This window comes from Pagrus major, chromosome 13, assembly GCF_040436345.1.
Source record: "Pagrus major chromosome 13, Pma_NU_1.0".
Taxonomy (NCBI): Eukaryota; Metazoa; Chordata; class Actinopteri; order Spariformes; family Sparidae; genus Pagrus; species Pagrus major.
The window spans coordinates 9239880-9344392 of record NC_133227.1 but is presented as its reverse complement, the minus strand read 5'-3'; the positions used below and the strand labels follow the sequence as shown (position 1 = coordinate 9344392).

General features: G+C 41.3%; 2 protein-coding genes across 2 annotated transcripts; both read left to right on the top strand.

Annotated features, from left to right (window-relative positions):
* The first annotated feature begins 6284 nt into the window (after positions 1–6284).
* On the top strand, positions 6285–19250 carry ufm1 (ubiquitin-fold modifier 1). The gene is made up of 6 exons (XM_073480012.1): positions 6285–6340; positions 6444–6500; positions 9974–10031; positions 12902–12941; positions 15076–15108; positions 18760–19250. Coding segments are annotated over exons 1-6 (264 nt in total). The 5' UTR covers positions 6285–6338; the 3' UTR covers positions 18834–19250.
* Positions 19251–35934: 16684 nt separating this feature from the next.
* LOC141007304 (FRAS1-related extracellular matrix protein 2-like) lies at positions 35935–101728 on the top strand (the record flags this gene model as incomplete). Its single annotated transcript, XM_073479649.1, is given in 25 exon segments — positions 35935–36112; positions 36150–41174; positions 44578–44667; positions 58989–59135; positions 71878–72108; positions 77021–77146; positions 78397–78648; positions 85550–85699; positions 85809–86018; positions 86934–87131; positions 87570–87734; positions 87926–88108; positions 89627–89757; positions 90196–90354; positions 92191–92494; positions 93834–93965; positions 94335–94666; positions 98674–98866; positions 98960–99085; positions 99182–99309; positions 99401–99535; positions 99621–99747; positions 100201–100388; positions 100492–100638; positions 101180–101728. Coding segments are annotated over 25 exon segments (9606 nt in total), but the record flags the coding sequence as incomplete, so codon positions are not given.
* Positions 101729–104513: the final 2785 nt, after the last annotated feature.

Below are 104513 nucleotides of genomic sequence, written 5' to 3'. Positions count from 1 at the left end.
GGAAGTAGATGACAGTCCAGACTCCTTGGACTTACACAAATTTGTAGAGTCCTTGCCAGCTCGGGTGATTGCTGTCATCAAAGCAAAAGGGGGACATCAAGTACTAAGATATTCTGTCATTTTTTCAAGTATTTAACTTTTCACTCAAATTGTTAAGCAAAGCAAAATAGAAGTACTTTTCACGAATGGTCACAGACTTTTTGACCCTACTGTATGTAACAAATCTATAATTATATCCAACAAAATCCAATACAAAAAATACCGTATGTTGCCAGGTTTTGGTATTGACTCAGCTACGACTTAGCTAAACACACAGCTTGATTTGTAGGTGTTTGACTCAGTGGTGCAACAAGTAAAAGTGGTATCTTCACAGCACAGCTTTAGAGGATTAGGTGTTTTTTTTTAAAGTGTCAAGTCAAACAGATGATACAAATGCAAACTGCATATGGATTAAAACAAATGAACACTGGCATTATGACAGCTGTGAGAAGATAATCCGCTCTAGCTGTGGTTATGTGAGCCTTTCAGACAACAGATAACAATACTCAAATCTTTCAGTTGCACTGTGAGCTTGTTATTGACAGAAAGTGGCACGTGTGGAAAATATGTCACATTTTTATCACTGGGAAAAATACTTGTGGAAAGATTTTAGAGATATTGTCAGTAAGCCAGCATGAAGAACAGTGTATCACATGTACTGCAAGTATAATGTACCTATTGTACTGGACCTGTACAGACAGGAGCTATGTCTTTAGTAGCAGTAAGCATATATTGGTGAAGTTTTTAATCACATTGTTTGCTGCACATTCATTTCCTTGTGACAGGACAACACTGACTCTCGGTGTAAGGTCTCATAATAGACCTTTTGTATGCTGTCTTCGAAGGTTAATTACCAGGGGCCGTTCTATTATGTGGGTTGTATTATATTATCAAGGGGATACACTGCAATTGAACAATATGTTGTTGCTTTGAACAAAACAACAAACAGGATAGCTCCACTTCTGTCCACCTGTAGTATCCCGCCCACACAAACACACACACACACACACACACACACACACAGCAACAGACTATTGATTTAATCATATAACTAGATGCCGAAGGCAAAGATGGCTTCCTGTTCAGTCAAATGAGAACTGCTTGCGTGGTGCGTACACCCCCCCAAAAAAGTAGTAGTGTTTCTTCTGCTGGCCCCGCCCGCCAGTTCCTGCTCAGCCTATAGACCTCGCATTGTGATGACATGACAAAATTTTAAATATAAAACCTCCATTAAGTCATATTGACCTTGTCTGCAGATTGAAGTGTCCTGTCAACAACAACAGACGTCTCTTTGAAAGATAGTGCTCTACAGGGAAACATTTAGCTGTCGTATCCAAGTCTATAATACATTCATGCAACAAACTCATTCGGCAGCTAACGTTAGCACAAAGCACACAGCCCCTGAGCCAAAGAACAGAGCCGCTGTGTCAGCAACAGCCTCGTTCAGTGGCTAACCTGGTTAGCACAAAGCACACACCCACAGCAGTAAGGAGCAACTGCCATGCCGGTACGCCTTCTTGGACTGAGGTAATTCCGTGACGGCTACTTTGTTTTGTTAATATGATTGCAGAGTTGTTTATGTATGTATCTATTACATTTAAAAAGCTAAGAGAGCTTGTGGAACGTAGCAAACTAGCCAATAACATTTCATCCAGCTTGTCAGTAGGAGCTATGGGGCAGTTGGGATTTGTATAGTCGCAGACAGTGCATGTTCATGTGTTTTGGAGGAGTGGCTCTGGAGGCTGTGTCTGGAGGCAAATGTCAAGCAGCAGAGAGAGGCCATGATAGGGAAACTCAAAATTACCTCAGTGAAGGACACTTGAATGTCTCTTTTAACATATTAGGTCTATGAAGTATGAAATGGATAACTCTTCTAATGACCCTTTGCTTCAGTATTGCAGATGCTGTTTGATTAGCTAAGCCCAGGCTTTAAATCATATCTCAACCCCAGCACCCTGCTATCAAAAATAGCAGGGTGCTAAGAGGCTATCGGCTCTTTATTAATGCAGTAATTACGATTAACCCGTCTATCTAGAGCAGCAGATGTTGCTGGAAAATCAAATTAAATTTGTTTTATTTTAAACCAATACAAGCCAGCAATATGCAGCATACTGTTATCTTATTTTCTAGCAATATCAGAAGTCAGTGTGGAGATGGTTGAGGTCAGGAGATGAATGGATGGAAAGTTTAGTCTTTTCAGACATCTATATTGCATCTTAAATTTTGAATACTGATATATCTCTCCGGTCGCCACACAGCTTTTAAACCGATCTACATAAGCCATGCTGGCTGATATTGTGTGGCGAGAAGAAATACAAAACAAGCAGCAATATAAAACCTCTGAATCAAAGGAGGCACACACAAATCAGACAACTTGGAACTCAAAGGGATTGCTGAGGGGGAGTTGCAGAGTATTTGTAGAAACAGAATGTCCTACATATAAATAGAGAACAATATGCATTTGTCAGAGTTCTCCAACACTGACTTTCATTTACACACTGCTAACCAGTGATGCTCACCTTGCTCTCTGGGTTTTTACTGGTCACCTTGCTCTCCGGGTTTTTACTGGATCACCATGATAACTGTTGCCCTTTCCCTGAGGCTGAGCACTGTGATTATGTCAATTTTTCAGTTGATTTAGTGAAGAATAATACAAATGGCTCATCTGTAACCTTTCGGATCAGCAAAAGTCTGGCTGTTGCGTGCACTTAAGCACATGTATTATGCATGTGCTGTACACCTATAGGTGCACGCTTACATAAACAGTGGCTGTATTAGCATTGATTACTGTTCTTCTGCAGGTAATTGGCATTTTTCTCCCTCTACACATGGGACCTGCTTTTGGTATGTTAATAAGCTCTGTCAATGGAGGCTGCTCAATGTGCTGAATGCAGCGGTTGTGTTTTGCATATTGAATGCACTCAGGCCCCATCCAAGAGGATGATGAACATGTGTCATATTTTCCATCGTATTCTCCCCGCTTCAAGCCAAATATTTCCTCTTTGCCACAATGATGGATTCAGACAATCCATAAAAAATCTGACTCTGTGTTGGAACCTCTTCCTGGTTATGTAATTCTCTTTATGATCAAGGAGAATAAGATGAAGCAAGAAACTTCAATCTGACTACTTAATTAAAATGCTCTGCTGTGTCCTGAATATGCTGAATTAAATCACTATTTTCATGCCAGTTTAAGATTACATTAAACATAAATGTGTCAGGTAACTTGTCTGCTTTTGAGATTTTCAATGTCTAGACTTCATCTATAAAAATAGTTTACCTGCAAAAATGTGTTTTCCCTTTGCTTACATGTCACATCCCTCCACATTCCTCTTTTCATATGCTACCATAAATGTTGTCATCCTTTGCTCTTTTTCCAGCCTTACCACATCTTCCTCTGCATTTCTACTTCTTTCTCAGAGGTGTGTGCCTTAGTGTCTGCACTGTAACTCTGAGTCATCATAATAAGTCTGCTCCCATTCCCTTTGCCGGTTGTCGTTGTACTGCCTACGCTGCATCACTCTCCCTCTCCCTCTGTGTCTCCAGTTCTGTCTCATGCTCTCTGTTGATGGCACAGCACCAACAGTTGAACTCACTAGGGCTGCAACTGTTGATTCTTTTCATTCTTAATTAAATTTGACAATTAGTTGTTTGGTCTACAAATGTCAGAAAATGGAGAAAGAAAAAAACAGTATTTCCCAAAAGCCAAGAAGACGTCCTAAAATGTCTTGTTTTGTCCACAACCCAAAGATATTCAGTTTACTGTCATAGAGGAGTTAAGAAACCAGGAAATATTCACATTTAAGGAGCTGGAATCTGAGATTTTTTACTTGCTTTTTTCTTTAAAAATGCTCAAACCAATTAATCGCTGTGAAAACTAACTGTTTAATCAATTAGGTGTTGCAGCGCTATAACTTAAATGGGCAATGTCTTTGAGACAATGACTTGTAAGAGTGATTTGTGATTTGTAAGAGTTTTTTAAAGCAACATTATGTAGAAATTGGCATTTTGTGTGGTTTGGCGCCCCCACAGTCTCTGAGTGCAACAACACTGTCGTGAATACAAGAGGGCGGAGTGGCTGAGACAGGGACAGCATTCACCCTATTACAAGACACTGTACCATCAATGTCATTCTGAAGCTGTTATTTAAGGTGAAAAAGTTACATAATGTTCACTTACTAGCTTTCAGAAGTTTCAGCTGCATCTCCCGGTCTCCGTCAGCGGATAAAGCTTGGTCTGGTGTCATCATGTGACATGCGACATTCTTCCTTGATCCTTCTCCCTTCTTCCGCTGACAGCTGGGTGGATCGATGGACGCTGGGGTCAGTTTTCTATTGATGTTCTCACAGTACAGCCAACTAAGGGAGTCCCACTGAGATGTTCCTGGTGGTCCCCACTGATTTAGCTGTGTCAGTCCCAGTTTCCAAATCGGCTTGTGAGTCTCCTTTTCCCCTCCTTAGAACAAAGAATATATAAATACTTCATTCTTTTACAGTCTGCAGTGCACTACTTATAATAAGACATGAGACAGTTTATTTTCATTGTAGGCACAAAACAAAATTATGTTTGGTAACTCTCAGAGACAAGCAGCAATAAAAACACACTTTGAAAACGATAAATATGATAGTATGATGATATAAAATAAACAAAGGTACTTGAATGAGGCATGTTACTGTGACAATGCAATCAGTGCAGTATAAAAAGGTATTATACAACAAATTGTATCAATAAAAGACACTTAACACATGGAAGGTGAATCGTAACAGAGCTATATAAAATGGATTGCATGACGAGTGAGGTACTTACTCTCGGGATACAGTACATACACCCATCCATCACCAGCTACTAAGACCTGGGCCACACATACAGAGGTATTTTTAAAAACACAGTTTTTTCCTCCTCCGGTTTCAAAAGAATATCTGTCAACAAAATTTCGCAACAGGTGGCGATATAACGTCTACCATAAGGCCACTTTTCAGTGACCTGAAACACTGTTTGCGTGTGTACTGAAGGCAAAAACAGGCCTAAGATATGCGATCATTTAAAGCCAGAATAAAATTAAAGAAGCATATGGCTTGGTTCTTGCTTTCTGCTCGGATTGATGAGAACAGTGAACAGCTGGATTTGGCTGATCTGGATGTTCAAGATTTTCACACTTTGATGAAATGGTGCTTCTGAACATAACTCAATTGGAAAAATCCTGAAATGCTACCAATGTGGCCAAACAATCCAACCACAATTACTTCAACTGACACATAGTTCAGGATCAACCGGGCTCACATAATTGATAATAATTCAAGTTTGCCTTGTTGCACACACTGTCCGTAAATATAAACATGACACGTTATTCAGCTGCAATATTATTTTGTATTCTGTTCCTTTGTTTTCTGTTTGAACTAATCATAGAGGACCATGCTTTAGTGTTGTAACTCAATTGCTGCAAATCATGTGTAGCTTAGCAACACAGCCACTTAAACATTACAAATGTTTAGGTAAATTGTGTCAAAGGTACATTATTGATTGAACATGAAAGCGTTCGTGCATTGATGCATACAGTAACAAGTGTGGGTTTTCAGAAAACCAAACCTGTAACACAGTCAATATCCAATTATGCAAACTGTGAAATAAATCAGTAAAGTTCATAGCCTTTTTCATTTAAGAAGAAAAAAAAGAGCTGATTTGTAAAAGTTTCAAGTAGAAAACCTGTCTAATTTACACCACAGCACATGAATAAACAATTTTGGCAACTTTTTAAATATATATATTTATATTCAGTTACATTACCATGCAGTAATTTACTTAACTTTCCCCCCAAATAAAACATGACACATTCACATTGCCTAGAAGTTTTTTCAAATGTCAGCGTGCAGATTTTCACACTTCCATACAGTCAATATCTTGACAGTTGAAAGTTGAAAGAAAAACAGTACTTAGTTTACCTCAATGTCAGTGAGGAGTGTCTTTTGTCCATCTTTATTTGAAGAATCGCCCAAAAAAATGTAAGTGCGCCACATGGATGTGTGCGCGTTTTGTTGTCATTTACGGCAGACCTTAGTCGTCTGATGCGAATGCCTGTCAATAATTAGCACAAAATATACCTTCGCTCTTTTATCATACTGCACTGTTTTAGCACGAAAAGTCACAATTTTCAAAACATAATAAAAAAACCCACGAAAACAGCAAACAGGCATAGATATAGATAAAAAAAAGAGAGCTAGACGGATGACGTGTACGTAAAGGTCCTTCGGACTTCCGGGTGTGCATAAACAGACGGCAAGCGGCATTTCCTCTCTGTAAAGATGTGAGTTTCTAGCTTGTTTTTGTGTAATTTATCCCTGAATATATACGATATTCATTAGCCAGCATCGCTGTGCTAATAACGCTCATGTTGTCCTCTTCATTAGGTCTAAAGTAACGTTTAAAATCACCCTGACGTCGGACCCCCGGCTCCCATACAAAGTGTGAGTAACGTTACACTGACAGCTCATCATTTACAGCTTCAACGTTACACCCTGACACCTTTCAATGTCTCAACCATTCACTTTACATTTTATCTTACTGCTATCGCACATTTCGGTACTGATACTGTTGTGGAAACCTCTGTTGATGTATGTAACCGGAGCCACTTAAAATGTGTTCAGGGAGAGAACATCTGTCAGTGTACAGCTGTGAGTCACATGCTGAAGCTGAATAACAGTCACAGCAGCCTTAAGTAATGATACATCACCATTACCTTTAACTCTTTATACAGTTAGCAGTTTATACAGCTAGCTTTGCAGCTTATTGTGATTTATGTTAGGAAGTAAATGGACCTGGCAGCCTACTCTTTGATTAATGAAAACAATGCCACTTTGTCATTCAGCTCATTTATATATATATGTATATATATATATATATATATATATATATATATATATATATATATATATATATGTGTGTATATATATATATATATATGTGTGTATATATATATATATATATATATATATATATATATATATATATATATATATGTGTATATATATATATATATATATATATATATATATATATATATATATGTGTGTGTGTGTATATAAAGAAAATAACTACCACAAATTAGCTTCACTTTTAGTAGATGTCCTCTGATCAGAGCTGAAAGTACAAGGAGTAGACCGATTATCGGGGTCGATATTCAGCACTTTCCGATTATCAGTTTCTTTTTTTTTTTTTCAGCCAGATTTCTGATAAAATAAACTAATTTAAAAATGTGCTACTTTGGCTCTAATGCAGCATCCTCTCACACAATGTCCCATCCACAACACTATCTGATTGATAACACGTCACAGTTAATAGCCTATAAACACTGACTAATCTGAATCTGTGAATTAATAACTGTAGTGGAGAGGAAGTATAAAGAAGCAGAAAATGGAAATACTCAAATAAAGTACCTCAAAATTGTACTTAAGAACAGTACTTGAGTAAATTGTACTTAGGTTTATTTCATCACTGGTTGTTTGTGCTGCGGCCCCAAATATCAGTTTTCAGTCTTCTTGATTTCTAATTATCGGTATCGGCTCTGAAGAAGCCATATCAGTCGACCCCCCGGAAATAAAAGACAAGAAAACAGCGTCAAAAATGGCATGTTAAAGCTCATTGTTCAGCAGTTTAAACTCTCTCAGTGAGGCTATGAGCTATACATTTTGTCTGGTTAGATTAACAAGTTATTACTGTGACATGCATTTGGTGTTAGCAGGCTGGCGGTAAAAACACAGACAGTAATAACTTTACTCGAGGGTTATCCCTTTATGCGCAGGACCAATGATTTATAGGAGTGCCACTGTTTGCACACCGTAATCCATGTCTGCTGTGTTTCGTCACACTAGAGCACAGACATGTTTAAAGACATATGATTTATATATAATTTGCGTCAGATACAGTTTTTCCACCAAAAAGAGTAAAGGAGAACGAAAAAGGATAAAAGAAAACATACATCTTAAAATGACATTTCCTCTTCTTCCACTGCTGGCTTCAGATTACCACTCCAGAATAGCCTTTTAAACTAGCTGGGCTTATGATGTTATAAAGTTGTGCTTGTACACGTCTTCAACTCAGTTTTAAGGTGAGCACAAACAAAGTTTTCCCATTTGAGCAGATGAATTTGAAAACTGCCTTTTAGTGTCAAACTCTGCACATACTGTACATCACACTGGTCAAATAACAATTGAATTGCTTTAAACCTGTTGTTGTCACTCCAGATTAGGTCAATTTACTTTGAAGATTCACAACTATTTTCAGGTTACTAGTTACAGCAATGTGTATGTGGTCCAAGGAAGAGGAGCCACTTTTATGCACTAACCTTTTGTACAGTATAAAGAAACTGTAACACCAAACTTAAAATATCTGGCAATTAAAGTGTGAACTCCAAAAACTTGCTAAAGGGCAGAAAATCTTCTTGATCTATATCTTTAGGAGCCGCTGTGCGATTGACCATACATAGTGTTCTTGAGGCAGCTGTGACTTTAATAAAATATCAATTTATTTTCAGTAATAATTAATTCTAAATTAATAAAAATGTATTTGAGTAGTATTTAATGGTGTGCATAACTGTCAATAAGGCTTTAATTATTTTGTGTTTTTTTATCATACCTTGAAATGAGCTACTGTACTATTTAAGAGAGGAATGATGTTCTGTTCACAATTTTTTCTTCAAAAGCACAAAAACAGTAGCAAAATAAATGATGCTAAAAAAACAGTGATACACCCACGTAAAAAGCTACTTATTTTGCATTATTTTTGGATTGACATGTTTTGGATCCCTTTAATTTCTGTCTTTGTCCTGTGCACAGTGCTAGAGAGAGCCATGTTGGTGCAGGCAACAGCATATCTGCCATAGGTCAAACCAATATTGACTAGAGTGATGAAAATCAGACACAAAGTATCAATTTAACTTTTGAAAAAAAAATTTTAAACCGCTAATTTTTACTGCATAATGCATGGTCAAATTTCCCTGCAGGGAAACGCGGAATTCTGATTTGAGCCACCCCAATAAATTGCTGCATATTGAGGACATGCAGACTTTTCTCGCCTTTAGTGTTGACAGCGATTCGATTCTCTAATGAGGTCAGACAAGGTCTCGCTGTAACTGCTAATGTCTTAACATGAACAGAGAGATTATAATGATAGTAAATGAGGCATCGTATTAAGTCTGGCAGAGGAGTGAACCTGGGCACGCAATCTGTCTTTTCAGCCTACTTTCATAATCACCAGTTACATTCAAACAAGTTAGCACTCACTGTCAGTTAAGATAGTCAGGTGGTCTTTATAATCTGACAAGCTTTCACTCTCACTCATCATGCTGAATGCTCTTCTCCCTGCTTCTCACTGCTGTACTGACTATGTCCATTGATTTTGCCCTCAATCACCTCAGCTCCTTTTGCATTACCTTACTTGGAGATTGCATCTCTAACCTTGTGTTTTTATAATCTCACATCTCAACAAAATAACCCTGGGGGGGCGGGGAGGGATCGGTTCCACTTTTACTCTAAAAAAGCTGCACTGCGGCATTCATTGGGGAAGCATCCAACTGGAAGTGTACAACTATTTATGCCATAAATGTTTTTTTTCCTCTGACAGAAACGACTCTAAAAGAAGTAATGTTACACTCAATTGAGCCCCGTAAGGAAATGTTCCTTTTGTTCTTTTCTCCATGGAAGTCAAAATGAACAGTCAGCTACAGACTGGCAGCACGTCTGGAGCTGTTAAGCTGTAAGGACTTGCTTTACAACAGTTAAGCAGCCCAGGTACTTGTCGATCAAAGCTCAGGCCAATAGGCTACGAGGTGATATTTAACGGTGTGCTATCCCTGCTTCAAAAGTAAAACGTGGGGGAATGAAAGAAATTCTGGCTTTTATGATGTTTTAAAAATTTTGTTCAATGCTTTGTTTTGTTACAGACTAAGTGTCCCTGATAGCACACCATTCACAGCAGTTTTGAAGTTTGCAGCTGAGGAGGTAAGTTTAACACTATACTTTAAATATGTAGTCACCAACAGAGAGTGAAACCAACTATAGTCCAAGTCTTTGATATCGGCTTCATGTGGGACTACACTACACCAGTTGCATTTAGCCTTAAAGTCCTGGAGTTGCATGAGTGGATGTTTGGTACATGTGTAAGTACATCTGAGTTCATTTACGAATGTTGTCACAATTGCACATTTTTTCCTTAGACCCGGAGAGCACTGACAAGTTTATATTTCATCTGCTCAGGTTTCACAATTCTTCTTTAAACCTTTTTTAACTTATTTATTATTCAACATAGATTTTTAAAAAAGCTTAAAAAAGGTGGTTTGTATGGATGAAGAGGCAGGACAAATACAATTGCAGACAAGGTTAAAATAACCAGAGTAAAAAAGCATATGTACTGGTATAAAAACTCTAAAGATAATAGTCTTCCCCCTGCAGAGATCACATATGGATGTACTAAAGCAGGGTTCTTTAATCCTGCTCCTCGTGGCTCCCTGCACTGCATGTTTTCGATGTTTCTCTACTCCATCTCATATAAATGGGTCGTTATCAGGCTTCAGCAGAACTTGATGATGAGCTGATCATTTGATTCAGGAGCAGGATTGAAACACACTGTGCCAGCAGATGTTAATGTATTGAACTTTTCTCTCAGAAAACACATTTTAGAAGTCCTTGCAGGACAGTTTGTTTATTTGTATATAATGAGAAAAGAGCAGCAGCCAATAAAGAAACTTTCAAATATCGATATCAGTATTGCCCTTAAAAAACTAGTATTGGTCGGGCTCTTGCCTTTATATCACCTGTATAGTTTACTAATTAGGCAAATCTTGTATCAGCAATCACACATGACCTTTATTTAACTAAAATTCAGTCTTAGTACTATATTTTTAAGAAGCGGGATGCTTATATATTCATCAATACAGCTACACAGGCCATTAGTGTTGTCAAAAAATATTGAAATATTGATACATATAGCCTTTCTGAGTATTTGGTTTCAATTCTTTTACTCAATAATTTTTTGCAGTATCCATACACCATAACAAGCTGCATTTTTTCACTCTCCTCTCCGACAGCGAGTTGACTCATGCACAGCTGCAGGGCCCACATAGCCCCACCACCTCCAGATGTAAATTAATTAGATGCTGCTTTTCTTAAAGCACAGTAGACAGGACTTGTAATATTATCTTAGAAATAGTTTTTCGGTGGTGTTGAACATGGTATCAAATATCGAAGTCAGAAATTTGAGTATCATGACAACACAGCAGGCCATTTTTCACCCATTAGTCTGCAGTCAGTAAAATGTCAAACAATGTAAACAATGCACATCACAATTTCCCAGAGCCCAAAACGATGCCTTCATATTGCTTCTTTTGTTCAAAACCCAAATACTCTTCATTTACCATGATTAATGCCAAAGAAAAGCAGCAAATCCAAATGTTTAAGAGGCTGGAACCAGCGACTTTTCTGCCTCTTTTTGCTTGAAACAAGACTGAAAGGAGTATTTAATTATGAAAATCATTGGCAATTAATTTTCTTTCAATCAACTAATCATTGCAGCTCTACTTGCATGTCACGCACACCTCACTTACACAACTGTGACCTCTTTATTCAGGTTCCAAGTCTATTTTCTTCTATTTTATGCACCTTAATGCACCGCAGTACTGTGGCTGAACACATACTGACGGAGGACTGGAGCAGCTGATGATGAGGTGCTGATGTGCTGCTCTTATAGCATGTAGGGAGGGTGTTAAGTACACCGTACTGACAGAACGTAATCATCATGTCTGACTTAATACAGTTAAGTCTTGGCTGCTTCATGAAGCCAACAGCGAGCCTGCTGAGTTGGATTTTGTTAATCATTTATTAAAATGAAAAAAAAAAAAAATTAAAAAGTAGACTGTTTTACACAGTATCAACCTGGGAATAGTCTTATTTTGCCAAAGGCTTACATAGCAAAGTGGTTTGTAGAATTAACTGTAATTAGTTACAGCCAATTTTGACCTGAAATTAAACGGGTGTATTTTAAGCCTACTTCTTATAACTGTAGTTGATGTGTTGGACAGAGAGAAAACACAAGATGAATTCAAAGCCAACAAATTCAAACCCAGGGACGTGGAGGAACTGGCGTACTTACCGTAATCCCTCATAACCTGCATTTTATCCACCAATTTTATGCTACATGAAACAAAGATCACTCCTTCCTGATGTGAACTGAATTTCATATGTGATACCTGGCAGCAGTTTGGTGAGCAGGACTTTTTTCAAACCTTATCTCCCCGGCGACAGACTGCTCCCTCCCTCCACCCGTTCACTGCAAATCTCAGCTAGCGCACATCCTCTTCTGTCAGACCCTGAAGTAGGACATGTATTGTGACCATGCTGAGTGATTTTCTTCCAGAAATTCAAGCGTGGCTATCTTTGCCTCAGGCTCTCTCCTAACTGTTCGCATGAGTGTGTGTGTGTGCGCGTGTGTGTGTGGAAGTCTGAATTTGTGTGAAAACCCATGTGTGTCTGTCAAGCGTGAAAGTTGGCAGACAAAAGAGTGAAAAGAAAACACACTACACAGCGTTTTCTTTTTGCTTGTTTCACCAAGTTTGTTTCGGATGCTCCTATTTTGAAGTTGTCACCCGACAAAGTCAGTGAATATCATTGCGCTGACTCGGTGGATGAAGCTTTCTTTCTTGATGATTTATTTAAACTGTGTCTTCAGACCAAGTGGAATTGGGGCCCTGATTATTCAACCAAAATATTTTCATGATGTGGAAATATATGAAATGTCAAACGGCAGCCTCTGTTTTGAGTTCCTCTAATGGGGATCTGAGTGTGATCATTTTTCTCTGCTTCATTTTCCTTCACAGTTCAAAGTGCCATCAGCAACCAGTGCAATTATAACAAATGGTGAGTTTGGCAAACTGCGTGCTAAAGTGGCATGTTTACCAGCTTGACAGCTATGAAGAGCGATCTTACTTCAGAGAGTGTGTCATTCTTTTACACACCATATGTTGTGACAGATGTGTTTGGAAACTCAGCCGAGTTTCCAAACCTCAAAAACCAGAACAGAAGATCTGAAGCTCTAACAAAATGATGCTGGAAATAAGTTGACGAATAAAAAAAATACTGTCAAGTCACATAATGATCAATGAAAGCTCTGTACAAACCTACAAATTGTCACTTCAAAGTACTGTCATATTCATTTGCACATTTGTACTGTATTACAGCTGAGTGTCAAAATGTTTTACTTGAAGCAACATCATGTAACTTTTACCTTAAAATAACAGCTTCAGAATCATGTTGATGCTACAGTGTCTTGTAACAGGATCAATAGTGTCTCTGTCTCTATCACTTGTTTCTGCACTGTGTAACTTCAGTGAGAGGGTCGGATCACAGCGTTACATACATGTTTACTTCAACATACTTCAAGTTTTCAACACATAACATTGTTATGATTTAATGAGTTTTGTTTGTAGTTAGCACCTACATTACATCTGACAAGTTGTTACAGACCTGGGACAGCGGTGTCGCATTCAGAAACTGTGGGGGGGCGCCGAATTGTACAAAACGCCAATTTCTACTAAATGTTGCTTTAAAATTTACAGTATGTCTGAAACACATGGTAACTGCCAAATCCAAGTGAAATAACTTGGTTCATTTGTAATGAGAAAACTTGTTTGCCCTGTTTTCTAGAGTGAGACTGGAGAAACAAACCCTAAATGTTGTCTAAGATTTTACTTTCTGGTGTTAGTTCATTGCAAAGTCCTGTCCTTGGAGTGGCTGAGACAGAGACACCATTCACCCTGTTACAAGACACTGTGCCATCAAAATGATCTTGAAGCTGTTATTTTAAGGTACAAAGTTAAATAATGTTGCTTTAAATGTAATCTAAAAGATGGCATAGGAGGATTTATACGTAACATTACACAAGCACCAATGTGGAACACGTTGCGATTTAATTGTCCATTTCCTGAGGTTTCAAAGGAGAAAACTGCTGTTTCTCCCACTTAAAGAAGCAGTGTTGAACCCACACAGTACAAGCAGTACTCTGTTTCTGCTTTTAATGCTGCTTTAGAGACGTCAAGTAATCTGTGGCCTTTGTTTTCTGTATTGACGCCCAACAGAAACTAAAAGAACACTGATCCCACTTAACTCAGCCTACTTAAATCCACTTACACACATTGGCCTATCATTTTTTAAGTTTTATAGCCACATTAGGGGCAAGAAAGTTAGGTAATTACAGCCTTGATACAGCAGAAATCGTTATCAATGGTCATAATTCAGTTTAAAGATGATTATTTGAGTTGATTTCTTCACTTGAAACATGAGTATTAAGGCTGAAATTAAACTAAATTTAAGCAGTTTTAACTCAAAAAACAGCAACCCATCAGAAAAGAGTTGCAATCTACCACCCAAGAGATGCATGTCTAAAATAACCCTGAGAATGTCAGATGTAAACAATGTTCAGCTGGATTCATCCTCGCACAGAACACTTGTAACCACTGTCACAGTAATCACCAGAACAGATTACATTAAAATGGTCTTTGTGGCTGTTAGTGGGGAAATTGTGGGCTCATTGTTGTTCCCCATAATTAGACTGAGCAGCGCCACATAAAAACTGATGATGTTTTTGTTTACCTCTGCCTTGTTAGGAAATTGAGGGAACATTCACAATCAGTATGCCGGATGCATTTCCACACGCGCTGCCACTTAGTCAGAAAAGGATGGCATTTTTACGCTGGTGTGGGAAAGTTTCTGACATATGAGCGCTGCCAAATAACACCGAGATGAGATTTGTGACAGCCATATCAAACATGAGTTTTGGTTGCATCAGTGCAGAATTAGTGGCTTTTCTGTTATTATTCCAGATGGAATTGCCTGCTGCTGAGGCACGCTTTGATTTTTGTCGCCTAGTGCAACATTATTGTGGACAAACTGGCAATATTGTTAATTATCTTTTCTCGTTTCTGTGCTGCTCATTTGCATGACAGTCTTTCCGGTCCTCAATGTGATGTTTTGTTTTTTCATGCTTGCCTTGCAGACGGAATAGGAATCAACCCTGCCCAGACAGCAGGTGAGTTGTTCTGTTGTTTTGTAGCCCATGTCTTAGATAATCTGTTAAAAGCTATTTTTTCCACAAAAAACACAAATGACATTTTAGGTGTTCTTAACCCTCCACAAAAGCCACTCTTCATGATGTAACATGCTGTTTTTCCTTCCATTTAAATGTTTTAAGGTGCTTGGCAGCAAATTAGACCTTGGTGCTTTCTTTTAAGCACTTTGCCACTTGTCATTCGCCTTCATCCGAGCATTCATTACCCAAGGCATTAATACAGAACTTGAATAAATCATGTTTCATAATGCACTTTGGTAATGCTGGTGGCATTGTGTTAATAGTCGAAAAAATTAATTTGTCAAAGCCCCCAGAAGCAGAGACTTCTGTGGGTGTTCCACAAGGCAATGTAAGGCTCTGTATGAAAAGCTTTACTTGAGGTGATGAGACAAATCAATCTGCAATCAAGCAGTTCCAGCTAATATAATCAATATATAACTCTATAACTTTGAACAGTAGAATTAAATAGGTGTTATGATGCAAAGCAAGGACAATTGATTAAGATTGTAAAGGAGAGAAATGTATGATAAGTACAGAGGAAATAAGACGATATTGTAGATTAGTAATGTGCACTGATGCTGACATAGGCCTTAGTTTATACCACCTAAGGCGAGGATTGAACTTGTCTACTAAAGCCTCCTGTCACCCAGCCTCATCTTGTCTCTCTCTGCACTCTGAATTGTCTTGCAAAGTGGAAATGCCAAGTTATTTGGTTTTTTTTAGAAGTGCTGAAGTGAGAGACCAGGCAGCATCATGAGCCTGGTAGTGTTGAAAATCCTTCTCCTTAGGGTAAAAGCTGTTTCCCACCAGTGCAATGCGATAATGTCATCATTGTCGTATGGCCTGGCTCAGGTAAAACCTTGCAGAGAACAATTGCCCTACAACATTTTTTTATCTATTTTGACAGTCGGTCATAACCGAAAAAGAACAAATAAAGACATTATGGAATAAATAACAATTCCTTTAAAAACAGTTTAAGTTAAGCCACTTTTTCAGTAGAACAGTTTAAAACAGTAGTCCAACAGCAACTTAAATGAATCTAGGAGATGTTGATGGTGATATGACAGTGTGTCCACACAGTGTGCAGACTCAGCAAAGACATGGGGCACACATCAGAGGTCCAAATGTCAGTAGTAAAGCTGATTGCCTGCACGTCTTTCAGCCTACATGAAATGTTTGTAAATTGTTCAACCCACAGAAGTCCCTGTTAAACAATTTATACATATATTTTTTGGTGGAGAATCAGAGTAAAATAAAGTCGCTGGTGCACAGTGTTGTGTTGGAGAATAGTAGCCCTGGTCAAAGTAAGAGTTGAGTCGCTACAATAATCCTAACTAAACTGCCATCTCTGTGCTGGAGCAGCCCTCGCACTTGTTTGTATGCAAATTGTGTTTACTCATTCATGAATAAAGATGCAGCGCCCTGAAAGGCAGGGATTTAATGTTAAATGAAATTTAAAAATGACCTCCGCCTGGAGGCGAACCAGAGCGGTTTAGTCAGAAATCAGTTAACTATACATTCCAACATTATTGTGGTGAATCACTTTTCCTCCCTGTCAGCCTCTGTGGCGTTTTCCCTGAGGTTCATACTGAATGTGTATCCCACCTCTTCTTATGTAAGTCATCATCCTCAACAAAGAGGGGTAACGGATCACTGGCTTTTCTGCACAGAGAAGAATAACGCGACGCCCGCTTTGACTGAAGGCAAAGATTTGGTCTTTTCTGCTAAGAAAGGAAAGCGTGGTGGGCATTTGCACCGGCTTTTTATCTGCGTAACGTTCGTGCTGTGTGCTGCCAAGAATAGCCTCAGTTCAGACACCTCTGTCAGACTGCCTTTTTTCACCCAATGCAGCCACTCTGCCTCATGTTCACAGCGTTGAGTACACGGTGGAAATTGATTCGATGTAATTTTACAATCACTCTGTCTCCACACATCTTTATAAGCCCAATGCTATATACCTTTCCTGTGGCATATCACCAGTACACTTACGTTGAGGATTTTGGTTGATGATTGCTGAGTGAATGAATAAATTGGTTCCATAATGCGGCGTTATAAATTATTCAAATGAGCTCACTATGTGTGAGATCCCAAAAATCCACCTGATGTCTGAACAACAGGCCACTGCAGAGGGAAAGATAGTGTGAAAAACAGGCGTCAGGAAATTATTTTATCCCTCGGTTCAGACGTGTTTGACCTTGTTTTGAAATCTTAATAATCCATATGTCTGTGCAACCACCTAACTTGTCCGCAACTTTATTAATGATATATATCTTCTATCTTTATATTCAAGGCTGGGTTTAAATCGATTCCGTTTCAAATCGCTCCTCATGTGAATGAATGATCCACACATATTAAAGATACGATCGATCTTTAATATATGTGTCTTTTTCCATTTAGCAAGTAAATCTCTGAAGGTTACATGCCAAACAGCCAAAATAGTCATCATTCACAACTATGCTGAGTCTCTACAGCGTTTTGGTGTCATAAACGAGTGTGCCACTTTTGTCCTCTGCTGTCCGCCTGTGTCGGAGTTTCACAAACACAGCACAGGGACGGGGACTTCAAAGTGCATTCAAGTGCACTCCTTAAACTCAGACATCTAAACTTGAATGGCCACAAAGGTTGTTTAAAATGGGAAAGTTACAATCATTTTTCTTTTGTTGAAATGCATAGGCCTACGTTGGTCATTACTGTCTTGTTCTTTCACTGAAGCAATTTTACTAATTAGATGCAAAATCATCTCAACCCACCTTATATCCCAACCATTTCTCTAAAGGCAGATTTAAACCACAAATCTCTGAAACCATTAAATTGAATTCTGAATGTAATCATACATTTTTTTTCAATTATGCACCAGGTTAGAGGGTTTCTGGCAGTGGTGCCCCCAAGGGGGGGTCAGGGGTGACCATGGCCCCCCTGATACAGTTGTTAATATGCTTCTGTCTGATATTTAACATTGGGTACTTTTTATTTACAGCAAAACAATGATGACAATAAGATGAAAATGAGAAATGCACACCCAGTGAGCCAAATTTGACCGCCCGCTTTTTGCTGGCCACTCCAAGATTTTCAGTGGCCCCTTCTGCCCCCCTATAAAACAATCCTGGGGCACCCCTGTTCCCTGTACAATTCACAGCTTTAGTTCTCTCAGTATTTCTTTCATATCCAGGAATAATTGGTATTGTAACTGAAGTATCCCTACCTGGATCGATATTAAGGTATTAAGAAAAAATATAATATGTTATAACAATAACCAATCATTTTGCTGGTGGTCCCTTTTGCTTATGTTGGTCATATAGAGGCATCAGTATTCAATCAAGAATGTTTCAAAACCAGTTAAAAGTTCCTTGGAGTACGTTTAAGCTGATAAAATACAGTTATATTAATAAAATCAAATAGCTTTCAGTATTTTTCATCACCATTTTTGTTCAAACCATCATGTCTGAGAATAGAAATTGTCTCTTTTAAGTCTAAAGTCCAAGTTTCCCTCCCAGCTGGTGAGTTGACAGGTTGTTTGCAGCATATCAGCTTTATTGACAGTAAAACCCCTTATTAACCACCACAGATTATAAACTGTGATCTTTTATGTGGCGCTCTGTCCTGTGTTTGCAGGGAACGTGTTTCTAAAACATGGCTCAGAGCTTCGCATCATTCCCAGAGACAGAGTGGGAGGACAAGGAGACTGACGCTGCGTTTCCTCTTCGACGGCTAAATGACTCACCCCCGGCAGACACGTATAACACTTGAGACCCAGGAAACACCTCGGCGTGTGTCATATTTATTTTCTGGCCCATAACTGACAGTGACTCACATGAGGATTCGTATATTTAAACTTGATGATGACATGCACTCACACTTGCATGCTCACTGCTTCTTCATTCTCTGTCTCAAGTTTGTTTTTTTTCTCCTCTAAGTGTAGTTGCATCAAAAGATTGGAGTGACATCAAGCGTACCCGGAGGTACTGAGTAATTAATACACACAAACACAGCAGCGGCATCCTGGGAAATATTTCATTTCAAGTTAAACAAACAACTGAGTCAACAGTTAGAGCTTTTGTATCTTTGTAAATGACAATAAACTATCAGTATGACTAACAACAACACATCCCTGTTTGAAATGTTTGTCTTTATAACCCTTATGAATGTGGTAATGTGAGAGGTGATTTCAAAAAACATGTACAACCTGCTTTTAAGGATCATTGTTACAGTAAATGGCTGTCAATATGCAGGTAAAATGTCTGTTCACATTAGATTTATTTTTTTTCATGTCGGACAAATTGTCAGATGAATAAAGTTGGATCATGGATCTGTACTAAACTTGTGTTATGGACCATATTTTAGCTAAGTAAGGAAATATTCATCCGTCAAACTGTGCAGGGATGTGGATCTTTGCTGCCCTCTGTCAGGGTACATTTTAACATCAGCTTGTACTCACCCAAAAGCCTTGCCTCTGTATTTCAAGACATGTATTATGCCTCATCGTCACACAATAAATATAGAACGATTAGCTTGAGGAATATTAACTTTTCAATATGCACTGCTAGCTTAAAGGTGCACTATGTAGATTAACAAACTAAGTAAACAACTCAAGGACAACGCAATTTCATACGGTTTATATTTGGCGGACCCTGCCACCTTTCCAGCTTATTGTTATGGAAACAATAAATATTTTTGAGTTTATATTATTACCTCATTAATATTGTAAATATTAAAATTCTGAGTTTTAATTTCTTTCATTTCTTCAAAACACAATCATGACCAGACCAGAAGTTTCTTCTGAAATGTGCTTTTATTGTTTCTCTGACTGATAAATGAGGGAAAGCGGTTTTTATCTCCTCCACATTAATCATTATCATCTGAGAAGGTCTGAATCATTTGTTTCTGAATAGGTTCTCTTTCTCCTCCCTCGCAAAACAAGGAATGCACGGTCGGTAAAGAAAAAAAAATAGGCTGGAGAGAATAATGGAGCATGCATGCTTTAATACACAAGAGAAAGCACACCGTTGTGCCTCACCATCCATTAGGATGCAGACTCAGAAGGAGGGAGGGGGGAGGGTGCCATCACAAATGGATTTTCTCATTTATTTTAATCAAAGTCACTGCTGGGCACATTCGCCAGAAATTTACTTCTGAAATGGGTAAACGACCACAGAGTGCAGTGGAGGCAGATGATGTCGCATTGTTGGCCTAAAATGCATAATTACTGCAGCTATTTGACAAATAATAGATATTTAAAATCACTATCTGGTTGAAATGGCCATTCTTGATCCAAAAAAATCTTGATCCTTTTTTTCTTTTTAGGTCAATGGCTGATGGTTGTTTTCAGGCCGGTATAAATATTTGAATGCAGACTGAGTACAAGCAAGAAGATAAAACATGGATTCATTAAAAAGAAGGAAATGAGCTCATCTCATCACATCCTCTGATTTTGCGCTCTTTTAGGCGTGAAATTAAAATTTCACACTTAAACAAAAACGAGTGCTGTGGTTTAATCTTTACGAGCAACGAGGTAGAAAGATGCTTCATAATCACATTTCAGGTTGAGCTCTCGGTCCTGAGCCGACTGGAGGATGAGCAGTCTGCACAGCCAGACCTGGATGCCTGGATGAAGTCCTGACTGGGACTCACACAAGAGGAGAATTTCTTCTGATCCAACAGCGGATCGGCTGCAGCACTATTCCAGACTTCAGCAGGTCCATCATGGCTCCCAGGAAACATCTTTTCAGGCAGCTTCCAGGGAGACTAATGATAAAACTGTCGTCTGTTGGCTCTGCTGAGTCTGTCTGAGAGTCTCTGCATCAACTGTGGGAGTCTTAGTTCATGAGTTCAGACAATGCACAGAGAACGTGAGTGTAGCTGTGAGGTGATTCAACATTTGTGATGATAAATGGAGGGAAAAAAGATGCTTTAGTACTGATCAATTGGGCTGCATTTAAGTGAGCGTGGTAAGGGCTGTCCTCCACTGCTCTCAACCCTTCTGTATTTGTCTTAATAATCACCAGCTCTCCTCAAAGCGCAGCAGTGTGGGTGGATGTGTCCCCCCGCACAGCCTCAGGTATTTTAACATGTACTGTAAGATACTGTGTTTAAATATTACTTTGGTCAAAGTGAAAGTCATCCATATGAATAGAACTTGAGTAAAGCTCTGAAAGTATCTGATATTAAAGTACCAAAAGTTATTTTCTGGCAATAACGTAAGTATCAAAAGTAGAATTATAAGAAAGTTACACATATATTTACATGCATGTATATACTAAACACTGACTGACCGACTGATTATCGGCTTGGCTGATTATCAGATCCAGTATTCAGCGTTTTTCTGATTAGTTTTTTTTTTTTATATGATTGAGATGAGACCAGCCACCTAAATACACCTGATATTTGTACTTTTTGCAGTGTGAACCACGAGGCCACCTGTTGAAACACTTGCTCAGTTTGTGGCTTTATTCAAATTGATTGATTTGATGCCTCAATATTTGGCTTTATTTATAAATGGTGTCTAATGACACAAGGAAATGATCTCGGGGGACTTGGATTACACAAGACTAGCTGCATGGAGCCATTTCATGTTTTCTTTCAGTTGTTTTTTTATGTTTCAGTGGTTTAGGAGAACGCTGAAATGCTGTTTTGCTGTGAAGCTCCAGAAATGTTTTGTCGACTACAAAACTCCACCTGCATTTCCATTGGCATGGAGGTGAGAACATGATGACTACCTTTTTCATTTTTGGGTGAACTCTTCCTTTAAGACGGTTAAAGAACAGTTTGAGACGACAGGACATGCAGAGAAACGGGAAGCGAGCTGCTGACATGAGAATGACACAGTGCTGTTGACTGATCGAAGCAGGTGCACATGCAGCTGTGCGTGTGTGAGGAAAAGATAGAGGAATCAAGGCCCACTTGCTTTAAAATTGTTTTTCCCATGGACTCCTCCGTCTTCTTTGTGCCCCCGCTGCTTTATAAATGACATGTTGAGCGTGCTCTTTGGCCTCCCATTAAAGGTGGGCAATCTAAAATGAGATCTGCTGGTCCTCCACAGACGCAGCGCAGATAAGACCAGCGCCACAGGTCAGTGAGCTAGATAAAGAAATAGGGAACAGGGGAATGGAAACAGCCCTCCTCTGACAGCCCATCCAACTCATTTTCAATCCGTTCTCACACGTCTGTCACTCAAGCATGTGCAGCACATACACAGGTCCATGTGTGTGCAAAACGGTGTCTCAAATGAGCTGGAACCTCAGTCACCACTAGCACACAGCCAGGTGGTATCACACCTTAGGGAGACAGGTAAATGTAGAGAAGCCATGTGAGGCTCCACTTTAAGATTATTTAATTATATGAGTGACCTAATTCTGCCCCCTTCTGTCTTAAAATTAGAATGGCAGCTGGAGGAAAAGCCAATGGAGGCGCACATACAACAGTGGACTGCTTTGATTCCGGTTCTTGTAGCTCTTTCTCTACAGAACATCAACTAGGAATTTATCTTGATTGAGTATACAGTAGATATTTAGGCACAAAGCTTATTTAGACATGCTGCAACTCATCTTCTTTGACGCTGATGCTCTTTCAAATATTAAAATACACACAAACCCACGTTTTATCATTCTAATAAAGTCTTTATACCAATGTCTGCATTGTATCCGGTTTTCTGTCTTTTATAATTTAAGATGCTTAAAGGCATATGATGCAGGGTTCGTTGGTTGCTGTTTGTAAACACACGATTCAAAGGTGCAGTGAGCGATTCTGGAGAAGGATAGTTGATGGTCGAGTCTCATTCCCAGGTCGTCGAATACTGATGCTTTGTGTTGCCAAGCAGAACTTAACACATGTCACAAACACAGCAAAATAATAAGGAAATAAGAGGATACAGGCAGAGGAGAGGAGAGGTTCTCTGCAGACACACACTGCCACACACTTCTAGTGGGTCATAAGTGGTGATTTAGAAAGATTGTTTTTGTTTGAGGTCTTTGGGTTTTTTTTTCCTTCCTCTAATAATTTAAGTTTTGATATAACATAACTTTTACTGTAATAAATAAATTATGTCAAATGCAAATTAATTTGTGACTTACTTGTAATTTGATATCCAATCAACATGTACAGTAAATGATAGGAAAGACCATTTCCATCAGTTAAAGCTTGATTAAAAACATGATGGTTTCTATTGATCGCCCAGAAAACCTGATGCTGGCACAAAAAAACAGTATTGTGTAAAACAAGTTTGTATATATATATATATAAAAGGTTTCATTGATTTGAGCTGCTAAGTGTTGGTTTGTATTTGCTCATAGAACACAAAGTTGAATTCCCACACATAAAACTCACCTCTGCACCACCTTGCACCCCACCCTCTCTGCAGGACATCCACCACCGCAGAGTCCACAGAGGAGCCTGCTCTATAATCAAGGACTCCACTCACCCCCAGTGCAGACTTTTCATACTTCTGCCCTCTGGTAGGAGGTACACAAGTGTGAAATGCAGGACCTCCAGACAAAGAGAGTGTTTCTATCAGAAAGTCATCAGAATGATCAACAGATCGATCCCCCTGCCCCTGGTACTTTTTATATTTTTCAAACTTTTAACCTGTGATTTGCTCTATAAACAGCATTCATAGAGGATGGCAATGGAAGATTTTAATTGTACAGGGAAACTTGTTTCTTTAACTGTGCATATGACCATGGTCACCTTTGACCTGACTAGTGTTTTTTTATTGAAATGAGAATATTAATATTTCAGGTCAGTTTGAAGACTGCCAACAGTTTGCATGATCTACATTTTTACCCTAATGCAGCGTGGGACTCATGCTGGTCTAGTCTTGGTCCTGACATGGTCTCATTTTAGGTGGTCTTGACTACAACCCTGCCTGCCCACATGTAATATGTAAGACATCTTGCAGACAAAAAAGATCCACATACATGCCTCATATTCACTCCCTCTTACCGCCTTGCTCTTTCTCTGCTACTGCTGTTTTTCTGATGGCTTTTTTAAGAGTCTAAAATTACATCTAAGAGCTGAATGCCACCTTTTAGATTATTGAATGAATCATCCTTTATGCATCTGGAGAGCCTTTTTTAGTTTTTGTAGTGCAGAGACCTTCCTTTTGTGATCCGACTGTTCACCTTGGTTACAAGCACCCGGGGCTCTTCTTAGTGAACCTTGGAGTCAAAGGCACACTGTTACACATTTATAGCAGATATTGTCGAGCTACTCGACTCGTGTAGCCTGCTGTTCCAGTTTTGTACTGATGCATCTGAACCTATGAACTTATTTAGCAGCACTGACATGATGTACGACGGTAACTTCAGCTCAAATTATGTAGCTTAAGGTTAATGTCTTCTTCAACAGAGGCCGATCACAACAATGGATTACAATAAACTGCTAATTCATCGGATGTACTCCAGCTTGCATCCAGTGAGAAGAATGTGCTGCGAGTTTACAGCATCTGTATGTTTTTCAACCACAGAAGAGAAACCGAAGAAGTTTTCAAAGCGTTTGAAAGTCGCCTCACTAAACAGTTTTTCTCCTTTGAGTTAAAGTGGTCTCCTAAATCTGTTGAGGCACTCCTAGAGCTAATCTTTTATAATCCGCTCTTTCTTTGTGTCCTCTCTCTCTGTGCACCAACTTTCTCTACTAATGTTTTTTAAAGGGCTGGTGGGAGAAGTAATAATAAACCGCTTGGAGAGTGTGTTTTAAGGACAGCCACGGGCTGAGTTTAGCTTGTTTGTGCTGCATCCACGATGCCTGGTCAAAAGAGAAAGAGTAAAGACTTAGGAGCTCTACTTTTACCAACAACAGCTCATTTTCTCTCAGTGATGGCATGCCGTGTGCGGAGAGATATACTATAGAGCTTTACTTTCTAGCTCTGTCTTGTTGTGCTGTCTTCTTTTGCTGAAATATCTCAACTTCTAAAGTTATTGAACATTCATGGTCCCCAAACAATGAATCCTGCCGACTTTGGTGATCCCCTGACTTTTCTCTAGAACAACAATGAAGTTGTCATTGAATGGAGTGTTAGTGAAACATGTTGACAGCAATTTAAAGATAAAACATGTAGGAATTCTGCATTAAAATGTCTGAAAGCAACATTGTTTTTTGTTGAGTTGTGTACTTACGTTATCAAAAATGTTTCCAACAATTCTCAAACCCAGAGAAATCCACAAGTGTACTTAAGGTAACGGCGCGTTTCACGTGGTCGGTGTGGTGCTACCTCTGAGACAGGGAATTCGGCAAACTTAACGCGGATGAAACTTGAAAATATGACCTCATCTGTGAATATCTGTGCCTGAGTCCTGTCAATACTACTAAAGCTACTAATAATACTAATAAAAAATATTAACAGTTACGATAATAGTAATTGTTAGACATGACTTCTCAACATATATCATTGAGCTTCAAACTCACACCTTTTTACTCTCCCTACAGTCGAGAAATCAGATCTAAATTTAAATGCTATCTTCTGTATCCTACAGATTATATACTGTATATATTTCTGGACTGGCTGTGCACCAAAGTCAGTTGATGGGAACGTGTCCAAGGACTGAATATGTTGTTCTCCAGTTGGAGCCAAGGTGTCGTTCTCAAAGTGTCACTCGCAAATAAACTTATGCAACCGTTATAAATCATCCTCCTAAAACTTTTTTCATTGTTAGTATTTTTCAATAAACTTGATGGGGTCAGTTAAAGTGCCACTGCAGCGAATTCACACCTGAAGTTCAGTTTACTTACAAGAATATTATTAAGCCTGTGAAACCAGGTGTGTAATGTCTCCTTTGGTTTTGGAAGGAGCTGTCTATAGCCTGAGAAACCAACCTGATGGTGTATTCAAGAAAAAATGACCAAAAGAAATGGGTGTTTAGGAGGCAGGATGGATTGAATGAAAGACATTTTTCAGCTGTATCAGGGGAATTGCAGAATGTAGCAGATTTGTGACTTGACCCATTCGAGAGACTATTAAAGTCGTGATATCTCAGTCTCGGCTGCTTCCAATTTCACTACTATTTCTTTTTAATCTGACTCTTGTAAGTTCCCCAACTTTGTGGAAGTGCAGTAATAAACGGTTGGAGTTATCCTTTAAAGTCTTTTTTCACAGACTTTCATGCTTTCCTTCATCATCATCCCCAGTTTGGTCAGTTCCTCTGGGAGGCTCACCTTTCTGCCAGTGGGTGTCTGAGGTTAGTGGTAGGAGGTAGGATAACTTTGTATGGTTGGCCATCTTGTGTCTTTTGCTTCTTTTAAATGTAGAATGAATGTTAACATCACATTAAAATGTATTTTTAGAGCATCCTTAAGCAGTACTGATTGTATTTTTGTCTCCACAATCACAATCTGGAAATTATAACCTACATGTGCAAATCTCGTATGAGAATGAACATTTTCTCATGTGGAATTGTTCATTCATGTAAAAAAGCCAACACTTGTAAAATGTTCAGTTCACATATCACAGTATTCTGTTTTCACATGTTCAAAATGTAGTTTACAGGTAAAAAATATCCGATCGCAGGTAAAAGCTTGTGAAAATTTGGAATACACATGTGAATGACGCACATTTCATGTGTTTTCATGTGCCATGTTTTGTTGTCACATGTTGAATATCAAATCAACATTTGAAAAAAGCTGAGCTGTTTGTTATTGTTGTTTGCTAGAAAAAAAGGGAAAAAAAGTTAATAAAATGTCACGTGGTAATTTTCATTCATGTGTGAAAAAAGCTATTCACTTGTGAAAATCTCCTGTTCACATGGGACATTGTTTCCTATTTAACATGTTGAAACTTTAGTTCACATGTGGAAAAAAAGCTAATTACATGTAAAAATATTCAATCATTAACGCCGGCCGATACTCGATTTTTGGGGCAGATACCAATATTAGGGAGTCAAAATTTTGATTCACACAACTTTGCAATGATCTCTCAAATGTGATCATTTGTGACAGAAGATATGCAACTGCTGCAGGATATTTTACAGTTTAACAATAAACTCTTTTATTGTCTAAAATGAAATCAGTGCACTAAAACAGTAAACTTCACTTAGAATTTAAGAATTAAAAATGTACCCCGTGCATCTTTTCCTGCATTATAATTTTAAAAACGACCCAAAGTTTTAATGTCAACTCATATCAGACAACATATACGCCACTATCAATCCATCTGTGATAACGTTGGTCGACTGATATCAGTCGGGCTCCGGAAGTTGTGATTTTCACATGTGAAAAGGCGACCATCACATGTGACAGTTTCGTAAGGAATTCACCGAGTGGTACAACCTTCACACAGGTGAGTCCATTTGTCGCACAGTGAACTCTAATGTGACTGCTGATAAGATAAAAGCCCTGAAGTTACTGCTCTGAGTGGTTATCCTTCAGTATTAGAGAGCTCACTGATGCACTGATATTAAATGTCTGTGTGTGTGTGTGTGTGTGTGTGTGTGTGTGTGCAGCAGGTGTTGGTGGACATGGAACAGCTCGTTGTCGCAGAGGAAAGGACAGAGTAAGAGTTAAAGGACGGGGAGTCATACAGACGGTTGTTAACCTTCAAACCAGCTGCACTCTTTGTTCCGACCCTGACGGCTGAAACTTAATTTGGCACTGAGACTCTCTCCCTCTCTCTTTTCCTTTCCGCCTGCCTTCTAAACTGCAGCTTTCACACAGTTTCTGCGTAGGATTTATCTCTGCGGGGTGCCCCTCTACAATATATCTTTCTTAATACTTCACTGTACTTGCAGAGAGAGTGGTACCCCTCTAATTCTGTTTACCGCTCCCAGCCTTGAGCCAGCAAAAAGTTGCTGTGTCATGATCAGAGGAAATAAATCACCGGGACACAACATTAGCATGCCTGACAGGACCCGAGACCAGCCAAGAAAAATCTCAGTTGTAATGCTGAAGGCATTCCTGCGTGATGCAGTCGGTGCAACTTGACATACATACATACATACGTCGACCTGATAACCTTTTAGCACTCGAGCTGATTTCTGGACTGCTGCTGCCGCTCCTCACCACCAGAGAGCAGTAGCCCATTAAAAAATAATAACACCATTTCTTTTTCACGACCATTCAGATGGAAATAATGGGTGCATTTACATAATTGATCTGCTGTATTCAAACAGAGAGGAATGGGGGTGTTTCTTTTCTTGAACTGAAATCCTTTGCAGCCTTTGTTGCATCTGCTGTGTAAGTAGCTGTAAGTAAGTTTCTTCTTTCTCCTTAGGAATATTTCTTTCCCAGAGAATAAAGACAGCTTAATTTGTTCTCCTCTGTGGGCCTTCTATTCTTATCTGTACTACGCTCCCAAGGTTTGTGCAAAAATAGTAAACAATCAGAGGGGAAGTCTCGAAATAAAGATGGAAAGAAGAAGTACATGATGTTTCATTGATTGAAAATGTCTTCTCTTCTCTTCTCTTCTCTTCTCTTCTCTTCTCTTCTCTTCTCTTCTCTTCTCTTCTCTTCTCTTCTCTTCTCTTCTCCTAATGTGCTGCAAAAGTGCTGCAAGAAATGTTCACCTCCCAACAAGCCACGAGAGCTGTCAACAACCGTTGCAAATTGACACTGCCTGCGGGGCTGAGGGCTTTGTCTGACGTCTGATGTCAGTGTGGCAGCCTCGTCCCTTATTAGACCCATCACCTCTGTGAAATCACACGCAATAGAGAGAATATTGCTCCGTAAGGGGCATGTCACAAAGCCAACCAGCCGGAAAAAGGTTTCACACACAAGCTGTAAACAAGTCATTAATTCCCAGCAGATCAGAAGCTCGTCTGGATTTAATGTAAAAGGCCCACCAGAGAATATTAACCTGATGGGAAACCTGGGAAAGAAATGTAAGTGCTTTTTAAGAGCCGGGCTGAGTGGTTTGTAGAAGGTCTCTTTTATCACAATTTCCAGGGAAATTAATTTAAAAACAGATTCAAAGACGCAACAGATATTTACCCAATTCCCCTCTAATTCCAAATAACAGCCTTGTTCCTCTAACTGAAGGGCAGGAGCATTGTCATCTGCAATGTAAATGAGACGCAGGAACAAACTGGCAGTTTCACCAGACAGTAAACGTTTACCAGAACAGCACTTTGTGTAAACTCACACGGTCATTGTATCGATGATTACAGAGCAGCGGCGGAGCACAAATGCCTGTCTGGAAAAAAAAAAAGAGTTCCTGGTGTGTCCTCTGAATGCCTACTTTTTTCACTGCTGTAATATGGGAACAAAGAAGGACCAGATGTGAATATGTCCTTGTGTAAATGTGTGTGTGTGTGTGCAGTAGGGGGCTAGGAGGGGGTTTTCCCATTACGCTGTTAGCTGACCCAGACGAGATGTAATTGCAGGTTGGTTCTGCAGTGAGGTGAAATCAGTGGTTTTGCATGTCGAGCTGCTGCTTTCATGCGCAGGTTTCCTCAAGAAGCAACAGGTTCTGGAGACGGCGAGGACAGAGCGGAGAGTGACAGGAGGACGGCTCCTTTCATTGATGTGGTGCGTTGAAAGCTTGAGAGTAACAGCTGTGTGATGGATACACAGGAGGACGAGGAGGAGGAGGAGGGGGAGGGGGAAGAAGCATTCAGATCCTCTGCTTGAGTAAATGTACTGATAGCACAATGTACATTTATGAGCACAATTTTTGACTCCAGTGAAAGTAGAAATTTATCAGTAAAATGTGCTTTACTATCAGAAGTAATGGTATACTCATGAAGAATGGTCCATATCACTTTATTGGATTATTATTATTCATGATGCATTAATATGTAAACTGCATTTTAATGTTGTAGAAGGTCAAGTAGAAACTAATTCTGACTACTTTATATGATTTGAAGAGTTTAAATCATATCAGTACATCTTGTCTTAGAATTATCACATCTTTGTATTTAAAATATTCATGTTACTATATCTGTTCAAATATGGAGCGGAATAAAAGTGTCTCATTTCCATCGGCGCTGTACTTAAACTGGCAATAGACAAGTTGGACAAGTTTTTTTCCCTTTTTGCTCTAATGTGTCAGTATGAGGCAAATGTTGATTGCACAACGTAATGGCTGTAGAATAATGAAAGCATCGGCTTTATAGATTGTTTCGCTTTCGCTGTGCAATTTTGTTCCGCCACCGGGCACGAAATCTCCCAGGAAATGAAGGCTGACTGGGGAGGCAGCCATGCTGGCAGCCTGGCACCATTTCTATCTGTTTCATGTCTCCATGTTTTGTCCTGTTTTGTCCTCTTGTCTTGTCCAACAATATTAACAACACTTGGAAACATTGGGAGGTACAAGTAACCCAAACATGTACCTGATTTATTTCTACCACTGCGTGTATGCATAGGAAATTGTTCACTGTATGAATAAATTACAAGAAGTGCATTATTCATTAGTGTTAGGGGTCATTAATTTAAAAAAGAATGAGTGATGTTCTCCCACAGCAACACAACAAACTCACTGCAATAAAAGTGCAAAACATGGAGCTTTTCCTTGGATGATGAACTGTGCATGGACTCTTGCTGGACATCTGAAACAAGCATATGAAACCAATCAGAAGCATAAAAAGTGCTGTGAAAAAAACCCAAAAAACGTCAGTATGTCTTCTGTCACACTCAGCTTTGTTACAGCATCACAGATTAAAACTCCTACCTCCTAATTCTGTTGGGACAAAGGTGTGTGGGTGGTGAGTGTCTACAAACAAATTTTCTCAGAGCTGTTCTTAGTCACATTTTCAGGGGGGCTCAGTCGTACACTGAGGATCTGTAATGTTATATTGTTTGTTTGATGGCTTATTAACACTTCCTCCTCCTTATACCCAGACGAAACCATTTTACTGAACATTACAGAACCTGATGTATACTTTCACAGTGCAGACAACAATCTGACGACATTTTTATACTGACTTTAATTAGTTATTAGCATATCACTGGAGTAACCGCTTACTGCTGCTCACTGTAGCTGCTGTTAGCGTGTTTGCTCATTTAGCCGGGAGGCAACTGCCATTCCGACATTAGGCCCTAATTGTCGGAATGGCAACACTTAAACCTTTAATTAAATGTCCCATCATTCCGACATTTTTTGCCTCCTATGGTCGGAATGGTGGTATTCATTTCTTTTTTAAACGTGTTGCCATTCCGACACATCTTTTAAAAGGGTTAAGGTTAGGGTTAGGGTTACGGGTTGCGGGTTAGGATTAGCCTTGTCGGAATGGCGGGACGAAACTTTGTCGGAATGGTGGGACGTTCGCATGTCGGAATAGTGGTATGTCGGAATGGTGACATGTCTGAATAGTACAATGTCGGAATGGCAGTATGTCGTAATGGCGGTCTGTCGGAATGGCAGCATGTAACCCATTTAGCCATGCAGCTCGGGGTCCAGACGGGGAGCTCGGAGCCCCGGGGGCAATGTTGTTGTCTACACCGCCAGCACAGGAGCTTTGGACCTGGACAGACCAGGGCTAGCTAGTTAGCATGCTAACTTCGTAGATATCTCTGTCACACAATAAGTCATAATGTCAAAACTGCAATATGCAGGAACTGACCACCTGTCAAAATCACACTTAAAACAGATAAGAGGCAGGGTATCACCAAAGTAACCGCTAACTGCTGCTAACTGTAGCTGCTGTTACCTAGTTTGCTCATTTAGCAGTGCAGCTTGTGGTCCAGAACGGGAACTCGGAGTCGCAGGGTGTTGTTGTTTACAACTGCTAACACAGGAGCTTTTGACTGAGATAGACCAGGGCTAGCTTGTTAGCATGCTAACGTCATTAGATAATTAGTGCCCGAGCACTGACCCCTGTGAGGACCCTATTGAAAGTGAATTATTATTTTTCTCCTTCTTCTGCCAAATAATCTCATTTTTGAGGGCAAAATAGCTTGCCAGTGCCCCCTAAAATGAAGCCCGAGACTACTTTCACCTACATGTTTGAAATTTGTTTCACATGTGTATCGCTCAGAGACCTACAAAAAAGTCTCCGTGGCCTAGACCTTAAGCCAACAGGAAGTCGGCCATTTTTAAGTAGTGCTCGTGTTGCACTTGTACAGCTTCAACCCGACTGACAGTGCCACATAGAGGACACAAGAAGTTACACTGACCTCCTTTGCACAGTGTCCAAAACACATGGAAATTCAGAGGCGTGTCAAACAGTCACAGTCTGTTAATTGTAGTTAATTTCTGAGTGTTTTCAACTAATATTCTAACTTATTGCACCTTTAAAATTGACACAAATATGTCAATTTGTGTTCGACAAATCTGTTCTAGTGTGCTCCCGCTGCTGAATAACAATGTGTGCTACATTGGTGAATATTCATTTGGCTTTTAATAGTGAATGTGGATCCAGCTCATCACAAAATGTCTATTCAAATAAATCAGCTTTTATGATAAGCAGGCAATGTTTTTGTGGCATGCGTGCGTGCCAAGGTGATATGCAAATACAACAATCTGATGGCTGCCTAACCCTCTTCCTGTCTCATTACCTGACCATTTTGAATCTTTCACCACCCCATATAGGCTCAAACCCCAGAATCTCCATGTGTGGCCTTATCACAGTGGAGCAGCTGCTGTGCAGAAGGAGCCCCATATCCCACACCGTATGAATATGTCATGAATCCAAAGCTGGACTTTCCAAAAGTTTCAGCACGCTTGGTGGGGGATTGAAATGGGCTGCAGGGATGAGCCGGAGTTTCAGTGCTAATTAGTCCGATGGGAGCGGAACAAATGTTTGTGAAATAGACATCCACGGAGTCAGAATTGTGGGAATCACTTGTGAACGGGCCATCATCATGCCATAATCACTTTACTTCATGTTTTCATTTTGTGGGAAACAAACGTCGTGGCTTGAAGTTCCAGGTGAAAATGTTCACTAGTCTCTAATTATGCCGACATAATAATGATCTTTACATCCCTCCTTTGTTCCCCATCATCCCCTCTGTCTCCCATCAGACTTTCGCATTCAGTATAATCTCTTTAAATGTACACACGTCTCACAGTGCAGATCTGACACGCATGTATCTGAATGCTTTCTCTCATGTGAAGACACAAGAAGAATGTTCCAGCAACATATAAAGTAGTATGACAGCTGGAAAAGCCCGGGCTGCCATGTACTTAGAAATAACAAGGCACTGGAAGCCCTCTAATCACCTGCCGTTTTTAAACGTGGGTGGTGCTGCTGCTGCTGATGGTGGTGAGCCAAGAACAAAAAGTAGTCACTGGTAGTGCTTTACGGTTCAGGCTTACAGTATGCATGAGGATTTTAAGGACTCGAGGCTGTCCGGGGTCGTAAGAACAGCGTGGAACTTTTCAAATATTCATGTTGGAAACTTGTAACCAGCTTCATGGTGATAGAAAGATCCTTCAGAGGGATTAAAGGAAGTATGGTGTTCATGAATTGTTGCATATTCACGCTGACGCTACGACAAACTTATATAAGTTCCAGGAAACTGTTTCTGATGGAAAATGTTTGCACAAACGTCCGGCTGACTTGTATTTGATTAATGACCACCACGTTTAGTTTTTTTTTTTTAATCTGATTGCAAGTTTGCCAAAGCCACCGCAAATCTCTCTCTAAATGCTAAATGTCAAATAAAAAATTCAACAAAAAGGTTTCAATGGCACAAAATTGATCACATCAAAAAGTCAGTTTGCAGAGCAGGGGGAGCAAAGAGGGTTTATTCTCTCATGACTTATAGCCCTGACAGATGTTCCAGCTTGCTGCACAAATTTCCCCCTAGGACCCTCCAACATCTAGCAGGATAGATTTTTAGTCTTAAGAAACCATTTGCCAGCATTTTTTTCCCAGTCCCAAAGCTGCTACTGCTGCTTATGGCAATATTTTGGACTGGATTTTGTTTTTGCATTATTATATTTTACTGATCTCGACCGACAAGGACAGCTCGGTTCTACTCTCCAGCCTGCTGGACAATCGGAGGCTTGCACAGCGTCTATTTCTTGCTTGAGGGAAGGTCAATGTGTTTTTAGAGGCCTGCATTCAAGCACTTAATCACCACAGAAATAAACAGAAAAATGAATAAATGGATGAACGCATTCATGAATAGGAACTAAGCGACCCGGTCTTTCACTTCTGCCAACTTATTCAAACTGAAGGAAATTAGGAGGAACATTAGAGAGGATGATTACACCAGCGAGCAGACTAATCACTGTGTCGCTTTATTTCAGGGCTCTTTGTAACAATTCATAGTAATTTACATGTATTAATCACTGATTTATTGGCCATATGTAAGAGGATTGTAACATGATGCGAAAAAACGAGACCTTTCCGTCTCTCTCTGCTGCCTACACAAGCCTGTGGATGATTGGTTTTAGTTGTTTGATGCTGCTGGACTGGATTTCTTTGTGAAGGTTGGAATTTTCTGCAACAGTCCACAACAAAGAGCAGTACAGTAGCTAACATTAGCCTATGGAGTCCGCTAACATCAAAAAAACGTCTGGCTTCCAGCTCAACACAGAAGTTCAACAGAGCCCCTTTAAAGCTCATCTCATCCACATTTAACCATAGATTGAATATAATTGATAATCCCATCTTAGTTTTTCTTTTGTTCTCGGGTCAGGGGTCTTGTTACTGCCATGGTCAAAATAATAATAACACCAAAAACATTTTTTTTTTCTTTTGATGAAAGTTTTCTGTAGCAGGTGGTTTGAGGCTCTATGGATTTTTTTTTTTTAGTTGCACTCAAGGTTGTAAATAATTCAAGGAATATCAAGAAATGCACAATCATCTGTGGTCAAGGAAGACGTGTAAGTGAGCGTTTGGGGGGTTATCCAGAGGGTGGAAGTAAAATTACAACTACTATGTTTTTTTGGGGTCTTTTTTTGAGTATATTTTCAGGTCTGTCTGTCTTTAGTACGCATTACAACATGAAATCTACTCAGTTACTTTTCAAATCATTATTGGGTACTGAGTACAATTTGAATGAAACCTTTAACCTGCATTTTTGTAGCCAGTAAGGCTGTCTGATCTCAGAACGGCCAATGAAAATCCTGACATGCGAACATGAAGACCACAAAACTCTGCAGAAGGCACAGGTCTGGCGAGGTGACCACGACCACTGAGCAGAACAGAGCAGGAGCTGGGAGAAATGTAGACTGAAGACTGAATATTTGAGTAAAGTAACTGTACTCGTACTTGAGTACAGACTCTTTCCACCACAGGTTATTTGACAGTTTGAGAGCAGAGACAGCCAGCAGACAGAGGGAGAGGGAGACAGATGCAGCAATGATCCACGATCACACTGGAACGGTGCAGTTAAGCATTATGTGTCTTAGAGGCCCCTGAGATTTATGTTTTGAAGGTGTACAAATGATAATTATAAATGAATGTTGGGACAGACTAGCCTGCTTTCATTATCTCTAACAATGTGCAAGAGACTAATGAGGCTTTATTTGTTAGAAATGATTATCATAAAATTGTGCTTTCATTTTTGCATTGTTCAGATCATTCATTCATTTTTCAAGCTTTAAGTGGCTTTAAAAAAATCTACAAAAGCAGCAACAGAACACTGTCTCTTTCAGACATAGCATTGAAAACAATCTCTGCAGCTCTTTGTGTTACAATTTTGACATTTCTCACAATTTCATCAGTGTGTGTATGTCCACAGATAGAAAAATCTGTGTGTATATGAGAAATACTGAACCGGGCTATCTTTCCTCAGGGCAATATCATCTTAAATCCCTTTTTAGACCGTACAAAGCGCAGTCCTGAGAGGATAAAGTCAGTGATAGGGCTAAATGTAATGAATCGCATCTGTGTAATTCAGCTCATCTTCCAGTCCCCGCCTCTCTGTGACTGCCAGCTCACCTGCCCATTGGCGAGAAGTCTGAGGTAAAACCCTCAAAAACCCTCCAATATGCGCAGAGATGGGCGGCGGCGCTTTTACGCAGGCTCTCAAGTGTCTCAAGTTAAAACTCCTGCGCGCTATTCTCGCTGAGTATGTCGAGGGTCCGGACGGGTAGATGCGTGGGAGCCACCGTGTAGACACCCAGCGGACTCCCAACACTTTGGGGATTTAAATCTCTTCGAGGGGGAAAAAAAGGACATCTTCTTCAACATCACCTCGGCAGAGTGACTATTCTCGGATGGTTTGGATCACATCCGCTGCCAAGATGTTCTACAGACTTCTCCTGTGTTTTACAGTAACAGGTTTTGTTTCCGCGCAGCCTGACAGCGCTGGACTGTTTTACGCACTCAGATCTGAGCTGTCAGAGGATGCGATCTTGGTGGCCAACAACGGAATACGCGTGCCTTTCGGGAGGTCGGTCTTCATCGATCCCATCAATGATCTGGTGATCCAGACGCAGCCGGGGGACCGCTGCAGCATCACCGTCCTGGATAACGACCCGCTCTCACAGAGACCGGGGCACCTCTCTCCCAAAAAGTTTCCGTGTGATTTCGGTCCCAATGATGTGACATACGCCCACTACGGGTCGAGAAGTCCGGCGAAAGACAGAGTGAGGCTGCAGCTCAGGTATGACGCGCAAACCGAAACCGTTATTATCCCGTTCATGATGGAGGTGGAAGTAGTTTTTACGCAGCTAGAGTTACTCACCAAAAACATGCCTCTCACTGTCGATAATCTGAAAGGGATCAGCAACCCCATTGATAAGAAGATTTTAGAGTTTACTTACGACAGAGACGCTCATAAATGTGAGGTGACATCCCTGTCAAGCGGCAGCGCGCTGCCCAGATATGGGAGACTCATCGACGGGGGGAAACTTTCCACAATGATGGACTGTGATGACTTCACACAAGCTGACATCCGCTACGAGCACACGTTTGATCGCAAGTCTCCAAACAGGGACTATGTTCCCATGGTGGTGGAGCTGCACGATAAGGAGGGAAACCTCCTGAAACAGGAGTATTTTCATCTCATGATCCGCATCAGAGAGGGAGAGGAAAACACTGCCCCCAAACCCAGCTTTGTGTCCATGATGATGATGGAGATCAGCCAGTTTGTCATGACCGCCCTCACCCCTGACATGCTGGCTGCTGAGGATGCAGAGTCAGACCCAGATGAGCTTATTTTCAACATCACCTCTCCCTTATCCTACGAGGAGGGCTACATAGTCAGCACCGATGACAGAAACCTCCCCATCACATCTTTCTACCAGAGAGACCTGCGTGATCTGAAAATTGCTTACAAGCCCCCCTCCCTGGACTCAGACACAGAGAGGATTTTCCAGCTGGAGTTTGAGGTGGTGGACACAGACGGGGCCGTCTCAGACCCCTTCGCTTTTATGATAGTTGTGAAGCCGATGAACTCCCTGGCCCCTGTCGTGACACGCAACACGGGTCAGCTGCTGTACGAGGGGCAGTCTCGGCCTCTCTTCAGCGCCCACAACCTGGAGATCAGCGACGAAGACAACCTGGACGCTGTCAGCATCACGGTGGTGGACGGACTACGCCACGGGGACCTCATGGTGCTGGGCTCTCACAGGAAATTCTTCACGCCTGCTGACCTGGCAACGGGGGTGGTTGTATACCAGCACGATGGCAGCGACACATACAGCGACAACATTGTGTTCAAGATGTCGGATGGGAAAAACGAAGTAGAGTTCCTGTTTCCCATCACAATCGTTCCCACTGATGACGAGCCGCCGATTATAAATGCAAACACTGGCCTGGTGCTGTTCAAAAACCAGATGATGCCTATTTCTCCACTCATGCTCAGCGCTGCAGATATCGACTCAGAGGACTCGACTATTAAATTCACCATCGTCCCTCCGTTTTCTACAATCGGCACCCTGCTGCTGAGACAGTCAGATGCCCCAGAGGACCCCTCCTCCTGGAAGTTCAACGCCGAGGACGAAGTGTACGAGAAGGAAGTGACAGAGTGGCTTCAGAAAGATATCACAGACGGGAAGTTGTTTTACAAGCACACAGGCCCTCACAACACAGAAACCATCATGGATCAGTTTGTGTTCACAGTTCAGGATGATAACGACCCCCCCAACGAGTCAGGAGAGGCCGTATTCATGATCCGGGTTTTACCCATAGATGACGTGCCCCCTGAGCTCTTCCCTGGCACCACCCTGCAGATGACAGTTCAGGAGTACAAGCTCACTCACTTTAGCAAAGAAGTCCTGCGCTACACTGATTTAGACTCCGAGGATCGTGACCTCAAATACACAGTTATCCAACCGCCGATAGATACAGATGAAAACAACCAAGTTGTGTTTGGTTCTTTGGTTCTGACGGACAGCCCGGACACCGAAGTCACAGAGTTCACACAAGCTCAAATCAACCATCACAAGATCTCATACGGCCCCCCGGATGTCGAGCTCGGGATTACGGCCCACGTGGTGCAGTTTCGTTACACAGTCGAAGACACGGCTGGGAACAGCGTCGAAGGGGCTTTCACTATCTACCTCCAGCCCGTCAACAACAAACCCCCTCAGATCACAAACACAGGCCTCACTGTGTTTGAGCGAGGCATGCACATCATAAGTATCGCTGAGCTAGACGCAGCAGATCTCGACACAGATAGCAAACAGATCACCTTCACTCTCATCCGGCTCCCCAAACATGGCCAGGTTCAGGTTGCATTCACTGACCTAGATATAAAAGGGGTTTTCAGACTGGAGGATATCTCAGAGGGGAAGATATCATACATTCATGGCGGGGAGGAGACGACGAGTGATGAATTTCAGCTGGATGTCAGCGATGGGATTCATGTTGTAACCGTGACAGTCAAAGTTAATGTAAAGCCTGTCGATGATGAAACTCCGACAGTCAGCCTTCCCGCGGGAACAATCGGCTCTCATATGGATGTGCTGGAGAACGGAGCCACGGAGATCACTACTAATGTCATTCAGGGCCATGATGATGACACAGATGACCTCCAGCTGACCTTTATTGTGGAAGACCCTCCAGTTATGGGTGAGATACTAGTCAAAGGAGTGCCTGCCACTAGGTTTACACAGGCTGATATTATTAACGGCGTGGTTGTGTATGCACACACTGGAGGCGAGATTGGTCTCGCATCTCAGCAGGACGGCTTCAATCTGACTCTCACAGACATGTCCGATGATTGGACAGTCGGTGGCAACAAGGTCAACGGAGTGCAAGTTCGAGTCACTATCCTTCCTGTTGACAGCCAGGCCCCTGAGGTTGGAGTCGGGATTCAATTCAGTGTCATTGAAGGGGAGAAGTACGGCATCAGCCCTCAGCACTTGAACGCTGATGATAATGACACTCCAACGGATGATATCCTTTGCACCATCATCGTCCAGCCCACTGCGGGCTATGTGGAAAATATATCGCCTGCCCCAGGCTCAGAAAAGTCCAGATCAGGAACAGCTATCAGTGCTTTTACCATCAGAGACATCAGGGAGGGGAATATCTACTATGTGCAGAGCATTCACAAAGGAGTAGAGCCGGTGGAGGACAGGTTCACATTTAGGTGCTCTGATGGCATCAATTTCTCAGAGAATCATTTCTTTCCAATCGTTATCATCCCAGCAAATGATGAAAAGCCGGAGATTTATCTAAGGGAGATAGTGGTGATGGAGGGGATGAACATCGTCATCGACACTCCGATTCTGAACGGCGCCGATGCCGATATTCCACCTGAGGAGCTGATGTTCATCATTTCCAAACCTCCCAAACATGGCGCCATTTTAAACCAGCTACCCACGGGCTCGGTTTTGGTGACTAATTTCACTTTAGAGCAGATTAGGGAGGCATCGAGTATTATTTATGAGCATGATGACTCAGAGACAACAGAGGACAGCTTTGATGTGACTCTGACTGATGGGAAGTACACTGTGCAGAAAACAGCCATGGTTTTGATCATTCCTATTGATGACGAGACCCCAAGAATGCTAATCAACGACGGCCTGGAGGTGGAAATCGGGGAGACGAAAGAGATTGACAACAAAATGCTAAAAGCAACAGATTTAGATTCAGACGACAGTACGCTCACATTTATCATCCGGTTCGGGCCTGGTCAGGGTCTCCTGCAGAGGAAAACCCCATCCGGGTCTCTGGAGAACATCACGCTCGGCATGAATTTCACACAAGCTGAGCTTGACGAAGGGCTTATACTCTACACACACAACGGCCAGGAGGGCATCAGAGACTTGGTCAAATTTGACGTCACGGATGGAATGAACCCACTGATTGATCGTTATTTCTACATCACTGTGGGCAGCATCGACATGGTGTTCCCCGATGTGGTTAGTAAAGGCGTGGCTCTGAAAGAAGGTGGCAGAGTGACTTTAACTACAGATCTTCTCAGCACGACTGACCTCAACAGCCCTGATGAGAACTTAGCTTTCACCGTCACAAGGGCCCCTGTCAGAGGCCACTTGGAGTGCACAGACACTCCTGGGATGCCCATTGTGTCTTTTACTCAGCTCCAGCTGGCTGGCAGTAAGATTTACTACATCCACACCTCAGATGATGAGGTGAAAATGGACAGTTTTGAGTTTGAAGTCACTGACGGCTACAATCCTATTTTCAGAACATTCAGAGTCTCTATTGTGGATGTCGATAATAAAAAACCTGTTGTGACTGTGAATAGTTTAGTGGTCACAGAGGGGCAGACTAAGCTGATCACACCATTTGAGCTCACTGCTGAGGATCAGGACACAGCAGAGAAGCTGCTGAAATTCATCGTCACCCAGCTGCCTGTTCATGGTAAACTCCTCTACAACATGTCCATGCCCGTCACCAGCTTCACCAAACAAGACCTGAATGAAAACCTCATCAGTTACAAACACGACGGAACTGAATCCTCAGAGGACTCTTTCTCCTTTACCGTCAGTGACGGCACACACACTGACTTTTATGTTTTCCCCGACACTGTGTTCGAAACTCGCCGCCCTCAAACCATGACGATCACCATTGTGGCGATCGACAACGGCGTCCCCCAGATCGTGGTGAATAAAGGCGCACCCACTTTGAAGGTCTTGACCAGGGGTCACCTGGGGTTCCCCATCAGCCCCAAAGTGCTGAGGGCGGAGGACAGAGACAGCAGCCCCGCATCCCTGAAGTTCCACATCACCACGCAGCCCAAACATGGGTACATCATCAACCTGGGACACGGGAACGACTCCATCAACACGTTTAGTCAAGGTAAGCCCTGAAACAAACACCCACCCGTGTCACCTTTGTATAAACATTGCATGTGGATGATGTAATCAACTGACATGGATTTTGTTAAAGGATAAGTTCAGCCTAAAAATGAAAAATTCAGTTATTATCTACCCGCCCCTACGCCGATGGAAAGTCAGGTGACGGTTTGTACAGTAGTAGTTTTGTACATTTCTGGAGCTTCACATGAAAGTCAGCGTTGCAGCATTCTCCTAAATAACTGAAGTAGATGGGGACTTGTTTTAAAATGCAAGAAAAAAAAAAAAAAGGCTCCATACAGCTCATCTGATGTAATCCAATCCGGACGCTCCAAGATCCCAAATTGATTTGAAAAGATGTTATTTACACACTTTATATTTATATCTTCACTGTACCTGCGAAGAGTCAGCGCCAATCCAGTCTGAAGTGGGTGCATGAGCTCGACTACGCGTCAATGGTGTACATAACATCTTTTCAAATCAACTTGGGATCCCTGGGTTTTCCGAGGCTTTGATTACACAAGACGAACTGTATGGAGCCATTTCATGTTTTTTCTTATGGTTGTTTTTTTTATGTTTTTAAAACAAGTCCCCATCTACTTCAGTTGTTTAGGAGAATGCTGTAACACTCATTTGTTGTGATGCTCCAATATTGTTTTGCGGACTACAAAACTTCCCCCGACTTCCCACCGGCATTAGGGTTAGTAGATAATGTCTAATTAAATTTTTTGAGTGAACTTATCCTCTAGTGCTGTTCAGTGTTTGAATGATGGTGGAAAAAAAGGGTATTTTAAAATGTAATCTGTTATATCTCGTAAACAAAATGATTATGAAAGGTCATTACCATCTCAAATATAACAACAATTATTGCAAATTATTATAGTAAACAAAATTACAGAATTACAGAATGCCTTTCGCTACTCAAACATCTTTAAAGTTCTTGTAAGGACTGCTCATTTAGCCAACAGATGCGGTTTTAATCATCATTTAATTAAAAAGTTATAATCCCCTAATGTGTCATGTGATAACCTCAGTAGAAAATGTTCAGTTACAAAGTACAAAAAAATTTCCTGCAAAGCTGCAAGTTTTGATTAATTTTTCACACCTCCGACCAAAGATTTTAATTTATGGGGTAATAATTATTCATATGTGTGACAAGTGCAGGCTTGGGAATTTCAATAGTTAATTCCTGGGCCTGATTTAGATGTGCCTTGCTCATCAAATCATAATTAGCAGACCAAAGTTAGAGGCTGATGTTTTCGCGCAAATGTCTTGTAGACGGTTAGAGATGAATAATTTATCATTTCTGCATCTCGGGGGAAGTGTTCACATCTGATGTTCTCCACAGTGGTTTGTTAAATGAAGCGGGGCAGAAGTAGAGGATCATGTGAAAAGGTCAGTGCAGACCTTTTAGTGACAGGATGGCATTCGAGTTATAGCACATTCAGACGGCTTGACCAGCACAGTAAGAATAAAAAATCATATAAAGCGCTGAAACTTCTCAGCATGGTACATTTCCCACACACCGCCAACGCGCAGAGGGGAGATTTGCCACCTGAGCTTTGAATTTACAAACATTTCTGCGTGTGTGCATGTCTGTGTATTGATAAGGCAGAATCTGGTGAACAATGCCGCTGATTGAGGCTTAAAGCGATGCAATCAATGCAGGATTTCACATCACGCTGGGGCAATTATGCGAACAAGTGACAAAATTCACCTGCTCGTGCCACAGCTTGGCACAAGCACCGACAGCGGCTGAGAGCACAGAGAGGGGAAAGAGCCCTTCAGTCTGCAGGAGATGGACACTTCTGACAACTGCTGTGCTGCTGCGGTCTCTGAAAAAAAAAAGGGCGCTAGATGAGACGAGTGTGGCGAGGAGAGAGACGCGAAGGGGCAGAAGAGGGGGCAGAGAGAGCAAGTAAAGTAGAAGAGAGTGCAAATGAGGCAGGGGGAAACAGGGAGGGGGGCGGGGGTGTAGGTGGCATGAGAGAAATAAAGAATGAGGGAAGGGGCGTGAGAGAGTGACTGAGAGAGAGCAAACAGGCTCGTCAGAAGAATCAGTCAGGTGAAAGAGACAATCCCCGGCTCTTTATTTACTCATCCTATTTCCAGGGCACATCCCAGGAGGCTTTTCTCTTTAAATATTTGATGAAGATTGGGGCCTTGGTTCACAGTGTTGACTTTATATTTGCAAGGTCCTTGGGTTCAAGGCTGCTTGACAACACTCCAGAGAACATCTTTTTTCTTGCTGCTTCTACAAATCGATACTCGCTAATGTGAAAACAATGCCCTGAGAAAATCATCACCATGTATAAATATAAAATGGTCGCGCTGGTACACAGTGGTCTGTCTCCGTGTTGAAGGGAAGAAGGAGAGGCAGGGATGACGGGAAGCCACCTAAGAGGTTTAAGATGTGGCCCAGCCAGGAGTCAAGGGTTTATACTTTTATGAACCTCCTTCCTCTGCCATCTATTATTGAAGGAGGTGGTTCGCAGGGGCCAAGCCCTTTCACAGTCTCGATGATTTTTTCTGTTCTGCAATAGAGAATGGTGGAAAAAATGCAGGCAGAGCCCTGTAATTCAGACAAGTTGGGAAACAGCTGTGGAAGTGTAGGTGCCCGCCACAGTCCTGTTTTTAACATTCTTGCCCTCGTCTGTCATTAAAAGATCCACTGTCACCTGGTTTTTCGGGGCTGTTGACTCAGCGAGCCGGCAGGTTTGGGATTTAAACGTTTTCTGTTGGTTTAGCTCGAGCTGTCTCAGATTGGAGGTTGCGGCCTTATCGTCCTGGATTACAGATGCATGACTTTCAGAATGCTCTCTCTGGTAGAAAATTGTTCATGCTGAGTGCTGATAAGGAACTGAATCAGTGTGATACTAGAGACCTGCTGTTACTGCGGCTGATACGGTGCTGAGGCGGGACAGCTCCCATCTTTGAACAATTACTCGACAGAGAGAGCGCTTGAACGAGCCATAAAGCCCTAATACAACTTCAAAGTGCATCTGAGGCTATTTCTGTGACCAGCGTGAATGTTTTATTTTAATCTTAAAATGCAAATTGTTTTATAAATATGTGTTTTTAATCTTGACAAGGGCAAAGCTTTTTGGTAAACAATGTGTAATTTAGCCGTCACCTTGCTTTAAGTCCGAGCAAGGAGATTGTTAAAAGTTTCATCATGCTTCATCTCACATTGACACGACAGTGTAACCCTGCGGTTTAAAATGCAGAGCGGCCTTCATTTACATTCTGTCATTAATTACAAAAAACATTTGCTGTTGTTTGCTTGTCATTTTGAATTTTGTTTGTGTTCCTTTGTCGCTTTTGAGGTGACAGGGTTTCACCATATTGTGCTTTTTTGTATAACGGTTTAATCACTGCAAAAGACTAAAGTTTCTTTTCTTTTACAGCTGATATTGATGAACTGAACATCTGCTATGTGTTGCGAAATGAAGAAAATGCAACTTCTGATCTCTTCCACTTCTCCGTCGAGGATAACGGTAAGATTTCACCATTTTATCTTCATATTTGCATTTAAATTTCAGCCACTATTTGAGCAGAAAGGTCCCGAATATGTTGCCAAATGACATTTCAGCAAATGGTGATTGCTACAAATTGGCTGAGGTGAAGATCAAACCCGTCACTTTCTGAATACAGTACAGCCTCTCTAACCTTTACACTCGTCTCCTGGGGTGAATCTGTAACGCTCCTCTTTTCGTTGAGTCTCACTGGCGTAGATGTCAGGGTTCAGACAATCACTCACCACTCACACACTAACTCACAACTCATGACTGTGATGGACCTGCGAGTCGTCTGTCAAGCCTCATATTTCAGCTCAGAGTGAGTTTAATTTTGTCCATTGTTGCTGGCAGATTTTACAAACAGTTCAACGAAGGATATTTGTGATATTTATGTCGTTTTCATGCATAATCAGCAGGCTAAATGGAAGCCATCCCGTGTGTCAGCTTCAGATGATTTACGCTGAATTTTATTCACCATTCGCCTATGAAGTGATCTGCCATTCAGGGCAGCTATGCAGCTGTGCGTCAGAATGTCAATTTTTGACAGAAATGTGCGCCGACCAGAGGTCCTTTTTCTGTATCTGTATTCTACAAATGATGCTACATCATATTAGCTCACCGGTGAAGTGATAAGACTTCCAGGTCGATCAAATATAGAAAATGTATTTTTGTGGTGCGGAGATTAACGCGCATCATTTTCACAGTTCAATGATTTAATGAGACCGCCTGCATAATTTGTGGATATGACTCCAGGATGTGTCAAGAAGTATTACTGTGTATTCTGTCTTGATGCAAGGATGATTTCTCAGGAGGTTTTTTGTGGCGGCAGAGAGAGGAGCATACTTTGAAGTACATGTATGGAAGTAGCTACACAAAACATATTTAACGTTTTTAACTGTTTGCCTTTAGAAGGTCTCGTTCACAGGGCTGTGAGCATTCCAGTTTGTAGACAAACAACATGCTTTCATTTTCATGCGTAAAACTGACTGCAGATGCAATCTAGCTGTCAATCACTCCCTGATTTTATGAAGCAGCCACTTTAAATTCTGTGCATTTTGGTCCATATGTGCGTGAAATCAGCATCCATTTACCGAGGCGGCAGCCAATTAAGCAATCAGCGACTGGGAGTCTCGTATTGGAAATTTCTGCCGGTGAAGGAAAACTTGGGAGGTGGTTGCAAAAAGGAAGAGAAATGTAGTAAAAGCGGAACAGAAATGATCATTAATGGAGTAAGACTTCGCTTTTGAAACCATTATTTGTACACTGAACTATTCCTGTTTAAATTAGCAGGCCCTAAGAACAAAACACATACGAGTGTTGCGGATAACAATACACACAAAAGGCTGGTTGTTTAAGTCTTGTTAGAAGCACATTCCCTTGGTTTTCTTGTGGTAATATGACCGCGGGGGCCTTTATAACTAATACACCTAATGATTATATATTAGTGAGGTTTGTAAAGGATTGCTGTGGAAGTTATATAGCACATGGAATAACTAGATGTCTAGATTTCATATTAAAGTAATAAAGCAGTCATGATGAATGCTTTCATAAAACCTTCACATTGTAGTTTGTGTCACGACCAAAGAGCCACAATCCCCAGTCGACACTTATGATGCTTTTAAAAAAGGGGTTTAGTTACTGGCTTCTGCTTTGGAGTGGTGCAAAAAATACTTATTAAAGGAGACATATTATGCTCATGTTCAGGTTCATCATTTTATTTTGGTTACTACTAGAATAGGTTTACCTGCTCTAGTGCTCAAAAAACACATCCGTTTCCTCACACTGTCCAGCCCTTCAGCACTGTATTCACCATCTCTCTGAAACGCTCTGTTTTAGCTCCTGTCTCTTTAAGACCTCCCTCCTGATGGGTCAGCTCACACACGCCTGAGCCAGCACTGCTAACGACAACAGAGCAGCTGCGCTAAATCAATTATTACGAGCCAAACTAGAGTTAAAGGCTACTGGCGAGGTGTTTCAGGAACAGTGTTTTCTGTGGGAGAGAGGAGTTTCTGATTGAGTTGGACCTTTTTAACTTTCAGGATCTCTTACATGTGCAAGAACCTCAAGGAAAGGAAAAAAAAATCATAATAGGTCTCCTTTAAATGTGCACTAACTTATTTGTACAGAAATCCAGCAGTTTGTGCAGTCTACACACCCAATACACCACCCATTTTTGTGCAATCCTCTCTTTAATGTGCAGTAAAATATAATAGTATACTTGTTTTTATGAGATCACACGTTTAAGTACAGAATGCATTTGGAACAAGTTGCACCAGACTCTTAGCTCTCTCTGTTAGTTCATTTTTTCCTGCTGTATGATCAGATATGACGGCGCTGTATTAAACGCTAAGCACTCGCAGAACAATTGATGTAGAGCCTCGTAAGCCTCCCATCATTGGGGTATTTAAATTTAATGGACTTTGCGGAGAAAATTCTCAGACTCACATTCAGAAACTCAGCTTAATAACACATCACTTCTCAGCGAATCACAGGACTGCGAGACGATGTATCATAAAGTGTGGAGAACGTGGGTCGCTTTTTCAAGGTTACTTTTTACATCGGCCGGGGCTGCGTTTGCTCATCAGTTACAGTGGGGTTTAAAAGTAAATGGAGGTTATCTCCTCCAGTTTTAACGACCAAAATTCAACAATTAAGTGTGCCCTACATGTCAGACAAAAAGAAAGATGTGTATTGCACACTTTCTGTGTGAAAACATGGCTTTGTGAATTAACCGTAGACCCATTTTAGAAATGATTTTTTTATACTATGGTGCTAATGCACTTAGAAGAAAGTGCTAATGTGTAGAATAGTAACAGTTCCTTTATGCACATGAAAGGAGGAACATTGACTAATTGATTGTCCATGCTCCTGTTAGGTTTTTCTTCTTCTTTTTCTCTGCGAGTCTGGCCCAAGGCTTTTCAGGAGGAGATCCGCTTAATCGACTCCTCCTGCCTGAAAGCCTTTATTTTACAGGAAGTGAGCATTATGTTCTTGTAACACGTTAATGTATATGTCAGCGGATACACCTACGTACAGTATATATTATAAAAACCTGTTAAATCACTTATCCAGATGTGCGCTGGCTCACACTCACGCAAACAGTCCCACACATGCATGCACAGCAGAGCACAGAGGGGTAGCCGTAGGCTAAGGAGCCGTCAGGCCTCCAGCACAAAGAGGTGTTTGATATTTAAGAGCCCAGGCAGCATTGTGGGTAATGAGAGCCCTGGGCGTTTGAGCTGGGCAGAGCTCCGGGGCTGCCACTGGTAATTATGTGGCCCTATTACAGGCTCATCTACAGGGGAAGAGTGTCAGGAAGCACCCTCTGTCCCAGGTTAAGACCAGCTGGGATCACTATAGTTAACTGTAATGGGCCGGAACACAGTTTGTTTCCCAGGCTTCTCTTTGGCTGTCGGATGTTTGCATAGTTATAACAGAGCAATGGAAGACAACACAAATTACAAGGAGGGAAATTTGAAGATCAGGAAAACAAAAAACAAACAAATGAAAAGCAGCAAGTCATCAAATTTGAGAAGCTGGAACAAGAGAAGGGTTTTTCTTGTTTTTATCCTTGAATTGATCCAGTGATTATCATGATAATTGTGATTAAGTTCAGTTGTTTGACTAATTGATTAATTATCTAATTGTCTGAGTTCTACTTTAAAGGTTAGTTTCGACTGATTTTTAAATCCTGGCGCCTGCATTACCCACAATGCAACTGAGTGATATCACTGGAGACAATTTATCAGATTACATGCAGCTTCCTCTGGAGCCACAAAAGGCTTTATACTACTTTTTCACATATGCAGTAGCACTCCACAAGATCTGTAAACACACTTTAATATGTAAAATGTAAAAAAAAAAAACTGGTGGAGTTCCCCTTTGAGCTTTGCCACATTTTCTCTCTTATCTCTAGTGGATGTTTTTGATATCCGTCGCTAAGATTTCTCTGCCACTGACATGAAACTATGTAATTGGATTGTGTCAGTGTCACAGTGACTGGGATAACAAATCCCAGTGTCAATAGTTTTCATTTGAACAACTTTCTCCCAAAGATGCAGCCCCCATAAAAAAGAAATCTGAGGACACCTGGACACTGTTTCCTTCTTTAGAGATGTTTTCATTGCTGTTAGCATGACAAACAAAATTTCATTCACCTCCACTGTATTTGCTTGGAAGCGGAAATCTCAGAGATGGATATTTCGATAAGACCAAAGCTCTCTTCCAGTGAGAGTTAGTGAGAACTCACCCAGCTTTTTTTCTTTAATATGGAGAAATTTGCATGACAATAACCCTGCTACTTAAAAAGACAATATATCATAGCGATGATTTGTAATTTCCATGTAATTGCAGTGCAAGAGGTGTTTTGTACATTCACACACACGCAAAAATCTTTTCTGAGAAGAAGAACAGCAATTTTCCTCCTGACCTCTCTTCTTCTCGTCTCGTCTTTCTCCCCTGTATATTTCTCCTCCCACTGCCAAAAATATTGATTGTCACAATAGAATCATTTCATCCCATCTTCACCCTTCCTTGCCCATGAGCTGTGCCGACACACCACTGCTTTATCTGGCGTCACAACAATCCCCTCGAACACCCCATGCAGCTTCTATATTCCCATTTTTCACTGCATATAATAGACATTACATCACTAACATGTCTTGATTATAACGGAATACTTTGTGTGTGACTTCTGCAGACTATTTTGCAAGGGCACCAGCTCTCAGTCATCAGTCTTGTTTGTGGATGATGTGTTATTGAGTGTCAATCTGCGCTGTCACTGTGGCTTTTTGTCTCCTCCCTTCAAAAGGCTTCCTCATAAAATGTGGCACCAACGCTTGAGATGAAATGACCTCCTTGTGTTGTCCTCTTCTCTGTTAAGTGATAAGCAAATCAGTCCCCCAAAAAGGAAACAAATCAGTTCGATAACTCTCTGTGAGCCCTGAATACACTGAATGTAAATGGCATAATCCGGTTTTAGATGTCTGGGTTTTCCATGAATTTGTGGAATTGAAAAAGCTGTCTTTCATTTGCTTCAAAGTTGCAGCACATTTGTTGTGGGACAACTTTTCCCAATCCTCTCTGAATCCATCTCGCCCGCTTTGGAGTTAAGATGCGAAAAAGAAGCTAAAAATAACAAACAATTACAGGCTTAAAGTGGCTGTCACCGTGGCCACACATGGAGCAGGTTAATCCCTTGACCTTCCTTTTTGTTGTCGTTAACCTGTCCTGCAAAGTTCCCTGATCAGGGCAGAATTGCGAGGTAACACATCAGCATGCAGCACAGAGCGACACACACACTAACACGTCCCCTGGCTTTAGGAGAGGATTCTCTTTATCTGTCGGCATTCAGGAATTTACTGTCACTCACTTCTCCCTGGGCCCAACTCTCCTATCTTCATCCTCTTCATCTCTCCCTTCTCACACTGTCAGACTTAGATCTTGTTGGGACGTGTTTTATTCATTTCCCATTCTTGTACCCCATTTTCATTATACATTTCCTTCTTTAGTGTTATTTTTGTCTGTCAATGTCCCCTTTTCCTTCCCGAGGTACAGTGTTAATATTTTGCCCTCCTGTCTCGCCCAGTTTAATCTCAAAGCGCGCGGCGGTTTATTGTGCCGTGTGTCGACTTTGTCTCCGGCATCAAGATTCGGTTTTACTGTCACACCCTCGCTGTCTTTTTCCCGCTGTCTGTCCCCGCCTGCCGTGTTTGTCTGTCAGCGGCGGCGCTGACGGATCGCTCTGTTGTGGGATTACAGCACATTCTGCAGCAGCGAATGTCACTCGCGATGATCTGCATCTCATTAGAGCGAAGAGATGAGGGTGTGAGACTTGTTGAAGCGATGTGACGGGATTTTTTCATCATGTTAATCATCTTTGATTCTGTGTTTCTCCATGCTCCGACAGCCCGACGCTCGACATGTAAACACGCGAGCGTGACCGAACAGCCTCTAATCTCAAGAATAAACACAGAAGTGGATCTTTCTGGCATTTATTTTGCCAAAAAATTGTTCTGATGTACAATCTTCGACTGTATGAATATGTTGCTCCTAATTATAATCTTTAGTTTCTGTTACCTTTTTTTCTACACAGATACTTTTTCTTTTTTACATCTATTTTCTCCCACTCCTTTCTCTGCCCTGTAGGAAAGTGACAATCCCAGCTCACATATAATCTCATTCTTTGCATGTCGTCCTCGCCTCCTGTCATTTCATTTTTAATGGATCTTAATGGACCTTTAATCCGAATTTAAATCATTTAAACATCACTTAAAGTGGTGCTTTATTTGCATTCTTCTGCTCACGCTGCAGTGTAAAAGGACACGGCACTTGGGAGCTGTTTTGAGCTCTGCTTTATTGTTTGCATTTTGAAACCCTTTAATAAAAACTATACATCTAGAAGCAAGCGTTAAAGCTGCTGAAGCGAAACTGAACATTTTCTGGCAAAATAAAATTGAGTTTTACACAGTCGGAGGGGATAATGGAGGGAAATGAGAGCAGAAAAAAGAAAAAAAGTGGGACCGAGAGATTTCAGTATCTAGTTTATCATTTCTGCTCTCAGACACAGTTTGCTCTCACGAGTGCCAGGAACTGTCCTGAGATACATTAAACTCATCCCTATGTTAAATTTTATATTGGTGGCATGGGGAGACTTGAGTGCTGGAGCTGGAGTGATCGACTTTCTGCAATTTGCTTTCAGGTGTTATCATCATGCAGGCACTTACACACACGCGCAGCTGTACAACCACAGACACATACACCTCAAGGAAGCCGCCACTTCTTTGTCCTCAAGCCTTCTCCCTTCAAGCAACGCCCAGGGTCATATATGGCTGTCTTTGTAGACATCAGTGGAAAACCTCACGGTTATTAAGTGTATCACATGAACTTCAAAGCGGCGAGGATCCTCTGCCCTGGATGTCAGTTTCTTTATGGTTTCATGTGCGAGGTCGCTTAAGGTGTTCCTGCAGCACAGTCATGCCTGATGGCTGTTGAACGCAGGGAGGAAACAATGCATTATTCTGTGGCACGCAACTTTTATCTCCTCAGGATGGAGGAGGGGAGGGTGATGTATGTGGACTCCGCTTCCTCTCTTGCCCACAGGCACGCACAGAGACACACAGGCACAGCCACATATAGTGTGTGTAATACTCCCTGATACAAACAGCAGCAGATCTACCCTGGCGTTTGATTTGGTTTGACACCCTGTGAAGTGACTGATCAAACGCACCGACTCAAGAAATAATCCCTACACACATGTAAAGCAGCAGGCCAGACAGTCGAAATGTTCTTGATCCTGTTAAATTAACAACAAAGAAACGTTGCCCGCGTTGGCTTCTTTAACTTGCCCTCGAGTTGAGCGGCATTTTAAATGCTCGAGTTTGCCCATGGCCATGAATTCCTGGTCAGCCTACTGATATCCACCACATCTCTGGAGATATCTGCTATCATGCCGATTGCCTTGGGCGAAGTGTAAATGTAGTGACACACACACTCACAGAATACACACACAGACGCACATTATGGGGCTGCTAAGAAGAGCTATAGGCAGGAGAATAGAGAACTCCAGCACACTCCTCTGACTCGCAGTAAACTTTCTTTGAGATTAAACATTTCAGTTCTTGATTGATTGGTTTGATTAATAGATTATCAGACAGTGAAAAAGACAAAGAATAAAAAGAATAAGTCCTTTGTAAACACTTATTTCCAACATGCCACCAAGTAGCTGAAAGAAACCCAATTACCAGAGTAAATGTTGGCAATGTACATCTCTGCAAACCACAGATATTTTCCAACTTTACATTTGTTCAGTTTTCAGTTTTATGGTGTTACAACGCTGTGCTTATGTTCTGGTTCAGGCACAAATACCACTTGGTTAGGATTAGGACAACATTATGTTTTTTGGCAAAACAAACAAGCCTGGTTTTGTTGCCACAAACATGGCTGGAGATGTCCCGACATCGCGTCAAAAAATATTCTCTAGCCTTCTCACCCAGCTGTAACATTATGCACAACTTTGACCGTATCCATGGTTTGCAGAAACATAAACTACCAACATTTATTCTGGCGACTGGCCTGAGCTCCCACATCAAAAAAACAAAGACGGCTAAAGTAACAACGTCACTATAAAGATCAGGTGATACTTTATCTGATAAAGGTCTCAGGTCTGAAACATTGCATGGATAGTTCCTCCTATGCACCTGTCTGCAGGAAACAGATGGTGTGCCTTTACAGTTAAGAGGCTGCTGAAAGACCTGTAAAATGGCTGCTTTCACTCTGTTATATGCATAGCCCCACACACATGCACACACTCTTTGTAGAAGAAAGAAACAGCTGAGTGCAGAAGCCTTCATAATCTTTTGTGCCACTAGTTGCTCACGCGTCAAGCCTCCCAGTGTTGGTACAGTGGCTGCCACACATCTATCAGGCCCAGCTAAAAGGTGCTGAAACATCCTGAGGGGGAGTGAAGCATTTGTAGTTTGTCAACCATCAGAAATCATGCAGAGAGGCACTCCTGTCAGCAGGATGGTGCGTGGGCTCCTATTACTACTGAAATATAACTGTTAGTCTATTTTAGCGGGGTGTCGCAGCACTTCACATGTTACCTGCTCTGTAAAAAGGAGCACATTGCCAACTGAATAAATAGCAGATTTAGCGATTCCTTCCTAGTTCAGTGTTTCTCAAAAGTTTCTGACGCCGAGACTGATCATTGGATTTGTTGGTTGCATCTATCTGTGTGGTTGTCATGCGCTGGGAGTTGGGGACTCGGATACAAAGGAGGCAGATGGAGACGTAACAGTGAGGGAAGGGCCTCGCCGCCAGCAGCAGAATAGATGTACTGAGCAGCAGACGGCATCGTCTTGCTGTGAAAAATTTCCTTTGATTTTGGGTGTGAACTCTCAGATGTGCACACTCACACGCACTCTCAGGCGCACAGCTGAAAGACAAGACAGACGTGATTTTTTTTTTTTTAGGACTGAAGCGAATAGTTTAATCTCACATTTGTTTTGAATGACAAAATAAAGTCAGTAAAAATCTGCATTTATTTTTTAATATCCAGTGACGTGTCTGATCTAAACGCAGGCTGGTACAGTATATGCTCCAGCTGTCTCTGTTTTGAGGGGTGACCTCATACAGCATAGGCACATTCTCTCTTCTATGTGTGTTATATGCTACACATAAAATGTGAGTTACGTTTATTGGACAAGCACAAGTCAGTATTGGAAAAGAGTTTAAAAAAGGATTTTCGGGGACTCTGATCGGAAGATTTAATGTGCCAATTTCGAAATCACGGTCGCTGTCAGGTTGCAGGATGAGTGCTCTATTCAGATTTGCTGTGGTGGACTTTGAGAGACTGTGTTATGTCTTTATTGTCTGATGATTTCTTTATGGGCCCAAGAAGGAAATGAATTGTGTGGCTCTGTAAAAGTACTATTACCACAAAATACTCATAGTGCAGAAAAAATGGTCCCTGTCAGGCTTTTACTATTGTATCTGATGTTTTTTGATTAAAGTTTTCACCTGTGTCCGTCAGTCGGTTGTTTTTTCAGCAGGATTGCACAAAAACTGCTAAACAGATTTCCATCAAACTTGAATGGAGGATGCGTCTCAGCCCAGAACAGACTCCATTAACTTTTGGTGCTGATCCAGATAAAGGGACAGATCCAGGAATCTTTTTTCTCACTTTCTTTAACATTGCAAAATTTCTCAGGGACAAATGCGTGGATCCTGATGACTCTAAAAGGTGACTCTATTATTAGTATTTATAAGCGAGTACAATTCGATTCAGATCCTCATAACAATGGAGATTACAGTTGAATCTGCATTGTTTTGTTGTCCTAATGGTTGTCTGGTGATCTTAAATTAGGGTTGAGCAGTTAGTTGTGGTTTAATATCTAGAATGATACGGGGGAATTGAGTCTGATATTGGATCAGACTTGATTGAATTAAAGGGGACTGTTGGGCCTTGGCAGAGGTATGTGCTCTACTGAGTGCCATTCTAGTATCAGTACTACATTAATGTGTATTTTGTATTTTACTGCTGTGGTTGTTTAAGCCAGAGCTAACTTTAACTACTTTATATACTGTTTGGTAGTTTAGAAGTTACATTATGTTGCTTTAATCTACAGCAATGCATCATATTCTATAAAATCTTCATGTCCTGAGAGCTTGTTTTCAGCTTTGTGAAGCATTTCCAGCGAATCCAAGAGGGTTTTTAAATAATTTATTATGCCTAAAGCAACATTATGTAACTTTTTTAACTTAAAGTAACTGCTTCATAATCATGTTGATGGTACAGCGTCTTGTAATAGGCTGAATGGTGTCTCTGTCTCAGCCATGCTTCACTTTTTTCTGCCAAATCTCACAAATTTCTACATAATGTTGCTTTAAGTACAGTAATTGAGTTGTTGTACAAGTCACAATCAAACCACTGAAAATAAGTTAAAACATAACTTATAGATAATCTGATCTTATCTTCAATAATAAGCATTTTTTACAATAATTAGGAGAGTAGAGTTGTCTTGATGGTGATTTGATTGGTTGGTGTAATAACGGTGGTTATTACAACATGCTGAAAAAAGCCTCAAGTGTTTTGCTTGCTGGGCTTTTACACAGTATAAGTAACACTTTATGTGTAAAACAAACAAACTGATGTCTAACTGTGCATGCGGTTAGTGAGCGCTGAGACCCAGTAGGGCTGATGCTCAGATATAGATATCTCCTGCCGTCTTACACTGTTTATTCAATCATTCCTTTTTCTAGACTTTAAACTTTTAAGTTTGCCTTTCACCTCAGATCAAGAATTCGATGACAGATTCTGCTTCACAAAATCTAAAATGACTTTAATCTTGCACTCCACTTTGACTTTTAGGCTAACATCTCTCGACTTTACGTAGCCTGGGGTTTTATGACTTGAAAGATTCAAACCTCTCCCTAAGCCCCAAGTGTGAGAATCTTGGCTGCCGCATCGCAGCATATTCAGAAACACAGCTAATATTCAGGCCTCTGTGAAGGTCAGAGGCACTCGTTTTTATGTGCTATTCGAATGAATGATTGTACCTACATGGAAGGTTTCTTTTACGAGTCGGGGATCTGCTGTACATATCTTTAGAAAGTGAAGGTTAGAGAGAAGAGTGAGGTTTTGCTTACTGTGCGATGAGCGCTCGCACTGATTCTCTTTGCATGAAAGGATTGAATTTGATAAGAAATAGAAATGGTACTTCTTTTGTTCTCTAACCAGCCGACATCTTATTTGATCTGTAAATACACTGCAGCATTTAATTGTGGTTGCACACCAAAGTGTATCTGTTAAGGCTGCCCAAGAGAAAAATTTTATCAAACTTTTCCTCTAAAATAAACTGAAAGAGATAATTGCCTCATGAAATGTTATGGCCAACAGTAACAATCAATCTACTTGCAGCAGGCAAAGAGCAGCATTAGCATACAGTTAAAGTCCTCCTCACCCGAGGCACCTGGGAGATAATCCAATATTAGCTCTCCTCTCAGCTCTGGTGAGGTCTCCGCTAACTTTGGAGGAATATATCTGGATTTTTTTGCTCGCTCGTTTGTTGTTCACTTAACCATTCAGCTCCATTTGGTGTTGGACAGGTAGCTGGAACTGAGGTTAAAGAAACTGGAAGTGTCTGCAGTGATAATTCTCTGTCCTAATTGGATAAAGTGGGCAGGGATACCAGAAAATGTCTTTTCTCTTTTATTGCATGAGCAAGGGGTAGGAAAGACATGGTCACCAAACACGCTATAACGCTCTTTACCATCTCTTAACATATCACTGACTGCAGCTTTAATGAGATGATTAAGTCTGAACCATACAGTAATTTGAGGTCCATAAAACCAAAACAATGAGCTAAAAAAACCTAAAAAATAAAATAATGATAATAATCCATATTGGCAGTACTCTTCTTACTCAATTACCAATCTTTCAAAACATCATAGAGTGAAATAAGTTAGCATTTTTGCACTTCCAGTTTCCTTCTGTCGAAGTCAGTGTGTTCATTGAATGGGTTTTCGGTTAAACGTCTGAAATAAGGTCTGTGGTTAACCAAAGCTGAAGAGATTTCCCCATTTTGTTCTACGACATAAAGCACATCAGTAAATACCCCACTTGTAAATGTGTCTTTAAACAGGCAATTGCTGACAAGTGGCTAGATGAGGCTAAATGGCTGTCTGGGACATTAAACGTCACCACGCCGAACACACGTTACAGCGGACTTCAGTTGCAAACTGTTCTAATTTTAACTTTCCGTCTTGTAGATTTATCAATTCATAGTCAAGTGTGTATAGTGTAGTAAGAGCCTTAGCGGTGGTGACGTTGAAGCGATGGTTTACATGATGGTGCCCATCAAACTCTTCACTTACAGCAGGCTACTGAACATAAGCAGCTGTAACAAACATTCTTAACATGCCTTAAGGTTGCTTTTGATTTTAACCCTTTGTAATTGTAAAGTGCTCTTTTCTTCTTGCTGGACTGCTGTCAGAGAATACTCCGTAAAGTAGAACCAACATCACACGCCAGCATCAAAACTGCAGCATCAAAGTTTTTTCGCTGCAGATTTCTCAGAGTGTCCTGATCCTTGAAATTTTCAGAACAGAAACTATGATCCCTAATTGGTTCAAAAGACCCTTGTGGTAAGTTTTTGTTGGGAAAGCCTTTGAAAGAGGGTGCAAAGTGAATTTCGCTCTATTGAGGATGATTTCAAAGCTGCTTTTTTTTTGTATGGTCAGCACAAGTGAGAGGCCTTTTATCCTTTTGAAAAGACAGTCTGAAGCCCACTGACTCAGATCCCTATTGTCTGTGCACAGCTGGTACACACACACAAACACACACCGAAGATTTCAGGCAGCTTATGCCGTATTTACTATCAGGGAGCTGGGATGAAAGTCAAGGTTGCAGCGATGTGAAGTGTTTGCGTGGGCGTCTGTGCGCGATTCTGTATTTGCGCCTGCTAAGTGAAGCCAGAACTTGGCCTACAGGCTTTTTAGAGGATACATGTGCTCTGATTATATTAGCTGTCTCCTCACCTCGGCATGTTGTTGCTGTGTCTGCCAAGCCAGAATGTGCTGAACTTTTCACCTCTGCTGCGTTTCAACACCAATGTTTGAGCTTTATTCGAGCACAGAGCGACACCTGTATTGTAAGTGCCCTTTGCTGAGGAGGTGGAGGGCGTCATCTCGACTCTTACTACTTAGGATATTTTGTTGATCGGGATAGGGACGTATCCTTATTTTAGTCACAGACCAGCACCACTTTCTTTTGCACATTTATGGTCGAGCTGCCATTTATGACCTCCATGATGGAGGTAATGTGCTATGCTGCGTGTGCTTTTAACGGCCTTGCTTCTGCTCAGCGTTTAAGAGGCACAAATGACTTGAAAGAACAAACAGCTTTTGAAATCGTCCTCAATGGAGCTAAATAAGATTTCCTCTCTGACAGCCTACACATAACGTTTGTACAAACAGTCCTCCACCTCTGCCTTTTCCCTCTGCCAGTAAGACACACACACACACACACACACACAGAAGTTTAGTGAGCATTCACAGGGATGCCATGCATAGTAAGGCATTGTTCACCACCTCTTTTGTTTTTCTTTTACAATGTTCCCCATCTTCTCCCCCTGCAGGTGGGAAAATTAGCCACACAAAGCAGAGCCCTTCCTGTCCGCCTGTTCAAGTGGCAGCTATTGAGTAGTTCAATTAGCCTCGCGCTAAAAAGACCATTTACTCTGCATACCCTTCTTCAGTAACACTTATTGGCTGGATGTGCTATTTTAGAAGAAAAGAAAATACAAGTCGACACAGTAAAATTTTCAGAGTTTCATTATAGGGCACATGAAAAGATGAGATATAGGAAGGTAGCGTGCGGTTTAGTTTCTTTATGAATCTGTACAAACTCTGCAGCAGATGTCTCGTGAACGATTGGATTGCACATTGGACATAATTAAAACACTTCTTCTTCATTACAGTTTTACAGTAATTGCCCCCTACGGTCACAGAATCCCTCCTTGTGGTTTCCTTTCCAGTTTTAACAGAATATTGAACTCAGCATTTGGTAGTTAAATCAGGGTAATAAATAGGCACGGACCCACCCCGGTACATCCCCCGTTCCCCACAGAGATCTTTTACGATAAATAGTATGTTGACTTTATGCATAGAAGAAACGCACTCAGTTAATTCAGAAAAATACCAAACTGCTAATGAGAGACTTTGGTTATTAAAAGAAAAATGTACCAAAAAACAGTCAAAAGTTACAAAATGTATTTATGTCTCTTCTGTGTTTTGTCCAGGTGGGAACAAGCTGAAGGGACAGCAGTTCCGTCTGGACTGGTCCTGGATCTCTCTGGAGAAAGAGTACTACGTGGTGGACGAGGAGGACAAGTTCATGGAGGTGGTGCTCAGGCGGAGAGGCTACCTGGGGGAGACGTCTTTCATTGGTTAGTCTTCCTTTGTCTCTTCCTTTCGGATCTGTTTTTAGCCACACTACACTGGCACTATGGATGTCTGGAATATTACAACATCACCACGACAGCTGATACAGATGTTCACGGTCCCCAGACAATAAATCCTAATATTTTGGTGATCGACTGACTAAACCAATTGGGTGGTTTACACATTCATGACCCTCTCAAGATAATTTTTTATAAATTTGGCGATGCCTCTTTTTATTTAGTGTCTTCATGTGGTCACAATTTTACTTTGACCATTATTTTGTTGTTGTCTTTGGACTTTTGTTCTAACAACACTAATAAGAGTCCCATGAGCCTCAGTTGTATGTTTTTATGCTAATTTGCAAATGTTGGCATGCTCACACGCTTAACAAAAATGGTGATCATGGTAAGCACTACACCTGTTAAACATCATATAAGTCTAGTGCATTAGCATTTTCATCCTGAGCATGTTAGCTGATGTTAGCATTTAGTGTTTATGATGCATTATCGGGGATTAAGGGGCGCAGTGTTTCCCACACATAGACTTTACTTGGGGGGGCCACCCATATTTGGCAACAATTTTAGCTTCTTATTTTCCCAAGAGAATAATGTTGGAAATGACCTTTATTCTGAAGGGTATTTATGTTTCAGAGGGAATTAACATTAATTTTAAGTTTGCAACATAATATATAGAGAATGCTGCATTTATAACTACTGTATATAAATTACTAGACAAGAAATATGTTTATTTGATATATTCTGTTTTGTTTTCACCGTTGCAACATATCATTATGCGTGATTTGTTTTGCTGTTCTGCCTTCAAGGCTGTTTGAATCCATGTGAAAGCAGCAACAGTCATGTTTCCGCCTGTCAGATTGACAGTCTCTTACTGCCTCCTTTTCTGTAGTATTCATTTAAACTTGCTTACTCTACGTTACTATGAATGTCAGCTTTTCGTTGGCTCTGCATTCCTCTTTCTATGTTAAACAAGCATAAAAGTGGTGCTGTGAAATTCAGTTAATGAAACACAACTTAAACCTTATTTTTCTACTTTTTTTCCCTCGTGTGATGGTTGTATAGCGCACACAATTTGGTCATTTGCTTCACAGCAGAGCTTTAGCAGAGGCAGTGCCTCCCATTTACTTGAAGGGCTGCTCTTCAATTCGCAAATACGGACTAAACATAATCTCCGAACGAAGCCAAAAAGCAAATGAAATGTTTCTGTTCAATGAACATTTACATTCACCAGATTTATTCTCTAAGCCAGAGTGATTTTGTATGGCCTTGAGCAGTTTCAGTGTCTGCATAAAGAATTTTCCAGTTTGAGAAGGTTAGATGAGGCGGTGTGACTCTGCTTACCGGCACAAACAGTAAAACTATGTCAATGAAAAGTATTTTTGGAAAACTAAAAGCAATACAAATGTATTGGCCAGCTTGATACAGCACAATTCACAAAGACAACACTGAGAGTGTAAATCCTGGTGAGATTACTCTAGTTAGACCACGTTATTGAAAAAAATAACATCAGTTGACATAAGCAGCACTAACACTTCAGAATTCTCACCCCATCATCTTCTTGTCATCAAGTAAAGAAAAGCTAATTAGAAAAGTTTATGTGTTGATATCTCTTTGACATGAGGTTCCTAGGGGCTCCTATACACCGAGCTGACAGCCACCCCTTGCTGTGTTGTACAGTGTGTAGCACAATGTATGTCAGTAGCAGTGTTGTGGCAGTTGCATGAATGTAATTGCATGTTAACAATATATGGTGATAAACTTTCAAACATTCGCCCACATATCAGCACAAATTCCTATCTTGAGGATGACATACATAAGATATTTTCTTTTATGCCCTTTAATACCACAAAGCCGACAGCAAGGCTTATGAAAAACAGCCAAAAAATGTTTTACACCTGTATTCAGAAAGATGACAGAAAAATGCAAGAACGAGAGTAGAGCTTCATTGCAAAAATAAAACTATATCAATATATAAAGAGGCTGACCTTCCAAAAACAGAAAGTCCAAATATGAATTTCCTAAAATATTATATTAACAAATAAAATAATGAAAGAGACTGACCTTCCTAATATAATTGCATGACGAGAGACTTAAAATGAAAATGTTCAGTCCAGTCTTTAATGTCATCACTGAAGACTGGACTGAAAGAAGCCACTCCACGGGTGCTCCAGTCATCGCTGCTGTGTTGAATTTCATGGATGTAGTTCTTCCATCTCTGACTCGACTTGAAATAATCAATGACTTCAATGTCAGAGTTGAAGGAAGCTGTATCATCTTCGTGAAAAGCAAAGAAGTCCTTCAATGATGCTGGAGGCTGGGGGTCTGTTTTGTTGCATCCTGCTCCTCATGGAGGAAAGCACTACATTCACTAGTCAGAACTAGGGTTGGGCTGATGAACTGTGCCATTGTTGCAGCTCAGTGCACTAACATTACGTCTCCATGTCCCATTTATTATTATTTCTTATTTAACCGGCTCAGTTAGGCCAACCCAAGACACTCGGTTAAATTTGTGGCAACAAAAACAACAAATGCTCTATTTTAGCTCCTGTCTCTTTAAGGCCCACCCTCCTGAATACCCAGTCTGCTCGGATTGGTCAGCTCACACATGCCTGATCCAACACCGCTAACAACAACAGAGCAGCTGTGCTAAATCAATCAGGCATCTAGGCATAAGTAATGCAAATGTGTGACACTGAGACGTAGTGTGATGTCACAGAGTCACAGAATTGAAGGCGGGTCTACCTACGAGGCGTTGCAGGAGCAGTATTTTCTGTGGGAGAGAGGAGCTTCTGTCAGCGCGGACTTTGACCTTTTTAACTTTCAAGATCTTTTACATGCACAAGAACAGAAAACACTGAAGGAAGGGGAAAAAAAACAAATAAGCATAATATGTCTCCTTTAGTGAGTTACAGACAAATGTAATGTGATTACAGTAATGTGTTACTTATAATGTGTTGCCCTCAATGCCTTCAGTTGGCAAAGCAGGCCAGTGTGTCAGTCAATCTTTGTCAAGCGTTTTTTATGTGAAGAGAAAGGTAAAAAGATTGAGATGCCATGAAAAAAGATCAAATACAAATCTACATCCGCAAATATACTGATCTAGTTTGTGAATCATGCTTATTCAAGTGGTTTTCTTGGGAGACTTTAACTAGAAGAAACAAAGCCGCTGGTACATTTCGTTCCAAATTAGACGTGTTTTTAAAATTCAGATCATCATCAAAGTGATTGTTCACCAAGTAGACTGTCTCAACATTTCTAGGGCGCTGACAATAAGTGAGTATCCAGCAAACTTAAAAGCAAAGTGAGCATCATGCCGGCTGCAGCGCTCATCAGTGCACAAACACGAAGTGGGCAGAGAATACACTGCTGGCTCTGTGCTGCTCAAACTCTCAAATCCAGCCAGTTACACATCACTGCCAGAGCTTTTGATAAGCTTTTTGACCAGCAGATGGAAGCGATTTTGTGTTGGAAACAACAGCCCAGCATGTTTTTCTGCTTATGCCTGAGCGTTTGAGGGGTTCGAAGGTTAAACGGATGATGATGATGGTGTTGTCCCTGGACGCTCCTCTTAGCCCTGACTTTGTCATGCTTCAGCGAGTTCGCTCTGGGAGAAGCAGCGGCTGTAAGCAGCTTTTGACTCTCATCATCATTCTGATACTTGTTAATCTTTGGGTCAGGTGTGAGAAGCAGTTTATGTTAGCTTTAAGACTTATCTACCTGTGTGTGATTCCTCTTGAAGCACATGAAAGCTTGACTCTCATCTCTTTGCACAGTTGGCGTGTGAGCACCTGGTTATCTCTGACCATACACACACAACTCAGACACACACATTCACTTTCAAGCCCTCTTTTTGAACAGCACCTTACATGATATGTCGACGTGGTGCTTAAACGCATCAGTGTGAAAGTGCTTTCCATCTAGGCCGATGTAGCTACATCCTGTTGAGCTGAGGCAGTTTTATGCATAAGTGAACGGTTGAAGTCGAAGATTAAAGAGGAGGAATATTTACTCGTAACATTCAGAAAAAAATTAGATCTTTCTGCACGGCAACAAATTTAAGTCACTCTGACCACAGTACTTCATCTCGTAACCCAAACAAAATGTGTATATATGCTATTACGTACTCATTTCTGTGTATTTGTGCCTCTAAGTGCCCTGTGTGTTGAGGCCTTGATGATGAAACATGGTGAAGGGCAACACGGAATGAAAAATTGTAACTGATAAAAGTCGTCTAATAACTTTCATAGATTTCAATTTGCTGGGCTGGTGAACAGAAGAAAGGAGTGAATGAACCAATAACAGAGTGGCGACATACTTCAGGTGGACAAAATAGCAGGAACACCACACAGTGTCATGCAATCCAATACAACCCTGCCACAGTAATGGTACCTTTGATTGATGTTTGCTGTGAACTCATTTTAAGGCTGTGGTTTGTGTCGCCGTTATAAAAATGTCTCATTAAGCAGCAGAGTTGTTGAGGCTCTCCGCTTCCCTCTTGCCACAGTGTATACCTTTGCTGTGATCTTGGAGGATGCACTCGACTGGCCCTCCGCTTCGCCTTGACATCGGTGATTGTCAGTCAGTTAACACATATTACCGATAGTACTCAAGTTGTAACATGACTCGTGTGTCATTGCCTTTGTAACTTTGAGATACAGGTTAAGGACAAAACAACAGAAGCACATTTTGAGACAGTATGTTAAATATACTACAAGGAGTTTTTAACTGGTTCTATGAGCCTTTCTATGCGCTACACAAGCAAACAAGGCCATTAACAAGAAGAATGGCCATTTCTAAATAGTTATTATAGTTGTTCTTAATGCCTTATCCAGGTTGGATAAGTTTGAAAATTAAAATATTTTTTTAGACCGCTAGAACAAAGTTGACTGTGTTTCAGCATCATTACATTACCTCATTGTCATGCATCCTGCAAACAGCTGTGTTTAAATCTTTCTTTCACTCGCTTTCAAAACAAATGCACGATAGCCGAAAAATCTGATTTCCATAATGTTCGAATACACCTCAAGTTGTTCTGTGATGTGAAGGAAATCTGACTTTTTTAAAATTTATTTGGTCAGTGGAGGTGAACAAATGTAAAGTAACGTTATCTAAAAAGCATTGCCATGCTACAAACACATTCATGTAACCACTGGCAGAGACACATTTTTAAAGCACACTGAATTTAAAATTAAGCAATAACTATGAGGTGTCAGTGTCAAGTGCCAACCCTTAAATAATACTATTTATAGACCCGCAGCAGAAGAACAGTGTAAGAACTGCAACCCTGCAGTCATAAACGTTGGGAAAGTCATCACATATGATCTTAGGTTGAAAATCCCTTTCAGTCAATGACTTGGTGTCTTGCTCGTGATGCCCCTCCAGGCTCACACTGCAGCTGTTTTGTTCTTTTTCACATTTCGGGGTTTTCTTTCCTCAGTCAGCAGTGAAGCACATCACCAGTGGGATTGAAGTCAGTTGACTGATTTGTCCAGTTAAAATCAGTCCACTGTTTTACTATGAAACCTCCTTGGGTGCCTGGTGTGTTTTTGTTAGGATTCTGCAACCAAAAGTGAATAAGATGTGAGAAAATAGTCAAATAATGCCCATCATACTTTTCCGGAGCTAACTGACATAATTCAGTCACTGTTATTGTCCTGCCAGCAGTCTAAAAGCCAAAGATGTTCAATTTACAATGAAGTTAAACTGAGAAAAACAGCAAATACTCACATTTCAGAGGCTGCAAATGTTTGTTCAACAATTAATCAATTACTAAAATTGTTGCCAATTAATTTTATGTGGATTGACTAACTGTTTAACCAGCTAATGGATTCAGCTCTTGATAGGGCTACATATCTGCTCAGCCAGTGTGGATATCAACCCACAAAACACCTTCAAAGCTCAACGTCAGCACTTCAGAGTCGCTGTTTCATTTCAAATCCAATATGCTGAAGTTGAATAAAAAACATCAGTTCAGTAATAGTTTCCTCACTCTATGTGCAAGCGTGTGTGTGAGGTGTGCTAATGGATGGGAGTGAAAAAGATCACAACAATACCAGAGCTGCAAATGAAAAGATAATTGAAAAAGAAAAAGTAAATATTTAAAGAGAAGACAATTAGGAGAAGACAAGTAAAGGACAAAATGAGGTAGACACACTGCAGATAGATATATAGACAGATAGATATATTTCAATGGATTAGACAGTGATGGAAAAGCAGGGAGAGAGACACCCGCCGATGTTGTCAGGGGCTTGCCGCCGTTACAGGGGCTAGCTGATGAAAGCCGCTGTGATGCCTGGCAACAGTGGAGAAGAGCTGTAACACATGCTCCGTCACAACAGGACGTACAGGTAGAGAGGATCAGCTTGGGAGGAACGCGGAGATAAGATCAAGGTTCAAAGATGCCCCCGCCAAGCAGAGCTCAGGCAGAACGGGGCTGGAGAGCATGAGGATCAGATTGGATTCTTTTACCACTGTGTTCAAGATTACGCCTCACTTTCTCACTTCTTGTGAGACAGAGACAGAGCAAAAAAAAAAAACATGACTAATTCTTCATGGGTGTGTGCCCTCTTCCTCAACCTGCTGTGTCGTCCTCTAATTGAGTCCTGTCACGTCTTCCCGTCTCCTGCGACACTGTCCCACTGACTCGTCGGGCCCACTTAACCTGTCTCACCCGCTTTTTCTTTTCATCCGTAATCTCTCCTCACCTCATCTCACAGTGCACAGCGTTCGGTCCTTTTGCTCCTAACCTGCTTTTCCTCATCAAAGACACCATCTCTCTTCTTCCTGCTCCTTTACTGCCTCATAGCCCACGGTCTGTGCCATAGGCTGTGTCTTATATCCTTCCTTCCACCCACTCTCCATTTGTCAGTCGTCTCCTATCTGCCGTCTCTCTCTGTCTCACTCCGGCGCGGCGCTCATTCGCTGTTTGTTCTCGCTCTGTCTTCTTTTTCCTCACATCCTCTGTTTGGTTGTCACCCATTGTGGTGTATCGCTGCTGGTTCCTCTCCATCTTTGTCTTGTCACATCGTCTTGCTCTGTTCCCCACACCCCACACACAGTCCACGTATTTCCTCTTTTTCCATTTCTTTTCCTCTCTTCTTAGCTCTACGAGGACTATAAGGAACCCCATGGAGAAAAATGATGGAATTGAATTGTCACTCTTCTTTTTTACTCCTTGCATAAGTCAAAGCTCATTTTTTTTCCTTCCTGCAGTGTCCTTTTCTGGTCTGTCCTTTCTCTGGGAGATAAATCGAGGATTGTTAACAAGATGTACATTTACCAGGTTAATCATCTCCCGTGGGACGTATTCCAGTCTCATTATTGTCACCGTGCAGGGTAGATGGAGATGTCATTTAATTTCGCCAGGAGAGAATAGAAACTTTTGCTCCCTCCTCCTCCCAAACCCTCCTTTCTGCAGCTCTCCACCTCAGCTGCCTCGATGTGAAATGACCTTTATGGTATAATGAGCAGAAAGGTACCTGCAATCATAAATTTTACGACGAACTGTATATTTTACATTCAGCTCATGTGGAATAAACTACAGTACAGAACAAAAGAAAGGAAAGTATGCAGCTATAAACAAAATGTGTGTGTGTGTGTGTGTGTGTGTGTTTGGGAGCAGCCTCGTTTGTATCTGCGAGTTTGTGTATGTGTGTTTTATGGAGACACAAGCACAAAGAGACTGTAGCTCTGAGGAACAGCTCTATAGAGATCAAACGCCCTCAGGTGGGTATATATCTCCACCTGCTGAGAGGCAACCCCAATGCGACCCCCCGGCAAGGCGAGTCTCTTCCCTCCAGGGAGTCCAGCAAAGGTGGCACAATAAGGGCTCCACCCTTTTAAGATCAACTCTTCTTCTGGCCGGGAGTGTGTATGTATGTGTGTGTTTTATTTGATGTGGATCAACTGATCGTCAGGATGGAAAGATAAGATAGATAGGAACCATCTGCCATGAGGAAACTTTGAGAAGTTGGGGTCTCTCGTTATGTTGAATCATATGTTTTTCAGACTACACACGTCTTGTTGAATGAAATTCTGGAGTGTGCGTGTGTGTACAGTTCAAGGTAGGAAAAAAATGCTGCACACTGTGGCTCCATATGCATTTACCTTTTACTTGGATGAAGTTTCAGCACTCAAAATCAAGATCGCTGTTTCATTGAGTTAACAATGTCGCTTCCAGATAGACAACTGGCAGTTGATTTGCATCGCGGAGCTATATCAAATCAGCGAACTTATTTGCTTCCGTTTTCTTTTTCAGTCATTTTAACTAAAATGTTAAAGGTGCAGTATGTCATAATTTTAGTTTAAAACATTCAAAAATGAACTACAAATATTAGCAGAATGTGAAAAACAACAGTTTTGCCACTATTTCAAAAGACATCTAAGTATTTTGTTACGGGGATATCTATTGAAGTGAACCAACTAGCCCCTAGCCACATTCCACTTGAGGAGGTGACAGTCCAACAGTAAACTACACCAATGATCTCCCGGTACTCCGAGCTCCCATTCTGGCCAGAGTTAGCTAATACGACTTCTAGCTGCACGGTTAAATGAGCTTACTAGCTGACGGTGGCTACAGACAGCTGGTGACTGGTGAGATGTTGCTGCCATTTGTTTGAATTCAACAGGTGGCCAAGTCTTACACACTGCTCATTTTACTTCAATCCAGCCCAGGTGTACATGAATTTCAGACAGAAACTGACTTAACATACTTGCTGTTGGGAGTTTCAGGTGAACTTGTGGAAGCCATTGCTGTATGCTATAGGGTCGGACTCGGAGCGGACCTCAAGTCCACAGGAGGACTGGACTTGAGGACAACCAGGACGTATCTCCAGCACCACAGACGAGATGAAATTTAAATCTCCACAAGAGGAATATGAAAATCCAATGGCAGATTGCCATGGAATTTACTAAGCACATTTATGCTACCCATGGGATGAATTTGTTGAATCAGAACTGGATGTTTGACAAAACTTCTTAAACTTTATTTCAGTTTGAGGTCAAGAGAGAAGCAGGATTTTGAATTCAGCTTATGAACAGCATTGGTGGCCTTTTTTTTTTTTTTTACTGTGCCTTTTCCCTGACCATACTAGAGGTTTGAGAAGTGAAGTGGGAGGCGGAGCGCACCAGGGGAGCTCAGTGAATGGAAGTGAAAAAATATTACGCACATAGCATTGCCCAAATGTGTGGGATTGGTTAAAGAGATGGTAATGGACTACATTTAGATAGCTCTTCTCTCGTCTTTCAACCACTCAAAGCGCTCTATGTCACACGCCATTTTACCCATTCACACGCACATAAGCAAGCAATACAGCACTTTATATCCAAGGCACCTCATGGTATCGCTATATACCCATTCACACACACTCACATAGTGATAGAACAGCCATCAGGAGGAATTCAGGGTTTGGTTTCTTGCCCAAGGACACTTTTACATACAGTAGTTTCGGGGACGCTACTGTTTTTCCCACTTTCTCAGAGTCAGAAACTGATGAATGTGTTACACTTACGAGAGAAGGGGAGGACCCAAATGCAGAAAACACTCGGGAGGCAGACAGGATTCAGGGACAAAAGGGGGGCTTTATTAAACAAAAGCTGAATGAATACACAAAAAACAAGAATTCATGTAAACCAAACCTGAGTCAAAAAGACAAAAGACAAAGTAGCAACAAAAGAGCTTAAACAAAGCACAAATCAATGAAAACACAAGGAACAAAAACATACCACAGGAGACACTGGAGACAACACGGGTGCGAAACTCAGGGTGTCAACACAGGACAACACGGAACGAACTGGCAAAGACATGAGGGAGAACAAACACTATACAGACACTAACGAGGGGATGAGGTACAGGTGGAGTGAGGCAGGAAAAGGACAGGTGAGGGAAAGGAACGGAAAAACACTGGAAGGAGGGGAAATCACACAGAGGGAGGAACTGAAAAGCAACATGCGACACATGAGGGCACACTTACAAAAGAAAACAGGAACTAAGAGAAGACAAAAACCTGGGTCATGACAGAACGCCTCAGGAAAGACTTTTTTGATGTACTTGGCGTAGTCCAAAGTTATGCCCAACAACATTACAACAACATATTTTCCTCACTGAACTACCATTAGCCGTGTCTTAAGATTTCCCTGAAATGCTATTTTTTTAGCGTTGTATTAGTTCAGCTGCATTTCAGAGTTCAGAGCGATAATGGCATTTCTTGAGAAAAAGCAGAGAAAATGAGAGAGTTGAGAAAACAATGCCTTGGTGCGCCACGTGAGGTTGTTGACAAAAATGTGAACGAAAATGAAGTGAACGAGGGTAAATGGACTGTAATTATGAAACACTTTTCTAGTCTCGCCGACCACTCAAAGCACTTTACAGCAGAAGTCAGCATTCACCGCTGGGTGCAATTTGGCGTTCAGTATCAGTAGCTGGAGGACACTTCGACGTGTTGACTACAGGGGCTTGGGATCAAACCACTGACCCTAAGATTGGTGGGCCACCGCTCTACCCCCTGTGCCGCGGCCATCCAAGGGTGTCATATTTCATTTACTGCAGGTTGAATGTGAGATGGTGCAGCATTGCATTAAGGTGGGCTCTGGTGGAAAAAATGGGTTGTTAATGGGACTTTAATTTGGTCCAAAACAGAGAGTCAACAGAGAAGTTTTTGCTGGACTGTTGATGTTTTGGTGTTTGGCTGAAGAACTTACCACAATCAATCAAACATCCAGATACTCAATTTATTCTGAACTGTATCTGGCCAGTGACTCTTGGCAAAAAACAAAACAAAAAACTGGCACAATGATGGACCCAGAAATCCAAGGCTTAACTCCAAAAATAATTCATAACCACCTTGAGGCTTCTACTTCCGTGTTGTGGCTCCTTAATGAATATAATTGGTGAAAGTAGGGATGCACGATATGGATTTTTTTCAGCCCGTAGCATTCCAGTTGAAAGAAGTTAGCCTGGTAGTCTAATGACGTGTCTTTTCTTTCTCTTGCAGGTCATAAACCAATGCAAGAGCTAAACAGAAATTGAACAACAGAAGAAAATAATACATTAGCTTGCTCATTAGAGAATACATCAACTCGATACATTCCTCTGTATGCGCAGAAAAGTGAGCAAAATAACAAAACACAAAACATTTGGACAGAAATACTCGACTGAAGCTGAACTCCTTTTATTCCACCCTCCCTGTATATCTTTTATCACCGTTAGATTGCTGCACTGTATCCACCGTTTTCACTTTTTACATGCGTGTACTGTAAGTCCTTCCAAAATCCAGTTTTTACAGAAAGTAACAAAATAAAAGCATATACAGCTGCATCATAAACGTAAACTTTGCATGGGGGTTATTTACACAGCTGATAACTGAACACAATAATCTCCTGCTTCTCATGGTCAGTACCAATAAGTTAACCGATAATTTAGCATTTTGATTTTATAAAAATAATTTAAAACCTGTAATTTATTCACACCTGAGGGTGAAGATGTAGTGAGCAGAGATGGATGATTTCATATCCCTCAGCTCTAATTGTACATGTTGTGCTAGAACTTTTTCCTTCCTCTTGTAGAACATGTGTTGCAATTGTGTTGTCGTCCTCTGAAACTGTATAAACCGTCCACACCGGCAACTACATGTTTGTCTCTCTAGTCTACTAGTTGCAGCAGTTTGACGTCCTCTCGTTTTCCTTCTTCGTCTTCTTCTTCTTCAGTGCACCGCCTACTGTATCGGAGTGTGTAGATGCTGCGCTTGTGAAGTCAGTGAACGCAATTCGGCTTCACACTATCGGCTCCATTTATCGCCTGTAATTTCACTGATACAACATATAGCCAATAATATAGATTTCCCAATATGGTGTATGTATGACTGTGTAAAAATGTGTATTCCTTTATATACAATGATTTTCATCTTATATTTTTGCATACAATCCTCACCTCTCAGATCTTACCGCATGTTTGATCTAATGTAACCGGTCTCATCTGCATGCGTTTGTCACATTCACTTTTTCTCCATCAGAATAAAGACAACAACAAATCCTTTTTACTTACAGCCACGTGCATCGGCCCGGCGTGGCTCCGCTCAGCTCGTTCTCATGAGGCGCCGTGAATGTAGACAAAGGAATATGAACAGCATATTTCCCAATGTAATGCATTATTGTATGGCTCCTGCCACCTGGGTTTCCTTGATGTGTGTTTGATGTAAAACCCAGTGGCACCAGTAAGCTCTCCGACTTTGAAGGAGGTGTATCGATGAGCATGAATGTTAGATGGATTGTTGTAAAGTGGATTCACATGAAAGGGCTATTATTAATGAAAGAGACACTTGAAGAGAAAAGAAGGTGGTGCACACACACACGCAGACACACACATGCATGCATACCTCACCCTCGGGAAATAATCATGGTAGCTAATCCATCTCAGTAAGGTGGAATATGCTTATTTAAACGCTTCAGTCACAAATTCATTTCACACATTCCTCAGGCTCTGTAAGTGATCAGTGAAGAAAAATAGACGCAGCGCTCTTTTTCGCACCACTCTCTGAACAACATTAAAGGGTGTGAATATCTAATCTGTTTTTCATCTGTTTCTCTCCTGCCTGTCATCCCTTTCGTGGTCGCTTTCTTTGTTTCATCTCCTCTTCTTCCTCTCTGTCACATTTTTTTAATCATCTGGCCCGCTCTCCATCCCTTTTCCTTGTATTTTTTATCCTTACGTCTGTCAATGTCTCTGTCTCTCAAGGCATCAGCACCAAGGATGGCAGTGCAAAGATGGAGGAGGATTTCAAGGGTAAGTCCCAGAGGCAGGTCCAGTTCAACCCAGGCCAGACCAAAGCCACGTGGCGGGTTCGGATACTGACTGATGGGAAGTACGAGCAGGCCGAGACCTTCCAGATTCTACTGTCCGAGCCGGTGATGGGAGTGATGGAGTTCCCTTCCACAGCAACAGTCGAGATCCTGGATCCAAGTGACGGTCAGTACTGCATTACTTACTCTACGCTACATAATGCAGAGATGGAATTTAAATGAGTATATTTACTCAAGTACTGTACTTAAAGTACAATTTTGATGCGCTTGTACTTTACTTTAGTATTTCCATTTTCTGCTACTTTTGTACTTCTCCTCTATTACATATTGGAGGCAAAAATTTGTAATTTTTTTTACTCAACTACATTTGTTTAATAACTTGAGTTACTGGTTACTTTGCAGATTGCATGCAGATGATCAGGAAAAATGCTGAATATCGACCAGGCTCATCATAGGTTGATCCAGTGTATACAGTAGCTATATGCATACATTTAAATCTATGTATAATTTACTTTAACTTTTGATACTGAAGTCCATTTAATTTCAGAAACTTTAAGACTTTTACTTAAGTACAATTTGTATGGGTTACTCTTACCAAAGTAAGATTTTGACAAAATACCTTTACTCAAGTATGACTTTTGGGTACTTTTTACATCTCTGTTATATAAATAATTATTTTCCCTCCACTACATTTAACTGAAAGCTTTAGTTAAAAGATTTAGATTGTAAATAGAAAATATAATCAACATAATGATGATATAATGAGGGATGATTATGATATAATATTGTAGATTTAGCTGCTAGCACTATATAAAGTAGTAACATTTTTAGCTTCCTCTTTGCCAGCTGTAACATTCAAGTCATGCTGACACATTAATGCAGCAGTGGTTATAATCCAATTAAAATATATTAATCTGAAACGGGCATTACTTTGAGTATATTAAGATTGTGACATTGCTTTTACTTTGTAACACAGTATTTATACAATGTGGTATTCAGTGTCGTAAAAAGTACCCAGGTCATTCTTGAGTAAAAGTAAAGATATTGTGCTAAAACATTACTTTGGTGAAAGTGAAAGTCACCCTTATGAACAGTACTTGAGTAAAAAGTCGTGTTTGATATGAAATGCATCAAAAGTAATTCACTGGCATGATGAATGTGAAAACAGCATTCTTGCGTCAAACTCTGCACATACACCTTTCTACACAGTGAAAAGCAGACATTCAACTGTGGGAACAAGAGAAAAAACTTAAAGTAAAAGATCTGAGTAATTGTTGTGGTGACAATATGATGGAGGTATTCTTTTCCACGGATACAAAATCTGAAATGTAGTCAGAGCATTCAGAGGATTTTGTATCCTGGAAGAAATCTTTTCTAAATATTGAATACAGGTGGAGAATATGAAGTGTTGTCATCTATAACAAGTTCAAATGAGAAACTTGATTGACAAAGATTGTGAAAAATGTATTGTATCAGGAAAGAACTCATCATAAATATATTTTTATTCAGTTTGCTGTCTCTTTTCAATGTGAAATCCATTGTTAGAAATGATATTCAAACGCAATCTCTACTGACAGACAGAGCGGAGGATTGAACACACAGGTTAATAGAACCTATAGAAAGCAGTTGTGTTTGCTTTACCCACCTGACGGGAAAATAAGACTGCAGCTACGGCGAAGACATTCATAATGCACATCGCACAAAGTCCCAACTGCCACTCAAGAAGGCTATTCCTGTTACAAAGCAATGAAAAATACATCACCCTTTACAGCATATCGTATTTGTTGTGTGAGGCATCAGTCAACTTGGCACAAAGAGACTGAGCAATAGTCAATATAAACATTGTCTACTGTAGATATAGAGTCATGTCAAATCTGCCCCCTGGCAAGGAGTGGAAACACAGTTTTAACATGACAGCCAGTAGAGATTTATGATAGCTTTGGGTTTTTACAACACCGGAAGTGCTGAGGAGAATGCTTACTTCTTCTTGAAACCCATTCAAAAAAAGCATTGTATGTGATTATTGTTTTTGTCTGTAATCATTGGACAAATGAAAGACAATGGAGTGATTCTGCTGTTTAGTGATGGTAAACATTAGTCAAACCAATGATTAACTACTGAAACTTCTTCTCTTTTGCCTTCTCTCATAAATAGTTTGTAATCTGCCGTTTTCACAGGCCTCGTTCTTTGCGTCTGTGCCTGCAAATTGAAATGTTAATGGAATATTGAGCAGTGCGACAGACTGGCTGCTCCGCTCAATCAAGGCCAGACTTACTTCTCCTGCACTTTTTTGGTATGCATTACTCCACTGCTCGGTGCAACTTTTATGTAATTATAGATGTGCAACAAAGATGGAAACACTGAAACCTCCATTATGGTGACACGCAACAGCTGCTCTCATCGCTCTCCCCCTCTTATTTATCTTCTCTCTCTCTCTTCCACTCGGTCTTGATCTCTCTCTCTCGCTCTCCCTCACATTCTCGCTCTTCAATCTATCCTCCCCTGTGGGTTAATTATGGTGTGTGTGTGGAGGGCAGGGGCTGTTTTGTTTTCTGTCATCTCCGGGGATTGTCTAATGTGACAGAGATGTGCCACTCTGTACTCTAATGGGCTCTAGCTATGATTGTGGTGTTAGCTGTACTCCAGCTTCGCTCTCTAATGATGAAAACTGGCTTTGTCTGGTCTTCTGGTTAGCCCGGAGATTCCCTCCCCGGAGGATGTGTCAGCTAGGCTAATGGCTCGAGAGAAGGCGAGAGGATCGCTAAGCTTCAACAGAAAGCGTTCCAGAATTAAGGAGAGCGTAATAAGCTGAGTTTCTTCTAACAGCACGGACAGTCTCTCAGTGTTCGGAGCTCTTCTTTATTGTTTTCTTTTTGTTTTAGTTGTAAAAATGTGTACGCTATACCATCATTCTCTGTTGGCCTGTTGCTACTTTGATTAATAATAAGGCCTGGGCTTCTTCTGTGTTCGTTTGCTCGTGGTACACCCACTTAAAGTGCTGCAGCAGACACAAACTCTGTTTAATTACAGAGTGTGATAGCCCAGCATTCCTCCTGCAAAACTTTATGGCTGTCTTTCATATATAATCCATGCACAGTGCTGACTAAAGATGAAGGTGGCAGCCTGCTGTTTGAGTGTTTGCTGCGAGCAGCCCCTGCATCTTGCCACAGCGATATCTTTCTTGCTTCCTCTACAGCGAGGATGCTATACATCAGTAGAGCTTTTACTTAACTGCATTTTACACCAAGGTCATTTGCTAAATGATGAACTGTTTTCTGTCTTGTCATTTTTTTTTTTCCCCCTGATGGAATCGCAAGGCCAGCTGCATTCAAGCACATCTCTGTGTAATTATAAAAGCTTTGTCTCAGTTAGGATGTAAAATCTCCTGACTGCTATAGGGAACGTCAAATGGGGGACTGTGTCCTGTGAGGTTGCCGTTGCGCTGTGTTTAGGTTGATAATGCCATCCGCTGGAGGTTTCTAGTGGCCTGTTTGTTTTACATTTGCAGTTTCATTTTAGGGGTGTAACCGGTTTTACAAGCTGGTGTATGAGTGAAATGCACAACTATCAGAAAAACAACCACAGAGTAGAAACTGTTCCATCGAATATTCATGAAATTATCATCAATAATGGAGAAGTTCTCGTCATAAACATAAAAGCCAAACAGATTTTTTATTGTTTTTGCCAAGAACCCTAGCAAGATCAGGTGCGACTATACTCTATTTTAACACCGTCTGTAATAGCATGTGTGTTTTTTTTCACCCTCCCCATGAATGTTTTAAAATGACTCTGTGTTTTCCTTCAGGAGGGTGAACTTGACCCACTTGGCTGAAAATGTGCTTTTTCTGAATCTTGTGTGGATTTAGAGGCACTGGTAGAGCCAAGTGTGAGGTGAAATGTGAAAGTACTGCGAGGAGAGGAGGTGTGCGGTGTATGTGTGGGGAGAGAGAGAGAAGAAAATCAAGGTATAGCGATGTGTGTATGTGTGTGTGTATGTGTGTGTGAGTGTGTGTGTTTGTAATAGGTAAGCAGTGGACCCCAATCCCCTGCTATGAGTCCCTGTACCCCCCTGGGGAGTGACAGATTGTAGGCAGTGACAGAAAAGAGAACTGGAGGAGAGGGGAGAAGATTGAGAGGAGAGAGAACAATTTAGAGAGAGTTACCGTGCGAGAAGAGAAATGTTTGACCCCCCGCGGTGCGTAAGATTGTCTTATGTTGATGACTTCATCCCAAAGAGTCATCTCAGGTGTTGATTTCTTTTTTTTCTTTTTTTACGCCGGGTGTTGAATCAAGCATCCAAATCTGTCTGGTTGTCGCCTATTTATCACGCTCCGGCACTTGCCATTTTAACGCAAGTTCTTGTTGCGCAAGCAAAGCCACAAGTGTTTTTGAGGTTCCCATCATTCACTCACAAAGAGAGCGCGGGAGGGGGAACAAAGTCACAAGAAGATCTGGGACGAGCCGAAGCACAGTCCACTCTTTTAGTATTTTTATTGGTCCCTGTGCGTCTGTGGAAAATAGCTCCAACACTTATTGTTTCTATAATGGCAGTAAGTTCCTCGCTTTGATAGATGATGCTTTCACTGGCTCTCAGTCTCTCTCTCAATCACAAACTCCTCTCAGAGACGGAGAGAGCAGTTGGAAATAGAGAGAAAGAAAATAAGAGGGATGGTCTGGCTGACCCTTTGGAGCATAGAGGAGTCGTCGATATGTGAAGCTCCCAGCTGATTCACTCTGAGGAGCTTGCATCTGTAATTGTCTGCGACACACCAGGCAGTGGAAAAAAACTTCCTGAGGGGTCTCTTTGAAGAGCACCTCTGGTTGCATCAAACTGAAAACTGTGATTGGGAGTTATTTTTGAATATGAATAAGCACGCCACAGGACCACCACTTCAATAGATCTGAATAAAAAAATGTCAGCTGCGGCTCGCTAATGCAGAGCGAGAACAAAAGCCTGTATCAGTCCTTGATGGCCTAATGTACTGTGGATTTTTGCAGATTGTTATACATATCATTACCCTTTTCCTTTTTTCCCCCCTCTGACTCCCTCTGCTTGCTCTCGTCTCTCTTCCAAACAGAGTCGACGGTGTTCTTCCCGGAACAGATCCACTCAGTGGAGGAAGATGTGGGAGAGCTTTTCATCCCGGTGCACCGCAGCGGAGACATCAGCCAGGAGCTCATGGTGGTCTGCTACACACAGCAGGGTATGGACTAGCCTTTTTTCACCTCATCTAACCCGTTAACCCTCAGTGTGCCCTGCCTGCCTTCTGCCTTGCTGGCAAGACTGTTCACATCTGATGGTGAATGTTTTTATTTAAGGCTCAGTGAACAATGTTTGACCACATATGCTGAATTAAAATGTTACGCAGGTTATGCAAAGAAAGCAAAACAGCAGCTGAAGAACAGCTAACTGAAATGTATGTTTGGACCACAGATTGTGCCCTCTAACTATGCTAACCATGTTGTTTTAATGTAATGTTAATGCTTATCCAAAAGGCGATTTGAGGGGAGATGTGCTGGGATATCACCAACCTTGTTAACCTGGCATCCCCCCTCTTTCTTCCCTTGAAGCAGAGAGCGTACAGGGCAGAGGCGTTGTTTAGTTATACATGTTAGTCATTGATCCTCAGACGGGGCCATAGATTAGTTAGAATCTATGGCCCTGACCATGGCTCTGAAATATCAGTAGCCTTAATTATGCTGGGTATTGATAAATCCATGGCGCCGTCTGTGGTGTTGAAGTTGCAGACAGATTTGTAGCCGTGCCTTTTTCTCACACTCCGATCCTTCAGTCAGTTTTGTTACTCAATTCTTTGCTATTTTGCAGCCTGTGTGGTCTGTAGAATAGTGTCACCGTTATGATCAAAGTAAGAGTAAGAGGATTATGTAGACACACTGCTGCCTGTAGTACTCCTATGTGATTTCTATGATCATGAGAATACACCCCCACCGAGCCAGCCAGCCAACATTCAAATTGCTTTCATTTTCTGATCAGGTGAGAGTGACAATGTGTACGTGCATCCTCATGCAGATAAATGCCGGGAAATAGATTTAGACAAACACGAAGGCGTAATGCATAAACTGATAAGCCTAATGAAGGCACTGTTGTTAAATGCCAAGAGACAGTAGTGGCTACCGCAGGTTTGATTTTGAGAAGACCTGTGGGGGTGGTCCGTTCCCATGGCGTTCTGGCATTAAAACTAATCCGCTGACTCATGTGATGGTCTTACTGTAATTAAAGCTTACATTTTCACAAACCGTAATAGCTACATTAACAGTGTGAACGAGATTAAATTGAAAGGAAGTGGATCCATTACAGGAAAAAAATTACCTGTCATATTTACGGGGGCTCAAGTTCTCTGATGCCTTTTCACGAACATGTTTTAATCGTGTGTTTTTGATGAGTAGCACATTTAAAAGCACGTTTCACTGTCCTCACCTGTTCCCTCTAAAGGTTCCGCCACAGGGACAATTCCCACCACCGTCCTGTCCTACTCGGATTACATCTCCCGCCCAGAGGAGCACGGCAGCATCCTTCGCTTCGACAAGGGCGAGAGGGAGAAGCAGTGCCGCGTGATGATCATCGACGACTCTCTGTACGAGGGAGAAGAGAGCTTCAACGTCACCCTGTCCCTGCCTGTCGGGGGGCGTCTGGGAAGGCACTACCCCACGACGAAGGTCAACATCTTGGAAGATATGGATGATGGTAAGACGGGGCGATTCTTCGCTGCTAATATGCACGTATTAATGTGTCCGTTTTGGCTGCAAAGAGAGGCTGAGAAGATTTCATCAATGTTTGCTTGGTGTGTGTATGAGTAGGGCTTTCAGGTGAAACACCACATGCATATAGTCACGGACAGAGACACGTAAACACAGCGTGCGGGTGTGAATTCACAGTGCTAGACGTTCTGCCGTTCGGAAATTGTCATCAGGGGCTTTATATCGCAAAAGATCTCTCAATTAAGGTTGTTTACAAACTTTCTGGCTGTTGAGGCATACAGGATGCAAGGAAACACCTTGACAAAGACGGCACGCCGGCAGCAGACAGATGGAATCAAAGTCCCGTCTCGCTGTCAGTCAGACAGGTTTTAATTACAATCGAGACTCACGCGGCAGTCCAGAGGGACTACATTATCACTCATGTCCCTGGTCTGCTTTCATCCAGTTGGAGCATCACATGGACAAAACAGATTACATCCTCTGAAAGGCGGAGAAATAGAGTAGAGGATTTATCAGGGGGAGGAGAGGCCTGCTGGGAAATACCTATTCCAATCTGCAGGCCCTCACTAACATTTCATTCATACTCTGCATTGATTTACTTTGTAGACTTAGTGAAATTGAATGTCTCCGCTCCAGCTTTTTTTTGTTAAATGCCATGCTATAGACTGTTACAGTGAAAGTTTTTCAAGGGAGCACTAGTCAAATACCAGCGATGCAGCTCTGCGTCTTTAAGGCAATATGGATGGTGTCAAGGAATTCTTCCCTGTCCTTACATCCACTGTGGAATTCATTGTACAGGCTTCTAAGCTCACCCGCCATTCTGCCGTCTTTACTAGGAAAATGCAAACTGTAAAATATGCCCCGGTTGTCTGTGAGTAGACTCAGAGTAAGACTTTAAGCCCCACAGTGCTTGCCAATATTCTAAGACGAGTTCTAAGGAAGATATATCAACAAAAAAACAAGATCTGGTTGACCTACATCTATTCCGACTGGGTGTAAATGACTTGTTTTCACTGACTGCACCGCTCCAGATGGATGTTTAATTTTATTTTTCTATTTCTACGCACCTTGTTAAGTGGAAATTTACTTCATTACTCGTCATATTCTGTAGCATCTGCAGTTGGCTGCCATCCAAAATAACTTTACAGAACAGAAGGAGAAAAGTTTTTCAGGTACTCTAACCCTAGGGGAGAGCGAGGAGAGGAGTGATATTAAAAGCCACTGAGTACTGTGCTCAAGTACAGTATTAATGTACTTAATGTAGTTGAGTATTTCTATATACTGTTTCAATATACTCTATTACATTTCGATCTAACAATTGCTAGCAATGTTAGCTACTGCACACAAACTGGCAACCACTTGAGGGGGCTACTTTTTCACCTATGCTGTTCTGTTTCTCGAGACCTGTAAATACACCTTGATATATAAAATTGGTGGTGTTACCCTTTATGGGAAAGATCTGAGTACTCCACCACACCACAGCTTTTACCCCTTCTTCAGATTGGAAATAGGAAAAGCAGATTCATTACACCTGGTACACCAAAATTAAACAATATTGCATTGGCTAATAAGGTAACCGACAGCTGAGTATGGAGGATCTGGCTATCATCAAAATACTAGTTCAGTCTTCAGCAACACATGTTTTGTTGTATGTGGGCCAGGCTGTATTTCCAAGTTCGGATAAAAATCTTTGAAAAGTAAGAATTCTTTCACAGACATTTGATCCTCTTCCTGTCAGAGTCTTGCTTTTTGTCAGCTCTTTCAATCAGTTCTGAATTGTTTGTAGCAGAAAGAATAGTGTCAGAGAGGGGCTGTCATGCTAATGCCAAAACTGCAGACTGGAATAAATAAAACAATGACGACTTACTACCGAGAACTCATTTAGGGATACAAGCAATTGTGCCAAATTGGATGTGTGTGTGTTTGTGTGTGTGTGGATGCATCTTGGGGCTAGTTAACAAGAAACATGACACACAGTCTGATTGTTAGTAAATTGTCAGAAGACTTCATACGTGATGCTGAGTTCAAAGGAATGGAAATGTGTTTGTGAACGCCCAGCTCCAGTGAGAGATGATGTGTCATTTTTAGCCTCCCGGAGGATAATACACTGTCTGACAGTGCTCTAATACCTGCACCCTGGCACTCACACCGCAGCCTCCTTCACTTTGGTGCTAACCGAACTCACCCAGGAAAATAGCGAAACAAGAGTTACAACGCTCCGTGTGTGCTTGTGCGTGCGGCTGCCTGCGTCTGCCGTGCACGTGTGTTTACGTGCATGCACGCCGAGGTAATGTTAGACCTCGAATTCTAGTAAGTGGTGAGAAAAGCACTTGTGTGACTGCTGGTGCTCTCTCTAGCCCCATTTTTCCTTCCCCCAGGTCAAAGTCAAGTTCAGTCTGCTGTTCTCCTTCCATCTATTTCACCGCCACTACCACTTACTCTCCCTCACACACACACACACACACACACACACACACGCTTTCTCTCACTTTGGATGAAAAAAAGACCCAGGGGTGTCTGCTAGATTTAGTGCTTTATCAGATTAAAGTCTACAGTACCTGTCTCCCTGAGTGTTGCGCTCCGCATGGCTGCACAGTCTGACTCAAAGTGAGTGTTGTCATCTCCTTCTGCCCTGCCAGGGAGAGAGGACAACTCAGGCCCTCTCAGCCCAGTGCATATGGCCACAACTGAGTTTGTAGAATTGTAGATTAGCTCAGAGTATTTCTTGGAAGCCCTGTCCTTCATCTCAATGTTAGGGCAGCTTTACTGTTGGTTACACTTCCCAAAAGCGGCAGATTTGCTCACTCATTGCTCATTTGTACATTTTGTACCCGCTGTAAATTGAAAGTGGGGTTTTTTTTCTACTCCAGGAGGTAGATTAGAGCGGTCATTATATGGCAACACATTACATACTGAAACCAAATTATTTAAATTTTATATTATACATGCATGGCATCTTCCACCACACATCCTGAATTGGCTTACAGGCAGCAAAAACGTTTCTTCATTTTCTCCCTTAATTTGGCCTCCTGTTACATGCAGCATACAAATTAAATTAGAAAGAGACAAGAAAATTAATAAGCCAAGGATTTGCACATTACCATGCAGTGAAACAAAAATCCATCCATCCATGATAAGCTTACCGATATCAACACATCTTAGATTGTTGTTCCAAACCTGTTTGGCCTGTGACTTTTAAAATGAAGCAGTTTCTATTTATACTGCAAATGTAAATCAGTGAGGTTTCATTTGAATATTTGAACAAGGCCTGAAGAGGTCAAACTGTCCAGGATTTAACACCAAAAAGCAAAGATCAATAAAAATAAACATGATATATGAGGCATAACACATTTTGGATGGGGAAAAAAACTACAGTATATCTCTATGAAAGTTCCCCAGTGACTCACGTTAAGACAAGTTTAGCGATATATTTGTTTAAATCTGCAAATAAGCCTCATCTAATAAAAATGCACTCGTGTTTATATTTTGAGAAAATAATTGTAAACCTTCGATAAAGCCAGGTTCAAAATTATTTTTGACATTTTAGAATCAAAACTTTCTACAGAGTGAATTTTGGATCCTTTTTTACTCCATAAATCAGGAAATACTGTCAACAGCCATAAAAATCAATTTTTTCGACATTTCGTCAGGAATAAAATGCTCAGTAAATGAGGCAATGAATGATATATGAGCAAACCCCTTCTTAAAAACCTTCAGAATATAGATTGGGATAAAGCTGGAAAGTTTGGTGCATGAACGTAAGCGCTACTGAAGTGGAGATTCTCGCTCAGAAAATACATTTAAGTTAGAATGGCATTCAGTAGACATATTTAAATCTGCTAGATCTGGATTTTTATTTGGATATGCATCATTGTACTCACTCATAGATACCAGCCACCTAAATACACCAGATTTTTGTCATCAGGATCCATGCATAATTCCCTGAGAAGCTATTCCTGGATCCATCCTTTTATCTGATCTGCACCAAAGGTTAATGGGGTCTACTCTCAGCCGAGACCCACCATCCATCCGTGTTTTGCAGAAATCCATTCAGTAGTTTTTGTGTAATTCTGCTGACAAACCAACAAACAATCAGACATGGATGAAAGCATAACCTGTTCAGCGGACGTAAAAACTTTAAGGTAAAATTTCATAAACTTCAGACTAAAATTGGTGAATAGGGTACAATTTTTAACTAGTAGATATCACAAGGAAACCTCTGCAGTTGATTATTTACATTAAGGCAATTTAAATGTTCTGTGTAAATATGCACATGAGGCCATTCAATTAAAATGCACTGATTTGCTAAAATTTCCAGAACAGAATTCTGAACTGGAGCACCTGAAGGTTCATGTTTGATGTTTCCTGTTTCGACATGTTCTAACCCAAAATCTCAAAATTGACCAGTGCATGAAAAAACAATGACTCCCTGTCGCGTCTCCTCTTAATCATTGCCCAATTCCTTATATGTCTGTATTTGTATGAGAGTTTATAACACAAAAAAGAAAAGCACCTCAGGCTCAGGGTGATATTTTCTTTTCCTTCTCCAGAGGACAGCTGAGAATGCTGTATAAACTGTATTTAAAGGCGCAGTGACACACAAATGGTTACAGACACCCACACATAGTAATTATCACAATTTGGCTTTACACCTTCCTCAGACCTCACACATGCTTCAGAGTGCTAAACCGCAGACGTGGCCCCGGAGGGGAGAGAGGACGCAGTTTTCACTCATCAGACATCACTCAACGTGGTGTCAAGACTTTGTTGTCCCTGGGCGCTGTCGGGACATGTGTGAATGCAGACATGCATATTAGCACTCGAGCAGAAGTTTTTAACACGCGTCCTACATGTTCCTCTATTATTATCGTAGCATCTATTAATGCAATAATAATCTACCAAAACAACACACTTCTCAGCTCCCTCACTGTTTGGAGTATTTTTTTTTTTTATCCATTTGTTTTTCCCACCTACACAATCTGTAATTTTCCTTTTACTCTGCCTTTGTGCAAACACACACATTCTATTTGCATTACAAACCAGCACTGCATCTGTTAGGTGAAGTGAGTGTGTAGGAGGAGAACATATGCGAGGAAGACTGATAGATGCATTGAGAAAACAAGTCTTTGGATGCAGAGAGAGGACTTCAGGCTGCATTTGATCTGTGATACTCGCTGAATAGATTTGCCCTGGGCTGTCACTTATTTAAGTTCAGTTGAGAGTCAAAATGTAGCTGCAGTAAATTTTCTCAATACTTCGGTTATGTTGTGTTCTTAGCCTTTGTTATCCGGCCCAGTTAAAGTATATAAATAAAATATGAAAGCATATATATATATCAGTAATGTGAATGAAAAGGAGAGAAAATATCTCTGGACTGCTGCAAGTGTTTGATCATGACACAAAAAAATTATAATACGCTTGCTATTTTTGGATTATGTGCCAGAATATAAGAAAGGAGCTGAGTAAAAGAGAGTAGCAGCTTAAAACAGACACAGAAAAACTTTTATTCTGTCATTTTTTTTGGACTTGACGGCCGGGGGGGAGGGGGAGGGGTGAGACAGATGAAGCTGTCAAATACACATTGGACTGCCTCCACTTTGCTGCCTCAGGAAACAATGCCAGTTCAAACAAGCCTTTGAGCCATCTAGGGGGCCTCTTTCTCTCTGTCTTACCATCTCACTATGCCACATTCAGCGAAAGACACACACACGCACACACACACACACACACACGCACACAGACCTTGTTTTTCAGTGCTAACAGCATCCTTTTTCTGTTGGAAGTAGTTAGTGTTTCCTGTCAGAAGAATGGTAACAATGAGGTGGGATGAAAGGCCAGGAAAGGTTGAAAGGTCACGCCTCCCTGCAGTTTAACTTCAGACTAATGGGCTGTCGCTGTTTGACCTCTGTGTCCGGCTGCTGGTTTTTACTAGCGAATCATGTCAGACTGCGGGTGGCTGCTGACTGCTCTAATGCTACCACAGGTGCACACGTAACGAGAGGAGACAAGTAACATTAACACTAAACAAAAAAGTAAAGTAACACAGTCGCAAATATGAACCCTGCTTAAAAGGTGGGTCAGATGAGGTTGAATTTCATTAATAAGAGTTGTCAGGTGCAGAAGGCAACTAGAAACTAAAAAGGCCACCAGTTCCCAAATGTGTACTGATCAATGTAAGCTCCAAAAATGTTTAATGTGCTAAATAGTCCTGAAATTCATGGCAGGATGTCGGACAATTGAAACTGCCTCAACAAAGAACAAGCACAGGTATCACAAGATGAAACATTATGAACATGTAATGTAGAACCAGATTACAAGAATTAACAAATATTGCTTATTTAGATATATAATATGTAAAATGTCTGCATTAAATTAAAGGTGTAGTATGTAAGACTTGGCCACCTGACGAAGTCATACTCCAAACACATAGGGAGCAGCATATCACCAGAGTAACTGCTACTAACAGTAGCTGCTGTTAGCTAGTTAGCTCCAAGCCCCCGGGAAGAGCACTAAGCTTTGAAGCCAGTTTTTGTAGTGGCTAAACCGTGTTACTTCTACCCAAAAGCTAACAATGTGAACAAAGTTTCTGTACAACGGTAGATAGGCCTACATTTTTGGGACGTCACAAGCCTCATGAAATGACTTGTGGCGAACGAGACTATATGTAACATGAATAAAACTTTAAAAAGTTACTTGTCTGTGAGCATTTCTACCTGAGTCGCAGTGATAGATTTTCATCAGCAATGGTAGTTGTTTAACAAAGAAGAGAACATCTCTCATGACCCCATGGTACTTACGTCTGTTTTGATTTGATTCAGAGACCCACAGCGGCAGAAGTTACTTACCGTGTGTTTAATTGTTCCTTTTTTGATTTCTTTGCCCTCCAGCTCCAGTGTTTTACTTAGGAGAGGTAGAGTATCATGTAGATGAGAGTGATGGATATCTGGAGGTCAAAGTGTGGAGGACTGGAACCGATCTGTCCAAGACTGGCACCATCACTGTCCGTTCTCGCAAAGCTGCGCCTGTCTCTGCAGAAGGTAAGCTCCAGGTCATACAGTCAGCTGTTGCTTTTGCTTGATTCCAAATGATTGATCATCTGCTGGCCCTTCGTACTCGCCGTCATCCTGCTCTCTGTCCTTCCTGCAGCTGGCATCGACTACGTGGGCATCAGTCGTAACCTGGACTTCGCCCCGGGCGTCAGCATGCAGACGTTCAGGGTCACCATTCTGGATGACCTGGGACAGCCGGAGCTGGAAGGGATTGAGAGCTTTGAGCTTGTCCTGCGTATGCCAGTGAACGGCATCCTCGGAGAACCTGGGAAGGCTACAGTTTTCATCAATGACTCTGTGTCTGACTGTAAGTGGTGTGATTTACTTTTACCTTTCAGTATTTTATCAGTTTGTTTAGTTTTGAGCATGGCTGTTGGGATGGCAATGTCAGTCTTTCAGTCTGTTTGTTGTTGGTTCAGATGACTTGAACAGATATGACTTTTTCTTTAGTAATATTAGCAGGTTCCCATTTTTGTTGCTTTTAATGAAAAGTCTTGACAATTTTTGGATGATATACCACAAAATTTGGTAAAGAAAACCAATTTGCCACCAGCAGTTTCTGAAATACATCAAATCTACTGAATTGTAATAACTTCATTCAGCGTCAGAATTACAATTTGTCCGCTTCTTCTATATTTATGGGTCATTACGTTACTATCATCCTCATCATTACTTTCATTTTAGCACTAATTAGCAAATTCTACCATGCTAACACGCTAAACTAAGGTGCTGAGTGTGTTGGCATTGTCACTGGATCCATGTTAGCATACTGATGTTAGCACTTAGCTCAAAGCACAGCCTCGAGCTGTTAGTTTGGCTGTTGATTCCTGTTTCTCCTTACTGTTCATGTAATATTTGACTGTTTAATTGAATATTGTTGTTTCAGATGTCTTATGTTTGAATACGGATTATTGTAATTAGCGAATATAACTTCCTTAAGTGTTGAAAAGGGCCGACGGCTTCGATGTTTTTCTAGCTTTTCATGGCAGCTAAACATAACACAACAATTTATTTGTCACTTTTCTGTCACTGTGTATTCATAGTTCCAAGACATTAATCACCAATGTTCGCTCAAAAAAAGCTTGCGACAGCTATGTTATTTGATTTGCTTTTAAAAATCCATTCATCCAGTTAAATTCAGCCCAGACAGCACGGGAGACATGATTACTCCCTTTGTCGTACTGTAAGCGGCCATTAAATCCCTCTTGAATTCTCCTGACAGTGCCCAAGGTCCAGTTCCGCGAGGCGGTGTACACCGGAGAGGAGAGTGACGGCCAGATCACAGTGACCGTGTACCGCAGCGGCGACATCAGACACAAATCCACCATTCGCTGTTACACCCGTCAGGGTTCTGCAGAGGTCGCCTCTGACTTTGATGAGCGACCAAACACGGATGCATCTATCATCACCTTCCTACCAGGTGGTTCAGTAATCACATCACACATGTTTTCTGTCTCTCTCTCTCTCTCTCTCTCATGTTTTTTAAAGATTTACCTTCTGTCTTGAAAGTGATACCTTTACACCTTTTTAATGCAATAAACAGCTCCAAACTGTTTTTGGTCACACTATTTTTGCAAAGTCAATAGTGTCTTGCAGACATTGCAGGCGCTTGCACGATGTTCCACACATTACCTACCGAGCTGTCATTTTCAGTATTCTTTTTACACAATATGTGCAAACAGCTTCCAAACACTCTGGTGGAACACAACAAAGAGAGACAAAAAATATATAAATAAGATGTTATATGCTGTGTAAAGTAAAAAAAAAAAAAAAGAATTATTGTGGAATTTATTCTATCCTCTCTTCCACTTACATTTTTTGACATGCCCCGTCATCACCATCTCACTGTGCGCTCCAGGCGAGGCAGAGAAGCCGTGTGTTCTGTCACTGGTTGATGACACACTGTACGAGGAAGGAGAAGAGCTGCGTTTGGTCTTAGGGAACCCGAAGAGCGACTCACAGTTTGGCGCATCAGTGGGAGCTCTGAACGAGACCCTGGTGAAAATCAAGGACACGGCTGACAGTAAGTGAGATGAAGAGGCGGGAGACAGATGTGGAAAAAGTAGTTAATCCAGCTTCTTATTTGTCTGAATACTTGAGCAGCTTTGGTGTTAATTTATAATTGTCGTCAGCAGTGATTATTAGGGAAGTGATATTTAAAGGTCAGTGTGTTCTCACTGTATTACATTTTTTCTTCCTTCCTGTGCACTTCAGAACCCATCATCCGTTTTTCTGAAACCAAGTTCAGCGTTAGTGAACCGAAGGAAGCCGGCGCCGTGGCAACTGTGAGGATCCCTGTGGTACGAGTGGGTGACACATCAAAAGTGTCAGTGGTCCGCGTTCACACCAAAGACGGGTCAGCAATCTCAGGAGAGGACTACTACCCCGTGTCTCAAGGTAAACATACACATGTCCTCCTACGGCTCTCAGGGTTACAGGTACATTGTAGCAGTTTATTGTTAAAAAAAATGAGGAGATACAGATGTTTTAAATCTTTAAATCATTGCAGGTTTTGAAATGTAATAGGTTACAGGTTACTAGTTACCCTTTTAAAGATGTAATAAGTAAGATAACCAAAAGCACTGATACATATTTTTTTCTCAGTAACTGTACCAGATTACAATTAAATTTATTTACATAACAGTGTTACATCTAATTAGTTACTCCCCAAACTGACCATGCCACAGTAAAGCAACATTATGTAGAAATTGGCATTTTGTGCGATTTGGCGCCCCCTACAGTTTCTGAGTGCAACAACACTGTCATGAATACAAATCCCAGGTCTGTAACAGTTTGTCAGACGTAATGTACTACAAACAAAACTCATTACATCATAACAGTTTTATGTGTATGTATGTGTATCTCAAAGTAAACATGTATGTAACGCTGTGATCCTACCCTCTCAATGAAGTTACATAGTGCAGAAACAAGTGATGGGGGGCGGAGTGGCTGAGACAGAGACACCCTTCACTCTATTACAAGACACTTGTATTTATTTTTTTTAAGGTGAAAAAGTTAAAAAGTGTTGCTTAAAAATGTTAAATTCATGTCCTTCTTCATAAAACAGCACCACTTGTGGTCAAACACTCCACATGACACATTACCTTTACTCTATTACTGGCCTTCAGATATCCTCTGATATATTTCTGTTAAGCATTTGTGTCAGCTAACAAGAGAGGTTTTAAAACAAGGCTCCCCATAGGAATGTGAAATTAATGAAAGCAGGCATGGGGATTTATTTGGGCGAGGGTCATTGATTTCTAATTTCATCCCAAATGGGGAAAGGTATTTTCTGCAATAGTCCAGTGGAGGGTCATGTAATTTTTAATTGAATTTCAGTATTTTTCATGCTTTGTCAGCAGGGTGAAATTTTCCTCTCTATCCACACAGCTTTCAGGGCAGTGAACCTTTCTTGGCTTCATCAAGGCTTGAAATATTTATGTGAATACTTTCAGTCTATTCAAATCATACCTGCCCACCCACCGTTCAAATAGTGGCAATTTCCCAGCAGTTTTGAATCACACAGCATTGAATTTCTCATTTTTGCCCAATATTTTCTCAGCGCAGCACATTTCCAATGCAAAGCTCTGTTACTTATCTCGCAAGGAGATAAAGCCACCTTTAACACTATGCAAATGGAAACCTGCAATGCTTTTTAGCTAAGTGATATATTCCTCTGAAGCAATAAAACATGATTTGTGCGAACCTGTGAGGCTTTATTCATTTCTTTGTGGAAGCTCAAATCAGCAAAAAAGAGGGAAACTTTATTTTTTTTTCACCTGACAAAAGTTCATCAATCATCAATGCATTGCACTTGTTCTAATGATGATCTCTGTAGTGTATTGTAGTGTGTAAGTGTATTGTGTGTTGTATAAACATGTAATCACCTTTTCCCATGTGTGTTTGTGTGTCCAGACATTGAGTTCAAACAGGGGGATAAGGAGCATGTGGTGGAGGTGGAGGTGCTCTTTGACGGTGTCAGAGAGATGAGGGAAGCCTTTACCCTCCACCTGAAGCCTGATGAAAACATGGTGGCTGAAACTCAGGTCAGGACTGTGTTCATGTCTCATCATCACACAACAATCGCACGAAAATCCCCTTTATGGAAGGTCAGCTTGATGAAAAAATAATGAGATGAAAAGCTTTTTTATTTCTGATTTGACCCAAATTTATCCAGGTCATTGCCTCTGAGATCAGGGATCTCTTTTACAAGGGTGTCTTGGCCCTGAGAACAGCAGCACTTTACTGTAGTTGCAGCCGAAAAAGCGATGAAAACATTTCTCAATAAATAATAGATTATCTATGAAAACAAAACAGCATGCAGAGGAAAAAGAGGCAGCGTGAGAGAAATGAGAGAGAAGGGTGAATAGGAAAGCCAAGAATGAGCCTTGACTGTGAGATTGTAAACACATCCAGCTCTGTGATCACTTTAATCATTTTGCCGCCACGTCTCATTAGTCTTCTAACCTCCTTTTATGGAACAGGTAACTAAAGTGATCGTTTACATCGAGGAGACCAACAGCATGGCTGATGTCACTTTCCCCTCCCTGCCTCATGTGGTGTCTCTGCTCCATTACGACGACGTCTCCAGGACAACAGATAATCTCCACCCACCAGCTGGCTACCCCGTCATCTGTGTCACGGTGAGTCAAACTTAAAGGCACGCTATGCAGGATTTGTCTTGCTGAGTCTCATTCCCACATCATCGTTTACCAAAGCTTTGGGTTGGTGGCTTGCCAACGCTCTGTGTTTCTTCAGACCGCTCACAGTCGTCTTGGGTGGAGCAAATAGTGGAGCATGAGGGAATTTGTTTTGCAGGTGGGGAGGCGAGCCATGGCAGTGAAATGGCAAAATCTATGCAAAAGAAAAGGTCAAAACTGCTAGCGACAAGGTTAGGATAACTTGTCATTTTCAGCATGTCAGTTACTAGCTCGGAGGTTGCTGTTGTTGTTTCCCCTACCATAGATTGAAAGCGGTAACACACAGATAGTGAAAAGGCAAAGGCTCATTTATGCCCCCCGACGTACAAAAATAGATACATCCATACAATACTTCAAGGCCTCCTGGCATGGATAATGTAACTGATAAGAGAAAGTCAAAAGCGGAGGCAGCGTTGTAGACATAGATGTACTGTGAGGACGTTAAATACATCACGACATGTGGATGTAACAAATACAAGCCAACAACTGACATGCTGATAATGGTTAGTTACTCTAACGTGGTAGCTAACGGTTAAAAAAACTAAAAAAGCCAGCAACTGTTACCTTTTCCTTTGCATAGATTGTGCCTTTTCAATGCCAGGGTTCGCCTTCCCACGTGCAAAAATTACCCCCCTCGGATGGTATTTTGCAGGGGCACCTTGCTGCGTGTTTAGTACCACGCAAGGCGATTGTGATTGTTTTTTTAAGTTTTTCTTTTCCCCTACGGGTTTGGGTGGCGAGCTACCAACCCAAAGTGTTGGTGTTTGACGACTGGGAATGAGACTCAACAATCAACCATCTTCCTCCAGAACGGCTGAGCCCCAGAGACACCCCAAATATGGTAAAATACTAAGAGAATAAGAAAGTACAGGCATAGGGCAGGGTCTCTGTAGACACAGACACACAGTTCTAGTGGGTCAAAAGTGATGATAGAGAGGGAATTAGGGGAAATCATGAATAGTATACCTTTTTAATGATATCCAGGCACTCAAGGGGCTCAGGAAATATCTTTGAAATTCAATTGCTCGCTGTACAAAAGGAGTACACTCGACGGACCACTGGTAAATGTGTAGGATTTTTCTGTAATGAGGAGGCAGGCCCTAATCAGGACCCACATCCTCTGGGAGTGAAGGGCACATTGTAATCCCTCAGGACCCATCCTTTTTCTTCAACCAAAGTTAAACTGTCCTTCCGGAGTTAGCCGGTCCGTCCTTAAAAGACGTATTACATAGTTTAGTAGGCCACAGTCCTCATGCTTTCATACACAGAAGAAACACTACAGGCTCAGTGAGACATTTAAATGGATTTTCGTGATGTGTTGAGAAGTTTGCTTCTCAGGTGACTGCTGTGTGTGGTTTGTTTGTTTGTCTGTGTGTGTGTGTGTGTGTGTGTGTGTGTGTGTGTATGTGTGTGTGTGTCCGAAACAAACAAAAGGAAGTAGTCTTGTCAAAATTGAAGTGTCGAGTGCTGCATCAGGAGACACTGTGTCAACAGGTATAAAAAGGATATTCACGGACACCCGTCAAAAGCTTACTGCTCAAACCCAGATGCCTATTTATCTAATTCTAAAAAAAAAAAAAGCATTACAAAGATCTTAAATATGGAAACATGACGCCCTGAAACATCTGGATGTCCTTGGCAACAGTCACAGAGTCGTTTTTGTATTCTGCTCCTCTCTCTCCTTTTGTCCTCTGGCATCTGCTGTATCTTTCCCATCTCTCTGCTGTCCCTGCCCACCCACCCACCCACTCCTGCTCCCTTTCCTTATCCATCCTCTAGGCTTGCAACACAAAATACCCAGACTACGACAAGACAGGCTCTATCTGTGTCAGCGAGCACATCAACAATACCTTGACCCGCTACCGCTGGCTCATCAGCGCCCCGGCTGGCCCCGATGGCGTCACCAGTCCCATGAGGGAGGTGGACTTTGACACCTTCTTTACATCCTCCAAGATGATCACATTGGACTCAGTGTACTTCCAGGCAGGCTCCAGGGTCCAATGTGCTGCCAGGGCTGTTAATACTAACGGAGATGAGGGTTTAGAGCTCAGCAGCCCCATTGTCACTGTCAGCCAGGGGGAAGGTGAGGACAACAATGAATGAATGAACAGCCATTTCTGTGTCATATGTTGCCAGTTTTCTTGGGGTGGAATTAAACAGAGCTTTGGCCTCTTGTAGCAATGGGAAACAAAAGGGCTTTGTTCTTCAGGCATCATGAATGGTGCTTCTGAATGAAGAGTACCTACTGTAGGGTACAGCTGCACAGCATTATAAGAAAAATACACATTAATCACTGGAAAGCAAGTAATGATGATGCAGCTTTTTTGTCTATTAGCTGTGTAAGACTTCACTGAATTCAGTGATTAAAAAGTGTTCAGTTCAGTTCAGTTCAGTTCAGTTACTCAATTACAAGTGATCTGCAATCAAGATGTTACTTGATTGAAGTAATTAAGTGTTATAAACAACACTGCAGAAAATTGCCCCCTTCAAGTGTAACAGTAATAAATATCCTTTTTACTTGGATTAGGCGTTAAAGGTGCAATATGTAAGCAGAGATATCTACTGAAACTAGCCCTGGCTTTGGCCGATCCAAAGCTCCTTTGTTAGTTACTACAGTACAGACGTCCCCGTCATGATTATTAAAAAGGGAAAGCATTGCACTTTTGGACTCAATATGGACACTTAAAAAGCGAATGATCAAAATTGAGACAGCAAAACCAGAGACATGACATTTTTTATTCACCTACATTACCCACAATGCAATTTAGCCACTGAGTGACATCACTGGAGGCAATGTATCAGATTACATGCACCTTTATGGTATAGGCTTTATACTACTTTTTCAGATATGCAGTAGGACCTGTAAACACACTTTAATGTATGAAATTGGTGATGTTACACTTTGACTACAGTACTTGAGTAAATGTATTTGATTACACTCCACTGAGGATACATTTAGTGTCAGGCCCTCAGACTGAAAGACCAACAAAAGCTTTGTAGACCATTTTATTAAAACATTATAAGAAAAGGCAGAGGCACCATTTTCATTTCATAATCAAATGACGCTACAAGCTAATTACATTAAGAAAGAGTCAGAGACTCACACTTTTCTCAAATGAAGAAGTAAAAGCTCAGTCGTTTGCCGTTGCCATGTTATCTCTTCTACCGCGCTCACTCCACCTACACATTTTGAATGCACCAGACACACTCTCTCAGGGTGGTCACTAGGTATTCTTAGAAATGTGGAAATCGCTGCCTCACTCAGTAATAGTTCAGGGGAGTCATGAGAAATATGTATTTAACGGTGTATTACAGTATAACTTCAGGTGGATTGGTTAAATTATAATCAACTGCAGGGACATTCAGTGTATCTTTTTTCCTCCAGTCTGTCCCTGAGTTCAGTATCTCTCTGTCATATAAAGGTATGTGTCAACCACGTAAGATGGGGACTGTTGGAGCCGAGCCTTTCTCTGCCAAGCTACGCTACACTGGAGCAGAAGACCCGAAACACCCCAACCTCATCAAAGTGACTGTCACCATGCCTCACATAGATGGTAGGTAGGAGCTGGAAGCAGGGCTCGTACCAAAGATGAAGTGAAGTGTAATGTAGTGTGTGTAATATTCACGTCTGGGGATCCTCAGGAGCATGACAGCCAGAATATAGATCTCGCCACGTTGCATCGAACCCCGCTAGAAACCCTCCAGCAAACCCCCCTACTTAACATTCCCTGCTTGATTTTTAATCAGTTTCCTTCCTCCTCGTCTCCTCCAGGTTTCCTTCTTCCTTTTTTCTCTTGCTCCCCTGCTTTTCTTTTTACCGCTCAACAGTTTCTTTCCTCCAAGTTTTTGAAATAATAATTCATCTCAGTATCAAAGGTAGTCGGACACAGTCAGAATCACATCGTCTTCCTCTCGCCCTGCAGGCATGCTTCCGGTGATCTCCACTCGTCCGCTCATGAACTTTGAACTGACTCTCAGTCCTGACGGAACTCGGGTCGGGAACCACCGCTGCTCCAACTTGCTCGACTACAACGAGGTCACCACGGGTCACAGCTTCATCACCGCTTCCACGCGCAGCCCCGAAAGCATGGGGGATACGGCGCCCTATCAGTTCAGCAGCTCTCTGCGGGGGAACAGCACATTGCGCTTCTACAGGAACCTGAACCTGGAGGCCTGTCTGTGGGAGTTCACCAGCTACTACCACATGTCTGAGCTGCTCACTGACTGCGGAGGCACTATAGGGACTGATGGACAGGTGCGTGTGTGTCTTTTTGTGTGTTTCTGTGTGCATATGTCCACAACGTATAAATTCCAATCTAGGGTTTGTATGTACATCTGTTTGCCTGTGTGTGTGTGTGTCCACCAGTCTATTTACAGCCCTCTGAATGAGGGGCTCGCACAGACAGAACGGCACCGTGTCTGTTTGCTTGCGTTTTACCTCTCATTCATCGCATGTTTGTGTGTGTGTTTGCCATCTCTGTGACTGACAGCTTTTAGTGTGCGTGCACACATACGCAAACGGAAACGTACGCACTCAAACAAAAGCACTGCCAACCTGTCAGCCGGCCCCTTAATGCTCACCGGTGCTATCAACATTGAGCATTAAAGCTTAGATTAACAAGAAACGTGTGAAATCCTGAAAGGAAGAGTCACTTTTATTCTTTGATATCTTGAGCACACCTACATCCTGTCAAGGTTTGGAACAGGAATCTTAGTTCTCTATCAGGCAGGTTTCTCAGTTTTTCTTTAACTGACTTGGTGGTATGACAGTTGAGCTCACCAGAGAAGTCAGACTTTGCTGTTAAATGTTATATCCACCTGTCAGTTAGATACTAACAACTGCCAGTAGCTGTTTGCTGTTGTTGCATCATTCCAGCTGATGTTGAAATTGCTGTTTGTGTTGTCTACTGTACAGAGCCGCTGTATTCTCATGCTCCTTGTTGTTATTGTGGATCAGGAGACCGACCCTTGCTTCTTTGCTCGTGTCCCGCTGCTCCTTTGTGTTCCTCCGGCCTTTGATCCGGGAGCTTCTTGTTGATGATCGGACCGCTGAGTGTGTGTGTGTGTGTGCCGGGTTTTTGTGTGTGTGGGAGCGATGGGGTTGGAGAAGAGGAAGAAGTAAGAGATTAATTTACTTGTCCCCGGTCACAGCGAGAACGGCTTGCACACAGTTGCACATAACGCCCGTCATCCGCAAGACCTCAAGTCCACTTCGTTAGGGGACATCACTGTCACACTGTCACGTAGGTTATGGCGAGTTTCTTTTTTTTTTTTTTTTTTAACAAGGGCTGCCAAAAGAAAAAAAGGAGCTGTCAGAACCATGCAGTGGCACCAGGGTGCACGTATCAAAGAGCACAGAAAGAATTAAACAATTCAGCTACCTCTGAAGTACAAAAGACCATATTAATGTTAAAAAATATTCTTCTGACTGCAATGTCAAGATGATCACGGTTTTATTTTTTGTCTGGAGAGTACATGCACTAATTGGAAGGTTAAACTTAGTTGAAAATACCAATGATCGTTCGAATCTGTGAATATTTGCAATCTTTACTCTTTGTTCTAGTCAGTATACGTTTATTTTATGTAGTAAAATTATGGCTTTGCTTTGTCAAACCCCAGGGCTGAGTGTTTGTCTCAGCTACCAGTCATTTAATTTCTCATTTGGATGCTGATTCAGCAATTTCTACAACTTACTCTACTGAGACCTCACAGCCGCTGAGATGGATGGGGTGGATTTCAGCTGTGTGCAGCGAATTGCAGGAGTTGAGTGGAGATTCTCTCTGTTTGCAAATATATATCACCAGACTCGTAATGCCGGGTGTTATTTTAGAAAATGAGTTTGGATGTTATAATATGTGTAATCAAGTGATAAAAAAACATCTTCTGCCAAATTGCTTTTCTTAGTTTATCTTGCCAGTTAATCTCCGAGCCAAAATTCAGTTTGATAATTATGAAAAATGACAGATGTTTTCATTTCAAGCAAAAACAGAGATAACATGGTGCCTTTTCAATCTGTTTTAAGACAAACTCTTTGGCTTTGTCAAACTTGTATTGGTGCAAAACTGTTGAAGTAATGTTGGCAAACAGCGACACCTGGTGGCTGCTTTCTGGAACTACATCCAAGATGACATGGAAAGATTTGTACAGTTGCGTACTCACATTTCTCTACGCTGAGTTAACTGTTTTAAAGACTGTTCACCCAGTTCTATTTGCTGACATGCAGCTCAGCACAGCAGTTCATCTCTCATCCAGGATACACATCTCAGAATCAACCAGTCAATCACCATTTGTCTGGCAACTGCAACACTGTCATTCATAATATGATGACTATAAAACCAGCAACAACAGGTAGCATTAAAATATCATTATTATCATTATTGTCTTTGAAATATATTTATTTATGTATGATTTTATGTATTCAGTAACTCATTCATTAATTCATTTATCATGAACCAAGATTACAGTACAACAAAAAGAAGGGCCCTTCTTTATTGCATAGATTGCTCAATCTTACAGTACATGCCACAGGAACTCATCAGAAAGTCTGCAATTTGATTTTTTTCTCTTTTGCAATTTTTGCAAAATCATTCCAAGTGCACAAAATGAAACTAAAGTAATCCCAGTTATGCAAAACAAAACTACGCATATTTACTTTTATATTGGTATGTACTGTTTGTTACATACCTTTTTGGGATAGCTACTGATTCAGGAATAATGCTTGTCAACCCGTCTTCTTCTTCTGCATTTGGCCACGAGTTCTCATCCACATCACACCGTACGCTCTCTCTACAACACACCCATGAAATAATCTTTTTACATGCCTGATACATCCGTGGCAATCCTCTTCACACATGGTCAGACATCCAGCTTTCATTTTATCCAAGAGGCACGTCTGATCATGTGGCTGGAGGTCTTAAACTTTCCACCTCCATGAGGAAAATAATTTCTCTGTGATGTTGAGGAATGGATAGTAAGGTGGAAGGAAAAGCGATGCCATCCTGTGGACCAGTGAAACACTACTTCGTCACATACGGTTTTAAAACATGCAGTATTCTTCCTTCCTCATTTTCTCACCTGACACAAATCTGACACAAGACCTCATAGAGGTCTTCAAGGCGCTCAGTGTTTTATGTCCCAATTAGGAGTTGAAGCATTTTTATTTTTTAGATATTGATGTATTATTGTTATTATTATTATTATTCTAATCAAACAGTTGTTACATTACTTAAATTATCTGCATAAGGGGTGGATGGAAAAGAATTACATGACGTCTCCTGAATACCATGAAATTTAACGCAGTGACACCATCCAGTGCGGAGAGAGAGAGAGGCTCCTCAGCCTGGGTTGTCCTATGCTGACTCCAAGGAGGAACAGATTGTCTGAGAAAACTATTTGAGGGACTCCTCCTCATTAAGTGTAATACCTGCTTTAGTGATAAGCATACCAAGTATGCTGGACTAGTCTGGTATAAAGCCATAGTTTTGTGATGAGCGAGTTTGTTGTGACATGGCTGATTTGTGGGCGTATGTAAGGTTAGCGTTAGGTTATATTCTTAACTGGCAATTACATGTCAGTGCATCTCAGGGGATACAGCGATGTAATGTGACAAGTACTCTTACATATTACATAAAGTAATATATTACTTTGTTATAAAAGTAACAAGTAATTACTTTTTTTGAGCAGCAACTCAAAAAGATGTAGTCGTTGAACACATTTTGTGTGGAAACAATGAAAACTGATCCACGCTTTCGTCCGCGTTGACTTCCGTTGTGCTGACCGTGTTAAAAGTTTTGAATCAGCTTACCAGATCAAGGTGTGTACATATTTTGTAGATTACACTTCAGTGCTTCAGGGATGGTCAACACCAATAATCGACTTTTTAAATACTTCGAAAACTAAAAAAACTGAAATCAAGATAGAAGAGAACGATACAAGCCCACATCACTGCCCACTGTGGTTTGTCGTGTACAACACGAGAAGACTTCTCTTCATCTTTGACAACACTGAGTAGGAGTGAAAGAGTTCAGGCACCTTGTGGAGGAGAACAATGTGTTCATCTGGTACATCTTCTCAGTACTTATTATAGCTTATCGACCTGCAGTCACCCCTTAATCTGACAGGATAAGACAGTTGTTGCTCTACATACTGAGCTTACAGCTTCAACCATGATATCAAATAAATGAACATTTTACCCTGTCAATGCTGACTTTTACTTTCTGAGTACATAATGAGCCTAAAATGAAACCGTTTCCTTCCTTACAGGTGCTCAACCTGGTCCAGTCCTACGTGACCCTGCGTGTGCCTCTTTATGTGTCTTATGTGTTCCACTCCCCCGTGGGAACCGGCGGCTGGCAGCACTTTGACCTGCAGTCAGAGCTGCGCCTCACTTTCGTGTACGACACTGCCATTCTGTGGACGGATGGCATCGGCAGCCCCCCTCAGGCCGAGCTCCAGGGTAAGTTCCCAAGAGAGAAGAGAGAAATGAAAATGAATAATAAATCAAAACTCTTTGTGTTGAATCCAGTGTGTTTGTGTGTGTGTTTTTCAGGTGCTTTGTATCCGACCAGCATGCGCATCAATGAACAGGGGCGTTTGGTGGTAAACTTCCGCACGAAGGCTCGTTTCAGGGGCCTGTTTGTGGAGTCTCACTCTGGAGGCAGAATAAAAAGAGCTGGTGAGATCAGTTGTAATAATCCTCAGTAGTATCACCAACACTGAAGACATATATATAAGTGATCAACTTTTCACTCTCTCAACATCTGTTACCAAGCTACCTCCATGTCATCCATGGTGATGAGTGTGGACCACCCTGGCCTGACCTTCAACCTCACCTTAGTGAGGAGTGAGCCCACCTACAACCAGCCAGTCCAGCAGTGGACCTTCACCTCTGACTTTGCTGTAAATATGACCGCATACACTGAAACATCTGTATATGTACATCTGTGTGCTCAACTGGCATTTGAGTATCCGTCACTTCTGCTCCATTCAGGTGAGGGACTACTCAGGGACCTACACGGTGAAGCTGATCCCCTGTACGACAGCCCAGAATATGGAATACACCATTCCACCTGTTTGCAGTCCCAGAGAACCGGTCACCTTTGATCTAGACATCAGATTCCAGCAAGTAAGGCGATCTTTGTTTGACCCTTAAGATCCAGTAGTAGCATGTTTCTTTGTTACTGGATGTTTTTCTTTATTGTATTCTGTAGGTGAGCGACCCTGTTGCAGTGGAGTTCAGTCTGAACACTCAGATGTTCTTGCTGTCCAAGAGGAGCTTATGGCTCTCTGACGGCTCCATGGGTTTCGGACAGGAGAGTGATATTTCCTTTTCTGAGGGTAAGTGCCCTCTTGCCAGACTTAAAGACTTTATATTCTGTGTACAGTGAAGATTTAAAAGACTATACCAGGAGTTGTAGATGCTTTTATCACGTTAACTACATTACTGCTGTCGATATTGCAAAGCATGCCGATATGAAAATCAACTTGCGAAAAATATAGCCCTTGCCAGGGGCCACTGAAAATCTTGGGGTGGCCAACAAAAGGTGGTAGGTAAGACAACAAATATGCAAACATTGACGTGAATTTGGTACTTCTTGTTTCTACATGGAAGGCAGAAAAAAACTTGAAAAGCAACGGTATGGTATCAACATCAGATTTGTAGTTCATTGGCAACATACAAAACCACCAGTATGGCATTTTAAATTAATTACCATTTCCATATTTCCATATTTACCAGATACCCTGTCCTTCTAGGATTTATGAATATAATGTTTTCTCCCTTCATTTCAGGTGATACGATCTATGGTCGTGTGATGGTGGATCCTGTGCAGAACCTGGGAGACTCTTTCTTCTGTAGCATAGAGAAGGTGTTCCTGTGCACCGGTGCTGATGGATATGTCCCCAAGTACAACCCCACCAAGTTTGAATTTGGCTGCCTGGCTGACTCCCCGTCATTGCTCTATAGATTCAAGATTCTTGTGAGTTAATTCAGGTTTTTGACGATAACTGCGATTTCAGTAAATACAATCAACACAGAAAATCATTTTTCTTAATTCTCCTCAATCTAACACACCTCACCAGGACAAGGCTCAGCCAGAGACCCAGGCACGCGTGTTTGGTGATGTCAGTTTTAATGCTGCGCTGGCAGTGGACGATCCATCAGCCTTGTCCCTCGTCAGACAGCCAGGGTCTGATGGATTTAGGTTGGACTCTACAGCCATGTTCCAGGTATTCTATCTCTAACTGCTCCTCATAGCCAATGACTGTTAATTGTGAACCAGCAGCAGAGTAGTAACTAACTGACTATCTGTTATTGAATATATTGAACTTCAGAAAGCTTTATTGTGTTATTGTGGGTTACTGTTGCAAATCCAAACAGATTTACAGCTATATGGAGGTACCTTGGAACAATCCACTCCATCATTGGATGTACAGTGCTGCATGTTTCGCTTCGATGTTATGTTATTATCTTATGTTATTTTGTGCCCTTTGTTGTGTGTTGGAGGACCAAAATGGAAGAGAGACATTAAGCTTTAATGTTATTTAATCCTCAATGATTGATTACTACTTATTGTATTTTTAATCATCACACAAATTCAGTCAATTCCAGTTTGGCAAAATGCATTTTTGCCAGGAATCCAAAGTCTATTAATGAGTCAGTTTAGCGCCCTCAGGTCCTATCTTATCAAAAATGTATTCTTTTTGCAAGATTTACTCAATTTGGAGAACAAATAATTGCAAGACATTCATAATTTTGTGTTTTCCTCAGGTTGCTGCAGGGCGTGAGTGGTACATTCACACCATTTACACGGTCCGCTCCAAAGAGAATGCAAACAGAGGCATCGGAAAGCGCAGCTTAGAGTACCACTCCTTGGTTGCCACAGGCAGTGAGCTCGCCTTGACCTCATCGAGCGGTAAAGGTCATCGCTCCAGGAGGTCGGCTGGCGAAGAAGTCCCACAGGTCGCTGAGGATATCGGAGAAGACAACAACCGCGGCACCAATATCATGCACATCGCTCTGGACCGCACCAAGCGCCGGGCCGGGGGGTCGAATGAGTTGTTTACCGATGGGCTGGAACCTAGCGAGCTGAACGCAGAGGAGGAAGAGGAGGGTCTGGTGACTGTTGTGGGGGCGCTGGTGGGGCTGCTGCTGACTGTCCTCATTATTGTCACCATTATCCTGGTGCTGAGATCCAGACAGAAGGATGGGAAGGAGGGATGGAGGGAGGGGGTCCAGGAGGTGGTGAAAGGGTCCGTCAGTACAGAGCCCATGTTGGTGGTGAGGATGCAAGACTGCCACAACAGCTCAGAGGTCTGAGCAATGGATGCGTGGATGGACAGATGGACAAAGGGATGAAGATGTGGGGGCTTTTGTAAAACTTTTCATTTTTTTTAAAACTGGTATTGAATTACTTTCATAACACCAAAAATCTGAGATTGATCATACGCGTTATTAAGTGTGTGTGTGCTTGTTAGTGGGGGGGATTTCTACCGTATCATTTACGTACCTTGATCACTGCAACAGGAAAACAGTCCTGTGCGCTGTCTCCACTAAACATTCCACCTTGTGCTGCTAGTAACGTGGTATTTCCTTTCTCTCTTACACTGGCTTTGTGGTGTTAAAGTGCCTGAAGCAGCTTTATCCCTTCAGGACAGTCCCAGTCACAGAGAGCATATTTCTCATAAAGCCAGTGTCACACAGGCCAAGTCTTAGATTTATCTCGGGTAGCGTAGGTGTATCTCGGGTAAAGGTGACGAGATGATGTCAATGCTCATACAAAATCGCACAGATGTTATCGACCTGCCCCGGTGTCAGTCAAAACTTCACTGAAGTTTCTGAAGTTCTGTCTCCCAAAAAGATTATTAGTAACAAGACTATCTGCGCTACAGCTTGAAAAGGATTGAATAGATTTCTGCACACATATTGTGCAACATATTACAAGAACTTATTTCATTATGGATGCAAAATCATTTCCATTTTAATCACCAATACTACCTGCTTTCCATCCATTGCCAGGATAATATCATTTAGGAAAATATTGGGGATTTAATGGTTGATATTGGACCTTTTATAAATCTTGAACCCACAAAACATTTAAAGGTCCAGAGGGCAGGATTTAGGGGCATTCACATTTTTTCCTTTAGTGTGAAATCACCTGAAGCTAAGAACTGAAGTGCTTTTGTTCCCTTAGAATGAGCCTTTTATATCGACAGAGGGAGCAGGCCCTCTTCCACAAAGTTGCACCGCCATGTGTCTACAATAGCCCAGAATGGACAAACCAAACACTGGCTCTAGAGAGGACCTTTAGCATTTTTCACCTTTTTTTAGCAGCCACCGTAGGGAAGGGTGGAACAAGGGGTGATCAATTGGTTGCATTCTGCAAACACACCCCCAGATGCCACTAAATCCTGCACACTGAACCTTTAAGACTGCGCTGCATTAGGTAGATTAATACTCATTGTGAGACGAAGCGTGGCTTTAGGCCTGCAATTTTGTCTGGGAATACTTGCTGAGACAGTCAATCTGGATTTCACAATGTGTAATGAAAAATGTAAACCCCACTGGTTTCTAATGTGTGAATTCAACCTTCAGAGCTCACTTATCAGAGTACAGGAGATGAACACCACTGCTGTCAGAATTTACATTTATATACCGGCTCATCATTTTATTCATTCACTGTGTCTACTCTTCTTTATTTTCTATCCCATAAGATGAGGAATGTTTTCCTGGATGTATTGAGCATGTCTGTTGCTGCTGAGTTTGGGTTGTTCCCACTGTTTTTTTCTAATATTATTTGTATTTTTGTATCTCTGTTATTTACATTGTCATGTATCACAACAATGTTTACTGCTATCCATCCTCGCAGTGTTGTTGCTCCACTGTGTATTTCTGTGTAACACTTAAAGCAAAATGATGCATTTTTTAAGTAACACTGGTTAAGGTACGTGTGTATAAAGACACTCATCTCAGGAGTTATTTCTTTTACAGCGAATGGACTGCGTGTTGTAACACGATTTACTACTGTTGACTGAAGCGAATCTCTGCAGAGCCACTTTTCACTTCTGTGTTACACTGCTAATAAGTGTGGTGCTGTGAACATGCAAATGCTGTACTCACATCCAATGATCCAATGACCCGTATTCTTCTCACATTATGTTCCTGTAAGCTTTATTTGTCACTAGTGCTGTGTGGGATTTCAGTGTTCTTCTGAGTCATGTTTTTCGAACAAAGGATGCAAACAAAATAGCTGCTTACAAATCAGTATGTCACCACGAGAAATGTTACGTTCGAAGCATTGGATATAATCTTGCCGTCTCGTTATTTTGTTGATATCACTGGTGAAATTTCTTGTTTACATGTGTTGTTAAACCTGTGTCTTACTCTGCTTTGGATATACAACATGCTGAGATCAGTGTTCCTAAATATTTGTCTTAATATGGTGTCGTCAGTCATCATTGTATAATTATTTCCAGTATTTATCAGGGCTAGCTAATGTAATGAAAATCAGCTGATGTATGACTCAGCGAGGAATGTGATGCTGAAACCCAGGCTGGGGCTTTTTTTTTCTTTTGGCCCTGATGAATTTGAAAATAACACCATATCTGACATCAAATGCACTTTTTGAGTCACATCCCTCACATGCCAATCCGAGCTATGCAATGTAATGTATACCCCACAGCCAGTTATCCCCATGTATATGACAATTTTAGCACAAACAATCAAACTTGATATTCAGTTTGTGTCTTTTTATGAATGGGTTTTTATGTATATGTATTTAAGAATAAATATTGTTGCTTAATGGTTGTTGTTGATTGACTTATGCAGAGCTCTGGAGTTGAGATTTGAGGATTTGAGTCAGACTTTGCTTGAAACTGGAAAGCAAAAACATCCTAATCTCATGTTTTGACCTGGTAAATTCTTGGATAAATGAAAAATAAATAATGCACAGACAGGAAATGGGCAAGCTTTGCACATCAAAACAAAGACCTTTAATATTTGATATGTTGCCTGTTGAAAGCACTAGGTCCAGTATTTCCATTTTAATGGTCAGCTTTGTTATTGATATGAAACTTGCCCTCAAGGTCATGAGACCTGACTTGTC

Bases quoted from the DNA above. Each gene is read 5' to 3' on its own strand.
- ufm1 (XM_073480012.1), top strand. The intron at 10,032-12,901 runs GTAAGTTTAACA...TTTCCTTCACAG, and splicing joins TGAAGTTTGCAGCTGAGGAG to TTCAAAGTGCCATCAGCAAC. The intron at 15,109-18,759 runs GTGAGTTGTTCT...CTGTGTTTGCAG, and splicing joins CAACCCTGCCCAGACAGCAG to GGAACGTGTTTCTAAAACAT.